We start from the raw sequence: 121,896 nt of genomic DNA on the forward strand, positions 1-121,896 counted from the left end.
GACGTTTTTCTTTAGACGTTGTTAGTGGTATCGTGACCTGGCAACGACGGTAGCGTTCTGACTTGAGGCGAAACGAAGTTTCGGTGGCGCCCTCTTATGGTTTCCCTCCGTGACGTCACGACTGGGATTTGCCTCGCCGTGACGTCACCAGTTGTTATTCTGGCTACTTATTATCGGGTGCGACGACGAGCTCGATGGTGTGTTTAAAAAGCACAGTAGAAGCCAGGAGCCATCGCAATCCGAAACTAACACCGTCAAAGTTGACAATCTGACAGTGCTCATATGCCCATGGTTTGGCCAATCGTGGAAAGCTGACCACAGCGACGCTTTTGACCGCGCACATCGCTAATGGTGGCTCAGAGCTCAATTTACAGAAATATCTTATTAATATTTTCTTGTCTGTGACGCAGAGGTGCTTCGTGAAAGATTATTTACAGAAGGTTTGTGAAGGCGTGTCGTTTCCCTTTTTCGTTTTTTTATTGAAACGTACTTCAACTACGTTTCGTTTGCTTATCTGTGTTTCTGATTATAGCACCAGCAACGTAAATACGCAAGGCGGAAGCGTAAACTGCGGTGATTCGTTGTTGACGAAAATGGCTAACCACGAAATCAAGTGAAATTTTTCGCTGAAGTAAGCATCCGTCCTGACATGATGTGGGAGTAATTTTCGGGAATGCTAATGCCTTTTTTTGTGTTTTGACGTGCTAAGGCGACAAATGACGCCTGACACGCCCCACAGAAGGACTGCCCTTTCATCTACTAGGAAATCTTTCACCAGGCCACCAAAATGTCGCTTACACGGCGCCTATTCCGAAATAAGCTTCCGGCTGGTTGCGGGCACATCGGCTGAGATTTGAGCCCACCACCTGGGGATCCATAGGCCGGCGCTTTACCTCGGAGTCACCGACGCGGCTATAATTTGTATGGAAGAGTACGACTCCAAGACCAAACTATCGGGAACTTTTCAAAACTGCGATACTCACGAGCAGCTAATAAGCAGGATTGTGTTTCTTCGGAGGTGTTCGGTCTTGTAGAGCTCAATGATAGACACATTTTTTCGGACTGACTTGTCAACCTGTTGAAAGTAATGTATTTAAATCATAGCTAGGTATTGCCACTAGTGATTGATCACTTCCAGATGCCTCAATTGCCAGCATTTTTGACTATTCTAAGTTAATTAGAGTTCAGATGGATTCTTGATCTGTAAACTTTTATCGGAGAGTTATGGAACCCGTTTGAATTCATTAGATACGTTTGGAGGTTCAATATTTCGGGCACTTTCTATTTTGTGACTGAAAGCGCAATTTAATTACTCAGTTTGTATACTAAAGGTTCAATTTCTTATATTAAGTACAAGCACTTGTTATCATCAAATTTTTTTTGCAATTGTTAGAGGCACCGATTGCTTTTACTTAGGCATGGCGAGGCTCGCTTATACACAGGCTCATAAAACAGTTACTTTGTCGAAGCGTGGGTTTAAAGGAATGCTACAACAAAATTTTGGCAATTGTTTCTTGGTCTAATCGTGATCAAGAGAGAAGTATCACATCGGACGCACAAATCTCTTGTTGAAAAAGACAAGAAAAGGACCATGTTGAATTAAGCTGAGACTGGGGTAGAGGAGAAACATCAAAACGTAGAAGGGACAAAAAATAGACAGGACGACGTCTCAAGCTCAGCTGTTTGAGACGTCGCCCTGTCCATTTGCTGTCCCTTCTACGTTTTGATGTTTCTCCTCTACCCCATTCTCAGGTTAATTCAACATGGTTAATATTCACCAGCTCATCTGCACCCATACGATTTTTTCTATAATAAAAGGAATTTTGAAACAAAATAAACGATTAGAAAAGGGCACCTGGTGGATGTCGATAAAGCCTCGTCTGCTGTAATGACCCTTTAGGAAACATGACAGGTAGTGACGATGCCTGTTTGAACGCATGCATTGAACTTGACGTAATTTCACCAGCTCTTCGGTCACCACGAGAGAAGAGGGGAAGGTGGAACTCCCCTCTCACCGGGACTGTCTTTTCTGTTTCCCAGATGTCGCTATTGTCCCGCAAGAAGATTAGAGAAGGTAACCAGTCACTCAAAATTCGTACAAAAGCAGCTTTGCGGTTAGTTTGGGTGGCCTGATCGCTGGCGCGCTTGAGCGGCTTCGGTGGCTAGAACGGCTAGGAGTCTAGGACATCCTGTCCACGTCAGCCTCGCCGCAGCTTTGCTCGTCTCGAGACAATCTACGTCACGATGGCGCCAGATGTCACGTGCTCTCCACTTGCTGCTCTCCGAGCGCTTGCCAGACATGGTCTATTTAAAACAAAAAATACAGCAATCTGGCTCAAATACAAAACATGCGATTGTCATACGGATATTGTGGACCATATTCAGCCTATTTCTGAACACGACGGTTATATTTCAAATTTTGTTGAAGAAGACCCTTATGTACTATGCGTACGATATGCGAACGGGTGCAGGTTAATGGCCGCAGAGAGCACACTCCTGTGAAATACCGCGTTCACTAGTAAACGCCGTCCTATTATACATTATAAAAAATAAATGCCGCTGCATTTGCATTTTTTGTAAAGGTGTAGTGGAAAATGCGCGTAGATCTATGAAGCTGATATCTATAGCGAACAAGACCGCTGCTACAAAAATGCGCAACTGAAACTTCGCGCTGATGAACTTCACGCAAACCCTCGTCTGTGTCTTAACCTTTTCTTTGGTTATGTTAATTGCTGGACGCGCTTGAAAGAACCCCGCGACTGACGAAGACGTATATATATATATATATCGCCGCGCGCGCAGCTGGCCAAGTAGGCAGCGCGCGCATTCTGTTTCTGGCTGCCGATAGGAGCGGACGCAGAATGGGCTCCGTGCGAGCAGCGATAGCGGCCGTCGAGGGTCGCGGTGACTCGGCATCTTCTGGTTCAAACGACTATCGTATCGTCCTTCCTCCATTGCCAGCCGGCGAGGCGATGAAGCGTGCAGTTATTCTGCACTGCGACATCTCCGGAAGACCCTACAGGCTTGAAGATTTTCGGAAGCCGCTGAAAGACATCGGCGTGATCGGGGAGGTGACCGGAATCGGGGCATACCAGATGTCGCATGTCTGGCTCCTCGATATGCGGTCGGACGAAGCGAAGAAGAAGCTGCTCGATGTCGGGCAGTTCCTTGTCAAGGAGAAGGGGTGCCTCGTCGTTAATCCGACAAGGCAAGAAGTGCGGGTTAAGTTGCATTGGGTGGCGTTCGACGTGACCAACGACACGATACGACGAGCCTTCGGGGAGTACGGCGAAGTGAAAGAGGTGACGCGAGAGAAGTGGAGGGTCGCCGACTTCGAAGGCGTGGAATCTACGACGCGGCTCGTCCGGCTGGTGCTGCACGAGGGCGTCTCGCTGGACCGTCTTCCACACCAGCTGCGCCTTGGCAGTGGCGCGGTTCTGGTGGTGGTTCCCGGCCGGGCTCCGATGTGTCTACGATGCCGCACCAAGGGGCATATTCGGCGAGACTGCCGGGTACCTAAGTGCTCCGAGTGCCGCGCATTTGGACATGTGTCGGCCGACTGCACACGCTCGTACGCGGGTGCTGTTGGGCGTGGCACGGACGGAGACCACAGCGAACTCGATATGGACGAGGACGAGGCGGAGGGCGCAGCGGCGCCTGCAACGGCTCAATCCGAGCCGAGAGAGGCGCAGGAAGGGGCCGCCACCACCACTGCTGTGACGAGCGGTGCTGACCTGCAGCCGGTGGCGGTGACTTCGAGGCCGGAGCAGCCGGAGGCGCAACAGTCGGCCACGCCGGAGTCGGGCATCAAAGAGGTCAATGCCTCTGGAGTGGATGTTCCTGTGTGCGACGATGTCAACAGCAACTCGGAGATGGAAGTCGAGTGGGCAGCGTCAAAGCGTCGCTGTGATGCCAGCCTTGAGGCATCGCAGGACCGTCGGCTTAGTCAGCTTGAAAAGGAGTGGAAAGTTGTCGGCCGAAGGGGAAAGAAGATGCGAGTCGCCAGTCAAGGGCGGTCGTCGTCGCTTCCACGCGGTGACAAGACGGCGGCCGGAACGCCTGCGGGCATGGAACACTGCGCCTCGTAAAACTGAGGGGGTAAGCACCGAGTGCTCCGTCTGAACCATTCTACCATCGTGTCTCTAGATAGGTTACTGCGAATTGCGACCCTAAATGTACGAGGGCTGGCTGCTGGGAGGCGGCAGAACCAGCTGTATCGCCTCGTGACAGAGCAGGACTTGGATGTTGTCGCGATCCAGGAAACGAAAGTTGAGGGCGAAGACCAGACGGAGCGCATGGTGAGACCTTTTACGGCGCGTTATGACGCCTGTGTTAGTCGCGCGGTTGGGAAGTCGGCGGGATGTGTTCTTTTTGTTCGCAAATGTTTAGGGGCTGTTATCCATTCAGTGGTCACATGTGAGTTGGGGAGACTGGTCGTTTGCGATTTTTCTTTCGAGGATCGAGAGTGGCGCATCATCTGTGTATACGCGCCAACTAGGGTTCAGGAAAGGCGCATATTTTTCGAAAGTGTTCGGCACTACTGTGATACTGAACGGGTTGTTTGTTTGCTGGGGGACTTTAACTGTGTGTGCTCTGCACACGATAAAACAAGCTCTACTCCGTACCAAGACTCGAGCACCGTGCTTTTAAGCGACATAGTTAACGACTACGGCCTCGAAGACGTGGGAGAATGTGTCAATAGTGGGAGGGGCGTTCAGTTTACCCATTTTCAAGGGACCAGTCATTCCCGTCTAGACAGAGCGTATGTATCGCTGGAGTTGGTACCATTTTGTTTCGACTACACGGTGTGTCCTATTTCCTTCAGCGACCACTGTCTGGTCAAGTTCTGCGTTGGAAAAAAATCGGGAAATAGAAAAATATTTAGTTGGGACTTATGGAAACTAAATTGTAAGCTGCTGGATGACGACATTTTTAGAGCTGATGTCGAGGCCGCAATAGAAAAATTAAGGGATGTAAAGGCATGTGGGTATAGGCTAAGCTGGGAACATTTTAAGCAGGAGATAAAGATGAAGGCATTAGAACGAGCTAGTATAATTAAAAATGAAGAAAAAAAAATTGAAAAAGTGTTGCGTTTGAACTTGGAAATGTTGGTCAAAGAGGAATGCAGAATGCCGGGAGCATGTAAAGACGACATTTGTTCTGTGAAGGAAAAACTGGAGATTTTAGATAAAGAGCGTTATCGTGGCGCACTTGTCAGGGCGAGAGCGGAACGGTTCATAACGGGAGAGGCGCCGACTAAACGAGCACTGAGCATGGAAAAAAGATACGCTCGTCGTAATGAGATAACTGAGGTCGAATGTGACGGTGCAGTCACGAGCGACAGGGTGGAAATCGAGCGCGCCTTTTTTGATTATTACTGTACCCTATTCGCGGCGAGTCCAGTCGATGTGGAGAGCTTTAAGCGTGACTTTTTGCCTTTAATGCCGCGGTTAGACAACGCAACAAAAGAGGTTTTGGAAGCGACCATCACGGCCGAGGACGTTTTGTTTGCTATTGAAGCCCTGAACCCGGGAAAGTCCCCTGGGCCAGACGGGCTCAGCGCTGCATTTTATAAGGCGCTGAAGCATGAGCTTTCAATAGTACTGGCTAAGGTCTTCAATGAGGCTTTCGAACTAGGTGTCCTACCTCCATCCTTCTTGTCGTCGCACACCATTTTAATCCCGAAAACTGAAGACACTGTCAAACTGCGACAGGTAACTTCGTATAGACCTATCAGTTTAACTAATGTGGATTATAAATACTTATGAAGATACTGGCCAGGCGGTTACAGACTGTAATTACGGAAATAGTTGGCCCCCACCAAACATGCGGTATTAAAGGTAGGACTATCTTCACGAATATTCATAAAGCACGGAGTGTGTTGGAGTGTTGCGACGCCATGCAGAGTGGCGTGGCAATGCTCCAAATAGATCTAGAGAAAGCGTTTGATCGGGTACCGCACGACGTGTTATTGGCTGTTCTTGATCATGTTAATATTGGGTCAGTGATCCGCGAAGGAGTACGCATGGCTTATAGCGGCTGTACAACGCGCCTTGTAATAAATCATTCCGTAGGCAAGCGCATTCAAGTGCAGCGCTCTGTTCGTCAAGGGTGTCCCTTGTCACCTCTTCTTTTTTGCCTTTATTTGGAATCGCTCTGTTTAAGTATTATAAGGCATGACATTGTCAGTGGGTTTAAATTATTTTCATCTGAAGTTCGTGTCCTTGCGTATGCGGACGACATCGCTATTTTCTGTACGAATCACGAGAGTATCATCAGTGTTGTCAATATAGTCAAACATTTTTGTTGTGTAAGTGGTAGTGCGGTCAACTGGCATAAATGTCTGGGCTTCTGGCATGGAGAGTGGAGTGTTACCCCAAGTGCGTTTGCCAATGTTAAATGGGTCACCACTCCTGTAAAGTACTTAGGGGTGCCCCTTGAGTATTATCGTGTGAGTGAGGAATATTGGCGCAGTCAATCAGTAGTCCTTCGCGAGAAAGCCGAAAAATGGAGGGGTAATGGGTTTTCGATGTTTGCGCGTGCCACAGTTTGCAATTTATTTCTTGTGAGTAAACTGTGGTACGTTTTGCAGGTGTTACACTGTTCGCGTGTTAACGTACAGAAACTGCATCGTGTTTTTGCGGTGTTCATCTGGGGCTCGTCTTGGGAGCGAACAAGCAGAATGAACCTTTTCCGAAGAGTTCGCGAGGGAGGACTAGGCTTATCGCACCTGTTTTTGCGCCAATTAGTAAACCGTTACTGTTATTTTCGTGATGTTAGTGATCCGTTTTTGCGTACGGTTTGTCAAGTAAGATTAGGTCGATGTTTGCCTGAGTTTGTTGTTTCCTCGTCCAGTGTGCCCGGCGGTATTCATGGGTACCTCAAAGAAGTAGTCGCATCATGCCGCTTTTTGGCGGCCCGTTTCTCTTTGGAATATTTGAGCGTAGTAACCCGTAAGCGGTTGTATAAGGATGTTTGCGATGCTGTTTTTCCTGTTCCATTGTACAGGACCATGTACTCTACAGGCCCAGGACAGGACGTCTTGAAACGTGTGAAAAAGATGTTAGTTCCACCCGGGGTCAAGTCTTTTTTCTTCAAATTGCATACCGGTACATTACCGGTTAAAACATGGATGGAAGAGAGGGGCTTGTTTCTCCCGTGGGGTGTTCATTGTTTCCTATGTAAAAAACCAGAGACTATTGAACACGTCTTCTTGGAGTGTTGGGATGGCGTCTTTCTTTGGGATGTCCTACAGCGCACCTTGAAGAAAGACTTTCCACTTGACTCTCACGGGATTAGGTACCTGCCGGTAGAAAACGAGGGTGGCGCCCCATTCGATCTTGTTATGTTGCTGGGCCTGCATGGTATCTGGAGGTCTCGGATGGCTGTCCGCCATGCAGACCGTGATATGCGTGAAGCTAAGGAGTATTTCCGTGAAAGTATTATTTCATTTATTGAAGTTCATAAGGCTCAGAAATGCGCGCCTGAGTGGCTGCCTTGCATTGAAAAGCTGGTGAACATGAGCAAATTTTAACCCCGCACTGCTAGCCGCAAGCCGGCTCGCAATTTTAGCATTACCTCTTTTATGCGTACTGTCTGTGACTTTAGTTACTGTGTACTGTCTAAGTCCGGCAATAAAGAAAAAAAAAAAAAAAGTAGGCAGCGCGCGCGTAGCCTAACGGTTATCGCAGTTGCCTCCCACGCAGAAGGCCAGGGTTCGATTCCTGGCGGCGACTACACATTTTTGTTGACAGTGTAATTTGATGTTCTGATAAATTCGAGAACCGTCTTGCTGATTCGAGGTTAGAATGTTCTACACACCGAACCTTCTACACCGACCGATCCAAAAACCCACGAGGGTACATAAGGGATTCCGCAAGGCGAGCGGAGTCAGTTTCGCCCCAGCATTCGACTCTGCTGTTACGCTGACTTCGACGCCCGCGACGCTCTCTTATTATCTTTTGTACCCTTTTATTTTTGGCACAAGTTCGCCACAGTAAACGTTTATTTATTCCTGTTTATTTCTTGTTTATTGGTCACCACCCGTGACAATATATATATATATATATATATATTATATATATATATATATATATATATATATATATATATATATCTAAAATGACTTTTATATGCCTTGACAAATCTTGACAAATCTAAAAATGACTTTTATATGCCTTGACAATTTACCATCAGTGGTGAGCAATATATATATATATATATATATATATATATATATATATTGCTCACCACTGATGGTAAATTGTCAAGGCATATAAAAGTCATTTTTAGATTTACATTGTCATTCCTCTTGCTTGGTTCAGCTCGTTGGCTCAACATCACGAATTGACTTGAGCCTACTGACTTGAAACCACGTACGCCGACTTTGTTCTTCGTTAACTGCTCTACTTCCTGCTTGATGTCTGGATCGCCGCGTCGGTCGAACTTCGCAATTTTCTTTATGGACTCGCAAGCCTTTGTCTTTTGGCCAGTGCTCAGAAGTCACCTTGGAGATTCATACACCCATGTAGAGCACAAGAAAATACGAACGTTATGAGAAAGTTGTCAAACGATTGTGTCTCTGTCTCGAAAGGAACCTCCTGAAGTCTCAAAGCGAACGCTTACATTTCTGTGAGACACCAGAGAGCGTAAATTTCAGAGAGGTATAGTAACTTAAACCGCACAGAGCGCTTTGCAACTTAGTGACGTACACTTCCCGCGGAGATTGGTTGCTCACGCGCATACGTGCGTTAGCACGTGGCGAGAGGGATACAGAGCGGAGAGGCTTGCAGATGATCGGCGCTTTCGAATTCTTTCAACAGCCCGAGTCAACAAAAGGGCTCATAAATCACGTGATCACGATAGAGAATTTAGGAAAACAAAATTCTAAAATCTAGGTACGCTATAAGATGCTCACTTTTGTAATGCACGTTACGCCGGATTTCAAATTAAGGCTTCCTGGGGTTTTCTGAAGCGTGGTTCCCCAATGTCCTTCTGATGACGTTATAGAGGTGTCATGTTGTTGCATGCCACCCTCTTGGCGGTGGCCCAACAGCACAGGCGGATGCCGGAGATGCCTCTTCTGCTGCAGGTCTCCACACAACTTGACAGTCCACGGGAGTTTTAGCAGTCAGGGGTTTTGACGCAACGACGACATTGACCCTCGCGTTCGCTCGTCCTTTTTTTTTCTTCTTCAAAACTTCTACGACAAATTACCACGATCACGACATCCGACAATGTGACATGTCGGCTTCTGTGACGCAAATCGTTGCCACTTCGGGAGTCTCTTCGAGGCGTGGGCGGGATAGGGCGCTAACCATACCAGACGACGACGCGTTTCACGCTCTTTGACTAAGCTAAACAAGACACGAAGGTAGTAGAGGCTAATAGTAAACAATAAAAAAAAAAAAAACTTTTAGCTTTTTTATTTAGATGAAGAAGGCAGACCAGCGGAGCTGTACAATGGAAAGTAATGGCCGGCCGGAAGTCGGCAAGCCAGAGTGGAAAGGCTGCCGCCATCTATGAGCGACGGCGGGAACCGGATACGTGGCTCGCCGCCGTCGCTCACAGGTGGCGGTAGGTGTGCAGTTTGGTGATTTTATTTTTATTTTTTTTTTTTTTTTGGGGGGGGGGGGGGGCACGTGCACGATCCTGGGGAAACTAGCCCTTAACAGCTCCGTTGTAGAAGTCTCCTGATGTACTGAGGGTTGCAATTAGAGTTTCGCTAAAAGACTTAGCAGCCCTTAGCGAAACGTCCAGGCAGCTCTGCGGCCCTCGGGATACTTGCAAGAACGATTGGCGGTACAAACCGCGGGCCGGAAGAAAGCATTGAAATGAAATTCCTCTTGCAGCGGTACCGCAAAACAACACCGGTGGCTAGGCAACCTGATCGAACGCTGGCTGCGCGAGTAGACGGAGCGGCATCCTGGGACTGTAGCATATTTCAACACCCCCTCGTTTTGCTGTCAAAAGCGGGTGGTTAAATTTGACCTGAATTTTCTTATATCCGCATTCAATCGTCGGATTTATAACCTCTGCCATATGAAGAATAAGCCGCTAAATCTCTTCGCCCGGGTGAGTATCGCGATAACCAATCAGAAACGGTTTCAGGGAAGTATATACAAAATATTAAAATTTTACTTCTTTAAGATTTTCAAATCGACAGAAAACATGAATGCAAATGCGACCTATGTATATTAATGTTTCTCTAAAAAAAGTATACCACGTGCGAGTTATTTTGAGTTCTGTGTATTCGGCATAGATAGAATTCGAAAGTACTCTCTAAGGTAGTTGGGGCATGATAGGACATTTGAAGACAAACATCAATAGACATACGCCCTTTCATGTGACAATTTTCTGTTTATTGTTTTCGGGCAGTGAAGGAACGGGGTAGTTGCTCCTTGCGTAGGTAGAATCCCGAAGTGCTGAGGCGAAGGTCAAACGTTACGAGTACAGATCAGCAGCCTGAAAAATTTGGGCCCGACCTGTCCTTGATGACGCAAGACAATAGGGAGCAGAGCCACGACGAAAAATACTTTGTAGGCATGATGAACATAGACACTGGAAAGCACGTTGGTTTAGCAGCCTCGTAGTATTTCAACGCGAGCACAAACGTTAAAAAAAAAAAAAGACAGAAGGCAGCATATACATGGACTCCGTAACTTAAAACAGGTTTGTCCCAACATTTCGGAGTGGTCCAAGATTTCGGAGTGGTCATTCAGGTACACCTTCTGATTGACCCCTGCATGTGACTCGCATCTAAAAACCTTTTATCATTTTATAACCCAACACGCAAACCTAATTACTTGTTTGCCATAATTCCAAAGCATAAGTTGATTCCATTGACCTATGCATCTTGTGCTCGGTTTCATTTGCTGCATATGGACCCCAGAGGTCTAACATGGTGCCAAAGGTTTCAAGAACACGAAACTACACTAACTGGACATCTATTAATACTGACAACGGGTTCTGGTGCCTTGGCGGTCGGCCACCGAGTTTCCGCGTGCCGCTACGGTTCCTCAAACGCGTACTTGTCTGGAGTGTTTACTGTCTTATCCCGCTCATGCATTCAAGGTAAACAAAGTGGCGACAAATGACGTCACATAAGCCGCCATGTAAGGTTGTCAGATGTCAATTCTGGCGGTTGCGCATTGAAGTTTCGGCAAAAGGTACGAGACAACGCGAGTGTCATTATAGTCGCGGCACCCCAACCCTTGGCATCTGAAGCTTCCGGGGACTCTTAAGCTGGACGAGTGACCTGAAGCAAAACAGGCGTCTGCCGTAGCCGCCTCCACTGATGTGCTACGGCCAGGATCATAAGGCCATCAGCCGGAAATCGCGGAACCCCGTTTCAGGACCAATCGAAGACCCGTTCCAGGCACCATGATAGTACCCTACGAAAACGACGTGTGCGAAATGCGCGTGGTACGCCGCTCTCGGCCACCAAGTGGACAACATCTGCACGCAGGTCCGGGCGTTGGGCAGCCTCCCTAGCGGTGAGCATGGGAACCTCCAGGGCGCCGATAAGCTTCAATATGAAACTTGAACTCTATCTGTGCGATAGGTCCCGTTCGTTTGGCATTCTATAATTTGCATTGATATTGCACGTGATATTCACGAGCCTAATTTTGACCCTGTTCTCGTCAATACATTCAAATTGACCACAACTAGAGTTCAGAATTCTCCTCCCGGTCACTAGAAGCTCATTTTTTTAAACGTCGCTTTCAAAACATGCTTATTCATTCTCATATATTTTCTATGATGTTAAAACCCATTAAAATCACGTTCTATTTTAAAGAAACTGCATTGATCAGGTTGATAATCAACGTTTTTAATTTGGCCAAACTCGGTTTTCTTGGGTTTCTTCAAATTTCTTCATTGAGAGATCACGTGGAAGCCTAGAACCGCTTCAAAATAGCTCGAATTGGAGGCTCCAGCTGTCGAATTCTTTCTTGAAGTTCCTGTAACGAAGATTACGATAGTTGATTTTCTATAATATTGAGGCATCCCATTCAATGTTCATTACTGGCAGAAAATGTATTTTAGAGTTTCTTTCAAGTAAAAGCTAATATTTTATTCTGACCTTCCTTTTTGTTTGTTTATCTTTAAATAGCTGGGGGTACCTACGTTACATACCGTCTTTTAAATGAATTCCCACAAAGTTCCTTTTTTAATTTCTAGATTATATCATATCTCGAAATTTGTATGAAACTAAAAAAAAGATGCGTAGCTTTTGTGAATTCCTTGCAAAGTTTCTATTCTGTCAATTTTGTCTGGTAACACTGGTAGGCAGCCATTCAAGGTGTTCCTTGTAAATTTAGATTCTAAAGCATTCTCAGGTTGAACAGTTAAAAGCAACAATTCACTAGTATTTCTGAGAGGCTGAAATCCTGTACAAAAGAGCGTATGCTAATTGTGCAATTTACGTTCGTAAATTCTTAAGCAGTACAATTGGATTTATCTTTCAAAAGACGAGACCGACCTAGTTGTGTGTTTTTCAGTAAAATAAATAGTATAAATTACATTTTGCAATGAATTTGAGAAAAAAATAGACGGCCGCAATAAACAAGCGTCCATTTTTCTGGTCATTGTAGTATTGAGTGTATGGTATAGACAAAAAAATGCGTTCGTTTGTGGAAATATTTGTGTACAAACGCTTCAGAATAAGCCCTATCGCAAGAAACACGGCACACTTTGACAGAAGATAATGAATTTTGAATGGCATGAAAACCGGAGATCAGTGGAATTGAAATCATTTTAGTTCAGCTTCTGCAGTTCAGACAATGTATACATAAAATATCAGGTAAATATAATTGGTGTTATATTTAATTTCTTTCCGGCTCTTTTCTCAAAATGTCAAGGATTGTAGACCTTATTACGGTAAACTGCAGTCACTCGGCTTTTAAGTGCAATAAAATAACATGGTCACGATATTGTTTTCATCGAGATGAGCGCGTAAGGGATGGTGCCTATATTAACCTAGCTAAAAGAAATATAAATGTGCAAGTGTCGTACATACCTGAATTTTCGGTAGAAAAAGCAAGGCATGAGAGTCATGTGCTTCATGATAATTGATGTTTTTTCTTTTGTCCTGATGAACGAAAAGAAAGGCGTCATCTCCAAAAATGTAGACATTACTTAGTGGTTACAAATAGCATTTCGGTATGGTAGACTAAGGCTCTTCTCAGCCTCAGCATGAATACAATTCACGGTGTTCACAAGTTGAATTTTGGTTCATTAAACAGACAGCCAAGGTTTTACCAGAAGCCTTAGTTTGTTAAAGAGCTCGTTTTCTGCAAAACAGAGGTTGCCCTCTGGGGACTATTCCGTAGATAGCGTTTTGAGAATGGTATGGCGCTTGTGTTGTATTTGTTCTGAACTTCTTGGTAAGCTCTCGTTGCTTTATTTTAATATGTTTTCAGTGTTATTTTTGCGTTATAAAATACAAATTTGAAAAGTGGGCTCTGAGTAAGACGATATGAATTAATACGTACTGAAAGCAAATGTTTCGGTGAAATTTCATCTGTACGTAAAATATCCATTTCAAAGCCACACAGACGTGAATCAAAAATTAACGTGAACATCGAGTTCCACTGTTAAAATTGCAATACGCGCTTTTTATTCCCTTGGTCAATTTGCATCACAATTAAAACATTCACCGAGTTGGATTTTTAATTCTTAGTGGAATGGAGCGCGTCAGAATCATTTCTCCCCTAGAAAATATTACCTCCTCGTTGCAGCCATATATGTGATAGCAACACGGAATTTTCTTCTCCTCGCATATGTCTTCATGTGTAGTCATCTGAAAGGTCCAAATCAATAATTAGTTTCCGGAGTCTGGAGAACGAAAAGCAAAGTGCTTACTTCGTGAACTTTCATCCAATAACCTGACAGTCATCTAATAACCTGTGATCTGGCAGAGTTTAAAATATTTTCTTTTAAAAAACAGACCAGCTTTCTCTCTCACGTCATTCCGCTACGGTGGTGCTTCTGTAGGCACGGCTCGTACACAGACTATTCACTCCACGCTAACCATGTTTCTGCACAAGCGTAGGGCCCAGAGCCGGGCTCAGCAAACGCGGGCTTGCTTGTAAACTGTGCGTTAGATTATAAGGTGTATAATTCGGCGTGCTTATATTATTCAACCGCAGCAAGCAGCTTTCTTGCTCGACAATACATACCCAACAGATATTACCAAGGACGTTTGCTGAGAAAAGAAGTTCTAGTTGTTTTTAGAGCGCAGCTCTCAGGGGCCCGTTCCCGGCTTGAGCGGCGTCGCCGTCGCCGTCGCCGTCGGCGTCGCCGTCGGCGTAACCGCGCGGTGCATTATGGGTAAATTTCCCCGCTAAATCTTGCGGAAAAAATTTCCCCGCTAAATCTAGCGGAAAAATTTCCCCGCTAAATCTAGCGGAAAAAATTTCCCCGCTAAAAAAAATTTCCCCGTCAAATCTAGCGGAAAAAATTTCCCCGCTAAATCTAGCGGAAAAATTTCCCCGCTAAATCTAGCGGGAAAATTTCCCCGTCAAATCTAGCGGAAAAAATTTTCCCGCTAAATCTAGCGGAAAACTTTCCCCGCTAAATCCTAGCGGAAAAAATTTCCCCGCTAAATGTAGCGGAAAAAATTTCCCCGCTAAATCTAGCGGAAAACTTTCCCCGCTAAATCTAGCGGAAAAAATTTCCCCGCTAAATCTAGCGGGAAAATTTCCCGCTAAATCTAGCGGAAAAAATTTCCCCGCTAAATCTAGCGGAAAAAATTTCCCCGCCAAATCTAGCGGAAAACTTTCCCCGCTAAATCTAGCGGAAAAAATTTCCCCGCTAAATCTAGCGGAAAAATTTTGGTCACGTGACCCGGGGGTCACGTGACCTGGGGAGTCACGTGACCCCCTCCCGAGGTCACGTGACCTCTGAGGGGGCACGTGACCCCCGAGGTCACGTGACCCCCCCCCCCCCCCCCCGAGAACACGTGGCCCTCAGTACCCTCCCCTCCTCCTCCTCAAGAGCTGCGCTCCAATACGGCGTTACAGGGAGTGGTAAACGGCTTCCACTTTTTTTAATGGGAAAATGTTTTGGTCATGGATGCAGTTCATTGTGCGGATCCGTATCCCTTTGTTTAGTATGCCAAAGCTTAAGGTTGGAAGTTGATAATGCTTGCAATAGAATAAGTTCAACCGCTAAAATTATTTTAGTGTCGCCAGAACTGACGAACGCCAATGAACTTGCTATAATCCAAACTGCAAACCTGCAAACGTGAATTAGAGGAGAAAAAGTCCACATAGGAGCGAAGGAAGTGTGGCACGAGCCGGAAAAATGAAACACTGCGCTGTTCGAATGAGGATTCCAGAATGAGCTTTGATTATTGGGTTCACCTCCCAGTGTGTAGAATGCGTGGCGGCACACGTCAGTTACGCCATTCGGTAATTGAAGAGAAGGACCGATGGCTCGGGATGCTTTGTCTCAAGAAAACAAAACTTAAAAACACGTCCAAATTGACCATCCTCCTTGGATGGCTGTAAACTGTTGCTCGTATCTCATATATATCAAAAGTGTGCCGATTGAGTGTTTTTTGGTAATCACCAGAGTGTTTCTAATTGACTATACAAATTAGAAATTTAAATACTTCGAAGTAATTAAGAGCTCAAGTTTAAGCGCATCAACGAATACCATACAATATTAATTTCTTAAAGGGGGTGCAACGATTTTATAAGTCAAAGAATTTGCATCTCATCATTTTTACGTTGTTTATCGTGTCCCGGGGGATACAGAAAACTTCTCAATTAAAAATGTCGTGACTCCGCTGTATAATCGCAAAGCAAAAGTCGAGCTTTTTCCCCCACCATGCAGCCGCAAGTGGCAGCCGAAGGAACTACGGCGAAAAGATTACGTGGCCTCGCTCAGCTCTAAGCTGCAGCCTAACGCCCGCTAATGTGAGCACAGAGGGGGAGAGGAAGCGTCCTCCGAGATAGCACACGGGAAGCTACACGGCACTCCAAATGACGTCACTAGGAGTGCGACCGGGTGTGACCCTGACGACAGGGATGAGTTGAGGGGTGCCCGAAATACGAATATTTATCTTTTTTTACGCGACAACTCGCACACGCAGGCGAAAACGGGTTTCTGCTCTTTACATCAGAAGTGTCAGACGGCAACTTCCACAAATGTTTGACCAAAGTCCGGAAATCGTTGCACCCCCCCGCCCCGCTTTAAGTAGGCAGTGTGGCAGAAACCAATAGGACATCAATGTTTTGTCTCGGCAATTCATACTTTTCGCAGGAGCGACTTGCCCAGGCTGGCCCCTCGAAACTTCCTGTATATTATGGCTGTATTACACCTTAAATGTTTCCGAGTCTTGGCAATACCCGAAGTTTCCTCACCTCTTCTTTTTTAATTTTTTCGTTGCAGGAATTGCACTTCCCAAACTGGCAGTTTTTCTGCAGATATGAAAACGAAACAAAGGTCAGAAAAACACCGGCAAGGATTATCATAAAAAAAATAAGAAAGATCGTAAAGTGCCGTTTGCTCTGCACAACTTTGCAAAGGTTCGGGTTGTAGATGTAGGTATTAAAAGTTTTCCTTAAAAGTAAAGCAACATTTCAAATTCTAACACTAAATATTTTATGTTACTCTCGCCAAAATGTGTCGGAGCAAATAAAATAAAATACATCACCATATAATCAAGGTTCTCATATAAGCAAAAAATTATGTACGGATACCTGCACCTGTGTTTATTGTCTAATTAATTTATGTAGCCTCAAACACCAAAAGTGGCATGTTAATAAATCCCATGTGATGCAAGGGGGAAATTTTCCACCACCATTTTGTTTTTGGATTATGAGGAGAGAAATGCCTATACTCAGACCTTAGCTCTAGAGTTGTGCTATTTTAAATGTCAAGGGAAGAACCAGTAAATTTCACCACTTTACAAAGTACTGCTTTAGCTCGAACACGTCATATATTGATTTAGTTATTTTAGGCAATATTCATTACTGCAATGCAGACTTGGACGTAGTTCAAGTACTACGCTTAAACTACTCTAGTTTAACTATTTTTTCGAACAACTTGGTAACTTTCAATTACAAGTTTATTATGGTAATTAGTAGCTTACTTTAACTACATTTTTTGGGTAACTTCTACTCAAATTACTAACTACTTTTAAAATCTAGTGCTAATTTTGCTTATCACAAAAGTTTGAGCACAGAAATGAATAAGACGCCTGCAGATGAAGTGGCATTCCCGAACAAGGGGCCCTCTCACATTCCGTTCCCACGCACTTATACCCGGGAACCGTAGAAACTGCATCACAGCCGTCCTTGGGCCAAGGTGGCGACGATCAACCAAAACATAACACCGGCGGGCACGAACGCAGGAAGATATGCTTAACAAGCCTTGGTCGAGTATTGACCTAATCCGGTAATGCACGCAGGCGCCGCGCCTCCAGGTGCAACCGTGAAAGACGGGGACACTCCGAGGGTTGTTGTTGCTTTCATGTCCGCCTTTAGTGAGTTCTGTCTCAAGCGGTTTGGGGGTTCCACGGGAGAAGCAACTGGAATGACCTCGCAGCAGGGCGCCTGTACCCATGGTCGCCTCGCCTTCGGAGCATACTCACTTGCAAAGCCGGACTTCCCGCGCACAAACGCAGACACGAACAATCCGTCCATGGAAGCACGTTCCCGCTTCCAGCTGCAACTGTACGAGCGACGATGCTTGTTCGCGTAATACTTCGCGTCCTTCGGACCTTCCACGCCAGGGAGACCTCCTCTTTGTTGAAAACGATTTACTTGTCAGGCGCGTCAGGCGCGTCAGGATACCGTAGTCGGCAAGGAGGATTGCGAGTCACTCTTGAGAGATCCTTCTGTTGAACCCGGCGTCAGCGGCGAAGTATACATCGTAGCACTAGGGAGCCTTCATGTCCCGCAGCGAACATGAAGGTACTCTACGTAGCACTAGCACTGCAGCGAGGCGCACAGTCGTCCGGATGATCTCATCGTCGTGGCGCGAGACTTGAGCCCTGGACGGCCAGGTGCACTTGCTCAGCGTACTTTCCAAACGTCGTGGGAATAAAGAGGGGCCAGTCATAACAATCTCAAATTGCCGAAGAAAAAAGGTGCAAATTTGTTATAAAAGACCCTGTAGCAGAGGCAAACCTCACGTTTCGTCATGGACACCTAAGATGCCGACACTCGCTTACCCGACACTGCACAGCCTGTTTCTGAAATTCAACGGTGCCTTTCCATTTAGCGTGTCGGTGGAACGTTTTTTTAGCTTGGCTGGGGACGTCTTGAGGAGGAAAAGGGGAAAACTCCGCTATCAAGAACTTTTAAAGTCAATTGCTTCTGCGGGCGAATATTCTATTTTGGTGAATTCGCAAGCCATTAAATGACTGCATTTATTTTAGGCTCGCTGGGTTTTTCACGGATCAAAATTGATGTTCATTTCGCTACCACAAAAATATACAAAAAAGTAACTTTGAAAGTAACTTCAAAGTAACTCGCTACTTTTTTACAGTAGTTTGTAGCTTAGTCAATTACTACTACAAATGCGTAATTTCTACTCTACTATAATTGCTTTTGGCGCCGATACTCAGTAACCTAACTTAACTACCTTTTTTGGGTAATTTGTACATGTCTGCTGCAATGCTCTTTACGCATTTCTGAAACGACAATGCTACCGTTAAGGCATATTCCAAAAATCTTCTCGACTAAACCAACAGGCCCTTCTCGGCACTCTGATTTGCGCGCTATCACGGCCGTCACATCGTGTTGTTCACGGGGAGGTAGAAAAGGGGAGGGGTTTCCCAAGGCTTAGGTAAAGACGTCTCAGTGATTCCCGCGCCAGCCTTTAGTCACGAGTAATTAAATCTGGCAGCCGGCTAAAGGCTAGCGAGTGAATCCCTGGGGTGTTGCTTACTGGAGCCTCGGGAACCCCTCCTCTCTCTCCCCTCTCTCCTTTCTTCTCCCCCCCCCCCTTGCCCCTAAACCAGGCGATGTGGCGTCCGTTCATACGCGGCGATCAAGCGCCGAAATTGGCCTGTTGTCGAACTCTACAATCTTTCTTTTTTTTATTTTTTTTTTAATACGCATCCTGGCGCAGATTGTGATATCTTATTCGATTATCTAGTCATGAGCAACATCCGCCTGTAGTGTTCCTTCGGCAATTAATCTCCCGTACTTATGTTTGAGCATCACTCGCCTTGTGGTCACTTAACTCCTCCTGTTTGATCCATTCATCACAGTCACGGCATTGAACTTCTTTTTTAGGACAAGCCTTCTCATGTTCCTGTAAAAAATAGAAAATAAAAGGACCCAAATTTTGTCTCTGAGAACGGCGCGAATATTGTGGGCTACATGGCTACATCGGCAACCTGTTTAGATATAAAAAGCCCCGTTTGAAACACTTGTTTAAAACGCTATTAAACGACAAAGTGACACCTTTCTCCAGACCGCTGTCCTGGTTCCAACGCACGTGCCTTAGCTTTTTCTTAATTGTTACTTCGATTTGTAACAAAATCACAGACATAATTAATAAACCTTGTATAACTTCGCACATATCAGAGTCAAAGCCAAGAATGGCGAACTCCAGAAGTGCAAGTAAAATGTTGCAGACACCATTCTCATTAAAAGTAATTTGTTTGTTTTAGGAGTCCAAACGGAACCTCGTGGAATTCTTCAAAAATGAGTTTACGGGGTCATCAAAGCTGGGGAGTCTTGTGGCCAACTCTGCAAATCACAATCATTTGTTCCTCGTTTGTTCTGGAGAGAAGCTTGCTTTATCATATGTATACTGGGAAATCTGTCATTCCCCCCCCCCCCCCCCCCCCCTCAGAAACTCGAAATGAAGGGCGTGCGTCGTCGACATCGTTACCTGACACCATGACATCACAGTCACGAGACGTCCCACAGTTACGTGATGTCATGGCGTCATGTGACAGCGAGGTATTACGTGACGTCGAGCTGTATCATGACAGCTTGGTGTAACATGAGTCCGTGATGTAACATGACTACGCTAGCAGAAACGTGACATCATTTACCCGTCTAGCTTCGTAGCTGTAGGCCAGTTTTCTTCCCGACTAGACATTGGCGATATGGCTCCACCGCGTCAGGCGAAAGAGACACAAGTGCCAGGTGCATAAGGGTACATCAAGGTCTGATAAGGTGTCGCAGCTATAGCTGTGAGTGTTCTCTGGATTCACATAGGACTGCTCCTTTTTTTAACCACACTGCGCTATCTACAGTTCAGATAAACTGCTAAACCACAAAAAATTCTAAGCTGAAAGAACAATTTCCCATGATTTACAGCATTTTGTATTATAGGCAGACCTGTCAGCACGCTTTTTTCTCACCCCTAAAAATAGCAGAAACGATACTTCCTTGATTACATTTTGTTAAAGAAAGAATCTACCAATATTTACAAAACCATTCGTTTGACGTGCGTGGACAATGGACCGGAGACGTAGTTGGATTTTCAGAGCTTGGAAAGCGTCTCCGCAATGGTGTGTTCACCATACTATTCCGCCCGCACGTTAAAAGTTGTCCCGAAGTGGCGACAAATGACTTTACAGAAGCCGGAGTGTCATGCTGTTGGATGTCGCGATTTTAGCAAAATAAACGTAAGCGTCCTAAGAAAAGAAAAATAAAGTACGAGATCGCGAGTGTTGTGCACGTCGCTTGTCCCGATTCAGAGCTGCAGAATACTCGGCGGACTGGCAAGTTTTGAAGAGCAACCTGCAGCAGAACAGGCGTCCATACCACATTCATCACCACTGCTGCTGCGACACCGCCACAATTACGAGCAGCAACGAAATTACACTTCTATTATGTCATCGAGCAAAAATCGAAGGACCACTTTTTTAGGATTTAGGACGCAGTATAAACACACCAGTAGGAGCCGCGTTCAAAGCACAAATGGACCCTTCAAAAAAGCTTTGCACCATCGCCTGTCCGCCATTTTGCTTGCTCACACACACCGAGCATGTTATTGGACACGAGGGCTGCATCGTCAGCTTTCTACGGGAGCTCGGCTCAGCTCGGATTCAAAACGAGCGCTGCGTCAGCAAGCGTTCGGCGAGGACTCGGATCCAATCACAAGCTTCGTGTACCCAATTGATGGATGGATGAATGTTAATGGCTATACCCTTTGTAACGGGTGGTAGCTTGCGCCACCTAGCCTCCTACCTAAGCAATGGCGACCACCAATCTTGCTTGACGGATTTTTCAAAAGGGTCGTTTGATGAAGTATTGAAACTAAATTCATACATTCTTCTGAAAGAAAAATAAGGAGGTTGAAGTAGGCTCTAGAGACGAGCTCACCCCAAGTTCACGCGCATCCCATTCCTCCTTGCAGTGTTTACAAGCAGATGCTTCATCGCCCTCCGACTCCACCGTGACATCCGCGTTCTTGCTGAAATGGTCTTCTCTCCATGTTAAGGAACTCGTTCGATGTTTCTCCTGGGTGGAAGCAGGTTTCTACAAAATAAACAATAACAGGATATGTTAACACAAATTATAAACAAAATTAAAATAAGCAAGGCGCTTTTTATAGGTGCAAATTTTTCATTGTTTTGTTAGTATTATTTTTTGTGTCTTACTGACACGTTTTCATTACTGCGATTCAGACTCGATCATCTACTCATTTAAGGTTTATTTTCTTATCGTGTCGGCTGCCAAAACATTGCTAAGGCAAGAGAAAACACCACTTTTGTTTATTTCGAAAGAACCAAAATAAAGAAGTGGATCGTCATCATCCCACAGTATGGAGCGGTTTATACGCTTACACTACGCCGATTTTTTTAGCTACCTTATCTTGAGGCATAATCTGAATGCGAATTACTTTCCGATTCCGAAACGCTATCTCGTTCCCCCAGATTCACTTTAGTCAATTAAATAAGTGATGTTTTGTTCGCTACCGAAACGAAAACTTCGTTCACTCTAGTGTTTTCTCCAGTTTTCCTCGTCATCTAAACGTGACGTCACTGGCGTTAAGCGAGGCAGTAAGAACAGCAAGAAAACAGGGTGATTCGTTCCATCTCAAATTGATAATTGATTGATAGTTCAAATGGAATGAACATTTATTAGTATTCTTTCAATTATTATTATTATTATTATTATTGTTATTATTATTATTATTATTATTATTATTATTATTATTATTATTATTATTATTATTATTATTATTATTATTATAACCTCTATTTGGACAACGCATGACTTTGGCCTAGCAGCTAAACTATAGAAAAGAAGAAAAAAAAAACGAAGCAGTTCTGATTTTGAGAAAACCGGTTTTGCAACTCGGTGCGCTCAAGCCGCGGCTCGCTAGTTTCATGAAATCGATAGCGTAAATTCGTTCTTCTATCAGGGGCTGGAAGATACGCGAATGAAGGAAGTCCAAGATTCACGCAGTGCAAGTTTTAACGAATTGCCCAAGCCTCTACGGAGTGTGCTCGGAATGTGGGTGCAGGTGCCCCACACACTCGTATAACCTGAAAGAATGTGGTGTTTGTTTTGGATTTTATTTAGAAAAGTTACTGCTGCAGACGCCATCACGTGTAACTACTCTTGTAGCATGCATTTAGTCCTTGGTGCTTCGGTAATTTGGCAAAGCAATCTAAAAACCTTCCAGAATAGCGCGTCTGGTCTGCGCCATTTTCAGCGTTCGTGCGTGTGGTGCGTGCTTTGCTCGCCTTCCGAAGCGACGAACACGCACGTGCTGAGCTCTGACCCAACACATGTAGACTGCGATTCTAATAAACACTGAAATGTATAAAATGAAATGAAACGCATTCGTATAGGTCAGACGACAGATTACTGTTCACGAATATCGAGCTTAAATGATAATTAAAATATCCCCGCAGCCCCCAAACGAAACATCAAGCTGCGATGAAATACGTATAAAATGCACGCACTATTTATCTTCAAGTACACATATAATATTTGCTTGAAGATTCAATAGTGCGTAAAGTTTAGAAATGCATCTAAAATGTTTAATTCAAAACAAGTGAACAAGAAGTTCCCCGAAAAAGATATTGGTACCTATACTTTTTGGTTTGCTTACTGTCGGAGTAAATTGCAAAGCATTCAAACACTGATCCACGAGTGCAGATGGGGAAGGAGGTAATTCTATACAAGTTTTTATTTAAAGTATTATTACTGTTTGCTTTTGCACAGCATATATCTGCGGCAAATTTAAACGCCTCCCCTTAACGACATTTATCAATTTTCATGGTTTTAAGAACTTTTCAATTAAATATAACATTTATTTGCAATAGAAAAACAAAATATAATTGCACACCAACATTTTAACAAACAAAGCAGGCAATGGCTCTGTTGTACATTAATGGAGCTCAACACCTGCCATCTGGACCTCTGCAATGGCAGACACGAATTGTGTCGAAAGTCATGTATAAACTCAGACATGAACTTTAGACGTTTCAGTTCTCGTTTTCAACAGATGAGCAGTTTGAGTTGAACTCCGAGAGTAGCGCGAGCTGGATTCGATGTCTAAAACAGACAGAGTTTTTAAAAAAATAAATGAATATCACTACATCATTTTTTTAACAACAAATGTGACTGCGCAAAAAGCAGATCAATGCTAAAATGAGCACCATTTTTCTTGATATTATTAGCGCTCCTCTTTTGACGGAGGTCGTAGTGGTCACAGCCGGTCTGCGATTGCCCCTCTTGAAGAAATTCCAACTGCAGAAGGATATTCAACTCTCAGTACGCCGCTGTAAAGAATTCCCAGCAGAGACGAGAATGTTTCACCTGACACCAGTTCTCTCGGCACACAGTTCGCGCAAAAGCACCCTGACGTGGCCGTCCTCCACTGCTGATCTTTTGCTACACATTGCAAAGGATGATTTCAACCTTGAAGCTGCGAAAAAGTACCCTCGATCGCTGGCGACCAGGAAAGCCGCTTAGCGGCTGCCCGGATCACTCGGCCGCCTGTGACGCACACGACTAGGGAAAAGTAGGAATTTTTCATTGTTGGTAAAGAGTCGTCTCCTGAAATCCTCGCGGCCGGAGTAATTTTAAAAAATCGATAAATTCACGATACATTTCAATTTTATAAAATACTCTTGTTATCAATTGAGAAACGGTTATTTCTGCGGTCTGCCAATTTACGGCCAAATCGAAGACTATAGAAAAAATGGCGAAGTTCCCCCCCCCCCCCCTTTCCCCGTACAAACCACACATCTGGAGCGAGCCGCTACCACTACATTTGGGCAGGAACCGAGAGTTCGGCTTTGCGTAGTTTTTTTTTTTCTCGATTAAAAAAACTTTTTTTTTCTTTCCGGGAAATATGTACTTTAATAAACGGGATGTAAATGTCAACAAGAACACCAAATAATATTCGGCACGCCATTCTGTTTTTTCTCTACAGAGGCAGATTTTTGGTGAAAAGTCTGCATTTGTCCGCCTATACATTCTGCATCCCACGTAATAGAAATCAACACAGCTGCGTATGTTCCGACATCCACAACAAACACCACCATTAGTGCTGCTCGGCAGCAGACCTGCACTGAACCTGGACGTAATTCAAGTGAGCAGGGAACGTAGCTTTTGTTTAGTACGTATCAAATTTCTTAGCTCTTACTCCATCATGGCGGAGGTATTATTATCCGGTTAAGAAATCAGGAATACTCGCTTTGTTGCAAATCTGCAAATCTCAAGTCTTAACCAGGCGATATTTTTATGTTTGCTGAGTAATTACATCCGCCTTAATTTCAATTTCCGTAAAGCTACGGATGTTATTTTTTTATACCACGCAAATAATGTTTAGATATTATCTATATCAGAAAGCGTATATTTGTTTCGCCCATCATAATTAATAAAGTTGAACAAAACAGAGTTTCAGTTACGTTTACCCTTCAATTGCAGTATTCTTTATACTTCTACAACTAAAGACATTTTCTCACCTCTTTCTCGTATTTAGTCTTCTGGGAACTCTTGAGCATATCCGCAAGCCCTCTAGGATGTCTTTTAGCAATGTGATCCTAAAAAAGACAAAGTAGGAATTAAACTAGATAATAAATTATGTTTTTAAACACTTGTTAAAAAAAAAAAAAGAGGTTTTGTGCGGGTTTGATTGATGCTATATATAATATGTGTCTGACCCACTAGGGCGGTAAGTAATTATATAAAAAAACACGTATGTACCTTAAAAACGCGCACACAATTTCGTGGGGTGTCGTATGTATAAATAAAGCTAGCATATCTATACTTTCAATAAATGATTCAAAAGACCCATCTCGAAAGTCGCATGCTGAATATTAGAAGGTTGCAACCACTGCACAGTAGCGAAACAACGGACATCGCGTAAATTGTAAGACATTCCATGAGATAGCGAACGTCGGAGCGGGCCAACGCAATAGTCCGTGACAGGCTAAGAGTAAAGTGGAAATTCCTCCCGACTCTTTCCACTTTAGCAGAGCGAACGGTGAAATGGAGATCGCCTTTCAAGCATTTGCCCCGCGAAAGCGGAAGGAGGTGAGTGTGTTTAACCATCTAGTCCAGGGGTCGGCAACCCGCGGCCCTTGAAGCAGTTTTCTGCGGCCCCCCCACGACATTAGAAAGCCCGCCCCCCCCCCCCCCTACACACCTCCAGACATGTACAAGTTACTAAAAAAAAAAAGTAATTAAGTGAAGTCGCTGAGTACTGACGTCAAAAGTAACTGGAGTAGAGTAGAATTTACTCAAATAGAAAGTAATTAAGAAATTTACTAATTAGCGTAAAAAAGTAGCGAATTACTTTTGAGGCTAGTTTGAAGTTACTTTTATGTTTTTATATGGTAAAAAGAAAGTACAGAAGTTTTGATCCGTTAGCGAAATTGTGCTAGCCAAATATGAATAGGTTTTTTTTCCCCAGGAATGCTTTAAAAGCTGGTTCTGCTTCTGCGTGCTTGTTTTGTACTTTTTTGTTTGTTTGGCCAATTATGTACTGCGAATGTGTCATTTCTGTTTTGAAATTTAGCACTGTCTGAGCTTGATATTTTAGAGAATGTTTGCTTGTTTACAGTGTTGCGTAAACTACATATAAAAAGCACTTGAAGTAAAGTACAAAGTAAATGAGAGGTTATGTACTTCAAGTAAAGTAGTAAGTACACCGGGTGCAATGTACTTGAAGGAACGCATAGAAATACAATATATTTCAAAATAAAGTGCAGGCGCTTTTAACACAATCTTTCATGATACCCCTTCATTCCCTCTATAGTGTTTTTTTTTTAAACTGGTATGCATTGCTTTAGGGCTACTCGGAGGTGCATAAGTTTTTACGGAAATGGCATTAAATATTGTATAAGGTCAAGTCGCTGCAGAGTAGTTGTTTTACTCTCGCTGACGAGCAATTTGGCACAATCAACTTACAAGGCACTTATTTCCATCGGTCTTACAGTCGCCATTTCTTGACTCAGAGAAATCACCAGATGACGTCTCAAAAGAGCGCGTTTTCCCTCGACGATACCGCCATTTTTTGTTTTTAAATTCGGGAAATGTACATTTAATTCGGGAGTTTTACTTTCCTCGGAAAATACAAGTACCTGTTCAAAAAATTTACTTCAAGTAAAGTACAATTTTTCTAAAGAGTAGTACTTTAAGCACCATGTACAATGCACCCCAAACATAACGCCGCCACTGGGTTCCCAAATATTTAGCTCGTGTCGGCTACTTACTCTAAAGTGTGTCACCAAAGCGTTGAGGATGTCTTCTCAGGATGGGATTGATATTGTAAACCCAATCATTCTTCAGATATTTCAATCGGCCGCCGCAGGGACTGTCAGAAACGGCAAATGCCGTGGCGGCGTTAAGTTTGAGGCGCACTGTACATAGAGTACTTCCCAACACTGCTAGTTTATCATTTTTTACATAAAAACGTTGGGGGAATTACTACAGGTTTCTCGAACGATCTTCGAATCTTTGAGGATCTGCATATTCTGAGTCTTGGGAGAAAAGGCAACGGAAAAAGGTAATTTTCGCGTTCCCTTTTAGCACGTTGATTCTTTAACTACAGTACAAACTACGGGAGCACCAGATGAGTTCCAGAGCAGGTGCTGCATCTTGTTGCCTCTTTTGGGTGAGGATCCAGTGTGTGCACCTCCTGTAGTGGGCGAGAGGTTCTACGTTGGGGAGAAGCGGGGACCAGCCCTTTCTTCAAATGGGTCGACTCTCCTTGAGCTTCGGGACAGAGAGAAACGCGAGTCTTCGGCGCTAATCCTGCAGTTACTCGGCCTCTCTTGCGCGAAGCGTCTCGTAGCACTGTGTGTGTGTATGTGTGTGTGTGTGGGGGGGGGGGGGGTCTTTTGAAAATTTGGGGGGTTTCGAACTCTCCAAACCATTTTCTCCCTCCCCCCTTTCTACACCACATGCTTCCCACTCTTTGCAAATATCAGCTGATCTTCTAACATCTTATCTCCTTTGTGCAGAAATGTTTGTTGATAGGCAAAACAACCACTAAAATTCGAAAGTAATTTGTAACTCGACGAGGATTTACCCCAAAAAAGTAATTAAAGTAAACTACTAGTTACCGAAATAAAAATGGAATTAAAAGTTACTAAATTACTCAGGAAAGCAGTTAAAGTACAGTAACTTGAGTAGAGTAGCTGAACTACGTACAAGTCTGCACACCTCTGTCGCTTCATTACACAGACTCAAGGACCACACGGTGGTTTTGACCAGTGCTGTAGGTGTCATCGAAAAAAAAACGAAAACTAAAGAGGTACGTAACACATAACTCGTTACTTGCAAATAAAAGGGGCTCGATATCGACCTGCGTTACCTCAATATAAAAGGAACGCGTTACCGTTACCATTACCGATGTAAAGTGACGCACGTTACTTTTTTTAATTATGAATGAACACGTTTTTTTTCTGTTTTGACGGTACAGGTATGTGTAAGCGCCATATTTCAAGAAACCTTATGTTCATGCCGAAACTGAACATAATTTATACTTTCTTACGGCTTCAAATAATTACAAAAAAAAAACTTAAAGAAAAGCGCAATATATTCAAAACTTTACATGGCAATTAGCGCCTAAAACCCACAAAAAATATAAGTGTAATATTTTAGAGTTTTTGGGAGAAGCAACGAGTAAAGTAAATACATTACTCGTCATTTGAAATAAGTAACGTAAATACGTTACCCGTGACTGTTCTGAAAAAGTAACGAGTCCGTTATTGCGTTAGCGAAAACAGTAAAGTGTGACCAGTAACGCTGTTACTTGTAACGCGTTAACGCCAACACTGGTTTTGACCTCAAATGGGTGTTGTCCGGCACCCCATGCTTGGGAACAGAAAATCCTCACTTTCTTTGTACCTCTTCTTCGACTGCTCCCCTTTCCTTCGCGAATTGTCGTCCGGCCCCTTCCTTGTCGGCTTCGTGCAGACTCGGCCCGCCGGTGAAAAAGGTTGCCGATCCCTGATCTAATTCAAACAAACGCATAAAGTGTGCCTTTACGTTGCGTTTTTGGGGGGTCCGTCATTATGCAGCGATTCCACAGCTGCCATCACAGGGCAGACTTTCGAAAGGGGTCTCTTAAACTAAATCTAACTCTAATCCAATGCAGGGACACGTTAACTCAATCCGAACATTTTTGTACTTCTTTTCAGCGCGTCACACCTTTAAAAATCCGCGCCGGCCTTTTCGAGCTCTCTGACCGTAGCAAAGTAGATAAACCATCAGTTTTGTGTTTTTTTTTGTTTTTTTTATATAACTTGTGAATTAGGTTATCACGCATCCTACCCCTCGGAAGGCCTTCCATCATTGTACGGGTCATAACCTGCACGTGAAGTGTCCGAAGGAAAGAACAGACACCCTTCATAACTTTTTTTTCACGTAGTCTAATTAACCTGAACTTCTGATCGTCGTGACAATTGAAGGCGCGACAAAGTTTACGATACTTTCACGCTTTTTCAGATGGTACACTGCAAGCCATTTTTAGATAACATCTCCCAGGAAACATCTAATGTATACATAGATAGATATAACTTTATCTGGGGGCATTTCTGTGCCTGGCATTTATATTACTAAACCCTTTTTATGCAACAAAATTCGTGCGCACAAAAATATTTTTTCTTGTGACATTTTTTATATTTATACTTTCATTTGAAAAAAATATATATATATCAAGGTTATGCTAAAATTCATGACCGTTATTCTCACAATGGTTTCATGACTTACCTTAATATTAAAAAAACTTGCGTAATATTTGCAAACCGGACACTGAATCGTAAGTTTCTTGGCAGCAACATTTGATTTCCCAACTGCATTCCGCAGCTGAAATTAAAAAAAAAAAACAGATAATTTTTATTTATCTAGGCATATTTATCATGTTCTCGTTTGTTGCACTTGTACGACAGACATGGTGTCAGAATCAAAGATTATTCAACTCTTGCGGGTTGGACCTGCGGTAACAGTTTTTGCGAAGAGGTCTGCAACACTACAGAGGCAAGAGACTTTCTGCATGGTTAAGCAGTGTTTATGTTTAATATACCGTACATAAGGAATGCATGAAAATCCTCATTGTAGCAGACCACACTTTGATCAAATGCCACGCCTCTGATAACAGTCTTGTGGAATAACACGGATTACTCTAACGTCGTCAACTCTAAGTAACGACCTTACAGCATGCTTATTGGCTCTCGGATAATTTGGAAAACGTGTATTCGGATAGAAACCGAGCTCTGAATAGAACGATTAGTGGGTCGACGCAAAGCTGGCTGTCTTTGTCTCTGTATACTCACTCTTCGAACGTGTTAGAATGCCAAATGCCGGCATCCGGATTTCTTGTTTGAATGCGTTCCAACAGTGGATAGACACAAATACAGTTAGCTTTGCGCCTACCCGCTAATCAGTCCAATGAGAGCTCAGTACCCTGACGGCTACCGCACCTTCAAATATTTCTCTTGGTTTCTCACCGTATAGACGAATCTTTATTTTGTTTGTGTCCGTCTGTGTTTTTTTTTTTTTATTCGCAAAGTTAATGATAAACGAAAAAATACTATGTCATCATACCCACCGCCTCGGCTGTTACATCGCCGTGATGATGGTGGCAAGTGAAATCAAATTCTTTGCAGTCTCTGCAGAGTCCATGACCTTGGCATTCATTTTCCAGAGGATATATTGAATCTGGGACACAGCGACAACTGTGGCACCTTATCTTTTCTGGAATACTTGTTTTGTTGATGTAGTACTCTGTGCTTGACCATTTCACTTGTTCCACTTTGAAAACCACGCTCTCTTTGGTGGAACTGAAAAAAAAAATTGCAACTACCTAGTATATAAACTAGTATATAAACTATCTCACAGTCATCACGAGATGTTGGAAGGCCGCAGAAATTACTTTACGGTGTAACTGCATGGAACGCGCAATCAAACTAACGATTATAAAAGCATCTAAGGCTGAAATTTGCGTGCGTACCGAATTTTTATTACAGTTGCACTTGAATCTAGAAAACGCAATCGTTTGCATGCATTATATACAAAAATTGCCATATGATCAGTTATCCAATTGACTAAAACTGTTAGCTAACTTTCTATCTATTCATATATGAACCAAGTGGCAAGTGTAGTCTTGTCACCAGTCATTATTGTAAACAGGTCTAATGAAGAACAACAATCAGCGAGAAGTAAATTGGCTTAAGCACAGCCTCCTCTATACTGAAAAAGACTGGCAGATCGCCACAAAACGCGGCCGCCGAAATCGAAAAGTAGAGCGGCAAACAACGGAGAGGAGAGCCAGGTGACGGGCGCCCCGCTTCGGCAAGACGCCGAAACACACTTCCCCCAAGCGATGGAATGTCCGCTCGTGCTCCTCGCGTTCCTCGCACTACCGTTTCTTTTCTCGTCGGGGTTGAAAACCATGTCTCTTGTCCTCGCCGCTGCAAAAGCTGTGCGCAGACGACCAGGCTCCCAGAGAAATTCTCTGTGCTACCAGATCCTCGCGCTCCAAACCTGCGACCAGGCACTCTATGACTCTGTCGTCAAACTGCCAGGCTTTGCGAGTATAGAGGAGGCTATGCTTTGAGACGTTCATAATTCAGTTCTTGTGTCGTTTGTCCAGTGGTATACTTGGTTAGTGCCGAAAGTTCACATTCGCGTTGCACGGCGCCTTTGCTAGTTCGCTGTCCCCACTAAAACAATCATGGGCAGTAAAAGCCTCAAGGTCCTCCCTTTTTTCGTTTTAGGCGTGTTTGGTTCAGCCGTAATAGCGAAACCCAGGAAGACGACGCCGAGCACCGTGACAAGACACTTTATTGGCGCTGCTTGAATGGTTCGATCGGATCTTAGGACCGGTTGCGCTCGGGTCTTACCGTGAAACCGAGTTATAATTTCAAACCTGAATGCAAAAGCAGGGACGTGTGCCCTCTCTGGCCACATCAATGTTTGTTTGTTTTTCTTTTTCATGTACCCGACCGTAGCGATGACCCCTTTGTAACCTCGACTGACATGCAATCTGCTCTCTCGGCAACGTCACGCTGCCGGGATAGCAACGAGTGTGGGTAATGGTTCTAGGCATCATCAAGCAGAATATGGGCCGCCGGTTAAGCGTGTAGAATCGTGATTAAATAAACAAAAAAAAAAGAAAAGTGGGAAAACCTATGGTTTATGAATATCGCAAAAACTGTCGCGATATTGCAACATCTTTCAATTATTTTTTCGCTCGCTAACTACTGCCTTCAAAAGTTCAACAGATGATATTGCAGTTTTGCTCCAAAAATTAATATTGCTAAAAAAAATCCTCATACACAGTTTTTGTGTGGAATCGCTATGCGTTAGTTAACATCGTTTTGGCATTGGGCAGGATATCGAACAATAGGGGGCAATTTATCGAGGTTGTTGTCCCCACAGCCCGGTGTTTACTAACACAGTATAGCAAAGAGATTTAACCTCGCCTAGCACGGTCTTTGCACGAGTGCGTCGCTTTGACTAGTGCTTTAGTCGCACAAGGGCAGCGTCCACTACGATTTCTTTGATCAAAAACAAACAAGAAAATTCGGCTTGTTGTACCCGCACCCAAAGCGTACCGTTAGAGGCGTGGCTGTTCAATTTCCTCCCCAATAGTTTTCTCTGTATGTGCCAACATACTGTGGCCGACTTGTTCTGGTGCACGAAATAAACAAAGCAATCTTATTTTTGCATTATTCCGACTTGATCACAAAGGTATTCCTGCGTAATGCACTGGACGTAGCTAGAATATCGAACGTGTTCTGCAAGATCTGCTGCATGCTAATACAATACCAAGGCCTATTATATCTAACAAATCAATACGCTAAAAAAGTACTAGAATATTTCTTTTTAAAAGTAGCTTCGCATAAATTCATACGGATTCCTGTCGTCTACGTATCTTCTAACACGCTGCAAAGCAATACTTGGTCCCAGCGCTCAATGCAAAACGTCCCCAACAAAACGTTTTATGATTAAAGGCGACAAGAGTCGACCACCAATGGCATTTATGCTCCACGAAAGTTTCCGAGGTAAAAAACAAGTATCGAACTGCAGAGGCTCGCCGCCCGCTACAGGCTGGTTCAAACAGCTATTATGGAGGCACCTACACAGCCCAAGCTTATTATCTGCAGTAACGCACTGAACTTCTATACGACACTCGCTTTGTTACAAGAATAGTCAATGGCTCTTCTCATTTCTCTATCTACGCAGGCAGGCGACGCCCAGTAAACATATCGTGTGACTATCGTTAAAATTTTACGACGCTGACGAACCACAAAAAACCTTTGTTACCCACTTTTGGAACCCAGTCGAAATCTGTACCTCTTCCTGACACAAAAACGTATTACACAGAGCAGTAACTTACGCCTTCGTACGTCCATTGGAGGCCATTTCAGGCAACGCACGAAAGAGGAACTTGTCTGCCGCCTTTTCCCTCCTCGACTGACGCTCTTATCAGAGCTATGATAACGCAAAAGCAAAGTCCGCGGCAGCCAACGTTACTCCGTCAACTTCGTTGCAGACACCGTGGTTGCCCGGAACTCTCGCGAATAAAGGAAACCCTTCTCCTCCCATTGATAACCATCAGTCGTTCGCAGCGCCATCCAAAGTCTGTGATTCAAAACTGTAATCCTGGGAGACGCTAGAGTACCCAGGCGGCGTAGCCAGAGTATCGCCTTTCTTCTCCTTTCGCCACCAACTCCTCATTGGCGGGAAAGGGGTCACATGTGCCAAATGTGACTGCTCGCTTGAGGGGAAGCCTTCTTGAGTAGCGCAGTGTTTGGGGCGGAGCATAGGTTTCGCTTTGCGCTCGCGAAATTTAGAACTTGCACAGAAGTATGACGATGAGCAGGAAGTTTCTTAAATCTTTTGACATTGTGTGTGTCACCTAGATATCTGTAATTATGATATTTTTATAACGCGAGCGCAGTTTGCAAGCGTCCGTGAGCAAGCAGACGACACGAGGACCACGACGACCAGGCCAGGGCACGCGCGCTTTCGTAAAATCCGAGATGCCCACGACGGTGGATAGGCGGTGAGCCGTGCCTCATGGCGTCGCGCCCGTCGCGTCCCCTGCAAGAGCGAAGTTCGCTTCACCCGCAGTACTTACAAAGTAAAAAAAAAGTAGAAAAAAATTGAGACCGTTGCGATAGTCTGCTCCACAAGCGGAGCATATAGAGTTACTTCAGGAGACGTTACGCTGAAGCGCCATCAAGAAGCTGAGATTCAAAACCTGGATTTCTTATAGAGTAGACTGTAGTTACCATAGCAGCCGTCTCCAAGAGGGTGGCGCGTCAAACGATGGGAGGCAAACTTGGGGGGAGAGGGGGGTACTGCTAGCAGAAGCCGCGTTCATGAGCAGTGCCGTAACTGCCTTGATCTAGGTACCCTGGCTGATCACACCAACGTACGAACGAAGGTCCCAATCAAAGTAGGGTATGCGTGAGAACCAATATAATATACCCTGCGGCTACGCAGAAAATGAGCATTCGCCAAACGTTATTTTTTAGCTTTGAGAATTTAGGCAGTCTTGTGAGGTTCAAGCCACCCTTGAGTGTGTAAATTAGTTTGTGGCATTTGTTTCCTTTTTGGTTTGTTTCATGGCTGATTGTGCAATGGCATTAAGGAATATTGAAAATGTGCGGTTTCCCTGGAACTACGTCATGCCTCCTTACTACGACCCGAGCTAATACGGACATCCCCGATAGAAAGACAGAGTTATAGGGACCAACTAGGTGAATACATGCACTTTTGGCTCGGTATTGTGGAAAACTCGCATTGTGGGTGCTTTTGGGGGGTGACCGGACGTGCCCACATTAATGAGATATCAGTTGTTATTTCTTTCTTTAATTTTATCAGGCTCGGATTGCCTAATAGCGTGGACATAACCGCGAAAACACCTCTTCAAGGGAACAACAAAAATAAAAAAATTGAGGACAAAAACACCGACGTCAAACTAAAACTCGTAAATACTTATCTGACTTTTTACGACTTTATGGACCAATACGCGGCTCTGACGTCACGCCTCTGCAGTGGCACTGTTGTCGCCACGGCACATGCGCAGAGCTTCACCTCACGTGAATCTGGTTTCTGGGCTCGCGCAGTGCCCACATCTGGTGTTGGCAAGCGTGGGCTTGTTTGGAAACAGAGTGTCGGTCTATACGCGATAGTTTGTCACCCAACAGCGCGATCTTTAGATATCCACGGTTGTGATGTGCTTTATGCGCTCCGTGCCGGAACTATAGGGGGCGCTTTGCAAAACGCGCGTAGCGCCGCTAGCGGAGGAGCTGGCGTTTGACAGTGAGGCGCGTTCAGCAGCCTGCGCCTTTTCGCATGCCAAGCTGTTGCGGCGGAAGCGCGCACGGACGGAACTTCTGCTTTTTAAATCGATACGTTGAGGTGACGTTGCATGAGGGCTGGGACAGACCTAAGAAGGGCATTTAGCTGTTATCAGCTTTATATATTGAGTTTGAGTCGTTAATAGGGATCATTTCTCTACTTGCGGTCGAAGAAGGGGTTGGAGCAATTCTCCGAAAAGCAAGATGGCCGCCGCCATAGCTGCTCTCAGCGGAAAATTTGCTTGGCTCGTAGCTGTAAACGTAGGGCTGCTGGGTCGGTAATATTTGGAGGCAAGTGAGATGTTCACCAAAAAGAGGTGTGTTTACCACTGTCCCAAGATGGAAATTTATTTCGCTCGTTGCTAGAACAGTCGGACTGCTTGGACGATGGTATTTGGAGGCGAGTGAGATGTTCACTAAGTTTGTGCACTAAGTGTTCCAAGTTTCATTAGTCAAAGTTATGTTTGGAATGAATAAGGGAATAAAGCTATACGGGCTATTCAATATTGAGCTCAAAATGTTGTGTTATAACCCAGGCTCTGCGAAATGCAGATTTGTACACAGGTTCTTGGACATGACCGTAACTTGACACAACGCTTATTATACCAAAAATAGGAGGAATAGGGAAACCAGGTGGAAATTTGGTTTGGGCGGCGGAACTGAATGGGAACCAGTTTTGATCATGAAAGGACTGTCAAGAGAATACCACTCGTCGTGGGAGGGGGAGACTTTAAAGGTAGGAAGGGACCAGTGGACTATACTTTCAATTGAAACAACTTTACGAAAGGTGGTTCCAAAGCCGCGAAAACAGTTTGCTGACACATGGTTTGGCCGTCAAGGGCTTTTGCGGACAGCTGTTGTGTAATAACCTGATTGTGCGAGGTGCCTATTTTCGGCACACAGGTATTTGGACGTGACCGTAATTTGACACAACACGTATTATACTAAAAAGAGGTGGCACAGCGAAACCAGGTGGAAATTTAGTTCGGCTGACGTAATTGAAGGGGAACCGATTTTAACCGTCAAAGGCTGTCAAGAGAATAGGGAATTGTAGTAGACCGTTTCCGGCAGCCCGCTAAGCACCCGGATAGCGCTCCGTAATTCGCCACAAGACCTTGAACTACGCAGAGAAAGCTGGCGGCGCGCATGCGCAGCTGCGGCGTTTTCTTCAGGGATAGCGTAGCGGAGGAGACAAACGGTCTACTACAACTCCCTATTACCACTTGTCCTGGGAGGTGCACACTATACAGTTAGGAAGGGACGAGTGCACTGGACTTCTAGTTCGAACAACTTCACGATAGGTGGCTCCAAAGCCGAGAAAAAAAAATTGAAGACGGGACTCGGGGTGTTGGCGTTTCCACGTCCAAAAGGAGGCTAATCAAAAAAGGAAGCACACCGCATAAACTTCTATACTCAAACGTAAATTGTCCGGTGATTTCGAGTTTCAATGTAGTCTTCCTTAGATTCATATTTGTCAGTTTTTGGACCGTCCGAATCTTTCTACATGAAGTACAGATTGCGTGCCATACTTGTCCGAAAATATCATCGACACGTATGATGGGGACGACACTTCTTTGGAAGGCCTTCCTCCAACAAAATTGGCACTGCATACCCGCGAGTGTGAGTTGGCATTTTAGTTCGTCCCATCGCCGCTAACATATCTAAGCGTTACTGGTACGAAAACAAACGCAGAGCGCAAAGCGGCAGTGTAGAATATCTCAGGCGTGCCTAAACAAAGGCATACATGATCGGGAGACCAAATTTCTCGCGTCGTACGGCACGGCTCCATGGTTGTCGCTGTCCCACAAAACGTCACTCGAGGTAAAAGACTGTGAAACTATGTCCCCACGAAATACGACGCATAACTATTGGAGCACTTAACAACGCAGAAGCCCATGCTGTCATCCCAGCGCAACCGCACCGCACTGACTTCAATGCGTACCAATGTACGCGGCGTGGTTTCGTATAGCTGGGGTTCTCACTGCCTACCTTCGGTAACGGCCGTGCGGCGGCGCGCCGGTCGCGTTGCACGGAGCGTATAGGGGGTACCTTTCTGCGGGTGAGCTCTCAAGCGGCAATAAGAAATATAAAAATCCGGAATTTAGAGATTATTGAACATCTCAATCAATGCATACTGTCAACCGTTAGCATGCGCGTTAGGAACGCCATGTTGATGTTAATTGCTTTCTAATATCAATTGACGCACAAAGTTGTTTTAGAGCGCAGTGAGGTCACATGGCGTCAATTTTCCCGCTAAATTTAGCGGGGATAATGACGTCAAATCACTTTGTGTCACGTCACTCATGGAGAAATTCAGTTTCTCTTCTAGATTTAGCGGGGAATTTGACGCCACGTGACCTCAACCCCAATCCAGTTTCCCCGTTAAATTTAGCAAGCGAAACGACGTCACAAGACTTTGTGTCACGCTACCCATGAACAAATTAAGTTTCTCCGCTACATCTAGCAGGAAAACTACCGTCACGTGCCCTCAACACCAATCTGAATTGTATGGAGGAGGAAGGGCATACCCTCCCCTCCGCCCCCTCCCCTCCTCCTCTTCGAGAGTGGCGCTCTAATTTCGCGTTACCAAAATGTGTAAACACTTTTCATTTTTTTTTTACTCGGGCTTTATAAGAGGCACTGCGAGCGGCCGCAGGGGCAAGACGTGTGTTGCATGGGCTCCGCTCACTAATCAGTTCTCCTGCGGTCATCTGCTTGATTGTGCCACTATTTCTACACTACCGCACGGAGGAAGTGGTGCGGAACATTTGGATACCATTTTTTCGGTGTTCGACCCGTTTTTCGCCGAGAAACTTCGATTTCCCTGGCCGAAGCGAGGCGCCGCCTTGCTAAGCCTAACCGTACTATATGGCCACGCCGAGTGGAAACCCCTCAAGTCCTTCGGAGTCCAAGTGGGACCAGACTGCCACGCAGGGATTACCACGCACACCGGTAAGCTCTACTCACTCTTGCGTCGTCATGGACGGAGACGAGATTTCGCCGGAAGATTTCCACGCGCCTAACAGCGGCTGGCAAGACGCAATCAAGAAAGCATATGCGAGGCGCAGGGTGCAAAGCGCAGCGGTGCAGCCCGCCGAAATCAACTCGAGACGACTGGCCTAGCGGCCAAAAGAGCAGCTAGAGGAAAGAGAACCCCGAGGCTTTCCAAGCTACCGGAAGATGACTTCCGGGTGGTCTTTCGATTGCGCGGGGGCATTCAACTAAAACCGGGGGACTGCGTGACGCTACAGCGTAGCATACAACTAGCGGTGAACGTGACTGGCGGCATGGCAGCTAGGGACACCTTTCGGCTAAACGAGCAGTAAAACACGCTTCTTATTAGCACCCGAGCCCCGAAAACGCCACGCGCTACAGTCAGCTCACGAAGTGCACGTACCGAGAGAAGGAATGGGAAGTCGCCACCTACGTCGTTCCTCCCGACAACACCCAACGAGGCGTCATTCAAGGCGTACCGCAGGAAGACTCCGAGCAAGACATTCTCGAGAATCTAGTTCACAGCAGAAACCCCTCCGTACTGCATGCACGCCGCATGGGACGCTCCAACTCCGTCCTCATTCTCTTCGAGGGTGACCGTATACCCTTTTGGGTCCGGTACGGGAACGTAGACTTCCGATGTTACATCGATAAAAAAAAGGTAGAGATTTGCGCAACCTGCGGCAGCGTGGGACACAGGGGGGATGTCTGCCCCAACCCTACAGATCGCCGCTGCAACGCGTGCTACGCGCTCAACCCGGCACCCACTCACGATTGCCTACCATCCTGTGGGATATGCGGCAAGAGCCATCCGACGGGGGATAAGAAATGCAAGCTTCTTTACAAGACCCCGCACATCCTAGTCAAGCGCAAGTGGGACCGTCTCCAACAGGCTGCGGAACAGCGCACGCCATTCCAGCCGAATTCAATCGACTTCCCTCCTCTTCCTCCCGCGTCACGGTCGCGGAGCCGCACGCCAGCGAAGCGGCAAAAACCCGCGGAAACCTAGCAGAAGCCGCTCCAGGTGCCGACAAAGGGTTGGAGGGGATCAAACCGTTCAATGGGGTGCGCCGCCCGCCAGCGAGCCGACGCGCGAGAGCAAGGACAAGACGGCCAACAACTCTAGAAACTCGGAGTTGAACGATCTTCGCAGGATGGTTACCGAGCTTCGCGATGAGAACCGACGGCTGCTCCACCGACTCGAACGGACGGAGCAGGAGTGCGCCAACCTTCGACAGCAATTGCAAGCTGGGACGACACTCCCAACACCAGATCCAGCAGCAACATCGCCATCTGTCAAGCGCAAGATGGCGACACGATCCAAGTCTCCTGCACCTGCGAGAGAGGGAGGCTCTTCGGCCCCGTCCGTTCAACAGGAAATCCACCAAGCCTTTGCCGAAGTGCTGCAGAACCCAACATGGCTCGCCAGTCTCGCCTCACAACTCGACCGCCTCCGGGCGACACCACCTCACCCGCACGAATACCATGCGTAAATCCAAAACCTACATCGTCTGGCAGTGGAACTGTCGCGGTTACGGCAAAAAACGCGGACACTTCCAACAACATATAAATGCACTCCCCGTCGAAGACCGACCGGACGTGATTGCGCTGCAAGAGCCAAGGCGCCTAGCCAAGCTCTCGGGCTACGTGGCGTTCGGGTGCGACAACTCTGAGAAGACGCAAGTAACGACACTGGTCAAAAGAAACGTTCCGGTAATCCTCCATGACACGGGCATCTCGACCATCGACCATCTCCTGATCGTGATCATCGCCCCCAAGAAAGCGGACACCCGCAGTCTTTTCGTGCTGAACATCTATAGCGGTCCTCGTTCAAAGCACAAGTTTGCTAAGCTATTCCGCGCGGCGCTGGACATCGCCCGAAAACAGCCTCTCCTCGTCGTGGGAGATTTTAACGCACCACACCCGGCCTGGGGGTACGGGACGGAAAGCGTTAAGGGTAGGAATCTCTGGACAGATACCCAGGAGTCCGGCCTCTCGCTGCTCACCGACCCGGACCAGCCCACCCGGCGCGGGAACATCCGACAAAACGACACCACGCCGGACCTCGCCTTTACGAAGCACGTCAATGAGGTTATATAGACCAACACGGGAAAAGACCTTGGAAGCGACCACTTTGTTGTCCGCATCGATGCGACGGCTGGCTCGACTCAACGCAGGGGCAAACCTTGCACGATCGTTGAGTGGGACAAGTTCCGCTCGCTTCTCGAGGAAGAGCACGTCGACGACATCCGGGACATCGACCTCTGGTCAGACTGGATCCGCACCACAGCTGACCACGCGATTCCCGAAGACAGAGGTCTTGACGCGGCGGACAGCCGCCTTCTCCACCTCTGGGAAGCCAAGACACAGCTCGAGACACGACTTCTCACACAGAAGAAGAACAGATCGCTTCGCCGACGCATCGCTCAGCTTAGCCGCACCATCGAAGAGCACGCCGAGCTCATCTGTCAACAGCAATGGCAAGATCTATGTGACAGCTTCGATGGGCAGCCCAACGTGTCAAAAACGTGGAACATTATTCGACACCTCCTCGACCCGAAAGGCAACAAGGCCGCGCAACACAACCGTATGTGCGAGATCGTCCGAAGAAGCGGAAAATCCGAAGAGGACTTCATCGGCTTGGTCCGCCAAAGATATTTGGGTGACACGCCGCCCCGCTCGCCCACTATCTACGCGGGAAGCCCTAACGAGGTACTGGACGCCGATTTCACAACCTTCGAAGTGACCGCTGCCATCCGCGACCTCAAAACGAAGTCCGCTCCCGGTCCCGACGGAGTCACAAACACGATGCTCCGACACCTTCAACACGACATGGTCGACAAGCTCACGGCTTACTTCAACAGGTGCTGGCACGACGGGAAGATTCCTCCGGCCTGGAAGACGGCGAGGGTGGTGATGATTCCCAAGCCCGGAAAGAAGTCTTCCATCGACGCGCTGCGTCCCATCTCGCTCACCTCGTGTGTCGGGAAACTCATGGAGCATGTCGTACTGAACCGACTCAACAAGTTCATGGAAGATCGAGCTCTCTACCCGCACACGATGGTGGGCTTCAGACCACACCTCTTGACGCAGGATGTCAAGTTGCGTCTCAAACACCAGATCATAGACGGAGAGGGCTGCTCCAGGCTGGACACGCGGGCCGTGCTCGGCCTGGACCTTACCAAAGCTTTCGACAACATCAAGCACAACGCGGTCCTGGCTGGCCTATGGCAGGTGGGGGTTGGAGCCCGGACGTATGCCTACATCCAAGACTTTCTCACGAACCGCACAGCTGCATCTCGATCGGCGGTGCCACCTCTGAAGAGATTCCTATGGGCGACAGGGGCACCCCCCAGGGCTCTGTCTTGTCTCCTTTCCTATTTAATACGGCCGTGCTGGGCCTCCCGGAGCGCCTGGAAGCCATCGGCGGCTTTCAGCACAGCATCTACGTGGACGACATTACGCTGTGGGTGGCTGGCGGCAGCGATGGCCAAATCCAGGACACTCTTCAAGCGGCGATCGACGCGGTCGAAGACTACGTGACGCCTCGAGGCCTCGCCTGCTCGCCCCAGAAGTCAGAGCTCCTCCTCCTCAAACAGGTTCGAGCTAAACAGCTCGCTTCAGACATCGAGCTCTACTCGCAGGGAGTCCGAATCCCGGCGGTTAAGAGCATCCGGGTTCTCGGGCTTCGCATCCAAGCGGACGGCAACAATTACGAGAGGATCAACTCGCTCAAGGCTACGACCTACCAGATCACACGACTCATCTCGCGGATCTCCGGCCGTAGATTTGGCATGAGAGAACGTAACCTGGTCCGACTGGTACGTGCCTTCGTCGTCAGCAAGATGGCATACGTGCTCCCGTTCCTTCGTCTCGCGCTAGCAGAGAAGACCAAGCTCGACTGTCTTATTCGCAAGTCGTACAAGAGGGCGCTGGGTCTACCCGACTCCACTTCGGACGACCGTTTCGCGGCCCTCGGCATCCACAACACGGTGGACGAGATCGTGGAAGCTCAACGCCTATCTCAAATGGAACGTCTCACGAGAAGTACGACAGGCCGCCATATCCTCCGCAGCCTGGGCATTCGCTACGACAGTCAGACTGGGCCCAAGTGCGCCATTCCCACGCAGGTCCGGACCGCACTCCTCATTCAGCCCATCCCGAAGCACATGCACCCGATACACCACGAGGGACGCAGGAGTGCGCGTGTTCGGGCTCTACACTCCCTCCTCAGCAAGGAACGTGACGTCTACTACGTAGATGCAGCCGACTACGGCACCAGCAAGATGGTCTCTGCTGTAACCGATGCCGGGGGGTCTCTCGTCGCAAGCTGCAGCATTGACACTACGGATCCGGGAACGGCAGAAGAGGTGGCTATCGCCCTCGCTCTCCAAACGTACAAGGCGCACTTTGTTGTGAGCGATTCAGAACGGGCCATCCGACAGTTTGCCAAGGGTCGTATATCGCCACAAGCAGCCAGAATTCTGCGCGGGTTCGCTTCCGGGACGTCTCCCATCAAGCTCATCTGGACCCCAGCTCACTCGTCTCTTCCCGGTAACGAGGAGGCTCACAGCGCAGCCCGAGGATTGATTGGCCGGGCTGGCCTAACGCTGGACCCCTCCACCACGTAGTTGGCGGGGAGAGACGGGCTGGTCACATTCCGGGACGTCCTCAACTACTACGCGGGCGATCGCGCTCGCTACCCGCCGGCGCACACCGCGCTGGACAAGGCATCGACGGTGGCCTGGCGACGCTTGCAGACGAACTCCTACCCGAACCCTTCCACGCTCCACAAGTGGTACCCGGACCGCTACTCCCCCAAGTGCAAGCTCTGTGGAGCGAAGGCGAACCTGCGGCACATGCTGTGGGAGTGCGCACGACTCGATCGATCGAAGTATCCCAAGATCTCCGCAGTCACCAGTCAAGACGACTGGGACGCTCTCCTCAAGGCCTCCTCACAGGAGGTTTAAGAAGCCGTTGTCCGTTGGGCCAAGGACGCCGCCAAGATCCAGGGGATCGAAGCCGCCGTCTGAGGAAGACGACCGGGGAAGGCGACCCCTCGCGGGGCAGCTGACACCGATCGCCTAACACTCCATCCGGGCAAATAAAGATTTGTTACTACTACTACGGGTTTTATAAAAAACTGGGTAACTGGGGAGTAGCCCAAGAAATGCACATAAGACCACCTTTGCTTCGCCAGCATTTTAGAGCGCAGCTCTTAGTCTCTCGTTTCCGGGTTGAGCGGCGTCAACGTCGCCGTCGAAGTCGGCGTAACCCCGCTAAATTTAGCGGGAAAATTGACGTCCCGTGATCTCAACACCAATTCAATTACCCGCTAAATTCAGCGAAAAAAAAAAAGACATCACATGTCATATGGTGTCACGTCACCTATGGTCGAATTCCGTTTCTCCGCTAGATTTAGCGGGAAACTTAACGTCACGTGACCTCAACAGCAATTTAATTCCCCGTTAAATCTAGCAGGGAAATGACGTCACATGACGTGGTATCACGTCACCAATTAAGAAATTCAGTTTCTCCGCTGGATGTAGCTTGAATATTGACGTCACGGGACCTCAACAGCATTTCAGTTCCCCGCTAAATTTAGCAGGGAATTGAAGTTACGTGGCGTCAATATTTTAGCTAAATTTAGCGGGGAAACTGTTGGAGGAAGGGAGATATGGAGGAGGAGGAAAGTGTAGAAGAAAAGGAGGCGAAGGGGGAGGAGGTGAGTAGGAGGTGCATACGCTCCCCTCCTCCTCCTCAAGAGCTGTGGTCTAAGATCGTGTTAGAGAGATTTCTAAACGTATCTAATTTTTCATTTCGATGCTTCAAAAAATGTATCATTGAATTGAGTTAAAACTATCCTATTACACTTCACTGCTTACCTGATAACACTGATGGCCACTCCGAGTTTTCATCGTTACATTCTTTGAATTGCCGTCACGCTGCGCCAAAAAATATTCGTAATCAAATGTACAGTATCCACCAGTATAAAAGAGACAGTAATAATTCATTTGATTATTGTATTAAAAAATAAAACTTGGCAACACCCTGTTGTACAGTACTAATCGGCAACTATTAAACGCTGAATTCGTACAGACGTGTACGCTATTTTTTTTTGTATGTAGATCAGGGGTCTTCGAACTCCGGCCCGTTGGCTAAATCCGGCTCTCAGAGGCATTCCGACCGACCCGCGACTGATTGCGGTCTTTGCAGTGACGCCCGGCCCATGGCTCGCTTTCAAGTAAAAACGCGCACGCAAAAAAAAAAAAAAAAAAAACACAAAAGAAAACCTCGAAAACAAATGGTTTTTCGGCGCGCACAAAACACAAAAAAATAAACTAGAAAGGACGAGTGAACTGCAACGTGAAGCGGGTCCTCTAGTACAAAATATTTATTCACATTGTCATCACCATCAAGTCCTTAGTCCCCTGTTTAATACCTGTGAAACGTTAAAATTCCTTTACGGTCTCTTGTATACCCTACTTAGTGCCTTGCGTAAGACCGATAGCACATTGTCGCAATCAGTTCTACCGTTTTCCTTGGTTTTTTGCACCATCTGAACAGGCCAAAGTTGGCATGCTCCTTGATTCTGTTGTAAAATAAAAAGAAGAAAACGTGGAGATGCCCGAGCCGGGAAGAGGGAAGGAAGAGCGACTTCGAAGACGAGCAAAAACCGAGGCACCAGCCCCTTTCCGGGAAACCGGGGAGAGGGACGGAGAGCCGCGGGGAGAGCGCGCCCCACCGTGGGGTCATAATCGACGAGCCCCCCTCTTGGACTGACGCTTGGTGCGGGCGACTTCTCCCTTCTTGTTGCAACGACAGTCGAAGGAGGACGTGCCTTCTCTAACTTTGCTTAAATTAGTTTTCAATATCAATAAACTATGTTCTGTTATACGAAGAAACAACGAGTCCTTTCCCTAATTCCACACTGTTAAAAAGTTGGTGCCGAAACCCGGGATGAAGGAAATTAGGACATGACTTCAACGCAGAACATCCAACGACTGAGAAGTGAAAACGACGAACGAGAAGAAGGCAGGAGCCATCTTGGATAGCCATCTTGGATTCGCCAACGGCTGAGGCAACGAGAAGAGGGCAGGAGCCATCTTGGATACGTCAACGGCTGAGGAAACGAGCTCCGAATCATGGAACGACTCAAGGGGAAACGAACTGCCCTGCGAACACAGGTGACCAAACTCCTTTCTGAAATTGATTCGTACATCAAAAGCAACGAGAAAAACGAAAAGAACCTCAGCATCTCCTCCGTAAGGCTTGGCGCCCTCCAAGCACAACTGAACGAGGTGGACGCCGCCATCGAGCCACTAGTGCCGGAAGGAGAGGCCGAGCAAAACTTTGTGCGAACAATTGAATACAATGATCGGGTCGTCACATGTATTGCAACACTTCAAGAAGAGTTGAAGGAAGTCCGAGCAGGTGCACCACGAAATTTGGATTCATCGGCGATGCACAACAACGGAAACGCGACAACGACTGCCTGCCGAGTGAAGCTCCCGAAGCTCGAGCTACACAAGTTTGACGGCAAAAGCGTCTCTTGGCAAGAGTTCTGGGAGCAGATTGAGCAAGTAATACACACCAACGACCAGCTAACGACTTTGGACAAGTTCGGGTACCTCAGGGCTGCGGTGACCGGCGAGGCGACAAGTGCCATCAGGGGTTTGCCTCCCACATCACGGTGCTACGAGGACGCGGTGCTTCTGCTGAAGAAACGCTTCGGAAATGAGGACATCCTCGTTCAAACTCACATGGGGAAGCTCCTAGATCTACAACCAGTGCGAGACGCCGACGACGTCCGGGGTCTCCGTCGACTCTACGACACCATCATCTCTCATCTCCGAGGACTGGAGGCAATCGGACAGAGGCATCAGACCTTCGGTGCTCTTTTGTTCCCTGTGGTTCAGCGTGCACTGCCAAAGGAAATCCTGCTGGATTTCAACAGAACGATCGTGAACGAGCAGGCATCGGACGTGTCGACGCTGGACGCTTCAGCCGGAGGGATGTCCACCAGATCCGAGGACTCTCAGGAACGACCGACGGAGACAAGCACCACTGAACGAGGTATCGTGACACTATTCTCACGACTGCTTGCCTTTATGAGAGTCGAAGTCCAGAGCCGCGAGAACCTAGCTGCACAACAAGCTATGGACACGAGGCAACAGCCGCGTGGATTCAGTTCAGAGAAGAAAAACGAGAAAAAGGGAAGTCCCGGAGAACGCTATCAATCCTCCGCAGCATTACAGCATCAACCAACGAAACCTGATAGCTGTTTCTTGTGCAAAGTAAAAAACCACGCGACAGCTGCCTGCCCTGCTGACATTTCAATCGAAGAGAAGAAACGACTGCTGCGCTTGGAGAGACGATGCTTCCGTTGCACGAAACCTAATCACCGCTCGAATGAATGCAGAAGTAGCATGCAATGCACGAAGTGTTCGAGACGGCATGCGACAACGATGTGCGACCCAGGCTACGCACCAACCAAGGTAGAAACAAACCAAAACGCGATAACGAGCGCCCCAGTGAATCTGGAATCAGACACAAGCGGAGCTGCCGGGCCGGCTGTCCTCCTCCAGACTGCAACGATCTGGTGTGCAGGAGAAACCAACGGGATGTTCGTCCGAGCTCTCTTCGACGGAGGGAGCCAACGTTCGTTCATTACAAAGAACGCGTCCGAACGTCTCGAGTGCAAGGTCTTGGGACAGGAGACACTGACCGTCGGAGTATTCGGTGGACACCAATCAGAACGAGTGTTTAACAGGGTACTGGTTTCATTAACGGCACAAAACGGCAAGATACATAAGCTTGAAGTTCTAGAAACGGACGTGATATGCGATCAGAAGATCCCTATCCCCGAACCCAACCTGAAGAAACTACTCGGGCAATTGAAGATGGCCGACTCGACTAACAACAAGCAACGTGGTGATATTGACCTTCTCATCGGCTCAGAGCACTACTGGGACCTTGTGACGGGGAAATCCAAACCACTAAAAGAGAAACTAAGAGCGGTCCAGACCGCATTAGGATGGAGTATCCAGGGTCCTGTGAGAGCAACAGTTCACGACTTACATTGTACGGAAACGATCGCCCTCAAAACATCCGTGGCAGAGGCTGAAGCAACAGACTGCTTAGAGCGGTTTTGGACACTGGAGTCAATCGGAGTGACTGAAGACGAAGGAGTTAACTCGACAAAACAACGGCAGCTAGACTCCTTCGAGGAGAGCATCAAACGAGTTGGTTCCCGATACGAAGTTGCTCTTCCCTGGAAACCAAACGTGAATCTCGACGACAACAGGGAATTAGCAGAAAAACGACTGACCCAGCTGACGAACCGTCTCCAGAAAACAGCGGACCTGCTTCGCGAGTACGACGCTGTAATGAGACAGTACTGTTCGGAAGGAATGGCGGAACCAATAACGAGGAACGACGTCGACGAGCAGAAGCCGACCTACTACATGCCACATCAAGCGGTGCTCCGAGATTCAACCGGTACGACGAGGTTGCGCATCGAGTTTGACGCTTCATCGCATGGCAACAAGTCGAGGTCACTAAACCAAAACCCCGAGAGCGGACCCAACTTGATCGCTGACCTCGTTGGCTTGCTGCTCAACTGCAGAAACCACAGGATCGCGTTGGTGGAGAGAAGGACAATTGAGGTCCTTCAGGCAACGAGCTCCACTGCAGTTCATTCGGTGCTGAACATTGAACGCTACAGCAATGCAGCACGCCTCTTTCGGGTGACAGAGTGGATTCTGCGCTATGTCGGCAATTGGACCATTTAAATTAAAGTTCCATTAGCCAGCTGATATCCTAGTTTTCAATGATGAAAAAGTAAGATTATAAGTAAAACCATTACATGAAACTTAATTATTAATTAGTTAATTAATGAAGGTTATTAAGAATCTAAATATACCAAATGTTTTTAGGTTGTTTTTTCTAAATAGGCTTCTTCGCAGACACCAACGTGACAAACCATTTCTGAGAAATGCGTACCTTTCGCGGATACAATTTGGCGAACGGCTCGCGGAACGCTCCACATACGAGTGCACTAGACAGACCACTAGACGCCTATACAAGGAACACAGCAGAAAAACAACGTATACTCACAAGGATCACTTGATTAAGAAGTGCATTGTGTGGGTCCTTCTCATGTTCCTGCATCTCTTTCCTTGGGAACTTAAAACAATTGTTCAAAATAGCTTGTAGTATGAGCAATACATAATGGTTACGCATTAACTATATTAAAGCTTAAAATGTTACCAAAATAAACTTTTTTATTGTCAAATTTTAAAGAAACAACTTTTGTCCCATTTGTCACACACAGCGCAACAAAGTCACTCGGTGTCCCTTTGGCTTAATGTCGGTATATTTTAGACAGGGTATATAAAACGTGCGCGAGTTCAGGCTCATGAATTATTAGCATGCTGGTTCTTGCCCTTTATTATAGATAGCCGCTAAGCCCTATTTGTCCTCATAATTGATATTATGATACTCCTCTGATATAGATGATTTCCAGATCAAACCAATTAAGTATGTATTAGATGTTTTGGCACCAGTTTTAACACATATTGTGAATGCCTCACTGTATAGTGGTGTATTTCCTACAAAAATGCAGATTGCAAAAGTTATTGTTTTGTTTAAAGGTGGAAACAAAAACGATTTTTCAAATTATAGACCTATATCAATATTACCTGTGTTTTCTAAATGCCTTGAAAAAATCATTCATAATAGATTAACAAGCTTCTGTAAAAAATTTGCAATAATTACAGACTCTCAGTTCGGTTTTCGCAAAGGCCGATCAACGGAATTGGCATTGTTACAACAGAAGGAGCTAATTTTGAAGTCTTTCGAAGAAAAAAAAATAATTTTGGGTATTTTTATAGATTATTCTAAAGCGTTGGATCGTATCGATCATATTACTCTCATAAAAAAAACTTGAATGTTATGGAGTCCGTGGTGTAACACTTGATATTATAAAATCATATCTTAATTTTCGGCGGCAATGTGTTGTAATAAATGGTCAAAGTTTTACCGTTCAACCTATCAGATCAGGAGTACCACAAGGTAGCATCTTGGGTCCTCTTTTATTTAACTTGTATATAAATGATATTGTTAACATCAGTAGAACCCCCTCTTTCATCATTTATGCTGAGGATACTAGCTTATTTTTTTCAGGCACTGAAATACAGGAACTGGTGTATGAAACTAACACCACACTACAGAAGCTATATGAATGGAGTGTAGTAAACTCGTTAGAAATTAATATGAGCAAAAGCAAGGCGGTCCTTTTCAGACCTAAGAATAGAAATGTTAGTTCCAATTTTAATATTGTTCTTGGCCTCTCTCAAATTGAACTCGTTCAAAATGTGAAAACACTTGGAGTTTATTTTAACAACCACCTGTCTTGGAATGATCATATTATCAATATAGCTAAAAACCTTTCAAAAGTGCTGGGAAAATTGTACCACTTTAAAAATATACTGCCTTGTCGTTTAAAATTGCTCATATATAAAGCTCTTTTTGAACCTATTTTAAATTAGTGTACCTTGGTGTGGAGCACTACAAGCCAGTCCAACCTAAATCAATTACATATTCTTCAAAAAATGGCTGTCCGCATTATACGAAATGTGTCTTTTGACACACACACTCATCCTCTGTTTAAAGAGCTGCATCTAACATCGATACTTGATTCATATGAATTTACTCTGCTCACACGATACAGATCCACCCTCCGATGTAATGAACCATTTTTTACTTGTATTTCAAATTTAACTCAGATTTCTAAACCTTATGACGTTAGGGAAAGGGAGCGCTGGAAAATTCCATTTAATCGCACGAACTACGGGTTTCAAATGTTAAGCTATAATCTTCCACTTGTCTTAAATAAAGTTAAAAAACAAAATTTGTCAAACATTTAAAACCGACATCTCAATGAAATTCGAGAACTTTGTTTTCACAAATAAAAAATAAATTGTCTTTGTGAGCTGTAAATGCATCCGGTTTATATATTTTTGTTTCCTGTATACATCCAGTCACTAGATGCTGTCGTTTCTTTTCGTTCTTTGTGTAAGAGGTCAAATCCTTCCTCTAACAGCAAATAGAGTATATAAGTGTTTTATTTTTTTTTTCCCCATGTCGCTGTCTGCTTGTTTTCCCCGGTAGCTGTTGTTTGTTACCGTATGCCAATTGTAAGGCTGCAGAGGCCTTGTCAAGTCAAAACTGTTTTGACTTTTTGCCTCTGCAGCCCACATCAGTATTTGATGGTGATGTAAATAAAATTGATTGATTGATTGATTGATCTATGCTACAAGTTTTGTTAACTACAAGGGTTTTTGGATTGCGGTCTTTCGAAAAACACCGTATTTAGCAACACGCTTCATCCACTGCAAGGTATTAGTCTAAATGTATTTTTGAACATATTTCTCGGGGTTTAAACACTGTACGAGCACCTATCTTAAGAGGTATCAACTGAAGGTAAAATGCGTTACCAAAAAGTAAATAAACTTGTTGGGCATGGGTGCCAAGAAATATTTTATACATGTATATACGTGTCTAAATCCAGCTAAAGTATTGACAGTATAACGCCTGTTCATGTAACGAAACACAATATACTCACTTTCTCCTTGCATCCAAAGTCTTTAAAAGCACATTCAATTGAAGCTTCTTCGCAGATTTCAAGATGTGCTTTTTTCTGCAAGATCAAAATTAACGATACTTAGATATTAACAGGCGGCATTTTACCTACAGCGTGCGACAAACCACAGTAGCATGGATATTTTCACCGCCAAAGGGAATCACCGAACGTTCAGTCTCAGGCCAAATAAAATGTAGCGCTAGCGGCGTGTACGAGGCTCCACTTTTACAACTAACCGTTGTCTTATTCAAAAGTTTACTGATTTTCTAAGCCTTTCAATGGCAAAACGGGGCTTACTCTCCGTGGTTTTTGCCATTCAGACCCATGTATTCGTAGGCTTTTTCGGCCACCAATTAACCATTAAATATTTCCCAATATATGGAACTTTTTAAAGAGATAAGGGCTCCTTCCAAAACTTTGGCGTCTGGTTTCGCCCAGTAGAGCTAGATTTGGACGGGAACTCCGCGCTTGGCGATGCGTAGTTTATATTTGTAATTCAAAAACACGACTTTTTTTTTTCTCGAAACACCTCGTATATTTGCGATTTTCGAAACAGAATATATTTTACGATTTTTGTTTCGTACGTTCCACGGACACAGACGCAAAGAAATCTGACAGCTCTTCAATATGTGGTAGATATCTTTGGAATGAAGGATGTGAAATATTTTCGGGGACACCCTTTACAATATTGCAATTTTTCGCAAACACACGCGAAGTTGGCACTTTAGTTTTGAATTGCTATAGCCTTTAAAACTCGAATGCCAGCCGCGCTTGTTGCTCAATAGATGAGTGGTTGCTCCCGCGCAGTCACAGCACGTAATCACGCAGATAGAGTTCAGAATTCTCCTCCCGGTCACTAGAAGCTCATTTTTTTTAAACGTCGCTTTCAAAACATGCTTATTCATTCTCATATATTTTCCATGATGTTAAAACCCATTAAAATCACGTTCTATTTTAAAGAAACTGCATTGATCAGGTTGATAATCAACGTTTTTAATTTGGCCAAACTCGGTTTTCTTGGTTTTCTTCAAATTTCTTCATTGAGAGATCACGTGGAAGCCTAGAACCGCTTCAAAATAGCTCGAATTGGAGGCTCCAGCTGTCGAATTCTTTCTTGAAGTTCCTGTAACGAAGATTACGATAGTTGATTTTCTATAATATTGAGGCATCCCATTCAATGCTCATTACTGACAGAAAATGTATTTTAGAGTTTCTTTCAAGTAAAAGCTAATATTTTATTCTGACCTTCCTTTTTGTTTGTTTATCTTTAAATAGCTGGGGGTACCTACGTTATATACCGTCTTTTAAATGAATTCCCACAAAGTTCCTTTTTTAATTTCTAGATTATATCATATCTCGAAATTTGTATGAAACTAAAAAAAAGATGCGTAGCTTTTGTGAATTCCTTGCAAATTTTCTATTCTGTCAATTTTGTCTGGTAACACTGGTAGGCAGCCATTCAAGGTGTTCCTTGTAAATTTAGATTCTAAAGCATTCTCAGGTTGAACAGTTAAAAGCAACAATTCACTAGTATTTCTGAGAGGCTGAAATCCTGTACAAAAGAGCGTGTGCCAATTGTGCAATTTACGTTCGTAAATTCTTAAGCAGTACAATTGGATTTATCTTTCAAAAGACGATACTGACCTAGTTGTGTGTTTGTCAGTAAAATAAATAGTATAAATTACATTTTGCAATGAATTTGAGAAAAAAATAGACGCCCGCAATAAACAAGTGTCCATTTTTCTGGTTATTGTAGTATTGAGTGTATGGTATAGACAAAAAATGCGTTCGTTTGTGGAAATATTTGTTTACAAACGCTTCAGAATAAGCCCTATCGCAAGAAACACGGCACACTTTGACAGAAGATAATGAATTTTGAATGGCATGAAAACCGGAGATCAGTGGAATTGAAATCATTTTAGTTCAGCTTCTGCAGTTCAGACGATGTATACATAAAATATCAGGTAAATATAATTGGTGTTATATTTAATTTCTTTCCGGCTCTTTTCTCAAAATGTCAAGGATTGTAGACCTTATTACAGTAAACTGCAGTCACTCGGCTTTCAACTGCAATGAAATAACATGGTCACGCTTTTGTTTTCATCAAGATGAGCCCGTAAGGGATGGTGCCTATATTAACCTAGCTAAAAGAAATATAAATGTGCAAGTGTCGTACATACCTGAATTTTCGGTAGAAAAAGCAAGGCATGAGAGTCATGTTCTTCATGATAATTGATGTTTTTTCTTTTGTCCTGATGAACGAAAAGAAAGGCGTCATCTCCAAAAATGTAGACATTACTTAGTGGTTACAAATAGCATTTCGGTATGGTAGACTAAGGTTCTTCTCAGCCTCAGCATGAATACAATTCACGGTGTTCACAAATTGAATTTTGGTTCATTAAACAGACAGCCAAGGTTGTACCAGAAGCCTTAGTTTGTTAAAGAGCTCGTTTTCTGCAAAACAGAGGTTACCCTCTGGGGACTATTCCGTAGATAGCGTTTTGAGAATGGTATGGCGCTTGTGTTGTATTTGTTCTGAACTTCTTGGTAAGCTCTCGTTACTTTATTTTAATATGTTTTCAGTGTTGTTTTTGCGTTATAAAATACAAATTTGAAAAGTGGGCTCTGAGTAAGATGATATGAATTAATACGTACTGAAAGCAAATGTTTCGGTGAAATTTCATCTGTACGTAAAATATCCATTACAAAGCCACACAGACGTGAGTCAAAAATTAATGTGAAAATCGAGTTCCACTGTTAAGATTGCAATACAGCGCTTTTTATTCCCTTGGTCAATTTGCATCACAATTAAAACATTCACTGAGTTGGATTTTTAATTCTTAGTGGAATGGAGCGCGTCAGAATCATTTCTCCCCTAGAAAATATTACCTCCTCGTTGCAGCCATATGTGATAGCAACACGGAATTTTCTTCTCCTCGCATATGTCTTCATGTATAGTCATCTGAAAGGTCCAAATCAATAATTAGTTTCCGGAGTCTGGAGAACGAAAAGCAAAGTGCTTACTTCGTGAACTTTCATCCAATAACCTGACATTCATCTAATAACCTGTGATCTGGCAGAGTTTAAAATAGTTCTTTTAAAGAACAGACCAGCTCTCTCTCTCACGTCATTCCGCTACGGTGGTGCTTCTGTAGGCACGGCCCGTACACAGACTATTCACTCCACGCTAACCATGTTTCTGCACAAGCGTAGGGCCCAGAGCCGGGCTCAGCAAACGTGGACTTGCTTATAAACTGCGCGTTAGATTATTAGGTGCATAATTCGGTGTGCTTATATTATTCAACCGCAGCAAGCAGCTTTCTTGCTCGACAATACATACCCAAGAGATATTACCAAGGACGTTTGCTGAGAAAAGAAGTTCTAATTGTTTTTTTAATGGGAAAATGTTTTGGTCATGGATGCAGTTCATTGTGCGGATCCGTAACCCTTTGTTTAGTATGCCAAAGCTTAAGGTTGGAAGTTGATAATGCTTGCATCAGAATAAGTTCGACCGCTAAAATTATTTTAGTGTCGCCAGAACTGACGAACGCCAATGAACTTGCTATAATCCAAACTGCAAACCTGCAAACGTGAATTAGAGGAGAAAAAGTCCACATAGAAGCGAAGGAAGTGTGGCACGAGTCGGAAAAATGAAACACTGCGCTGTTCGAATGAGAATTCCAGAATAGCTTTGATTATTGGGTTCACCTCCCAGTGTGTAGAATGCGTGGCGGCACACGTCAGTTACGCGATTCGGTTATTGAAGAGCAGGACCGATGGCTCGGTATGCTTTGTCTCAAGAAAACACAACTTAAAAACACGTCCAAATTGACCATCCTCCTTGGATGGCTGTAAACTGTTGCTCGTATGTCATAAATATCAAAAGTGTGCCGATTGAGTGGTTTTTGTTAATCACCAGAATGTTTCTAATTGACTATACAAATTAGAAATTTAAATACTTCGAAGTAATTAAGAGCTCAAGTTTAAGCGCATCAACGAATACCATACAATATTATTTTCTTAAAGGGGGTGCAACGATTTTATAATTCAAAGAATTTGCATCTCGTCATTTTTACGTTGTTTATCGTGTCCCGGGGGATACAGAAAACTTCTCAATTAAAAATGTCGCGATTCCGCTGTATAATTGCAAAGCAAAAGTCGAGCTCTTCCCCCACCTGCAGCCGCCAGTGGCAGCCGAAGGAACTACGGCGAAAAGATTACATGACCTCGCTCGGCTCCAAGCTGCAGCATAACGCCCCCTAATGTCAGCAGAGAGAGGGAGAGGAAGCGTCCTCCGAGAGAGCACACGGGAACCTACACGGCACTCTGGATGACGTCACTAGGAGTGCGACCGGGTGTGACCCTGAAGACAGGGTGAGTTGAGGGGTGCCCGAAATACGAATATTTATCTTTTTTTACGCGACAACTCGGACACGCAGGCGAAAACGGGTTTCTGTTCTTTACATCAGAAGTGTCCGACGGCAACTTCCACAAATTTTTGATCAAAGTCCGGAAATCGTTGCACCCCCCCCCCCCCCCCCCTTTAAATAGGCAGTGTGGCAGAAACCAATAGGACATCAACGTTTTGTTTCGGCAATTCGTACTTTTCGCAGGAGCGACTTGCCCAGGCTGGCCCCCTCGAAACTTCCTGTATATTATGGCTTTATTACACCTTAAATGTTTCCGAGTCTTGGCAATACCCGAAGTTTCCTCACCTCTTCTTTTTTAATTTTTTCATTGCAGGAATTGCACTTCCCAAACTGGCAGTTTTTCTGCAGATATGAAAACAAAACAAAGGTCAGAAAAACAACGGCAAATTTGGGTTCCAAGATATATCCCCGATCGAAAAGCCCAGACAATTATGTTAATCACACGGATTATCATAAAAAAATAAGAAAGATCGTAAAGTGCCGTTAACTCTGCACAACTTTGCAAAGGTTCGGGTTGTAGATTTAGTTATTAAAAGTTTTCCTTAAAGGTAAAACAACATTTTAAATTCTAACACTAAATATTTGATGTTACTCTCGCCAAAATATGTCGGAGCAAATAAAATAAAATACATCACCATATAATCAAGGTTCTCATAAAAACAAAAAATTATGTACGGATATCTGCACCTCTGTTTATTGTCTAATTAATTTATGTAGCCTCAAACACCAAAAGTGGCATGTTAATAAATCCCATGTGATGCAAGGGGGAAATTTTCCACTACCATTTTGTCTTTGGATTATGAAGAGAGAAATGCCTATACTTGGGCCTTAGCTCTTGAGTTGTGCTATTTTAAATGTCAAGGGAAGAACCAGTAAATTTCACCACTTTACATAGTACTACTTTAGCTCGAACACGTCATATATTTATTTAGTTATTTTAGGCAGTATTCATTACTGCAATGCCGACTTGGACGTAGTTCAACTACTATGCTCAAACTACTCTAGTTTAACTATTTTTTCGAACAACTTGGTAACTTTCACTTACAAGTTTATTAGGGTAATTAGTAGCTTACTTTAACTACGTTTTTTGGGCAACTTCAACATTTTTAAAATCTAGTGCTAATTTTGCTTATCACAAAAGTTTGAGCACAGAAATAAATAAGACGCCTGCAGATGAAGTGGCATTCCCGAACAAGGGGCCCCCTCACATTCCGTTCCCACGCACTTATACCAGGGAACCGTAGAAACTGCATCACAGCCGTCCTTGAGCCAAGGTGGCGACGAGCAGCCAAATCATAACACCGGCGGGCAAGAACGCAGGAAGAGATGCTTAACAAGCCTTGGTCGGGTATTGACCTAATCCGGTAATGCACGCAGGCGCCGCGCCTCCAGGTGCAACCGTGAAAGACGGGGACACTCCGAGGGTTGTTGTTTTCATGTCCGCCTTTAGTGAGTTCTGTCTCAAGCGGTTCGGGGTTCCACGGGAGAAGCAACTGGAATGACCTAGCAGCAGGGCGCCTGTACCCATGGTCGCCTCGCCGTCGGAGCATACTCACTTGCAAAGCCGGACTTCCCGCGCACAAACGCAGACACGAACAATCCGTCCATGGAGCACGTTCCTGCTTCCAGCTGCAACTGTGCGAGCGACGATGCTTGTTCGCGTAATACTTCGCGTCCTTCGGACCTTCCACGCCAGGGAGACCTCCTCTTTGTTGAAAACGATTTACTTGTCAGGCTTGTCAGGCGCGTCAGGATACCGTAGTCGGCAAGGAAGATTGCGAGTCACTCTTGAGAGATCCTTCTGTTGAACCCGGCGTCAGCGGCGAAGTATACATAGTAGCACTAGGGAGCCTTCATGTCCCGCAGCGAACATGAAGGTACTCTACGTTGCACTAGCACTGCAGCGAGGCGCACAGTTGTCCGGATGATCTCATCGTCGTGACGCGAGACTTGAGCCCTGGACGGCCAGGTGCCCTTGCTCAGCGTACTTTCCAAATGTCATGGGAATAAAGAGGGGCCAGTCATAACAATCTCAACTTGCCGAAGAAAAAAGGTGCAAATTTGTTATAAAAGATCCTGTAGCAGAGGCAAACCTCATATGTTTCGTCATGGACACCTAAGATGCCGACACTTGTTTACCCGACACTCCACAGCCTGTTTCTGAAATTCAACGGTGCCTTTCCATTTAGCGTGTCGGTGGAACGTTTTTTTAGCTTGGCTGGGGACGTCTTGAGGAGGAAAAGGGGAAAACTCCCCTATCTAGAACTTTGAAAGTCAATTGCTTCTGCGGGCGAATAATCTATTTTGGTGAAAACGCAAGCCATTAAATGACTGCATTTATTTTAGGCTCGCTGGGTTTTTCACGGATCAAAATTGATGTTTATTTCGCTACCACAAAAATATACAAAAGTAACTTCGAAAGTAACTTCAAAGTAACTCTCTACTTTTTTACAGTAGTTTGTAGCTTACTCAATTACTACTAGAAATCCGTAATTTCTACTCTACTATAATTACTTTTGGCGCCGATACTCAGTAACTTAACATAACTCCCTTTTTGGGTAATTTGTGCATGTCTGCTGCAATGCTCTTGACGCATTTCTGAAACGACAATGCTATCGTTAACGCATATTCCAAAAATCTTCTCGACTAAACCAACAGGCCCTTCTCGGCACTCTGACTTGCACACTATCACGGCCGTCACATCGTGTTGTTCACGGGAGGTAGAAAAGGGGAGGGGTTTCCCAAGGCTTAGGTAAAGACGTCTCAGTGATTCCCGCGCCAGCCTTTAGTCACGAGTAATTAAATCTGGCAGCCGGCTAAAGGCTAGCGAGTGAATCCCTGGGGTGTTGCTTACCAGAGCCTCGGGAACCCCTCCTCTCTCTCCTCTCTCCTACCTCCCCACCCCCCCCCCCCCCCCCCTTGCCCCTAAACCAGGCAATGTGGCGTCCGTTAATACGCGGCGATCAAGCGCCGAAATTGGCCTGTTGTCGAACTCTACAATCTTTTTTTTTTTTTTTTTTTTTTTTCAATACGCATTTTGGAGCAGATTGTGATTTCTTATTCGATTATCTAGTCATGAGCAACATCCGCCTGTAGTGTTCCTTCGGCAATTAATCTCCCGTACTTATGTTTGAGCATCACTCGCCTTGTGGTCACTTAACTCCTCCTGTTTGATCCATTCATCACAGTCACGGCATTGGACTTCTTTTTTAGGACAAGCCTTCTCATGTTCCTGTAAAAAATAGAAAATAGAAGGACCCAAATTTTGTCTGTGAGAACGGCGCGAAGATTGTGGGCTACATCGGCAACCTGTTTAGATATAAAAAGCCCCGTTTAAAACACTTGTTTAAAACGCTATTAAACTACAAAGTGTCACCTTTCTCAAGACCGCTGACCTGGTTCCAACGCACGTGCCTTAGCTTTCTCTTAATTGTTACTTCGATTTGTAACAAAATCACAGACATAATTAATAAACCTTGTATAACTTCGCACAGGTCAGAGTCAAAGCCAAGCATGGCGAACTCCAGAAGTGCAAGTAAAATGTTGCAGACACCATTCTCATTAAAAGTAATTTGTTTGTTTTAGGAGTCTAAACGGAACCTCGTGGAATTCTTCAAAAATGAGTTTACGGGGTCATCAAAGCTGCGGAGTCTTGTGGCCAACTCTGCAAATCACTATCACTTGTTCCTCGTTTGTTCTGGAGAGAAGCTTGCTTTATCATATGTATACTGGGAAATCTGTTATTGCCCCCCCCCCCCCCCCTCAGAAACTCGAAATGATTTAGGGCGTGCGTCGTCGAGATCGTTACCTGACACCATGACATCACAGTCACGAGACGTCCCACAGTTACATGATGTCATGGCGTCATGTGACAGCGAAGTATTACGTGACGTCGAGCTGTATCGTGACATCTCGGTGTAACATGACTCCATAATGTGACATGACTACGCTAGCAGTCACGCGACATCATTTACCCGTCTAGCTTCGTAGCTTTAGGCGAGTTTCCTTGACCGACTAGACATTGGTGATATGGCTCCTGCGCGTCAGGCGAAAGAGACACAAGTGCCAGGTGCATAAGGCTACATCAAGGTCTGATAAGGTGTCGCAGCTATAGCTGTAAGTGGTCTCTAGATTCACATAGGACTGCTCCTTTTTTTTACCACACTGCGCTATCTACAGTTCAGATAAACTGCTAGACCATACAAATATTCTAAGCAGAAAGAACTATTTCCCATGAGTTACAGCATTTGGTATTATAGGCAGATCTGTCAGCACACTTTTTTCTCACCCCTCAAGATACCAGAAACGATACTTCCTTGATTACATTTTTTTTAAAGAAAGAATCTACCAAAATTTACAAAACCATTCGTTTGACGTGCGTGGACAATGGACCGGAGACGTAGTTGAATTTTCAGAGCTTGGAAAGCGTCTCCGCAATGGTGTGTTCACCATACTATTCCGCCCTCACGTTAAAAGTTGTCCCGAAGTGGCGACAAATGACTTTACAGAAGCCGGAGTGTCATGCTGTTGGATGTCGCGATTTTAGGAAAATAAACGTAAGCGTCCTAAGAAAAGAAAAATAAAGTACGAGATCGCGAGTGTTGTGCACGTCGCTTGTCCCGATTCAGGGCTGCAGAATACTCGGCGGACCGGCAAGTTTTGAAGAGCAACCTGCAGCAGAACAGGCGTTCATACCACATTCATCACCACTGCTGCTGCGACACCGCCACAATTACGAGTGGCAACGAAATTACACTTGTATTATGTCATCGAGCAAAAATGGAAGGACCACTTTTTTTAGGATTTAGGACGCGGTATAAACAGACCAGTAGGAGCGGCGTTCAAAGCACAAATGGACCCTTCAAAAAAGCTTTGCACCATCGCCTGTCCGCCATTTTGCTTGCTCACACACACCGAGCATGTTATTGGACATGAGGGCTGCACCGTCAGCTTTCGACGGGAGCTCGGCTCAGCTCGGATTCAAAACGAGCGCTGCGTCAGCAAGCGTTCGGCGAGGACTCGGATCCAATCACAAGCTTCGTGTATCCAATTGATAGATGGATGAATGTTAATGGCTATACCCTTTGTAACGGGTGGTAGCTTGCGTCACCTAGCCTCCTACCTAAGCAATGGCGACCACCAATCTTGCTTGACGGATTTTTGAAAAGGGTCGTTTGATGAAGTATTGAAACTAAATTCATACATTTTTCTGAAAGAAAAATAAGGAGGTTGAAGTAGGCTCTAGAGACGAGCTCACCCCAAGTTCACGCGCATCCCATTCCTCCTTGCAGTGTTTACAAGCAGATGCTTCATCGCCCTCCGACTCCACCGTGACATCAGCGTTCTTGCTGAAATGGTCTTCTCTCCATGTTAAGGAACTCGTTCGATGTTTCTCCTGGGTGGAAGCAGGTTTCTACAAAATAAACAATAACAGGATATGTTAACACAAATTAAAAACAAAATAAAAATAAGCAAGGCGCTTTTTATAGGTGCCAATTTTTCATTGTTTGTTAGTATTATTTTTTGCGTCTTACTGACACGTTTTCGTTACTGCGATTCAGACTCGATCATCTACTCATTTAAGGTTTATTTATTTTCTTATCGTGTCGGCTGCCAAAACATTGCTAAGGCAAGAGAAAACACCACTTTTGTTTATTTCGAAAGAACCAAAATAAAGAAGTGGATCGTCATCATCCCACAGTATGGAGCGGTTTATACGATTACACTACGCCGATTTTTTTAGCTATTTTATCTTGAGGCATAATCTGAATGCGGATTACTTTCCGATTCCGAAACACTATCTCGTTCCCCCACATTCACTTTAGTCAATTAAATAAGTGATATTTTGTTCGCTACCGAAACCAAAACTTCGTTCACTCAAGTGTTTTCTCCAGTTTTCCTCGTCATCTAAACGTGACGTCACTGGCGGGAAGCGAGGCAGCAAGAACAGCAAGAAAACAGGGTGATTCGTTCCATCTCAAATTGATAATCGATTGATAGTTTAAATGGAATGAACATTTATTAGTATTCTTTCAATTATTATTATTATTATTGTTATTATTATTATTATTATTGTTATTATTATTATTATTATTATTATAACTTATTTTTATTATTATTATTATAACCTCTATTTGGACAACGCATGACTTTGGCCTAGCAGCTAAACTATAGAAAAGAAGAAAGAAAAAACGAAGCAGTTCTGATTTTGAGAAAACCGGTTTTGCAACTCGGTGCGCTCAAGCCGCGGCTCGCTAGTTTCATGAAATCGATAGCGTAAATCCGTTCTTCTATCAGGGGCTGGAAGATACACGGGTGAAGGAAGGTCCAAGATTCACGCAGTGCAAGTTTTAACAAATTGCCCAAGCCTCTACGGAGTGTGCTCGGAATGTGGGTGCAGGTGCACCACACACTCGTATAACCTGAAAGAATGTGGTGTTTGTTTTGGATTTTCTTTAGAAAAGTTACTGTTGCAGACGCTAGCACGTGTAACTACTCTTGTAGCATGCATTTGGTCCTTGGTGCTTCGGTAATTTGGCAAAGCAATCTAAAGACCATTCCAGAATAGCGCTTCTGGTCTGCGCCATTTTCAGCGTTCGTGCGTGTGGCGCGTGCTTTGCTCGCCTTCCGAAGCGACAAACACGCACGTGCTGGGCTCTGACCCAACACATGTAGACTGCGATTCTAATAAACACTGAAATGGATAGAATGAAATAAAACGCATTCGTATAGGTCAGACGACAGGTCTGACCTATACGAATTCGTATAGGTCAGACGACAGGTTCACGAATATCGAGCTAAAATGATAATTAAAATATCCCCGCAGCCCCCAGACGAAACATCAAGCTGCGATGAAATACGTATAAGATGCACGCACTATTCATCTTCAAGTATACATATAATATTTGCTCGAAGATTCAATAGTGCGTAAAGTTTAGAAATGCATCTAAAATGTTTAATTCAAAACAAGTTAACAAAAAGTTCCCCGAAAAAAAATATTGGTACCTATACTTTTTGGTTTGTTTACTGTCGGAGTAAATTGCAAAGCATTCAAACACTGATCCACGAGTGCGGATGGGGAAGGGGGTAATTCTATACAAGTTTTTATTTAAAGTATTATAACTGCTTGCTTTTGCACACCATATATCTGCGGCAAATTTAGACGCCTCCCCTTAACGACATTTATCAACTTTCATGATTTTAAGAACTTTTCAGTTAAATATAACATTTATTTGCAATAGAAAAACAAAATATAATTGCACACCAACATTTTAACAAACAAAGCAGGCAATGGCTCTGTTGTGCATTAATGGAGCTCAACACCTGCCATCTGGACCTCTCTAATGGCAGACACGAATTGTGTCGAAAGTCGTGTATAAACTCAGACATGAACTTTAGACGTTTCAGTTCTCGTTTTCAACATCTGAGCCGCGTGAGTTGAACTCGGAGAGTAGCGCGAGCTGGATTCGATGTCTAAAACAGACAGTGCTTTTAAAAAAATAAATGAATATCACTACATCATTTTTTAACAGCAAATGTGACTGCGCAAAAAGCAGATCAATGCTAAAATGAGCACGATTTTTCTTGATATTATTAGCGCTCCTCTTTTGACGGAGGTCGTAGTGGTCACAGCCGGTTTGAGTCTGCGATTGCCAAATTCCAACTGCAGAAGGATATTCAACTCTCAGTACGCCGCTGTAAAGAATTCCCAGCAGAGACGAGAATGTTTCACCTGACACCAATTCTCTCGGCACACAGTTCGCGCAAAAGCACCCTGACGTGGCCGTCCTCCACTGCTGCCGATGAGTGCATTCTTTCCCCTCAGAAAGACAAGGGTAAAATAAGCTTTTCCCAGCACTCTTCGTACACAAACTACTGCGGAGCGCAGATTGCTACACGTTGCAAAGGATCATTTCAACCTTGAAGCTGCGAAAAAGTACCCTCGATCGCTGGCGACCAGGAAAGCCGCTTTGCGGCTGCCCGGATCACTCGGCCGCCTGTGACGCACACGACTAGGGAAAAGTAGGAATTTTTCATTGTTGATAAAGAGTCGTCTCCTGGAATCTTCGCGGCCGGGTAATTTAAAAAATATCGATAAATTCACGATACATTTCAATTTTATAAAATACTCTTGTTATCAATTGAGAAACGGTTATTTCTGCTGTCTGCCAATTTACGGCCAAATTGAAGACTATAGAAAAAATGGCGAAGTTCCCTCCCCCCCCCCCCCCTTCCCCGCACAAACCACACATCTGGAGCGAGTCGCTAACACTACATTTGGGCAGGAACCGAGAGTTCGGCTTTGCGTAGTTTTTTTTCTCGATTAAAAAATTTTTTTTCTTTCCGGGAAATATGTACTTTAATAAACGGGATGTAAATGTCAACAAGAACACCAAATAATATTCGGCACGCCATTCTGTTTTTTCTCTACAGAGGCAGATTTTTGGTGAAAAGTCTGCATTTGTCCGCATATACATTCTGCATCCCACGTAATAGAAATCAACACAGCTGCGTATGTTTCGACATTCACAACAAACACCACCATTAGTGCTGCTCGGCAGCAGACCTGCACTGAACCTGGACGTAATTCAAGTGAGCAGGGAACGTAGCTTTTGTTTAGTACGTATCAAATTTCTTAGCTCTTACTCCATCATGGCGGAGGTATTATTATCCGGTTAAGAAATCAGGAATACTCGCTTTGTTGCAAATCTGCAAATCTCAAGTCTTAACCAGGCGATATTTTTATGTTCGCTGAGTAATTACATCCGCCTTAATTTCAATTTCCGTAAAGCTACGGATGTTATTTTTTTATACCACGCAAATAATGTTTAGATATTATCTATATCAGAGAGCGTATATTTGTTTCGCCCATCATTAGTAATAAAGGAGAACAAAACAGAGTTTCAGTTACGTTTAGCCTTCAATTGCAGTATTCTTTATACTTCTACAACTAAAAACATTTTCTCACCTCTTTCTCGTATTTAGTCTTCTGGGAACTCTTGAGCATATCCGCAAGCTCTCTAGGATGTCTTTTAGCAATGTGATCCTAAAAAAGACAAAGTAGGCATTAAACTAGATAATAAATTATGTTTTTAGACACCCGTTAAAAAAAAACAGGTTTTGTGCGGGTTTGACTGATGCTATATATAAAAGGTGTCTGACCCACTAGGGTGGTAATTAATTATATAAAAAAACACGTATGTGCCTTACAAGCGCGCACACAATTTCGTGGGGTGTCGTATGTATAAATAAAACTAGCATTTCGATACTTTCAATAAATGATTCAAAAGACCCATCTCGAAAGTCGCATGCTGAATATTAAAAGGTTGCAACCACTGCACAATAGCGAAACATCGGACATCGCGTAAATTGTAAGACATTCCATGAGATAGCGAACGTCGGAGCGGGCCAACGCAATAGTCCGTGACAGGCGAAGAGTAAAGTGGTAATTCCTCCCGACTCTTTCCACTTTAGCAGAGCGAACGGTGAAATGGAGATCGCCTTTCAAGCATTTGCTCCGTGAAAGCGGAAGGAGGTGAGTGTGTCTAACCATGTAGTCAAGGGGTCGGCAACCCGTGGCCCTTGAGGCAGTTTTATGCGGCCCCCGGCACGACATCAGAAAGCCCCCCCCCCCCCTCCACACCTCCAGACATGTACAAGTTACTAAAAAAAAATGTAATTAAGTGAAGTCGCTGAGTACTGACGTCAAAAGTAACTGGAGTAGAGTAGAATTTACTTAAATAGAAAGTAATTAAGACAATTACTAATTACCGTAAAAAAGTACCGAATTACTTTTGAGGCTAGTTTGAAGTTACTTTTATCTGTTTATATGGTAAAAAGAAAGTACAGAGGTTTTGATCCGTTAGCGAAATTGTGCTAGCCAAATATGAATAGGTTTTTTTTTCCCCCAGGAATGCTTTGAAAGCTGGTTCTGCTTCTGCGTGCTTGTTTTGTACTGTTTTGTTTGTTTGGCCAATTATGTACTGCGAATGTGTCATTTCTGTTTTGAAATTTAGCACTGTCTGAGCTTGATATTTTTGAGAATGTTTGCTTGTTTACAGTGTTGCGTAAACTACATATAAAAAGTACTTGAAGTAAAGTACAAAGTAAATAAGAGGTTATGTACTTCAAGTAAAGTAGTAAGTACACCGGGTGCAATGTACTTGAAGGAACGCATATAAATACAATATATTTCAAAATAAAGTGCAGGCGCTTTTAACACAATCTTTCATGATACCCCTTCATTCCCTCTATAGTGTTTTTTTTTAAACTGGTATGCATTGCTTTAGGGGTACTCGGAGGTGCTTCAGTTTTTACGGAAATGGCAGAAAATATTGTATAAGGTCAAGTCGCCGCAGAGTAGTTGTTTTACTCTCGCTGACGAGCAATTTGGCACAATCAACTTATAAGGCACTTATTTCCATCGGTCTTACATTCGCCATTACTTGACTCAGAGAAATCACCAGATGACGTCTCAAAAGAGCGCGTTTTCCCTCGACGATACCGCCATTTTTTGTTTTTAAATTCGGGAAATGTACATTTAATTCGGGAGTTTTACTTTCCTCGGAAAATACAAGTACCTGTTCAGAGAATTTACTTCAAGTAAAGTACAATTTTTCTAAAGAGTAGTACTTTAAGCACCATGTACAATGCACCCCAAACATAACGCCGCCACTGGGTTCCCAAAATTTTAGCTCGTGTCGGCTACTTACTCTAAAATGTGTCACCAAAACGTTGGGGATGTCTTCTCAGGATGGGATTGATTTTGTAAACCCAATCATTCTTCAGATATTTCAATCGGCCGCCGCAGGGACTGTCAGAAACGGCAAATGCCGTGGCGGCGTTAAGTTTGAGGCGCACTGTACATAGAGTACTTCCCAACACTGCTAGTTTATCATTTTTTACATAAAAACGTTGGGGGAATTACTACAGGTTTCTCGAACGATCTTCGAATCTTTGAAGATCTGCATAATCTGAGTTTTGGGAGAAAAGGCAACGGAAAAAGGTAATTTTCGCGTTGCCTTTTAGCACGTGATTCTTTAACTACAGTACAAACTACGGGAGCACCAGATGAGTTCCAGAGCAGGTGCTGCATCTTGTTGCCTCTTTTGAGTGAGGATGCAGTGTGTGCACCTCCTGTAGTGGAAGAGGGTTTCTACGTTGGGGAGAAGCGGGGACCAGCCCTTTCTTCAAATGGGTCAACTCTCCTTGAGCTTCGGGGCAGAGAGAAACGGCAGTCTTCGGCGCTAATCCTGCAGTTACTCGGCCTCTCTTGCGCGAAGCGTCTCGTAGCAGTCTGTGTGTGTGTGTGTGTGGGGGGGGGGGGGGGGGGGGCGGGGGGTCTTTTGAAAATTTGGGGGGGGGGGGTTTCGAACTCTCCAAACCATTTTCTCCCTCCCCCCTTCCTACACCACACGCTTCCCTCTTTGCAAATATCAGCTGATCTTCTAACATCTTATCTCCTTTGTGCAGAAATGTTTGTTGATAGGCAAAACAACCACTAAAATTCGAAAGTAATTTGTAACTTGACTAGAATTTACCCCAAAAAAGTAATTAAAGTAAACTACTAGTTACCGAAATAAAAATGGAATTAAAAGTTACTAAATTACTCAGGAAAGCAGTTAAAGTACAGTAACTTGAGTAGAGTATCTGAACTACGTACAAGTCTGCACACCTCTGTTGCTTCGTTACACAGACTCAAGGACCACACGGCGGTTTTGACCAGTGCTGCAGGTGTTATCGAAAAAAAACAAAAAAAAAACTAAAGAGGTACGTAACACATAACACGTTACTTGCAAATAAAAGGGGCTCGATATCGACCTGAGTTACCTCAATATAAAAGGAACGCGTTACCGTTACCATTACCGATGTAAAGTGACGCACGTTACTTTTTTTAATTATGAATGAACACGTTTTTTTCTGTTTTGACGGTACAGGTATGTGTAAGCGCCATATTTCAAGAAACCTTATGTTCATGCCGAAACTGAACATAATTTATACTTTCTTACGGCTTCAAATAATTACAAAAAAAAAACTTAAAGAAAAGCGCAATATATTCAAAACTTTACATGGCAATTAGCGCCTAAAACCCACAAAAAACATAGGTGTAATATTTTAAAGTTTTTGGGAGAAGCAACGAGTAAAGTAAAATACATTACCCGTTATTTGAAATAAGTAACGCAAATACGTTACCCGTGACTGTTCTGAAAATGTAACGAGTCCGTTATTGCGTTAGCGAAAACAGTAAAGTGTGACCAGTAACGCTGTTACTTGTAACGCGTTACCGCCAACACTGGGTTTGACCTCAAATGGGTGTTGTCCGGCACCCCATGCTTGGGAACAGAAAATCCTCACTTTCTTTGTACCTCTTCTTCGTCTGCTCCCCTTCCCTTCGCGAATTGTCGTCCGGCCCCTTCCTTGTCGGCTTCGTGCAGACTCGGCCCGCCGGTGAAAAAGGTTGCCGATCCTTGATCTAATCCAAACAAACGCATAAAGTGTGCCTTGACGTTGCGTTTTTGGGGGGTCCGTCATTATGCAGCGATTCCACAGCTGCCATCACAGGGCAGACTTTCGAAAGGGGTCTCTTAAACTAAATCTAACTCTAATCCAATGCAGGGACACGTTAACTCAATCCGAATATTTTTGTACTTCTTTTCAGCGCGTCGCACCTTAAAAAATCCGCGTCGGCCTTTTCACGCTCTCTGACCGTGGCAAAGTAGATAAACCATCAGTTTTGTGGGTTTTTTTTTCTTTTATATAACTTGTACATTAGGTTATGACGCATCCTACCCCTCGCAAGGCCTTCCATCATTGTACGGGTCATAACCTGAACGTGAAGTGTCCGAAGGAAAGAACGGACACTCTTCATAACTTTTTTTTCACGTAGTCTAATTAACCTGAACTTCTGATCGTCGTGACAATTGAAGGCGCGACAAAGTTTACGATACTTTCACGCTTTTTCAGATGGTACATTGCAAGCCATTTTTAGATAACATCTCCCAGGAAACATCTAATGTATACATAGATAGATATAACTTTATCTGGGGGCATTTCTGTGCCTGGCATTTATATTACTGGGCCCTTTTTATGCAACAAAATTCGTGCGCACAAAAATATTTTTTTCTTGTGACGTTTTTTATATTTATAGTGTCATTTGAAAAAAAAAATATATCAAGGTTATGCTAGAATTCATGACCGTTATTCTCACAATGGTTTCACGACTTACCTTAATATTAAAAAAACTTTCGTAATATTTGCAAACCGGACACTGAATCGTAAGTTTCTTGGCAGCAACATTTGCTTTCCCAACTGCATTCCGCAGCTGAAATTAAAAAAACAGATAATTTTTATTTATCTAGGCATATTTATCATGTTCTCGTTTGTTGCACTTGTACGACAGACATGGTGTCAGAATCAAAGATTATTCAACTCTTGCGGGTTGGACCTGCGGTAACAGTTTTTGCGAAGAGGTCTGCAACACTACAGAGGCAAGAGACTTTCTGCATGGTTAAGCAGTGTTTATGTTTAATATACCGTACATAAGGAATGCATGAAAATCCTCATTGTACCAGACCACACTTTGATCAAATGCCACGCCTCTGATAACAGTCTTGTGGAATAACACGGATTACTCTAACGTCGTCAACTCTAAGTAACGACCTTACAGCATGCTTATTGGCGCTCGGATAATTTGGAAAACGTGTATTCGGATAGAAACCGAGCTCTGAATAGAACAATTGGTGGGTCGACGCAAAGCTGGCTGTCTTTGTCTCTGTATACTCACTCTTCGAACGTGTTAGAATGCCAAAGGCCGGCATCCGGATTTCTTGTTCGAATGCGTTCCAACAGTGGATAGACACAAATACAGTTAGCTTTGCGCCTACCCGCTAATCAGTCCAATGAGAGCTCAGTACCCTGACGGCTACCGCACCTTCAAATATTTCTCTTGGTTTCTTACCGTATAGACGAATCTTTATTTTGTTTGTGTCCGTCTGTGTTTTTTTTTTATTCGCAAAGTTAATGATAAACGAAAAAATACTATGTCATCATACCCACCGCCTCGGCTGTTACATCGCCGTGATGATGGTGGCAAGTGAAATCAAATTCTTTGCAGTCTCTGCAGAGTCCATGACCTTGACATTCATTTTCCAGAGGATATATTGAATCTGGGACACAGCGACAACTGTGGCACCTTATCTTTTCTGGAATACTTGTTTTGTAGAAGTAGTACTCTGTGCTTGACCATTTCACTTGTTCCACTTTGAAAACCACGCTCTCTTTGGTGGAACTGAAAAAAAATTGCAACTACCTAGTATATAAACTAGTATATAAACTATCTCACAGTCGTCACGAGATGTTGCAAGGCCGCAGAAATTACTTTACGGTGTAACTGCATGGAACGCGCAATCAGACTAACGATTATAAAAGCATCTAAGGCTGAAATTTGCGTGCGTGCCGAATTTTTATTACAGTTGCACTTGAATCTAGAGAACGCAATCGTTTGCATGCATTATATACAAAAATTGCCATATGATCAGTTATCCAATTGACTAAAACTGTTAGCTAACTTTCTATCTATTCATATATGAACCAAGTGGCAAGTGTAGTCTTGTCACCAGTCATTATTGTAAACAGGTCTAATGAAGAACAACAATCAGCGAGAAGTAAATTGGCTTAAGCACAGCCTCCTCTATACTGAAAAAGACTGGCAGATCGCCACAAAACGCGGCCGCCGAAATCGAAAAGTAGAGCGGCAAACAACGGAGAGGAGAGCCAGGTGACGGGCGCCCCGCTGCGGCAAGACGCCGAAACACACTTCCCCCAAGCGATGGAATGTCCGCTCGTGCTCCTCGCGTTCCTCGCACTACCGCTTCTTTTCTCGTCGGGGTTGAAAACCATGTCTCTTGTCCTCGCCGCAGCAAAAGCTGTGCGCAGACGACCAGGCTCCCAGAGAAATTCTCTGTGCTACCAGATCCTCGCGCTCCAAATCTGCGACCAGGCACTCTATGACTCTGTCGTCGAACTGCCAGGCTTTGCGAGTATAGAGGAGGCTATGCTTTGAGACGTTCATAATTCAGTTCTTGTGTCGTTTGTCCAGTGGTATACTTGGTTAGTGCCGAACGTTCACATTCGCGTTGCACGGCGCCTTCGCTAGTTCGCTGTCCCCACTAAAACAATCATGGGCAGTAAAAGTCTCAAGGTCCTCCCTTTTTTCGTTTTAGGCGTGTTTGGTTCAGCCGTAATAGCGAAACCCAGGAAGACGACGCCGAGCGCCGTGACAAGACACTTTATTGGCGCTGCTTGAATGGTTCGATCGGATCTTAGGACCGGTTGCGCTCGGGTCTTACCGTGAAACCGAGTTATAATTTCAAACCTGAACGCAAAAGCAGGGACGTGTGCCCTCTCTGGCCACATCAATGTTTGTTTGTTTTTCTTTTTTATGTACCCGACCGTAGCGATCACCCCTTCGTAACCTCGACTGACATGCAATCTGCTCCCTCGGCAACGTCACGCTGCCGGGATAGCAACGAGCGTGGGTAATGGTTCTAGGCATCATCAGGCCGAATATGGGCCGCCGGTTCAGCGTGTAAAATCGTGATCATACAAAAAAAAAAGGGGAAAAAAAAGTGGGAAAACAAAGGGTTTATGAATATCGCAAAAACGGTAGCGATATTGCTACATCTTTCAATTATTTCTCGCTCGCTAACTACTGCCTTCAAAAGTTCAATAGCTGACATTTCAGTTTGGCTCCGAAAAACAATATTGCTAAAAAAAAAAAAAAAAAGAAAACAACATCATACACAGTTTTTGTGTGGAATCGCAATGCATTAGTTAACATTGTTTTGGCATTGGGCAGGAAATCGAACTGTAGGGGGCAATTTACCGAGGTTATTGTCCCCACAGCCCAATGTTTACGAGATTTAACCTCGCCTAGCACGGTCTTGGCACGAGTGCGTCGCTTTGACTAGTGCTTTAGTCGCACAAGGGCAGCGTCATCTACGATTTCTTTGATCAAAAACAAACAAGAAAATTCGGCTTGTTGTACCCGCACCCAAAGCGTACCGTTAGAGGCGCGGCTGTTCAATTTCCTCCCCAATAGTTTTCTCTGTATGTGCCAACATACTGTGGCCGACTTGTTCTGGTGCACGAAATAAACAAAGCAATCTTATTTTTGCATTATTCCGACACTGAAACAGTTACGTAGACTGACGCACTTGATCACAAAGGTATTCCTGCGTAATGCACTGGACGTAGCTAGAATATCGAACGTGTTCTGCAAGATCCGCTGCATGCTAATACAATACCAAGGCCTATTATATCTAACAAATCAATACGCTAAAAAAGTACTAGAATATTTCTTTTTAAAAGTAGCTTCGCATAAATTCATACGGATTCCTGTCGTCTACGTATCTTCTAACACGCTGCAAAGCAATACTTGGTCCCAGCGCTCAATGCAAAACGTCCCCAACAAAACGTTTTATGATTAAAGGCGACAAGAGTCGACCACCAATGGCATTTATGCTCCACGAAAGTTTCCGAGGTAAAAAACAAGTATCGAACTGCAGAGGCTCGCCGCCCGCTACAGGCTGGTTCAAACAGCTATTATGGAGGCACCATCACAGCCCAACTTTATTATCTGCAGTAACGCACTGAACTTCTATACGACACTCGCTTTGTTACAAGAATAGTCAATGGCTCTTCTCATTTCTCTATCTACGCAGGCAGGCGACGCCCAGTAAACATATCGTGCGACTATCGTTAAAATTTTACGACGCTGACGAACCACAAAAAACCTTTGTTTTTTGTGGTTCGGTTTTGGAACCCAGATGAAATCTGTACCTCTTCCTGACACAAAAACGTATTACACAGAGCAGTTACTTACGCCTTCGTACGTCCATTGGAGGCCATTTCAGGCAACGCACGAAAGAGGGACTTGTCTGCCGCCTTTTCCCTCCTCGACTGACGCTCTTATCAGAGCTATGATAACGCAAAAGCAAAGTCCGCGGCAGCCAACGTTACTCCGTCAACTGTTGCAGACACCGTGGTTGCCCGGAACTCTCGCGAATAAAGGAAACCCTTCTCCTCCCATTGATAACCATCAGTCGTTCGCAGCGCCATCCAAAGTCTGTGATTCAAAACTGTAATCCTGGGAGACGCTAGAGTACCCAGGCGGCGTAGCCAGAGTTTCGCCTTTCTTCTCCTTTCGCCACCAACTCCTCGTTGGCGGGAAAGGGGTCACATGTGCCAAATGTGACTGCTCGCTTGGGGGGAAGCCTTCTTGAGTAGCGCCGTGTTTGGGGCGGAGCATAGGTTTCGCTTTGCGCTCGCGAAATTTAGAACTTGCACAGAAGTATGACGACGAGCAGGAAGTTTCTTAAATCTTTGGACATTGTGTGTGCCACCTAGATATCTGTAATTATGATATTTTTATAACGCGAGCGCAGTTTGCAAGCGTCCGTGAGCAAGCAGACGACACGAGAACCACGACGACCAGGCCAGGGCACGCGCGCTTTCGTAAAATCCGAGATGCGCACGACGGTGGATTGGCGGTGAACCGCGCCTCATGGCGTCGCGCCCGTCGCGTCCCCTGCAAGAGCGAAGTTCGCTTCACCCGCAGTACTTTAAAGTAAAAAAAAGTAGAAAAAAATCGAGACCGTTGCGATAGTCTGCTCCACAAGCGGAGCATATAGAGTTACTTCAGGAGACGTTACGCTGAAGCGCCATCAAGAAGCTGAGATTCAAAACCTTGATTTCTTATAGAGTAGACTGGAGTTACCATAGCAGCCGTCCCCAAGAGGGTGGCGCGTCAAACGATGGGAGGCAAACTTGGGGGGAGAGGGAGGTACTGCTAGCAGAAGCCGCGTTCATGAGCTGTGCCGTAACTGCCTTGATGTAGGTACCCTGGCTGATCGCACCAGCGTACGAACGAAGGTCCCAATCAAAGTTGAGTATACGTGAGAACCAATATAATATACCCTGCGGCTACGCAGAAAATGAGCAATCGCCAAACGTTTTCTTTTAGCTTTGAGAATTTAGGCAGTCTTGTGAGGTTAAAGCCACCCTTGAGTGTGTAAATTAGTTTGTGGCATTTGTTTCCTTTTTGGTTTGTTTCATGGCTGATTGTGCAATGGCATTAAGGATTATTGAAAATGTACGGTTTCCCTGGAACTACATCATGCCTCCTTACTACGACCCGAGTTAATACGGACATCCCCGATAGAAGACAGAGTTATGGGGACCAACTAGGTGAATACATGCACTTTTGGCTCGGTATTATGGAAAACTCGCATTGTGGGTGCTTTTGGGGGGTGACCGGACGTGCCCACATTAATGAGATATCAGTTGTTATTTCTTTCTTTAATTTTATCAGGCTCGGATTGCCTAATAGCGTGGACATTACCGCGAAAACACCTCTTCAAGAGAACAAAAATAAAAAAATTGAAGACAAAAACAACCACCGACGTCAAACTAAAACTCGTAAATACTTATCTGACTTTTCACGAGTTTATAGACCAACACGCGGCTCTGACGTCACGCCTCTGCAGTGGCGCTGTTGTCGCCACGGCGCATGCGCAGAGCTTCACCTCACGTGAATCTGGTTTCTGGGCTCGCGCAGTGCCCACATCTGGTGTTGGCAAGCGTGGGTTTGTTTGGAAACAGAGTGTGGGTCTATACGCGATTCCTCTCGTGAAAAGGGTTAATAAAATTGTGTATTGTTACTATTACTTAAATATCGCATTTTTAAATAAAATGTATGTATTCATGCACCCAATAATATGCTTTTTAATTTGTAGCGTAATCTAAACAACCGCATTTATTGCTTATCTAGGAATCGTTTTCTTTTCTTTTCACTTTTTTTTTTTTTAGAATGCAACCCAGCATTTTTATTTGACTTGTCCTTTTAGCCCGAACGTTTGGACAAGCTCGGTCTAGAATACAACATATGTCCGTTTTTTGCTTTAAAAACTAATTTAGTTTCTATTTACCTGATCAAACTTAATATTACATCGCCAACCTATGTGCGGACGAAATTAGCGTCCGCTCCGACCACAAGCCAAGTCGTCCAGCCTGCAGTGCAGGCTTGGTCCGTGGTGGTCCTGTGCGTCCTCTCCCGTCGTATTTCATACCTTTGGCCGTGGTCCGTGCTCGCTGGTGCCAGAAGCCAATGGCATGTGCTTTCCACGTGAACCGTGGTTGTTGACGAGGAACCCCCCGTCAGCGTAATGTAGCCGAATTCATCACAAAACTACTACTTTCACGCGAGCGCATCAAAAGACAGACGAAAGCACTGAGAACTCTTCACAACTTTATTTTGTCAAGTTTTTCTGCAAGAAAAAAATTGCGGTGCCTCTAAAGAAATCAAATCATCGCTAGATATTTCAAGAACTTGAAAACACCCTTCTTATCGACAATTTTCCTTGCCTAACATCGCACAGTGCAGTCTCTTCCGGCCGGCGATCATTGACTGGATCCCACCGAATCCGGATTACGAAGTTTTTTGACGAGGGCGGTGAGGGGCCGTTCCAGGTTCTCGATTCTTTCTTGCAGCCCCTTCAAACAAATTGGCAAATGTGAATCATCAGTACCACGCACTTATACTCTCAGAACAGAACGGAAGGGCGCGGGTGAGCTGGTGTAATACTCAACATTTTGAGGCAACCCGAGACTGAGGAAAGACGAAAGTTGACACCGAGAGAAGTAGAAATACTATACAACCGCTATTTTTCGAAAAGCGTGACCAATCGCTACTGCTGCGAAAATTAAACAACAACAAAGAGAAAGGTTGATGTCGTATTGGTGTCTACCAAATTGCCTTTTCAGGAAAACGAATAACGTTCGGTGCAGTAAGGTTGTCATTACGTTGAAGTAATAAACCTTTTATCAGTAAATTTAAAATTAGTTATTGAATTAGAAACTTTGTGGGCACCATCAGAAACAACTAACGGCTAATTATATAGAGCGAATAACGACACGAATTTCGCCGGGCCGCGTTTGCTCGCATATGGTTCGGAATAGTGTCTGTCGCGTCGCGCGCTAAGCGAACGCTCCGCCAGGCGAAGTTTGTCGGTTCTTTGCCGCATAATCGCTCCAGGACCATACGGAATGAAAATTATTTTACAGCGTTCGGAAAAACACTCAATTTGGAAGCATTCAAGTGTTCGTTTTTTTTTTTAATAATTTTATTAAGACACTTGGACAGCGGTCTTGGTCCGCCATGGCCAAAGCGCGCAACCTACCTGTCCGAAACGCATTATTCCAATAATGCAGGTGAACCTAAGGATCAAAGCGTATTCTTGTCTTGTCATTCGAACAGCACAGCGCTTTAGTTCGCCGACTCGCACCACACTTCTCTCTCTTCGAGAGAGATAGACGATACGATATTCGCGCGCTTGGATAACGGGTAGCAGAACCTCAGGCGCGAACATGCACTCCGACAGAAATCCGAAACCCAGAATACGTTCAAACTGAGTAGAACCCGCTGATTTGGTGGTTTTTGATGATGCGAGAAAAGATTATAAATGAAACAATTACGTGAAATTTAGTATATAAATAGTTTATTACTGGAACGTTATCAAGAATTTAATTATACCAAACGTCCTTAGGTTTTTTCTATATATGCCTCTTGGCAAACTCCAACGTGAAAAAAACGCTTTCAGTGTAATGCGTACTTTTCGCGGATGCAATTTGGTCAACGGCTCGCGGAACGCCCCGTATACGAGTGCACTAGATACACCACTAACCGCCTATACAGGGAACACTACAGAAGAAAAACCATGAGCCATTCCACTATGTGAAGGTGGGCGACCAGCGGTGCTGTTTAGCACACGACACAGACGTGACACAGTATTTTGAGCAGAGTTACGAACACATTTATTCTCTCGATCGGTGGTCATCGTGACGAAATGTACGCACACATATGTCGAGGACTATCGCCGCCCCGTGGAGCCGGAGGAAATAGACACGCACGACGGGACCGCCACCAGGCGGAAGGAAAGGAAACTAGGCTCGCAAGAGTTTGTAACGACGGCAAAGACAGGCCGGTACGAGCCCTCTGAGTTTTTGTTGACGCACACAAAAATTCCATAAAGAGATTCGCTCTCAAAAAAAAAAGCGTATACTCACCAGGATAACTTGATTAAGAAATCCATTGTGGGGGTCCTTCTCATGTTCCAGCATCTCTTTCCTTGGGGCCTTAAAACGGTTGTTGAAAAGAGCTCGGAATATGAGCAATCTCTAGTGGTTACGCATTAGCAATACTAGAATCGCAAAGAATAGGAAAATAAACTTTTTCATTGAAACATTTTCCGGAGAACAACTACCATCCCATTTTTTCATACACAACTAGCTTAACAGAGTCACTTGGTTTCCATAGACAGAGTATTCAAAACGTGCGTGAGTTTAGAAGAAATTCTGTCAAGCGACAACAGTCGGCTTTTTTCTCTCCCTCCCCGTCTCCCCTGGAGAGAAAGAATCAAGTTCAAGTTGAAGTTGAATTTATTTGCAAGCCATAAGATGCATGTCCTTTATAAAGATAGGCGCTTTGCCCCATATGCCCCGACAACTGATCTATGCTATCTGCTTCGTTAACTACAAGCATTTTTGGTGTGCCGACAACCGAAAAACACTATATTTAGCCATATGCTTTCTCCATAGCAAGGTTTATTAGTCTAAATTGTTTTCAAATATTTGTAGGGGTTTAAGGAAAGTACGAGCGCTTATCTTCAAACGTATAAACTGACTAAAAAAGAAAAAGTGTTGCTGGAAATGAATGACAAGAAATCTTTTATATATTCATATACATGTCTTAATCCAGCTAATGTATTGACACTATAACATACGTTAATGTTGCGAAACACAATATACTCACTTTCTCGTTGCATCCAAACTCTTTAAAAGCACATCCAATCAAAGCCTCTTCGCAGGTTTCAAGGTGCGCGTTTTTCTGCGAGATCATAATTAACGAGGTTTGGCTATTAGCAGGCTTAACAGGCGACATCTTATCTACAGCGTGCCACAAAAACAAAGTGCCGGGGATTTTTTAACCGCAAAACTCAATCGTCGAACGCCCAGTGTCCTCCCAAATAAAATGTAGCGCTAGCGGTCCGTACCAGGCTCAAGTTTCTGAACTAACCATTATCTTATTCAAAAGTTAAGTGATTTTCTGAAACTTTCAATGGAAAAACGGTGCTTATTCTCCGTAGTTTGCGCTATTCAGGTCCATGCATTCGCGAAATCGCAAATATATGGTTGTGCTACCCGAAAAATACGTGGACAGGAAGATATACACGACGTTTCGGGCGGACGCCATTCTAGAAGAAGGGCGTCCGCCCGAAACGTCGTGTATACCTTCCTGTCCACGTATCTTTTCCAGTTGCACAACCATATATTTGTGATTTTATGTTTAAGCTAATTGTGCTCGGCAGTGCCCCCATTCTCTTGGATACTTCCATGTATTCATAAGCGTTTTCGGCCACCATTTTACTGTAATAAATTTCCGAAAACGTTAAACTTTTTTGTTTTCAAGTTTGGCGCCTGGTTCCGGCCGCTCGCGCTACATTTGGACGGGAACTAAGTGTTTGACGATGGGTAGTTTATTTTTTAACTAAAAAACACCACTTTTTTGTGTGCCCGAAGCATTTCGTATATTTACAATTATTTCCAAAACGGCCATTTTTCTATCGCACAATTCGCGAACACGGGCGGAAAGAAGTATGTCAGCTCTTCAACATATGGTACATACCTATAGTGTGAAGGATATGAAACATTTTCGGGGACACCCTTTATAATATTGCAATTCTTTGCAAGACGCGAGGAACTGCCATTCTCGTTTTTAAATGCTTTGGCATTTAGAAACGCGAGTGCCAGACTCGCATCTTGCTCAGTAGATGCCCGGTTACTCCCGGGAAGTCACAACACACAATCAAGCAGACGCCAACGACGCGCGGATAGCTTGCTCGTCTAGCACTTTCTATAGCACATGCTAAAAGAGCAGCTATTCAGGCTCCGAGCGTTTGTGCCAAATAATCCAATATTTCATATCATTTTTTTTTTACTTCGGAGCGTTTTTTTTTTTTTTTTTTTTTTTTTTTTTTTTTTTTTTTTTTATTTGTTAGGGCTGTTTACAAGTAATTCGCGGCACGGCGTGAGTTTCATCTTCTCCGTTCTGTTATGTCTCGCTCCCGAAGTTGTGATACTGGAGTTGCCGCGGCACCCAAAACGGCGGCGAGGCGATCGAATCTAGCTCGACGCTGCATCGTATCCTGTATTATTATTCATTATTATTATTGTCACTGTTATTGCTGTTATTGTTATTGCTATTGTTAAACCAAGGTTATGAAACACGTGCTTCTTCGTATGCTTAATGCTTTTATAACGAGTTGCGATATTCCACAAGAACAAAAAACCGCCATTGTAAGGCTCTTGTTCAAAGGTGGAGCAGCTATTCAGATTAAAGACTACCGCCCGATTTCTCTGTTACCGATTATTCCTTAAATTCTCGAAAAACGTAAGTTGCATGTTATGTCGTCATCATTGTGGACCGAACCACGGAGTTTCTTTGGCAGCTGTCGTTACAGCGACTTCCCAGAGGCGTACCCAAGAGGCGACCTGCGGCTACTGGAGCCGTCAAGACCGTGAGCGAAGTGGACCTCCCTAGTGATGCTAGACGTGTGCTCGAGTGCACCGGAATTACTTGGCCTCGTCCGGGCGGTCTCTAGGTGCGCTCCGGTGGACGAGCTTGAGAGATGCATTTCCGATGGTGTTGATGTGCTCCCTCATATCAATCAGTCATTGTCTCGCGTGCCGGTTAAACACGTGGCCTCCATTCTGAAGGAACGGCGGTTGTCAGTCCTCCCCACCGACAAAGAAGTAGGTTTTGTTGTGTTAACGGAGGGCGTGTCTGGTAGCAAAGCCCTCGAAAGCCCTTTCCTCCGTGTTCACTCAGCGGCAGGATATGTCACTGAAGAAGCTTAAACTAGAAGGAAGGAATCTGTGCAATCGGTTAGAACTTGGCCGTTTGGTAAACAGCATTGATAATAGCAAGAGCGGGTGCCTGCAAATTTTGTTCAGTGCTAATACCCACACAGTAAACTGCCCGTTGAGGGGGATAGTTTCAGAGCAAGGCATATGGCAGAAGTCGATTGGTACCTTTCTACTAGAAAAACTAAAAATCCTAAGCATTGACGACCCTTTTTTGATCAGGGGCCCTAACGAGGTCGTTGAATTTTTGAAGACGAACACTAACAAAGTTTTTTTGGCCTGTTCTTTTGACATCAAAGATCTGTATTATTCCTTACCCCATGACAAAATGTCGGGTTGCGTGGAAGACTGTATTAAGAGTTACGGGCATGAAGCAAAATGAAGCTGGCATGACTGTGGAAAACATGTTGGATTGCTTTAATTTTATTTTAATTTGACTTTTGCGGAGTGGAATAACGGTGTTTATCTCCAAAAACGAGGCGTATGTATCGGTTCGTGTTCAGCGCCTATTCTGAGCTATATATTTTTAGCCCATCATGACAACGTCTTTCCGGACCGCCTGAGTGGTTTTAATGGAGGAAAGTTTTTAGGTATGTAGATGATTTTTTAGTCTTTCTTGACCACGATACGTCCCGGTTTCACTCCGTCGTGGACTTTTGGAGATGCCCTATTCCCCTTCCAGCTCACACATGAGCTTTCAATAGATAACGTCATACAATTTCTAGACCTCAAGCTAACCCTGCCGGATCATCATGTTTGTTGGACCTACCAGCCCAGGGCCAATAAGCCCCTGTTGCCGTATAAGTCATCCCATTGTAAACTCGTCAAAAGAGGTTTTGTGAAGTTGTGTTTTGTGAACGCCCTTCGCAGATCGTGTAACCATGTGGCACATTCAAGTCTGGGGAAGCAGTCAGAGCGCCTGTTATCAGCCGGTTATCCCAAGAGTGTGCTGGTGTCTGTTGTGGAAGGCGTTCTCAGGGGGCTAAGTGTTCAAGATAACCCTTTTCCGGGTTTAGTCAAAGAGAAAGAAGTTAAACAAAAGATAGGGGTTGTTCCCTATATGCACAAAGCTGCGCACAACCTTAAGAAAATAGCAAACCGAGTGAATACGAAGGTTGTTTTCTCGGCTCCGGAGAAGCTAATCAGGTTGTGCAGATTAACGAACCCCTTTCGCGGAGGGCCCCCTGTGCTGTGGCAAGAAGCATAGAAACCTGTTTGTCGGTTGCGCAGAGGGAATCGTGTACGTGATTCAGTTGTCATGCGGTAAAAAGTACATCGGGCAAACAGGCAGATGCCTAAATGATAAGTTACGAGAGCACAATTTGAATGTTAATAACCACCGCAACGGTCATCTTTCAGTTCATTGTCACGATTGTGGATGCAGGCCCTTGTTCAGCCTGGAAAACAATGCGTCAGTGCTGCCTCCATGGACCTGTTAGACAAGGAGTTAGCGTTTTCGCGAGCGACGATGAGTCCTGGAATTGGCTGAGGTGAAGCGGTTTGAGTGTATATATGTCCCCACCCCCCCCCCCCCCCCCTTTAAAAAAAAAAATAAACAGTTGAAGTAGCGCTTCCTTTTGTCTAGTCTCCCTTTTGTCCTCGTCTTAAGCGCCATCATGACGTCAAAGTCACAGTACCAACTAGCCCAGCAATCTGCATTGTTTGGTTTTGTTCAGGGGAGGGGAACATACCCATTGCTAGAGTATTTTGCAGATTTGCTACTTTACGGTTTTGAGAAACACTTTGTTAGCTGCGCTATTTTTTAGATGTATCGAAACCATTTGATTCTATTAGCCATTCCCTCCTAGTAAAGCAGTTATATTGTTTTGAGCTTTGTGGTCTGCTTTTCTTTTTATTTCTTTCAAGCTACCTTACAAAATTGCTCACAACATGTAATAGCAGCAGAGTCGCGAAGTTTACGAACAATCCTAAGATCAATTCTACCTAGACAGAATTAATTTGTTGATTAATGATATTCATACATATATTTCTGAAGCCAAAATCTATTAATATGAAGACGATACTGTCATGGTTACGCGTCATATTAATTACGAAGATGCTGCCCGCTCAATGCAATGCGCTGCGACTGCGGTCATAAAATGGTTTCAACAAAATCTTATCGCCATCAATGTAAATAAGGTAAAAATATTTTTTCCATAATCCCCTTAAATACGTAGGAGTGAATTTATTTATTATTTTAGATCACTCAAAATGCGTATCTTGCAAATGTTTTCCTTTTGTATATGTTGAAAGTGTAAAATACCTCGGCGTTGTTCTTGACTGTAGTTTAATCTGGGGTATTCAACTGATGTCCCTTTGTGCAAAACTGAGGAGTGCCTGTTGCCTGTTATAACAGACCACTTATGCCTTTTTCATTACGTAATTTAATCATTCATGCGCTTGCATATAGTGAATTCACATATAGAGTTGCGGTGTTTGGACACTCTTCCGGCTACTGTAATAACGAAGTGGATTCTATTTTGAAAACAAAAATACTGAAAAGTGATTCTTATGCCATGCAAATTCCTGACGGTACTGTCTTGTCTTACTATTTAATATTGCCACGTCTCGGAACACTATTTATTAGGACTGTTGTCCTACGCCACTTTCGGTCAGATGATTTAAAAACCGAAAACCCTTCACCTCATTCTCTTTGTTTTCAATATACTTACAAAATTTCCTTTGTCCGGACTTACAACGGCAGGACTACACGCGAATATTATCTGCCAGATGTCGTTAATAATAGGCGTTCTAAAATTCTGCAGGCTAACTGCATGAGACAGCTGGAGGCAATGATAGGATTTTGTCTTTTCTAACGGTTATGCTTCCCAATGATTTTTATACCTACGGCGTGTCAACTTAAATTATACTTGTCATCTAGCTTTTTGTTTTGTCTTCCAAACTGTTTTATACCTTGCTTTCGCCGATTTCTTTGTACGGCAGTTACTGCTTTTGTTGTCGTAGATGCTAGTACAATCATCTTTATAACGTTTAGTTGGGCGGCGTCACACATGCCTTTAATGGCATTATTGCCCCCGCACTCTTGTGTACCATCATGAATGTTCTTCAATACAAATGACTATGAGTATGGCTAGGACTACAACTATTAATAATATTATTAATACAAAGAAATAATAAACTGTAATTTTTATCAAAAAGGTGAATTAACGCTACCTTGGCCACGATTGTGGTGGGATGGAAATATTTTCCCAATGGAAGCTGCACCTAACGAATTATTTGATACGCCGAAAATAAAGTTACAAGGTTGCACAGATAAATGTTTCTGGTGCCAGTACTAGATAAACAGAGAACACTGATGCGCGCAAAAAAAAAAAAAGTACCCTACGCCGCCCAAACAATCTAAACATGGCCGTGTCTATTTTCCCCACAGATGGCAGAATCTATGAAATTCTCCCGGCAGTCACTTCCCATTCGCTATCAGAAACTACGCAACGACTGCCGTTAGACTACCAAGTTTCTTATTGTCACTTCATTTCGTGTAAACATGTTTCGTGGACAACGCTGTGCGGATACAGGTCTCATGGACACGTTTCAATGACACAGGTTACTCGAATTCCACGCTGCAGGGACATTTGGTCGCGCGTCACTGGAGCGCGTAATAACATACTCGGCCCACCCGTTAACGCCGCTTGGCAATGACAGTCAGGGGCGGCTCATTACAGAAAAAAAGCTAATCCGAGCTGTCGGTGAAACGATCTATTGATGAAACAGTGCTCGTCGTTTAAACGATCTGTCCACGGCCGAAACGTTGATTTATGAGCTAATGGCCGCTGCCAACAGGAGGCGACTGCAGGTAGAATTTTGGGGAAATTATTATCTTTAATGCCGGAAGAATAGACACTTTCTTTTAACATCGTAGTCTAAAAATCAAGCCAATTGCCCGCTTTGACATTTAGAACCCATACTCACTTCATCATCGCCTTTCAGTTCCAATTCGCAGTACTCGCAAGCAAGTTTCTTTTTTTCACACTGCTTCCTGTGCTCCTGAAATTAAATATACGGATCAGGTCATGAAGAAGAATATAAAGCGTCAACTACAATCATCAATGTCACCTTGTCTCTAAAACAAAACGGAGAGCTTCTAGCGCCACCAGTTCATCTTAATTTCTTGTGTACAAACTTAACTTTAATATACGGCGGTCAAGGCACCGACTTGTTGTTGAAATAAATATTTTCGTTTTATTCACTTCTTTGTTGCTTTCAAGCAGAGCTACATTGCTGCAACCTTTATGATATCAATAGAGACGGACGGACATTGCATTCTTAAATAAATGGTTGTATCATTTGAAAACGCTATACACAATAGAAACTATAAATATTTCGAGCAAGCAGTTATTATCTTAATATCGTTTTACTTATTTTGAAGTGAGTATTTGATTAGTAAGCCTTATCATTCGATTCTAATAACGCCTCTACATTAAAAGCTTCTTTTGCCGACAGTGTTTGTTTTTTTGGAGAGCAATCACTCGCTAAAATTGATTCGAGACTATAATGTGTCAACATTGCATTACGTCATCATTGACTAGGCTGTAAGAAAAGATTGGTTGCTCGGCTTTACTACAACAATAAATGGGGAAACGAAAATATTTTTCAGGTGTATGAAGTATCCGTGGTTAATATTTTAGACTCAAGCGCGAATGTAACAAGTTAGGGACGACAATTAAATATTCCACCATCCTTCACGCTCCAGCTGAATTGTTTTTACTAAATATATATTTTAGCTTTGAAATGTAAAGCGTTGTCTTTTGTATAGCGTACGCCGCAACATAAAAACATTTAAAGAAAGCCAGAAATTACAATCAGTACCATTTCCTGAACTCAAATGAAACCACCCAACCATGTTGTGTTATGACAGATTTTTGTCTGTATTTCCTACCATGATCTCACTCTTCTTTTTGACGCACTGTAGAAATTGTGGTGTCTAGTATTAGCGCCCACACAATTAATAAACCCCACTGATATCGGCTTCACTTTAGAATTGGTAAAAGTTTAAACAAAGGTGTACGTTAATAAATAATATCAAAAATATATAAACATACATTAAGATCTATTTCAAGTATAGACCTTTGCAAAGAATAAACTTCTGCGCGCTGCCATCTGTTGTCAATAACAACCGCAAGGTTTAACCCAATACGAACTGTTTATTAGTCTAAATCTACAACTCAAGCTTCGTTAAACAGAGAAAAGTTCCTTTGCATGGAGTCTTTCGTTGCGTTCCTCTTTCGATGTTCCCTGAGAGCCCGTCGTCCGGTGATCATTTTCCTTCTCCTCCTCCGACCGACGTTTCAGATTCCGCTTCTTTCCCGGTCCACTTTTCGCACCCCGAGATGGTCGATGGCGGCAGCAGGCGTCTTGTCTTGCTCAAGTTCGCCCGAGGTGGTGTAAACATGACGTGAGGCCGCGGGAAAAGCTCAGTCCGTCAGGTGCCAGTCGAGATTACCCGAGCATCCACGTGCTTTCCTCGTGCTCGTCTTTCTTCTTTGTGTGTACTTATTTTTTCGTCCTGTCTGTTTACGCTCTTACGCTGTGCCGTACCACGTGAGATTTATCGCCATCTCGTTGTCGGTTTTACTGTTTCTTGCCCTCCCGAGCTCCGAGTCAGAGTTCAGACTTACAACACCATCTTTGTCTGCTGGGCTGTGGAACGCCTTCTGAGCATGCGCTGTTGGTCTGGTGTGTGGTACAGCTGCAACGGAAAAAGAGTAGCACAAGTGACCGATGACCGGAGCGGCAAAATCGCGACACGCGGCGCTCTTGTTCCCGAGCGCGCCAATAGCGAAAGTGACAGTCACGTTTCATGTCTCAACGCGGGGGCGGCCGGCAGCAAGCAGCTTATTTGAAAGCCTGCATTTTGAAAGCTATCTTATCCCTCAACTTTCTGCCGGCCACCCCCACATTGAAAAATGCAACATGACTTGCACTCTCGCTATCGGCGAGCTCGGGGACAATAGCGCCGCGTGTCGCGGTTTTGCGGCTCCGGTCATCGGTCTCTTGTGCTACTCTTTTTCCGTTGCAGCTGTACATCGGACGCTGAGCGTGCGTCCACAGCTCACTGATTCAGCATTTTTCGCCCGTGTGATGAGCGATGGAAAGGTCTATAGATAATTATAATCTAATTAGTAGACCTTTTTGTATTTTCCATTAGCCCGTTTTCGGTACAAACCACGTGACTATGACAATGTGTACGGAAACCTACTGCGCACAACTATGCGGTACATGGAACGCGTCTCCGACTGGAGTGTTTTCCGCGTCCTAAGAAGTGGTCCCTCCAGTTCCCCCTGATGACGTCACAAAAGTGTCATATTGTCGCCGGGCGCGATCGTCGCGGTGTCACAACAGCGGTTGTGAATGGGGCAGACGTCTGTTCTACTGCAGGTCGCTTTCCACCTTGACAGTGGCAAGGAAGCTTGCGGGCATCTTCTAGCTCCGATTCCCACAGACCCTGTTCCCGTATGAATATGACACTGCAATACTTCGCTCTCGGCAAAAGGGTTTAATCACTCACTCATTGCCTTGGGGGGTTTCGGGATCGGGGGACGGTTAACAGCGAGGCCGGGGGAGAGTGCGCTGCCACAGCAGCTTCTCCGAGTCCCAGCGGTGGTCGTCCACACCGCGTCATGGGGACGTCGTCGTCCAGGGTCGCTGTCCGGTCCGCTTGTCGAGTCCGCCACTCGACGTAGTGCCCGCACTCCCTGCGCCAGCGTCCGGCGCCGTCCGAGCTCGCCTCCATGACCGGTCCCTTGTCAAGTCGGCAGCCCAAGCCCCTTCCTTTGTCTTCGTTCCCCTTTTAAGACCTTCCCAAGTCCTTGTCCCGCCGACCGTCCAATCGGGAACCTTGCTGCGACCGACCCTCCGACGTCAGCGCTGGGTGAGGGGGCGCTTGCCCCATCCCTCCCGGAGAGCTCGGACATTCCGCGACAGGCCGGCGACGTGAAACGGGAAGGTCACCGGGAACGAAGGAGCGCCCGACAATACGGCGGCGGGGACCGGCAAGGTCACGGAGAGCGGAGGAGCCAGGGAGAGGGTCCCCACACCTCCCCTCCCTCAAGGCTCGGACCCCGGGGGGCTTGAGGTTGCGTGGTCCCCAGGACCCTGGGCAGGGAGCTCGTTCAGCTGAGTGTCGCCGATGACGACGAGCACCCTCGATGATGATGATGGCATCAAACCAGGCAGGTCAGCGGTGAACGTTGATTCACTGGGAAGCTCGTGACCGACGGAGCACGGTCCACGAACTGGTCCGGAGCACCACAGCTCACAACACGGACGGGCACTCAGGCACACACAACACGCCGGCACTTAAAGTTCGCTTCCGTCCCTAACGTAACAGACAGCGAATCGCGCAAAAACGAATAGCGGCACGCTATATCAGACAGCGCGACGAAACCAAAATCTTTCGATCGTTGGACATGCCACGAAATAAAAACAAAACTCTTCATTTCAATACTAACGGGCAGGCAATCATCAAGAACGTCACGCTACACGTTCAAGAGGTACATAAGAGGAAATCTATTCCTGAACTAAAAAGCGTGAGCACTCATTGTATACTCAAATCGTACATACACCCACTATACAACATTTGCTCCTATCAAACTCAACTGCATTCTTTTAAAACAGTAAGCAATCTACCAGAGCGTCAGAACCGCACACCTCTGACAACAATATTAATCTCAAACACACTCGCGAAGAACGCATAAAACCTCAAAAACCAAGAATAACCTTCCGTAAAACAGAAACGGTCACAAATCCAGTCCCGTTCGCGAGGTGCGACTCGGAAGGAACACGCTGCCAACAACCCATGACGGGCACTCATGCACTCGGCGTTCACGCTACCCGAGCTACAAACACGCTACAGCCAAGCTGCGCAGCACGCCTTCATCAGAAGGGGTAATCACCTTCCTGAGAGGCCGTTGTTCCGTGGTACCGGCCACTTACACCAGTACAAAGGGAACAGTACCTGGATCGTGCGAACAGCAGATCTCATTGGACAGCCTATTTACACGGCTATGTCCGCAACGTCTGGGCATGTACCAGACGTTACCGCTTCACTGCTCGGAGGTGACCACCCAACAGGAGCGACAAACGCGTAACGGCGGTCCGCACCGAACCCCGCACGGGCTCGACAACCGCGATAAGCGCATCGACGCACGTTAGAGTTCTCCCTCGGCCAAACCCCGACACCGCATAACTAAAAAGTCTTCCAGATGATGAAAAGGCCGCCCGGGATCGAGCAATAAAGGTACGCCATCAACGCGTCTCGCGACTCTTCGACGTTCTCGAATCGAGCAACGTGTCCACATACAAACGCAGTAGGTTACGCACAAAGCTCGCCCCCAGCCAAGTCAACACGCCGCATGACTGAAAAGTCTTCTTGCGACTGTAAGGACAGGAAGGGTTCGAACAATGTAAGTATCCCACACGCGCACCTCTCAACTTCCGCGCAACGAGCGCGATACCAAAATGCCAAATAATCTAACCGGCCAGTCTTGGAGATGGACGAGCTAATAAACTATATTTGCTCTGCATAAACAGTTTCCGCAGCGTCGAAGTGTCTACGGCATTTACCGCCGCATTCCAACACCCGCTACCCATTCATGCAAAGGCTGCAGTTAGTACAGCGACGGGCTGACCCAACGCACAACAGTTATAGGCCGCCGACGGCCATGCCGCTGCCATAATTTCTAGGCTTCCCGGGCACGTACCCGCCGACGTGAACCGTACGTTTTCCCGGGCCAACCGCGCATCTGTACAGGATAAAACTATGAACCACTCGTCACATACTCGCAAGACCGCCACTCCCCTCGTGCAGGTTTTGACTGCACGAGCCCAGCTCTTTCCTCACCTAGCTGTCTTTTCTCCCCTAAATTTATAATTTATCTCTAACCCAGGTCTCTGCACGACCAATTACGCTCTCTACACCCTCGCGTCCCAACGCGAACCCAAGCACGGCTGAGAACCGTACTGTATCCGAGCAGCGCAAAGCGCGCGCTGGCCGCCGCTCCTCCGGAGACGGAGAAAACGAAATGAAAGAGTGCCTCCCGCCGCGAGGCTCAACCATCGATATGGCGGTGTGAGGATCCGGAACCAACTGTGCGCACAATTAAACGGGATCAGCCTCACGACTCTACAACCAGATACGCACGGGTAATGCCCATCGCGTCAGACTGGACTCCACGGAGCATTACACACGCACAGCCACTGACAAAGTGAAAACGGAAACTCTGTCGTTTTCGGGATTCCGATGTCCACGCACCGGACATCGCGTACCCGGCACGATTTAGTGGGCTGAGCCCCTAAATGTAGCCTCTGGCCACAAGGTACTCGTTCAAAGCGATCTTGGTCGGAACCACAAGAGCGCATCCGTACCTTAAAACGCTGTCAACTAACGACGCTCAAAACCGCGCCGACAGCTCAAGCAAGGCCAACTGGGAGCTAGCATGCGATCAAACCGAGACGCTAGTCTCCTCCCGGACAAAATGCAATGCGGGAATAATTTCCAAACACAGTCCATGCAACCGCCATCCGCAATGGGAGCTTTGTCCACCCAGAGCGATGCCTCTTTAACGCGTCCGATCCGTAACAAGCGTTACAAACCATTACATCGATACGCGAACAAAGGCGGTTAGGCGCGTCACATCCCCCGAAGCGTGAGCCGGCATCTTTCCAGCAGACATGGACGGCCGGAGGCGTAGGTGGGGGGACGCCCGACGCTACATGCCTCGAGGGGTGCGGTAATTTCGACGCACACAGCGCTTTTGCGTAGCAGGATCAACCTGCCAGGGCATCGAACGGTGCGCTGAACAGCAAACACTCAAAGCGCTTCTCGTAACGGGGATAAGCGAATTCCTGACAGGCTGGGGAAAAGGGTTAATCCCTTAAAACAGCGGTCAAAATCCGCGCCTTCTAATCAGACAGGCGATAATGTCAGGGCCTCCGTGCGGCGCTCCCGCAACGAAACTTCGTGCGGCGCTCCCGCGACAAAGATGACCCCCAAAAAGAGCGCGAAACAGTGCTTAATTCAACCGGAAACAGGTTAGAAATCGGAATGCCTGCCTGATCCAGAATCAGGCCCCACGTTGGACGCCAGTTTATGCGGGCATCTTCTAGCTCCGATTCCCACAGACCCTGTTCCCGTATGAATATGACACTGCAATACTTCGCTCTCGGCAAAAGGGTTTAATCACTCACTCATTGCCTTGGGGGGTTTCGGGATCGGGGGACGGTTAACAGCGAGGCCGGGGGAGAGTGCGCTGCCACAGCAGCTTCTCCGAGTCCCAGCGGTGGTCGTCCACACCGCGTCATGGGGACGTCGTCGTCCAGGGTCGCTGTCCGGTCCGCTTGTCGAGTCCGCCACTCGACGTAGTGCCCGCACTCCCTGCGCCAGCGTCCGGCGCCGTCCGAGCTCGCCTCCATGACCGGTCCCTTGTCAAGTCGGCAGCCCAAGCCCCTTCCTTTGTCTTCGTTCCCCTTTTAAGACCTTCCCAAGTCCTTGTCCCGCCGACCGTCCAATCGGGAACCTTGCTGCGACCGACCCTCCGACGTCAGCGCTGGGTGAGGGGGCGCTTGCCCCATCCCTCCCGGAGAGCTCGGACATTCCGCGACAGGCCGGCGACGTGAAACGGGAAGGTCACCGGGAACGAAGGAGCGCCCGACAATACGGCGGCGGGGACCGGCAAGGTCACGGAGAGCGGAGGAGCCAGGGAGAGGGTCCCCACAAGCTTCAGCAGCCAGGAGTTGAAATTCTACGACGCCAGCGACACTCGCCTTCACCCGTACTTTTGCCATGACTTGTTGCACTAAACGCCAGCATCGCGACATCCAATAACAAGACAATTTGACTTTTGTGACGTCATTTGTTACTTCTTTGGGAGCACTTTTGATCTCAGGGCGGGATAGGACCCTAAACACACCAGTCCAAGATGCTTTCCATATTCCAGGTACCGCAGTACAACCAATCACGACTTTATTCCTCACCTTTTCTAAAGAGTAGGCGTACACTCCTTCACAGCTCTCGCAGTACACAAGACGCATTGGACACTCGAAGGCATGCTTGAACTTCTCCTTCCGTAGTATCTCACCCTCGCAGTCGTCGCAGAACACTGGTTTCTCGAGGCATTCCTGGTCATGATCCTTCAAATTGTGATAAAAGTATAAAACATGCTAAGTACTACGTGCACTATTTTTCCATACATTCCGGAGTAGGGTAAGAAACTATACATCTAAAATTGCCTAATTAATGGGAAAGCCGTCTAGACTATCTGTCTTTACTAGCTTAGTTCATCACGCGCCTTGTATTCGTCTTTGGAACTTACAGCCAATAACTGTTGTCTAATTATTTTTATAGTGTCTTTTTTTTCGTTTACTCGTATGCAACGAGGCATTTTTTTTTGTAAAGTAATGTAATGTATTCAGTAGTAATAGAATCGATCACAAGATGGTTTGACACGAAACCAAGCTCGATTCAGTTTTTAATGTTTTCTTCTTTGGTTGTCTTCTTCAAACATAGGTATTTTCGCTAGTGGGCTGGTATACATTTTTTATGCGCACAAAAAACAGGGAACAAATTACAAGATAGAAATAGCATCAGCGAATATATTTTGACCAATTATCGTTCTATTCGAGATAAGATATCATACTATACCCATCAACAGTGCTCTCAGAAATTCAAACGTCTTTTAGACTAGGTACGGGTATCTAACAGATCGGTTTTGATTAAAAATGCCGTCAACAAATTCCACTGAGCGCAAATGTCGATATAAACAAAATATTAATGTTGAAGAAGTCAGTATCACGAACTAAGAACTGTAGGTATACTCCAAATAAAATGAATGTATGTCCCACACCTGGACAATATGCAGTGTGCTTAACTTTATTTCAAACTATTTTCTGTGAAAAGGGAGTGAGAGTCGCATGGCTGCCGTATCAACACATATTTCCCGTGCTCGACGAACATTATTTGAGGGAATACAAGTCACTGTAGGTCGGCCACTTAATTAACATCTGCTGATTATATTTTTCAATGTTGTTTCAATGGGGCGCACGGCAATCGCGCTATTGTTGACAATTACTATTAAAGGCTACACCAATTGAAAAAGTGTGCTAACAGGCAATGGCTTCTGGAGTCAATACTCTGATTAGCTGTCGCGACCTTTCGCCCGATTTGAAAATCGCGTCTAAAAAGAGCGCCCGAAGCTCTGCTCACGCTGACGCTTAAAAGAGTCACGTAGTCATCTCAATTACGTTGTCAGTGGGGTTATTCTTTTTTGACCTGTACCAGCCTGCACCGCTGCAGAAAAGTGCGAGTTAATGTACTTCCTTTGTTTTGAGATAGGCTGCACCCTTAAATTGAATACGACGGTTTGTTCAAAGTGCAGCTGGCGCAGGTAAATCGAACGAGGCCACTATCTCAGTGGCGTGTCTTTGAAGAAGGGGCAGACAACACACTGTTGAAATACTAAGAACCTGACTCATGACTACGTCACTCGTCTGAGCGCCATTGTAAGCTAAGCATCGGGAGCTTTTTCTTTTTTTGGTGCAATTTTGAACCAGTTTTCGTTTTTTGTCTTTTCTTCTAAGTATTATTGGAATCTTTTCTTCGTCAAAACATAAATGCAAGAGAAACATAAAAATTAAAAAAAACTCTGGGCTTAAGAGATACTGTGGGTATTATTTTAAGAAACAGCAGCGCAAGAGAGACAGCAAGTAATGCAACTCTTTCCGCGTCTTAAAAACAACTTACGCTGAGTTCATCATAAGACATTGCACTTTTGCAGGCGTCACAAAAAACTATTCGCTTCTGGCACTCCTCTTCTTGATGATTTTGTATTTTTTCATTGAGAACGTTGGCACCGCAGTCGGAACACTTCCTTTCGATCTTCGGACACTCAGACTTGTGTTTCTGAAAAAAGGGATACACTTGTGCGTACAATGGTGATGATAATTAAAAATAACAAATAAAAACCAGCGTAGGTCGCAAACTGAAAACAGACAAAAATATAATCAGCGCTTTTGTTTACCACAAAAAATACCTGCTGTTTCTTCTAATACTTTCAAAACTCCCTATAAATAGGGTGGTAAAAAAAATGAGTCAGAAAGAAACTGACAGGCGGACATCGAGGTTGCAAGAGACACACAAATGAGCCAAATAATTACGTAATATTTACCTATTACTGTTCTCATTAATAAAAATAAAGAAAGCTTAAATTATGAACTTGCTGAGCGTCGTCAAAACCCCCTAAATAAGTTACTGTTAGCAAGACTTGAAGCAGGTGAGAAGCGCGGGAAAATGCTAAAGGAACCATTGTTGTAGCCAACGGAAGGCTGGAAAAGCAAAAACTTGGATTATTATCTGATCTACTGCGTTTTCGCATCCCCAGCCTTCCGCCTGCTGCCCTAGCGGAAAGGTCAGTGCACTCCCCCGCTTCAACCGGCTTCAAATCTTCCTAAATGAATGAATTTATTTGAAACATGTGTATATTTTGACTAATTTTAATGCTAATTAATTTTCATGTAAATATTTTGGTAAATAAGTAGCGGGTTTTTGCAATAATCCTGACGTCCGCCCTGGGTGACTGTTTGTTCCCTCAGATAGTTTCTTTCTTTTCCATACCACCCTATTTTAATAAAAATCTCAAAATATTCGCACAAACACCTGTAATGAAAATAGAATGAACGCGCAAGGATATCAACAGATATTTAAACATGCCGTTTATCGTACAAAGGAAAACTTGGATTCCTGTGAGGTGTTGTGCAATGCAGAGGGTAAGCTCGTCTAGTTCTTGCACAGGGGTCGCGGTGATGTCAGAATGTCGAGCTCTTATCGGCTGATTGAAAATAATAGTGCGAAGACCTCGAGGCATCTAGCATTGAAGTCTACCCACTAACCTTTCAATCAAGGCAGTTAAGTATTTAGGAGTCATGCTTATTAATTAAGGTGTTTTCTTTTGGTTAGGAAAGTTTATCTTTCCAGAGTTGCGTCGGCATTGTGTTTTTTTAGCTTTCTACGTTTGGGTCGGCGGGGCCAGAGCGGCCGCGACGCGGGAGCGGTCTCCCCGCCGGTCGTTAAGAAGCGTCTCGTGTTTCGGGGGTCTGCTCGGACCGGGACCGAAAGAGCCCGCGCTGGAAGATGCTTGTGGCTTATAACCGAATGTGCGTGTATGCAGAGGGTTTTGCCGCTTTGTGTAAAATTGTCCTTTTTGCCCAATGCAATAACTTAGCGGTTGGCGCCAGTCAGGCTGGAAAAATTGCAGAGAACAACTCTACGAGGAATTTAGGTTTGACGGTTGGGGCGTCAGGATGACAGCTCGCCGACCATTGGAGAACAGTGTACCACGTGTGAGTGGCGGAGTTTGAAGAGATTGGTCGGTTCCTGAGGGGAAAAGAGGCCCCTACGGGCCTACAAAAAGAGCGCGGAGAAGATTTTGAGGGATTCGGACTTTGGATTTGATGGAGAGAAATTGGGGACGGGGGTCAAGACTTTAGACGAAGCAGGATGGTTTCCCAAGTTGGGACTTGTAACTAGAGTGTAAATAAATGCACATAGTTCTATTCAAGCAGTGAGTCGACCCGTCACTCAGCGACGTTCGTGCCACCACGCTGCAGACCATCGAAGCGGAACCTACCTCCCACACCACCGGGAGGAACAACTTTAACTAAGGCCAATCAGAACTGGGCGTCGTGCTGACGTCACCGCAACCCTTGCGCAAGATGCAAACGACTTGCTCTCCCTATAGTCATGAGCCAGAGGGCGGCCGGCAACTGGTGAATGCCACTGATGAATCCTAAATTTAGGTGACTTCTTTTTTATAAAGACATTTACACGATGACTTATTACTCGAAACCCCAAACAACGGGTTCACAACATTTTGTTATGTGTTGTGGCTGACACTATACATTTTTACAGTGCATTTTACATTTTTTCAGTGCATTCGTTGTGGCTTACACTATTGTATTATATCCCGTGAGGGGTTTCAAGTAATTCTAGATGTAAACGATCAGGTAAAAGTAGTACAAAAAGAAGTACAGTGGTGGATTTGTCTTTACGTATACAGGTGGAGAAACATTTCGTTACTACATGCTTATATCAGTCTCATTTTGCAAACGCTATGCAATGTAGAATTTTGTAATTTTAGCCAGCAAGAATTTATTATTTATGGAAGTAGAAAATGGTTTGTATGCGTATAAGCTATTAGCAAGCATTTTTATTAGAAGCTAATGGCTAATAAAATATGTTGCAATGCGTTGAAATCTTCCTGTATCAACAGGGCGTGCTTTTGCAGAACGACCCCTTGCCTAACTTTATTAGACTATAATTTCTCAATATTGCATTAATCCTCCGTGAGAAAATATTGGTGCTCGTTTTTACTAGAAGTAGGTGCGAGAATTAAAAGTGAACTATCGAGAAACATGATATTATTACTCAAGCGCGAATCTAAAATGTTACAAACGAAAATCATCACAATTCCGTCAGATTTTCTGCTGCTTTAGAAATTCACTTTAAAACGAAATCTCTCAAGATTCTGATATTAAGCCTTGTTTTTATTTTGGTACATGCCGAAACGCAAAACCAATAGTAAAGATAAACAACAATTTAAAATCTACTCCACCGTCTGACCTCAAATGTAACCACCCAGCCTTTTGTGCTCTAATAGCCTGGTTTTCTGTATTTCAATGCTTAAAATCCTAGAGTTATTATAATGCACGCTAGACGTTTAAATGGCCCTCGTGTGTTGTTTTAGAATCAGTATAGAGTTTAAAAAGGGGTGTACCTTATTAAATAAAACCAAGAAATATATAAATTTACATTAATTTTAATTTCAACTATATTGATAGTATCTGGCCTTGGGTAACCCTTTTATTTATCTTACATTATCGCGTTCCTGGAACAAGCGACATGACTAGGACTGTGTTTGAAGCAGTACAATAGGTACAACTACGGTGCATATGGAACGCGTCTTCGACTGGTCTGCTCAAAACGTCCTAAAAAGTGGCGTGTCTCAGAAGTGTCATGTTGTCGCCGTACGCGATTCTGGCCGAGAGGTGATGAATGTGGCAGACGCCTGTTCTACTGCCTGCAAATCCCTCTCGAGCTTGACAGGCAACAGAAGTTTTAGCAGCCAGGAGTGGGAACTCCGCGACGACAGCGGCACTTCACTTCGCTCGTACGTTTTGCCGTGACTTCCAGAACCAACCGCAAGGGTCGCGACATCCGATAACATAAAAATTTGTTTTTTGTGACGTCATTTGTTGCCGTTCGGGATCACAAGAATAATTTTACATCACGCACTCTGTAGTCGTCTATAGATCTCATACCAGAACATTGTTACTTTATTATTTGTTGCAAGTGCATTTTGTTTTTACTCATAAACAACACAGTGTTTTGTTTCAGCGATATGTAATGATTAGATGTGAAGTTTATCCCAAAGATATTTAGAAAGAAACAATCGTTCCAACATGCTAATAGCTTGTATTTTCTGTTTGTTTTATTCATTAAGCATCAGTAGTTTTCTTGGTGACTGGCGTGCATTCACTAGGAAAGTGTAAAAATAAAGTGAACTATAAAAAGATTTAGCAATTTTATCCAGCAATTTCTCTTGATCTTCTCAGTAACCAAAGAGAAGGCATCATTGTACCTATCAGCAGTACTCTTCGAAGTGTAAACTACTTTAAAATTTGGCACTATCTTGAAATATTGAACAGCGTTTTTCATTAACGATTAGTACTGTGCGAATATTCGTCATTTTCGATTAACGAATCGAATATTACCCTATTCGATTTGTTAATCGAATCGAACAATAATTTTCAAAAGTTATGAATATTTTTCGAATAATTTCCGAATAGTCGTTACAGTGTCGCGCCGCGAGATTCCCTTCACAGGCGTCTGTAGCGAACCCAGGGTAGTCCTTGTTGTCGGGCTCCGCCGGAGCCAGGTACCGACCAGGACATCAGGAAGATGGACCTCGGAAGCGGGTTACTTTTCGATAGACGTTTCATTTACATTTGTACAGTTGGTTCAAGACCAGAAAATAGAAGACATTTGCTTCTCAAAGTTCGCTCATTTTAAACACTTGGTTCTCCCTAGGTTCCTAGGTAGGGATCCCCACATCGGAGGATAGTCGGCCAATCACAGAAAGGTGTCCTGTTCAAACACCGCCCCACATTCCATGATTACGCACACTCAGCCGCCGTTAACACTTCACCGTCGGTCTAGACGTCGCCGAGAGTCTCACCGAAACACCGGCTCGTTGGAATTCACGCAGCTGGTCAAAACACCGTCCGGGGCCGAGACATGACGTGCCGCCTTTCGACCCTTCGTGTCTACGCGTTGAATGAAGGCGTCCTGAATCTCCTGATGATCTCATCGCCCCGGATCGTGCCCTGGTGTTTCGGTGGTGAAACCTGAGACGTTGTTTTCCCTCTTCGGAGGCTATATCCAGACTTGTACACGTTAAAGTCTGGATATATCTCGGCGCCCGTCTCGTGCGTTTGCTGGGCAGGCGTGCTTCCGAAGCGATGATGGTGCCAGGCTCGCTGAGTCAGATGATCTTGAACCCGCGGGAGGCGTTCGACGAAAACAAACGGTCCGATGCAGACATTAAGAAATGGTCTGGGGCCCATTCATAACACCGTTCATTACACGTCCCACAGCGCTCCGGTACGCCTGCCATACGTGCCCGCAAGATGGCTTTACGTACCCTCTTCTCCTAGACAATGATTATCATCATCGGCAGCAGCAGCTTCCCTCTAAACGTACGTTGCTGTTGCCTCTATTAGGGACCCGCATGAAAGAGATTCGACAAGAGACGAGACAGGCGACGTCGACCCGCTTCGCTGTCGCTCGTTCAATCGCGCGATGAGGCAAGCCGCGGGGAAGTGGCGTGAGCAAGCGACCAAGGCGATGAGGACGTATTCTAGAAATCCAAACACCGAGCGACGCGACGAGCGACAGTGAGAAATCTCCATCACTCGCTGCTGACTCTCGTCGCTGTCGCTCGTCACGTCTCTCACTAAATCGCTTACATGCGGTTCAGCCTTTAAGGACCGCTTTCGCACGAGAATGCTCGTTAAAGCTTTCAGAAATCGTGTCGTCGAAACGTTTGGAAACTGATTGCAACGGTACCGCCTCTCTGTATCAGCGAAGTAGAAGTGGCAGAAGCGGGAAGTTGTTCGAGAAGAAAGCGCAGTAGAGTATGGAAGTTTTTCGGCCGCTCCCATGCAACCAATTGAAGAAGCCACAACAGCTGCTTGTGTCGAGTCTTTCCCAACACTTTCCATGGTCGTTCCACTTGTTCAGTGGGTGAAAATGTTGCTTTTTGAGGGCGCAAGTGAAACAAGAAAATACGTTTTCCCACACTCTTCCGAGATCAGTGAAAACAAGGTTCCTGGACGTTAAGTACACTGGCACACCAGTCCTTGCCACCTTCCTTGATTTTCGATTCAAGGACATCTGCTACAACAAGGAATGAAAAGAGAATGTAGAGTTTCTACTAAGTACATTGCTTCAGGATGTACCAGGCTCAATCGAACTCTGATTTTATGTTCAACATCCCGGTGAATCGTGATATTATGTTTAACATTCTAATATTTTAGTAGCGTTCGACTGCATTTAATTATATATCGCTAAACTCTACTCATTATTGTCTAGTAACGTCTTTACAATAATTTTAAGAAATATTTTGTAACAATAAAAATAATTTTATAATCTTTTCGCTCTTCTTTAGTAGCTCTCTACTTACTATTCGGAAACTATTAAAAAATTATGCGGTTCGTATTCGTATTCGATTCGGTGCCACGATTATTCGATTCGCATTCGATTCGGTTCCAAAAATCACTATACGCACACCCCTTTTAACGATGTCGCCCACAATTTATCCTGAGCGCGTAGGTTGACTGTACCAGGTTTTCAGTGTTGACCATGTCAGCATTAAGAATAAACGACATAAATTTTCGCTTCTTTGTTGTTTAGAAAGACCGCTCGGCATGCTATAATAGTGCTTTCAATAAGTTGTTGGTATTCTCCAAATAAAATATGGGTGCCAAACCATTAGAGCGTACTCAGTGCATTATTTGATTTTGAACGCACTTAGAACGATGCGTTACCAGGGGGTCGTCTTCACCAAATAATCACCAGACTCGGTGGACATTAAGCAATGAAGTAACCGTCACCGTAAGTTGGTTAATTAACTAAGCTCTGTTGATTAATTTTGAACTGGTTTTATGGGTAACGTTGCAATTGCAGTATTCACGGGCATTAATATTAGATGCTAGATAAATTAAAAGAATTGGAGAACAGACAATGATTTTTTTTAGATATTTATAGATTAGTTTTCACGACTTCTCGTACGATTTAAAATTGCACCCGAAAAGAGCGCCTGAAGTTCTTTCCATAGTGACGCTTAGAAGAGTGATGTAGTCGTCTCAGTCGAGTTGTCACTATCTGGGAGGCCAGTACTTGGTGGAGGCGCCGGCAACACAGTGTGGATGTAGTGACGATGGGACTAAAATGTATGTTACCCGCCTAAGCGTCATTGTGGGCGGGACATCGGGCGTTCTTTTCGCTCACAATCTTGAACCAGTACTTGCTTTTATCTTTTATGTTTTTCTTGATATTATTGGACATCCTGTGTACGGCATAACGAAGGAATAAAAGTGAACTAGAAAAGTCTAAAATCTTGGGGTCTAAAACACATTCTGAGTAATATTTTAAGAAACAAAGCGCGAGAGAGAAAACAAGCACTTACGCCAAATTGAGTGGAAGTCACTAGACTGTGGCACGCATCACAAAGAACTACTCGCTTCTGGCACTCCTTGTCCAGGTTATCTTGTAGGTTTTCGTTGAGAACTTTGACACCGCAGTCGAAACACTCTCTTTCGATCTTCGGGCACTCATACTTGTGTTCCTGGTACGAAACATAGACTTATGAATAACATGGTGATGATCATTAACCAAAAGTAAAAAGAAGCTTAGGTTGCACACAGATAAAATTTCAGCACTTTTGTTTACCGCCAGAAAATAATGTATAAAATTATGATGAACCGTCAAGAAAATCCACACATTCGCAAACATGTAGTTAATCTCTCAAAAAGATTTCAATTATTTTATACTTTTGCATCATAGTCATAGGTCAGAGGCAAGGTATCTGAAAAATGACCCAGATTAGTCCTATGATTAGGTGAGGTGCCTTCTATAAAGACATTTACATGGTTACTTCCCATTACTCAGAGATCCAATTATAGTGTTCGCAACGTTTTGTTCTAATCCTTACAATTTTCTGTGTATTGGTTGCCTGTATGCCAAAACCTTCTCTTAGCATATCATAATAAAATTGATCCGCATTCTTTATGGTGCACATTATTGTGGTACATCCCATGCCCAATCTCAAGACATGTTAGAATGGCAACAATTAGATGAGTGGATACCAATATATACTAAAGCTACAGGTTAATTTGCCATCCAAAGAGTCAGCGTGACTTCGTAGACTGGATCGTTATGTAAGAGGCTACATCTCTTATCATGTAGAAAACAATCGTTATTAGGAACGGTGAATATTTTGTAATGCCCAGAGAGAATTCATTTTTTTATTGGCAGAAGTTAAAATTGATTTTAGTATTTGTGCATAAAATACGAACAATAATTCTAATGCCAAATACAAGTTTTTTTGTTTTTATGCATTCAAAGCGGATAACAATAAAACAAGTTACAAGGGTTTATCCTCTTTCTATTGTCCTAACATGTCTTGTTATAATATTTTCTTTCTCTAAGGACGGCTGAAAGTTACATATTAAATGTTGAAATTACATAAAAAGAAGCCCATGATCAGCTTCACGTAGAATTGATAGTTGACGTTTTACGTACCGCGTTCAAACTACAACATAGACCCTCACTCTGCAGTGATATCAGCAACAAAAATCATTTCTGTGACCTTAATTAAAAATACCTAAATATTTATTAAAAATGCGTTTCTAAATTCACTCCTACCATATAAATTAAACTTCTTAAACTTTGAATTATTTATTTTATAGCTATACATTTCCAGTGCAGGCAACGGAAGGGTTTATTTGCTACTTCGACAAATGAAACTTTTGGCAGCCGGTTTTGGTGGTACTACCTACCTTTAGCTTGCTTTCGAGGGCGTTGTTTTTACACAGGGGGCGTTTGGACACTTGCGCAATAGGTGGACTGCATCGACTGGTTAAATTGCTTTCAGCAGCAGCCTCAAAAACTGGTAAGTGCTCCGACGACAATCTAGACTGCTGTAACAAACGGCAAAGGTACAAAAATATTTTAAAAGTTTCGTTTTGCTTTGGAATACCAATATCAAAACGTATTTTTGAAAATAAAATAAAATAAATATTTTCGCTGACAATAACTGAGTTAGTATAATTTGTTCAAAGTTTATGTTGTGCATCAAAGTTTCATTACAACATTGATGCATACACATATCAGCGACGCATCCCTTTTCATCAATACTTTTCCTGACCTACGCAATCTTGCGACATTTGATCTCAAGTTTGCGTAGGCAAACTTCTATATATCAGGAACAGCAACGAGCGAGGATAGAAGACTGCACAAATTGAAGTCGGTCTCTAAATTCTGGTCCTAAGATTATACCATTGTGCACACCACTGAACTTATGGATTATAAAATTATTTTATTTATTTTGTAATAAAATGCGCAGCATCAGCGATCGCTACTTTAATCGTGCGCGTGACCTCTTCAGGTAAAATGGGACAGTAATGTGTTCACTCAAATACCAGTTTAGTTTATTTTATATGCATGTGTTACTTTTAATCATAGTTAGCTCAAAAATGTTAAGTGGAATTTAATAATTAATTTAGATTTTCTCAGACCAAACCTTCCAGAAAACCTTGCGGTGAATGGTAAATGTGAGGGCAAGTAAACAATAATCCGCACTTTACATTTTATACTAAATTATAGAAACGTAGGCATTTAACAAGAACATAATTTTTCCAAACTGTCTCCTTCCTTTTCGATGCACTTTGCCTAGCGCCACTACCTTGGGTACTCCCTCCAAGACGAATGTGTCGGTTGGTCGCCCAACCTTTTACGCGGTTCCCGCACCGGTGGACGTCCTGCTCCCCCTTCGTACATGCAGATTGTATGGATACTTCTAAACGTCTAGATACACTCATAAAGACTTTTATGTTGCACAGCAATTTCCCCGTATTGTATGAAAAGCCTCCGATAAATTTCTACCCCTGATACACCTTCCAACCAAAAAAATTGAATCATTGCTCTTTTGTTTTTCTTCAGTGCACGCTACTAGCAGAGCGGGCATGTTTTATTACAGTGAAACAGAAACAAGACAAATTACGCTATCAAGGTTAAACTACAATAGCGTGACCACAGTAGTATCAACTCATGCACAGAATGCAGTGTGGAAAGCCTAAAGATGTGTTATAGTAAGCATAGAGCTACTATTTTGTACGCTAGAGTTCAGCTGACGCGTGTGTGCTTTTGCAAATTGAAGCAGGCAGCAAACAGACAAAAATTGATTTCCCGCGATAGGCTACCGGTAATGCATTTCTACAGAGAAAAGCGGGAGCGTTTTTTTTAAACTTTATTTTAGGAGAAATTTTTACAAACATTTGTACGGTAGCAAATAGTTGGAAACATTTCTAAATCATGCAACTAAAGGTATTGGTCAGTTAGTGTGTTTCTTTCAAATTTATAGCATAAAATAAAGCGCTAATACAGCTTCATGCATGCATTTATGTTCACTATCGGACATTGTTGTGCGAACACGGCGTCGGCGCTTTTCAACATGGGAAATTTACGTGCCAAATGAACAAAGGACATCTGAAAAACCTAGCGAGATGGCGATAACTACGCAGTAAAATTGGAGCAGTAGCTTCCTGTGCATGAAGACGATAAAAATGAAGTAAAGGCCAAGTTAGCACTGTTCGATTTGCAATAAATAAGTATGGCTTTGGTATCTCTGTTTGTGCAGAAAGAATCCTTCTGTTTTCAAACCAGCACCGTGCGCTAGAAATCGGAAAATAGGGATGTGCAAGAAAGCAGGTGCACGGTAAAGTCTGTCTAGCATAGGAAATAAATAATATTTAAAAACACTTTTCATAGCCCACGTAATTTGTACTTTACGTAAAAATACTTTAAATCGGTAATAAAGTTGCAAAGTGGGGTAACTTTCATATAGTGACAGGACTGCAGGCAAACCTTGAACACTTTACATTCCTTTCGATTGTTATTTTGCTTGGAATCTTCGCTCGTATTTACGCGCCAGCTATGGAACAGAGGTTTGTATCTTAAATATAGCTAAGTTTAACGTCGTTTATTGACGAGGAAAATACCGTAGCTGAAGCAGTTAAACCTTTACAATGATAAGAATTGTGCATGTAATTCGGTACGATCGAAGTAACAGAAGTGATCTATGTTATTTCCCGGCGAAGAGCCAAAACGCACACGCGTTTTCCCATAGGAACGCACAGGAGCACCGCAAAATTACACTGGGGTCTCTCTGGCTCAATTTGCATTCCGAATGTCGCCTAGACACCAGCGACAGTGTAACCTCTTGACTACATTATCATATCGTTATGATGGTAAATGCGCGGATAATTTTTACTCTTCTCATCATAGTATTGACTCTGTGCTTCATAAAAGTTTCATGTATGTTCAAACAGCGTGCTGATGAAGCCGCTAACAGTGCTGTTTTCCTTCGCCTGAGTGTTTATAAATTATCGAGAAATAACCTTTAAAGCTTCAAACCTAACTTTTAAAGCGTTTTACCAGTCGACTCGTTTCAATTATTACAATTTCAAAAACAGATTACTTACCTCCTCAGAAAACTGTTCAAAATCATGAGCCCAGGTCTTGCCGTCGACAGTTTCATCAACATCCATAGTCGTGTCCTAGAAATTGCCAGTATTCCAGGTGTCATAATTCAAGCACTACGTTGAATCAGTAAAAAAACTTCGCATTGATACAACAAGAGATTTGTTTCCACACGCATGCTTTACCTACTATGAAAATGAGCCTGCTTGTTGGGTTTGTGATGCAATCGCTGCTATTGCGATTTCTAAGAAAATGGGGTCGGTTACTTGTCAAGCCGAATTTGTGCTGCTTTTTGTGGTATTGGACCATCTACATTATGACAAATAAACACTATTTATAATACTTGGTAAGAATGTAAAGTGAAATTTGTACCGTTTTAAAAATGGTAGTGTATTTTTCTTTAGGGTGCAATAAAGTAATCCTTTCTTTTCATTCTCACAAGCACTGTCGCATGTCTCATACTAAATGTGTAACTACACCTTGTGGATCAGCGAATATTTTCAATACTTCCTAACTTTAGGGTGGGTGATATTTAAAAAAAAATTGCGGGAATGAACGATCAGCCACGGTCGACATCAGAAATATGAAAGAATACTAATTAGCAAACTAATTACATAGCATTTACTAACCAACCTTTAAATCGTGAAAATAAATATTTGGTTCCAATTGGTAAGCGTCATCGAAAACTCTAAATCAGTCAACTATTGCATGACTTGTATCTCGCGCAAATCACGGGGGTCCGCCAAAGTTAGCACTTGTGTGGCAGACGGAATGCCAGCGATCCAAAAGCGCGGATAAGAATATCATCTACATTTTCTTATGGCCGGTCTTCCGCCTGCTTCACGAGCGGTAACTTTACAGCACCCCCGCGCTCCCACACGTGCATCCAGTCGTACTAAAACTGACTAATTTAGTGATTTTCTACGACACTTATCATGTTTGTAATTGGAACCATGTGTTCATTTTAACTAAATAAAAAGTAAATGAGTAAGTTTTAGGTAATTGGTTGGCTAATTTGGAATTTGTTTCTATAATTACTGACGTTTGTCGTAGCTGGCATTTTGTACCCAAAGAGATTTTTTTTTGAACCACCCTATTTTTATGAATATGATTTTTGTTTATAGGAACACCCCGTATATCTAGAAGAAAAATCGCACAGGCCTTTGTTTTGTAACCATTTTCTCTGTTTGTAAAGAAAGGTTCACATAGTGTTAATGCAATCCACTTTGAACTAGATATCTTTCTCGTGATATCCCCCCTTTCTTTCCACCGGTGAGGAAGTCGTCACTTTTCTTCTGATCAAACGTAGTAGGCATTATCCTGGCACTGGACCCTCTGGGAGACAGGGTGGAAAGTTTGGGCCGGAGCCACGAGGGAGGGAGTCCCAACTTTCCTTTGTCCCGGCTGTCCCCAGTTGTGTCAGTTAACTGTACGTCATTCATTTCTCCCTAGATAATTTCCACTAGTCTTTTCATCCCCTCTTTGTTATTAAAGTACACTTATCATCCATTCTTCCACTCTCATCAGCAAACCCTAGCGCTCCGGCTCAATTCGCCGCCCCCTATGGAAGGGCGGAAGCAAGCCCTGTGCACCTCAACACCCCCTGTCCTATTGTCTCGCCTTCCCCTTGGCATACGGCTCACCACGTATTCATTTCCTCATACTTTGTCCTATATCCCCTAGGCCTCAATGCTCCTATTTCAGTGTCAAATAACAACGAGTTCCCCCGTGAATTCTCACACCTATGTTTCTTCTTTGTTCCTGTTTTCGTCTCGTATACGTAGTTAAAGCTGACTTTTCCTGCATTTTTTGCTCCCACATCTCTCTCGGCTTTTCTTACATTATTTTTTGCAGTGACCATCTGTTCTGCCCCCACACTTGACTGTTGGTATTTGAATTTTAGAGTTCGGGTTCGGTTTATTGATATAGTGTTCAAACTTCATGTACAGTTCCTTATGTACATTTCATGGTGTATCCTCAATAGTGTACAGTCTTTATTCAAATTTCAACTTTCCGATAGCCTGTCTAGCCTCGAAAGATTCCCAGCCCATGTCTCCCTGCGCTCCTTCATTTGGCGTAGTCTCATACGCCCCCAGTGCCAGCCTGCCCAAGCTCCACTGCCGGGTCTCTATGCTCGACTGTACCTCAGCTAGGTTTCGTGCAAAACACCGCATTGCCAAAACTCTACCCCGGTACCATGACTCCTTTTCATATTCCCATAACAACCTCATATCTATTGTAACTCCATAGTGCCCTATGATTCATAATTCCTGCAGTCCTATTCCCGTTCTTTTAGCATATTTTCTTCCTGTTCTTCTAAGTATTGTTTTCTCTCATTCAGCCATATTTCTAAATATTTGTACTCCTCCAAGTGTTCAATAAAACGTCCTAAATTTTCGAAAGGTCCCCCTCTCCTCAACATAAACCATTACTCCCGAGTTGTCGCTACTTAATTTCAGGCCTAGAGAGTGTCCTTCCTCTCCACAGATATTATGCAGGTCCTGTAACGTATCCCTGATATCTGCTAACAGTACAACGTGTGCGTAGAACATTCCTCGTATAACTTGGTTTACTGTTTCCCCTTTCAACATATATGACATATTAAAATCTAAATTGCACTCTTCTAATACCTTTTCCATTCTACTCAGGTATATTATAAAAGTAGAGGTGATAGGGGAAAACCCTGCCTGATTCCTCCTTTTATTTCAGCCGGTTCTGTTATTTCTGCTTCCAAAGTTATAACAATCTTATTTGTGTTTACGTGTTGTAAAAGCCTAATCAATTGTCCATCTAAATCATACTCTCTCAACTGTACCCAGAGTTTTTCCCGACTCACATTTCGTACGCCACTTTAGTGTCTAAAGAAAATATCAATGACGATTTCCTTCTCATCCGTGCCACTTCTATATATTCAGTAATGATAAATAAGTTATCATCTACTCTTTTATCTCTTCGGAACCCGTTCTGCAGCTCACCTAAAATCTTTTTGGCCCATTCTTTTTTTTTTTTTTTGCTACATCCATTGCCGCTTTGTACAGGACCTAAGTTAGTTATTGGGCAGTATGATGTCACCCCATCCTTATTTCCCTTGCCTTTATAGAGCAATCGCACTCTGCTTAGTCCGCGATCATTGCGTACCTCTGCCCCACTTATTGTTTAATCAGTTGCCTATCTTAACTTTATTTTTCTTTTGGTTCCTAATGTCTTGACTAGTCTCATTCCTATGCTATCTGGGCCTGTTGCCATTTCAGCAGGTACCTTACTTTCTGCTCTGTGCCAATTTCTCGTGGTCGTCTCAGTTGTCTCGCTAGCGCTCTCGTCATGTGCAATGTTGCTGTTTGTGCTCTTTCCAATTTTGTTCGGTTGAAGCTCTGCGAATGTTGCCTCGACTGTCCGTCTAATAAATTCCCTTGCCTCCTCGCCCTCAACATTTTTCCTCTTGTGTGGTCAAAGAGCACTGAAACCCTTGTTTTTCTTCCCTGCGCATTAATGTGCTCTCAGAACCTTTTTGCTCCATTCCTATCATTTTGATCTACTTCCACCATACACTGCACTCCACCTCTATTAATCTTGGCCTGGATTAGAGCAGATGCCTCTCCTTTTCTTTTTTGAAAGGTATTCCACTTCCATGCTACCTCAGCGGGTGAGTACCCCTTTCCTTCGTCCATCTGTGTTCCCTTGAGGCCCCTTGTCGCCCTGCTATGGCCTCTTTAACTTCACAGACCTACTTTCTTTTCGGTGTGTGTTTCCTTCTCCTTTTTCCTTCTTGTTTGATTTTGAAGTTATCTGACTCTCCTTTAAATGTGTTTACTAAATCGTTATATGTCCATTCTCTTTCCAGTTGTCTAAAGTCTATAGTCTTAATTTGTTCTGATACTTCTTGTATGTATGAATCGTTTACGCTCAATATACACTTTTTCGTTCAAACATTTGTTTCTCTGGTTGCGCAGTTTCAAACTTAGTTTAAGTAGCTTATGATGGTTTTAGGTAGCATATATATATATATATATATAAAAAGTCACCGGAAAACTTTAAAGTGTGGCCCACTCAGGGTGTTAGTGACCTTAACCTCAACGTAAAGTTAAACTTAGTTCATTTTATTGAATGCCAATTTAATATATATACTTTGTATATATATATATATATAATCAATAAAATGTACTCCAAAACTGTTATCAAACTGAGATAAAAACATATATGGTATATATAAATAGGCACCTGAGCTTTTTTGGTCCTTGCATCCACTACATTGCTTAGCATTTAAATACGCGCACAAATAAGCAGAGACTTACCTCATTCTTTGTCTTCTGAATGTTCGGTTGTAAAACACTTACGTCGTGTTTGTGCCTTGCCCCAATATGGTACTGAAAAATAATAAATTGTAATTATAACGCGATCTACTGACGCATCTGTCGCGCTGTCTACCTTGATTGTGTGTGTGAATAATAGAAAACCGTACAGGAAATGCTTATTAACATTGAGCATATGATATCATCTAGATGCTGAAAATATATCAACGTCATATTGCCACGCGCGTAGCTGGCCAAGTAGGCAGCGCGCGCGTGGCCTAATGGTTCTCGCGCCTGCCTCCCACGCGAAAAGCCAGGTTTCGATTCCTGGGAGCGCCGCATCTTTTGTTATTCTTCCAATTTAGTTTTCTGGTAGATTCGAGAATAATTTGGCGTATTCGAAGTCCGAATGTTCTACGCATCGAACATTTTACGCCGATTATTCCAGAAGCTCACGCATGTACATAAGGGGCGCCGCGTGGCAAACCGGACTGAGTTTCGCCCCAGCGTTCGACTCTGCTGCTACGCCGACTTCGACGCCCGCGACGCTCTGCTATTATCTTTTGTACCCTCCTATTTTTGGCACAAGTTCGCCTCCATTAAACGTTCATTTCTTCCTGTTTATTTATTCATTTGTCATTCGTGACAATATGGTGTAGTAATAGTTGAATTCGCAAGAGAGAAGCGAAGATATAAGCACACTTTCCCAACGTGCAGTGAAGTGGTTTAATTTTTGCGTTTCGTTTTTTCAGTTGGCCTGTTGTGGAATATGTCGACGGCACACAGCCGAGATAGTGACAATGCCACTGAGATTACTCCGCTACTCTTTTATGGCTCATTGTGGGTCAAGCTTGAGGTACTCTTTTTGCTCGCACTTTTTAAATCGGGAGAAAAATGAATACACTGATCGTATAATATCTCAAAAATAATGAACGTGTCACAAGGTATTTAATTTGGTCTGGTCTCTAATATTAATTACAATCATGACTGCAAATGCAAAATGGCCCAAAAAAAGCGAGACTCAAAATTTTTTTATCAACGTATTTTAGTTAATTTGCGTTCCGATCATGATCCTTTAATTCGCCCTTAATATCCGCAATGAAGGCGGCATCCACATACCTGTAACCCTATATTTTTTTTTGTAAAAAGAATTGTTTTCATTATAAAAAAAGCACCCTGCATACCTGCAGGGTGCGTTAACCAAACTCTTTCCGTTTTACATGTCTATCTGACCCGTCAACACCGCGAATATGTTTTTTTTTTTCGTATGGCCCCTTTTCAGGCGACTTAAAAATAACGAAACTGAATCACAAAGTCTGCATATTCTCATTTTCTAAAGAGAAAAAACGTACTTTTTTTATAAATACTGAAATTTAACAAATTTTTCGAATACCTTTCGGGGGCGCTATTTATACCTAAATCTAAATTGGCTGCCGTGAAAACAGCGAATAAACATAACGCCAAAAGCAACATTCAAATTTTCCCGCTCTCTCTATTTGGATGACGTCACATGTTACATAACTTGCAAGTCGGCCAGGCAAACAACAACAAAAAAAAACAATTCCTGCATTTTCTTTTTTTTTTTTTTGCTTGCGTGGTTTTAATTATCATTCATTTCACGCCATTAAAATTGTTGTAACTTGACGGGAACAAGCTCTAACACCCCCGTATAACCGCACATTACATAATGCTTTCAGTGTTGCCAGTAAATCGTCCTATAGCTTCTCAGACCAAATTTGGTACATCAATAACTTTGCGGGAGAAGACATTAATGTGACTTGTAATTTTGGTTTCTAGCTCAGACGTGTCCATTAGTGTGTTAAAATATTTTTAGGCAAATCAGTGAATATCAAATTTTCAGTTTTGATAAATACAAAATCTTCAGCCGAATACTGGCTCTGTGGTATCAGCTGTTATTAATTTTGTGTAGTCGTTCTGCTGAAGTTCCTAGGTTGTATTGGGATTTCCTACCTCTATCACTCCCAGCGTCATTTCCTCCTCACAGATGGGGCAAAGTCCCGGCAGCTGAATTGCCACAAAGTTGGTGAATGGAGGAGCAGCCTTAAGCTGAAAAGATATATATATATATATATATATATATATATATATATATATATATATATATATATTACGTTTTATTCAGGAGTTTTGCTTATGTTGAATCAATTACAAGTAAAAATTGTACACGTTTTAGTCGCTATAACAAAGAACAAAGTAGGCAAGGTGTTGCGAAAATGGCACAGGCAATAAAAGCTACAGGCAACGAATATTACGCTTAGAAAATGCAATCAATATAGAGGGTGTTACACGAAAGGTGGGCAACGACAAATTCAATTTTGCAAAAACTACGTATCGCACCAAAAAAAAAAAAAAAAAAAGACGTATCGTGTTCGTTCTAGGCCAGGGGCCTATTTAGGAAAATTATTAAAGTTCAAGATAAATAAGTTGTCAATTGTTTCACCGTAATTAATTTTTAAAATATTGATTTTAAGGGCATGGTTTCATTTAGAATCTTGCTGAGCATCATCGAAAAACATTCAATCAACAAGTTGTAGAACGATAGAAGGTATTTGCGGTAATCTACGGCTTCCTGAAAAACCGCACAACTTTGACTGGTTTTTAATTTTCGGTTTGCAATCGGAGCGCTTCTCGACGCCGACGGCACCGCACCCCGTGGAAAAATAGTGCAACCAACCTCTGCTGCGTTGCGCGAGAAGAGCGGAGCAGAGGTTGGTTGCACTATTTCTCCACGAGGTACGGTGCCGTTGGTTCTGAGAAGTGCTACGACTGGAAACCGAAACTTAAAAACTACTCTAAGTTGTGAGGTTTTTCCAGACATGTACAAATTACGTACTCAGAAATGATAGTTAAGTTACTGAGTATTGACGCCAAAAGTAATTGGAGTAGAGGAGAAATTACGCATTTGTAATAGTAATTGAGTAAACTGCTAACTACTGCAAAAAAGTTGCGAGTTACTTTGAAGTTACTACGAAGTTACTTTTTTATATATTTGTGGTAGGAAAATGAACGGCAGTTTTGATCCACGAAAAACCCTGTGAGTCTATAATAAAGGCACTCATTTTATGGCTTGCGTTTTCACCAGAGTAGTTTATTCGCTCGCAGAAGCAATTGACTTTCAAGGTTCTTGATAGGAAAGTTGTCCCCTTTTCCTCCTAAAGACGTCCCCAGCCAAGCTAAAAAGACGTTCCACCGTTGCGCTGGATGGAGCGGCAGCGTTGAATTTGAAAAACAGGCTGTGCAGGGTCGGGTAAGCGACTGTCGGCATCTTTTGTGTCTATGACGAAACATGTGAGGTGTACCTCGGCCTGGAGGGTCTTTTATAACAAACTCCCCTCCTTTTTTATTTTTTCTTCGGAAAATTTAGATTGTTATGACTGGCCCCTGTTTATTCCCACGTCGTTTGAAGAGTACGCTGAGCGAGTGCACCTGACCGTCAAGGGTTGAATACTCGCGCCACGACTATGAGATCATCGAGCGGATTATCCCGAACTTTAATAATTTTCCTAAATAGGCTCCTGGCCTAGGACCAAAACGACGCAAGTCACTTTTAGGTGCGATGCGTAGTTTTCGCCATATCGAATTTGTCCACCTTTCGTGAAACAGCCTGCATAAAATAAGTGTGTATAAAAAGGAAGAGGTCTCAAAGTAGGTAACTGGCAACTTATTACCCAATCCGGAAATAATTACAAGATACGCTGATTATTTTAAAACATGATGCAAGCCTGTTTGTCAGACCGTTTTGTTTGATAGAGTGTGCACTCCCTATTATCTTGCAATTAAAATTTCAAGAAATCATTTTAAAATGCATGCTATGTTGTGAGCTACTGTATTTCATAGTCGTATATTCATGTGTTATAACTATTAGTAGTTAAAGAATGATTCTATAAAGGTATCATTTTACGTACAACTATTGACTCCAACAGCCGCAGGAAATTTCACATCCTTAGTTGTTTCCTCCAATTACAATGGACGGCACTCGCCTCAATCACGAAACAGTAAATGTGCTTTTAGAAAGTGCAATTCACAAATTTTACAGCTGATAAATTGAAAATGAACAGAGTTAAAACGCAATATTTCAGACGCACGATGCGAGTTTCTAACGTGCGACTAAATCTACCCACATATATACCAACTTATTTGTTTTTCAGAATATATTACCTTAATTTACTTGTTGATTGAGGTTCTTCTGCTGCTCGAGAAGGACATTATTGCGGGAGAGTGGTAAATGAACATGCTCGCAGGAGAAGAGTATGAGTTTTATTTCTACTAGCTGTGTTTTTCGAAACGATGCAGTCGCATTTTTACCAAGAAAGTGTTATTCTTTAAGATATAAGATATAAAATGCGATCATTATTTATACACCGTAAAGTCAGGTGTCGCCCTTCATCAATTCCTATTAAAAAAATTCGTGTAAAACATTCTAAAATACATTATATTGGTAAAAGTACAGAGTCATCGTGCGTGGTCGCAGGAGGGGTCTAGCACTCAGCTCCGCCACATCAGCCAAAACAGACTTTTTAGAGCGCAGCTCTTAGGCGCCCGTTTCTGTGTTGAGCGGCGCCGCCGTCGCCTTAACCGCGTGTTGCATTATGGGACGTTGACGTTTTATGTGACATCACGTGTGACGTCACGAGAATAAAATTTTCCCGTTAAATTTGGCGGAAAATTTCTCCGCTATATTCAGCGGAACATTTGTCCCGCTAAATTTAGCGGGGAAATTGACGTCACGTGACCTCAACACCTATTCAGTTTCCCTACTATATTTATCGGGGAAATTTTCACTAAATTTAGTGGGAAATTTACCGAAACTTTTACGCTAAATGGGAGGAAAGCAGGAGAGGAGGAGCGGAGGACTCGAAGGGGGAGTGTGGTGCATACCCTCCTCTCCGTAACCTCCCCTCCTCCTCCTCAAGGGTTGTGCTCTCATTCGGCTTTGCAGAGAATTGTAAACGTCTTTCAGTTTCTTTTCTTTTTTTTTAAACAAATACGGAATTTTGGGGTTCATATTTATGGTTACATAAAAAAAATAGTTGTTTACTTTTGTTAGGGTGGAAAGGAGACAAATGCATTCAAGAGACAGACATCTTCAAAATGTACGCATTTAGGAACAATATGGCGCGATATATTATGCATACAAAAACATTATCCTCGGAATTGGACGCTCTTTCTTGCGCTAAAAATCAAATAAAAGTGCTCACTTGTTCAGGGCTTGTGCTAACACCACATTTGAGGCAGTCATAACCTTCGCAATATTGCTTGCACTCCAGGCAGAGTTGATGCTTGTAGCAACGAAGATAGTATACTTCCTTTGGAATACAATTGCAATGATCACATTCGGCCATGTCTAGTACGCCATGTGAAGACCTCAGGTAACAACCTTCAAGCCACCAGAATCCTTTCAGTTCACGAAATTCTTTGTCCAGACTGAAAAAGAGAGGTTATACTTATTTAGCATTCTTAGAGATAAACACAAAACACTTCTAAAAAAATTATGATGCCTTGGTTGTGTGGCCTTAAGAGAACTTTGAATAACAGTAGACTTTAATATGAAGACGTTTGGGAACTAGTAATATTGCGGTCAACCAATATACTCACTCTTTGGAGTGTCATAGAAATATGGAGCAACAAAACGGCGGAAGTAAGAGTATTGATTTCATTCGACTTTTGTCGGTGACTCCGTGCACTAAAATAATTTAACGATTGGTGGAGCACCGTGTTTCGAGCAAAAGAAAGTTTTCGCTTTGCTTTTCAAAAATATGTACACCTTATATTTAATTCTTACCACGAGCTTGTCTAACCTTAAAACGTTGTATGTGCCATTTAAATGGTGTGTAATTCTGTTATAAGCAGACAGATTACGTCGCACACGAGCGCGTGCTTGCCGAGACGAGGGTTACCACCGGCGCACCGCCACGCCAACCACGATCGCACTCACCACGCCGTCGCGTCTCCTGCAAGAGGGACGGTCGTTGTCTGCAATACTTGGAGCGTCAAAATAAGATACTGCTGTACTTTGCTAAGCAAGCAGAGCCTACAAAGTTACTCAACTCTGAATGACCCTTAACCGCCGTATGTTCCTTCATTGAAAAGTTCTAAAAAATAATTACAATGCAGTTACTTAAGAAGACAATGAAGTGAAAAAAATATTATTTGTTTTGAAAATTGTTCTGCTAAATTTTTTTTGGCAATATTTACGCCATTAGACGCGATTTAGGGGGTAGTGCTGCCCTTGGCCCCGCCCCATGCTTCAAAACTAAGCACCCTTTCTCGGCTCTCATTGTTGGGAGAGATGATTGACGTATGAAATGTTCGTTGTAAATTTGTTTCTCTGCGCCGTAATAGTATTTATATCGACAATATATTTTATGTTTTAGAAACAAATAAACTAGATAAAGCCATTATTGTTTTCAAAAATATCCCGAGAGTATTTCTGCCTCGGCCGCTTCGGCTTCAAACGACAAGGAAGATGCCAGCGTTCGCTGCGTACACGCTCGTTGAGCTCGTTTATTTTTTTATGAGTGCGAGTCGTTCTGCGTTAACCGAGGTTCTTAGAGGAAGATCTTCTCAACCGACCTAGTTTGATGCAAACAACAGTCGGATGTGCACTCCTTCGGAAGCGCTGGGCGGGTGGGTGATTGGGTTTGTACTGGTACTATCACCTAGCGTCCCACGTCAACTATGTTGACTTATCTGGCTTAATTTGTTCCCTTGCGCGTGTTGGTGCTGAATAAAGATGTCGGTTCCCGTAAAAGCGGCCCCGCTACTCAGTGAATTGTGCAACCGTTCTGATTGGAACCACGGTTTAATAACCCAGGAGGTACCTACCGACAGAGATAATAATTTGCGACCCATGTGGCTGGAGGCAATCGGGCGTTATTTTGTCCATGTTCCCGTCACTTCACTTCGAAAAGCTGGTAGCTCATGTGTTCCAGCACACTTGGCCTACCAAAGCGAATATTTTTATGTCGCATGTTAATTGTGCGTCATGACGCTCACCTACCTTGCTCGCAAATGTCATGTGTAAAAAAAAAAATCAAGATCAGTAAAGCTGTCAAGACAAGGTATATATTTTGTTCGTTTGTTTAGTCCTCTCTGTTGTAGGTCTAAGTTTGATTAATACTCGTAGCGACTATGAAGTAGACTTCAGTGCGCTAGATTATAACTATTTCCATGGTGGTGAATCTGGTATCGGCATAATTCGGCTGGGGCTCGCGCGTCAGTTCAAGCGTACTCTGTGGCGTCGTGTTGTCGACGTCGTCGGTCCGTGCTTGGACACAACACTCTACAGGTCGCTTATTACCGCACATCGATTGACACAGATAGGCGCTTGTATTGAACCGCTGCGCGTGCATGATGGAAATCTAGAACGCCGCTTTCATGGTCGCGCCTACGGAAAGTTGTAGAAGTTTTAGACGGGGGCGGAATAGCAGACGGACGGAGGCGAAAACGGACGCCGACGCGCAGCTTTCTTGTCCGCGTCTCCCAGACACTGCAGACAAGGATAGACGCTGGTGAAATAGCAGACGATGCCAGTGGCAGCCGCGCGTGTGCTCGCACGACTAGCAGGTGGTGCCTAAAGTTGATGCACCGGATGTCGCGAAAGGGATGTACTAGGCTTCTTAGCGTGTACAGCCAAGCAGCCAAGCCAGTCCAATACTGATGGGCGGGGCTACTGATTTGTGGGCGGGGCTTAGAGCGGGCCGTAACCTCAAACTAAATTTCGACTAATGGCGCAAATATTGCTAAAAACAAATTAGTGGAAGAATTTAAAGCGCTTCAGGACGTTTAGATTTACTACGAGGGTCGGAACGAAGGCCTCCGATGTGTGGCTCGCAAGGAAAACTCGAAGGACAGGAATATCATCCGCATTTTCACATCACGAGCCTTGTGGCTGCTACAAGAGTAGAAACTTTAGTGGAAACCACGTTTTAGACGTGGTTCAAATCTACCTAAAATTGACTGAATTAGAGGTTTGCGATGACGTTGAGCAAGTTTCTAGTCTGAACCATATTCATTTGCCCTAATTAAAAATCCTATTAGAAACTTTCCGGTAATGAATATGCTGATGTGTTTTTTACAATTCCTGAAATCCACCGCGGCTAGCACTTTTGATCCCAAAAAGATATTTCTTTTTTCTTAACTTCCTCCTCCCTCCCTCCCTTCCCTTTTTGCTAGAAATTTTTAAAAATTCTTTCTTAAACACCCGGAATATTTGTGGAGTGTGTCGCTGTAATTCACATCCAAGCTCATTCAAAATTAGAGGCCATGGGGCATTCAAAATTAGAGGAAATCGATTTAGAGAACCTATATTATCCTGCCGCCCCTTCCAGAATCGCAACACATTTTCATCTTAAAACACGGTGAACATTGCAAGACGGCTTTCATGATTATTTTTTAATTCATATGAATTTCTTTAAATCTAAATATGCACGTACGACTTTACATAGTAGATGACGCAGATAGCCGAAAACTTTATTAAAAAATACGGGGCTGACTTTGTTTAGGTTTTCTGAGCAAAAGTTTTAAAGAGGAAGATAGAGGCATTCTGCTAACGTTTCTAGGCATTCCGAAAGTGTAGCTGGTGTAGCAATAAAGCCAAAAGGTTTGTTGAGCAATGAAAATTTTCTTTTTAGAAAAGAATTTTATCTTAAAATTATATAACTGAAGCGGTGGTAAATTCCAAATGTGTGCGCTAGGTTATGGCAAAATTAAGTGCTTCCAAGTTGTTCGTCCGCGGAGAATTGCGATATGCAGATTATTGCTTTGATAAAGAGTAGTTAAAAAAAGCGTTCATACTCCGCTTTCTCTTAGATCCGTGCAGGACAAAACGCTAGCAACAAGACAAACGCTAACGCACAGACACGCAATCTCACGACGCATATCTTCGCGCTTGATTGCATTATTTGGCAATAACACACGCGTAGACAGAGAAATCCTTTCCTTTTGTGTCGCCTTCTGAGGGTTTATTGGACCCCATTCGCTCGTAACGTTGATACTGCTCCGACATAAAGATGAAACAGAGCATCGTGCGACTATAGACCTTTGCAAAAATCGCCTTCTGCGCGCTGCCATCTTCGTCTGCTGGGTTGTGGGACGCTTTCTGAGCCTGCGCTGTTCATCTGGTGTGCGGTATATTGGACGCTGGGTGTGCGTCCTCTGCTCTGTGACAGAATAGAGAGTTCTAGTGTTGCGTATAGAAGGAAAGGGAAGTGCTGTGCTGTGCGTTTGCGTTAGCGTTGTCTGCTCTAGCCTGCGCTTGCGCGTCGTCGTCATTTGCCACTTCAAGACGCAGTTTGAAGCTCCGCGCACGCTCAGCGTGGAATACGCAACGATAACGCAAACGTCCAGTGCTTGTGCTTCCACGTATACGCAATACTAAAACTCGCTAATTTTTCGCCCAGGTGATAAGCGATGCAAAGGACCATACGCCGCTCCTTTCTGAGTTCAATCGCAGCCGACCTTACGATGTAGCCATTTAAGCAACGACAAAAGTGCTTCCTCACGGCACTGCTCGTCTATGCGTGTTAAGTATCACCGACTAAACCGAGCAGGCACAACGAAAGTGCCGTGATCCTCCACGTATTTTGTGCGGGACTGGTTCAGTCGGTGATACTTAATACGCGAAGACGAGGAGCTATTGATCTTTATTGTAGTAGGCTGGATCGCGGATCGGGAACCCGTTGGTGTCTCCACCGGCGGCCATTGCTTGACACCAGGCTATCCATGCAAGTCTATGGGAAAAACGCATAAAAGTAAAAATATTGAAGCATGAAGTACGCTGTACATGGAGGCGAGTGTTTGGAGATCGAATCGGTATTTATCAAACGTTCGAAGAACCTACGGCTGAGTTGGCAAGCTTGCTCTCCTAGTGAAGTAAGCAAAGGAACTTGCCGTCAATGAGAACGTGCTCGGAGAAGCATAGAAGTTGATGAATGACAAAGAAGTTCCATCTCGACAGCGGCTTTCCGGGAGTGAGCGAATTCCGCGTAACAAAGCCTTCGAGCTTGTCGTCTGCTAAACCCAACTCAACGAAACCGCCACCGACTCCGCGGTAACTCTAGGTAACTCTCGCCTCATTGAGCTGCACCACATCTATCGCGCAGCGGAGTGACTCTCGACCTCAAAATATTTATTTATAAGAACTGCGAGGGCTGTCAGTTTTAATGTTTGTACGCATGCTATTTGACGTGCTTATCGGAGAGCAGCTAAAACGTTTCAGTGCCGACAACTGCTTAGAAACGGGAGGAACAGCACTTTATCTCATTTTCCCTATAGAGTCCCATCCATTTGGTGGTGTCAATCAATGGCCGCCGGTGGCGACACTGGGCCCCAGCTGCCGAGGCTGCGGTCAGCGATCCAGCCTGCTACAATAGAAATCAGAGCGAGGAGCCCTTTAAGAACGCACTTCTGTCGCTTCATGATTAGATACATCAGATTGTGGCGTCGGATCCGGTCAGACAAAGTGAAAGAGTCTTGCCGTTTACCTTCGGAGGGCGAGGAGTATTACGACAAGATTTCTATTTTTGGGGAAGGAAACCACCCAGACATTATTATTGTCATTGACAGAGTAAGAACGCCAGGGCGTTTTGTTTTCGTTTTTTTTTTTCGAATGCTTGGCAGTCAGCACCCGCTAGTTGCCTTCCGTTGTGCTCCGGATGCGCGTCCACACTCGAAGTTAACGAAACGTCCAAGTGCCATCGAAGGTGAGACGCCCCAACTGGAAGCTGGACAACTGAAAGACCTGCATACCGTTCGAGTCCTGCCAGTGACAAGAGTGTAGAGCCGCAATCTGCGAGTGCTTGAAAATATACATCTTGCATCGCTTGCCAAGTTGTGTGCGGCAAAAAGGTGGTTTCGGTGAATTTGCTGTTCCCGTGGCTTCAGTCGTTCGTGGCGAAACCAAGGCATTTTTTTTTAATCATTCTGTAGAAAGATTCTCGCGCTTCGTCAGATTCTTTTCTCCATCTGGGTTTACCACTGAGAGGTTTAAAGAAAACAGTTTGAAATACGCGCAACAAAATTTTGCAAATTAAAACCACCGTTTGCAATTAAAGTTGTCAATTAAAACATGATATCGTCTTTAAATAAAAGCCGCCGCCCGTTTTTATGCACAATTCAGTGCCATTGATACATATAAGAACAGGATCCGGTCAGACCTCAGGTGCCATCCTGAGCTACACCCCAAGTTGAAAAGCAAACGAGAAGCAAACTATAGCCTACGGTTTCGACGCGGAGAGTTCTGCGGCGGTGTTCCGAATTATATTTTATGGTTTCTTTTTTTGATGATCACACCTGACTTGGCCGTCAATTTTTAATCTTAGGACTTGAGCTAGGACCAGTGCGCAATCTAGGGCAGATAAGACTGACTGACGCCTCACACCGACTCACTGTACAGGCAAAATACAGGGGTGAATCATTATTTTCAAATAAAATGTGTTATAGTTTAATGTATGTTTGAACGTTAAATAAGGTTCGAAACTATGATAAAAATACAAAATTTGTTAGACTACCTTGCTTGGTTTTTATTAGTAATATTACTTTCTTTTTATTTTTGTGTTGGCAATATATTTTTTTTGCGAAATAGACGAAATAAAAATACATTCGTCGCCTTTTCACTTCACAGTTTAACTGCAACTTCATCAACATTCGAACCCCTTGGGTTAACTCTAATATCTGAAGTTTTGTTCGGTGGGTTTGTTCCACTTTACTAAGAAAGTCCCAATCCCACAATTATTTTTTTAAGAGTTTTATTCTTGTACCGGCGGTTGGCTGTACTACGCCACCAAACGCCGTTCCCTTTCAAGTTGAACTCTAATAACTACTGCAAAAACCGCTGGCCGCCACGAACATATTCTTTAGTTGAACTTTATACACGGTGTTTTTACGTCGGTCCAGAATTAAAAAAAAAAAAAAAAAACTTGTGCTAACTTTCTTTTGTGTCTTTTTTTTTTGTAATCTTTTTGCCAAGCTGGTGGCTACGTCGAGTACCAGAAAATACGCGAAAATATTTAATTAGCTTTAATAACTAAACCTTTTCCAATACCTTTTAAATATTGATAAAAAAAGCTTGTAGCGGGAGCTCCGACGAAAGAAATGTCATCACTGTACGGATTTTCAAACCGAAAATGCTCAGGCAAACATCACCAGGCATCATCCACGAGCAAAGCCGGGTGCGATAACGCCACTCCATCCCGCTTAGTTTTGTTTTGAAGGTATGCAGTACAAGGGTGAAACATCTCGCCTCGAAGCGCCTCCTACAAACTTGTTTCATTAGAATTTAACTAACCGTTTAGACCCTTCTGATATCGACCATCAGTTCTATAAATACTTTATAGCTCCGAAAATAAAAATTGTGGATGTTATTGAAAGCATTCTAGTTTATAAGCTAATAACACTTTTCGCCTTCTTTCTTGTGACGCTCAGGGCTACCAATGGCTACGCAGAGCTCAAGCAATAATACCCTAAGTTCATTTTCTTAATTTCTGACCAGGGATGGGCAGTATTTCAAATACAACTATTTGAAATACGTATTTAAGATACTTTGTGTATTTTGGATTTGTATTTAATTACAAATTGGGTTATGCATTTGATGTGTATTTACATACTAAAACGTGGGTATTTCAAATACAATTGTAATTAAATATAATTTTGTGGGCGAAAATGCATCCCTCAAATTTATTGTCACGATAATTCTTGTTTTTATGCATGTGGTTGTAAGATATAGTCTCCATCCTTTATTCGGCCATGGGGCTTTTTTTCTTTTTCTACTCCGGCTTTATTTTAAAGGCACTGTCCAGAGCAGGAAGAAAACTATGTTCTGCACCGAATGCAGTGTCTCTCAATCAGGCACAAGTGTTTAGTGACTTTGTGATTACGGTGCTAGTCCATGGCAAGAATAGTGACGAAAGTGACGTTTACTGGCAGACTGGCTTAATAAGTGCCTGTGACAAGTTGTGATGCTTTTCAGCCTGATTTCCATCCATATTTTTGCTTGGAACATTCTAAATGCGCGGGTCGTCCAGATATTCGTAACTGATGCGAGTTGCAACAATAAACAATTCTCTAGCTAGTGCTGCACGTCTTGGTCGTCTCGATTCTTTGTTGGTCTATACCAAAATGTTATCGAAAAAAAAAAAAAAAAAAGCTGCTTGAAGCTTTGTACCTTTTTCACCTATTACGTCCAAGCTGATTACATTTTTTTTGTGATTATATTTCTATTACGTTACTAGAGGCTCGCACACTAACTCCCGAGTGTGCGATGCAAAATTCAAATGAGATACCCAGAAACCTGTTGCAGGTGCTCTGAAGTCGCTGACGCAATTTTCAGGAATGGATTTGGAAAAGTATTTTGAGGAGACCAAGTACAGTTGGTTGTATTTGTATCTTGTACTTAAACGCTTTTTTTGGAAATGTAATGAGATTTGTAATTATATACATTTTTGACGAAGTATTTTGTATTTGTATTTCGATACACATTTGCATGTATTTTGCCCATGCCTGTTTCTGGCCTACTAATAAATTCCGGTTACGCAACCGAAAGTATGTATAAAACCGTTACCCACCCTCATAAATCAATTCATACATCTGCCAAACAATGTCTTTACGCTGCCGCTGACTTAACTTTCGGTTATAATCAATTGCTTGCCTCGTATACACGAAATTAGTGACTCGCACTGAGTACTAATTCGCGTTTATACTACGTGAGCTCAAAAACTTGGTGCTCCAGATCGCTTTAACCTGGCAGGTCCTTTAGCCTTAACGCAGTAAAATATTATTCAGCCCATAGGTATATTCTTCAAATAATACATTAAGCCACCACCGTTTAACAAATTGAAGTTGCGATGTTTTACTTGAAAAACAAACAAAGCGTGTCTGGCACACCCTCCGCGGGCAACTACCGCCATAAAATTCGCCGCCGGCCAGTTGCGTACACCATATTCCAACGCGTATACAGAAAAAAGACCACAAGTTTCGCTCAAAATACAGCTGACTTCGCCAAGACATCAAACAACTGCCCCAGTGGGTGCCTTAAGAATCATCTAAATGCTGGGGAATCAACGTTCAATGTACAAAAGAGACAGAGACAGCAGCTTACTCGGCCTGTGGCCTCCCGTCCGCCATCTTGATGTTTGCGATCCCCCACGAAAATCCGACGGGCTCGATCGGTTCGCAGGCGTATCCCGGTTCCTCGTTCAGATTAACGCCGCATTGTCTCAGCAGAGCAGAGTTACCCGTGGCAACGTGATAACCGTATCCGTTGGAGCTGGCGTCGCCCGGCGGTGGAAAGATTAAGGCAGATTCAAATCAGAAAGAGATTATTTGAAAAGGATATTGATTCATAATGCTTCTTTTTTCTGTTTCTGCGTGTTGTGACAATGCGCAGATTTAAGGGACGGGGGGCGGCGAGCTTTTCCCCTAGGCTCGTCATAAACCAGCATTTTTGTTTTTTGTCGAAATGTTTCGTTTTTAGCGACATGGCAGGTATTAGGTGATCAACAAAGTTGTTTAACGCTTCGCCCGTGACGTGATCTCTATACAACCCTCCACCACCCCGCCCCTGTGAACTTTTACATGCACCTATTAGCCCGCTGTTGCGCCAATTAGACGACTTTTGTTACCCGACGGAGGCAGTATAGTTTGCCTAATCAGGTTCCTATTTTCGTACTCCTTACTCGGATACGTTCACTCTGAGAAATTCACAATCGCCGGCCACGTGTATACAAAATCTTGGCACGATACGTTAAGCAACCGATTTACGTGGTGCCATCAAAGGGCTAAAACGACTTCCTTCGACTCACCTCGCGTAACCAACTTCCAAGACATTGGCATCGAGTAGTGCGACAGGCTGGCTCCTTTGGCGCATTCTGTTGACACTTTGGTGATACCTCCGCTGCACGTTAGTAAGCTCAACGAACAATGCTTACGCTCTCTTTCACATTAAG

At 44.1% G+C, this 121,896-nt stretch overlaps 2 protein-coding genes and 2 pseudogenes across 5 annotated transcripts; 1 reads left to right on the forward strand and 3 right to left on the reverse strand.

Moving 5' to 3' along the window:
• Positions 1 to 11,809: 11,809 nt before the first annotated feature.
• Positions 11,810 to 32,964, reverse strand: LOC120848887. The gene is made up of 10 exons (XM_040220961.2): positions 32,794 to 32,964; positions 30,001 to 30,232; positions 29,163 to 29,258; positions 24,908 to 24,985; positions 21,303 to 21,458; positions 19,186 to 19,272; positions 16,371 to 16,427; positions 13,727 to 13,801; positions 13,019 to 13,090; positions 11,810 to 11,960 (listed from the first exon to the last, which is right to left on the reverse strand). Exons 1-10 carry the CDS (start codon positions 32,817 to 32,819, stop codon positions 11,898 to 11,900), a joined length of 942 nt encoding a protein of 313 aa, XP_040076895.1. The 5' UTR covers positions 32,820 to 32,964; the 3' UTR covers positions 11,810 to 11,897.
• A 6,280-nt stretch (positions 32,965 to 39,244) lies between these two features.
• LOC120848873 lies at positions 39,245 to 42,847 on the forward strand (annotated as a pseudogene).
• An 8,530-nt stretch (positions 42,848 to 51,377) lies between these two features.
• On the reverse strand, positions 51,378 to 71,846 carry LOC120848888 (annotated as a pseudogene).
• A 2,272-nt stretch (positions 71,847 to 74,118) lies between these two features.
• Positions 74,119 to 121,135, reverse strand: LOC115320779 (TNF receptor-associated factor 6). Of its 4 annotated transcripts, XM_040220959.3 has the most exons (14): positions 121,050 to 121,066; positions 113,780 to 113,896; positions 112,153 to 112,378; positions 108,905 to 109,000; positions 106,937 to 107,008; positions 102,647 to 102,721; positions 99,944 to 100,084; positions 98,572 to 98,730; positions 91,572 to 91,730; positions 89,807 to 89,962; positions 82,745 to 82,819; positions 76,704 to 76,778; positions 75,959 to 76,027; positions 74,137 to 74,386 (listed from the first exon to the last, which is right to left on the reverse strand). In XM_040220959.3, exons 3-14 carry the CDS (start codon positions 112,294 to 112,296, stop codon positions 74,294 to 74,296), a joined length of 1,314 nt encoding a protein of 437 aa, XP_040076893.1. In that variant the 5' UTR covers positions 112,297 to 112,378; positions 113,780 to 113,896; positions 121,050 to 121,066; the 3' UTR covers positions 74,137 to 74,293. The 4 variants fall into 4 exon arrangements, with proteins under 4 accessions (XP_040076891.1, XP_040076893.1, XP_042149300.1 ...); XM_040220957.2 differs by lacking the exon at positions 113,780 to 113,896 and having other exon boundaries at positions 74,119 to 74,386; positions 121,050 to 121,135; XM_042293366.1 differs by lacking the exon at positions 113,780 to 113,896 and having other exon boundaries at positions 108,905 to 108,958; positions 121,050 to 121,135.
• Positions 121,136 to 121,896: the final 761 nt, after the last annotated feature.

The sequence above is a fragment of the Ixodes scapularis genome, unplaced genomic scaffold (assembly GCF_016920785.2).
Source record: "Ixodes scapularis isolate PalLabHiFi unplaced genomic scaffold, ASM1692078v2 PGA_scaffold4__175_contigs__length_147842914, whole genome shotgun sequence".
Classification (NCBI taxonomy): Eukaryota; Metazoa; Arthropoda; class Arachnida; order Ixodida; family Ixodidae; genus Ixodes; species Ixodes scapularis.

Excerpts from the sequence above, each read along its gene's own strand:
- LOC120848887 (XM_040220961.2), bottom strand. The coding sequence starts at position 32,819 with ATGGCCTCCAATGGACGTACGAAGGC. Across the intron at positions 29,259-30,000 it reads GCGATGTAACAGCCGAGGCG|CTGCGGAATGCAGTTGGGAA; the intron begins GTGGGTATGATG and ends TTTTAATTTCAG. Across the intron at positions 13,091-13,726 it reads TATATGGCTGCAACGAGGAG|GACAAAAGAAAAAACATCAA; the intron begins GTAATATTTTCT and ends TTCGTTCATCAG.
- LOC115320779 (XM_040220957.2), bottom strand. The coding sequence starts at position 121,075 with ATGGCGGACGGGAGGCCACAGGCCGA. Across the intron at positions 102,722-106,936 it reads TTCAGAAGACAAAGAATGAG|GACACGACTATGGATGTTGA; the intron begins GTAAGTCTCTGC and ends GGCAATTTCTAG. Across the intron at positions 82,820-89,806 it reads ACGCCTACTCTTTAGAAAAG|GAGCACAGGAAGCAGTGTGA; the intron begins GTGAGGAATAAA and ends ATTTAATTTCAG.